Raw genomic sequence first — 139,839 nt, 5'->3', positions numbered from 1 at the left:
GTGTATCTGCTTTCGGAGAAGCGGAGAAGTTCCGCTTCTTTCCCCCGTCCTCCGCCCGTTGTCTCCGTTGTCACTTTGTTGTCACTTGTTGCTGCGCCACAGAGAGCACATGGCTAATTAAATATGCACGTGCTGACCATATATAGTTGTATATAGGCGTTCCGGGGGCGGAGTAAGAGGTGTGTTCACGTGTGCACCATTCTTGAGTCCTGTGTGATTTATTGCGGAGAGTTGTGCGTACGCACAGTTTGATTGATCTGAAAAAGGTGTAAATATTTAGGGTGTACGCCATTTTCATCTTTTCGCCGTAAGCAAATATTTAGTAGCAGTTTTACACCCTGTTTGATAAATGAGGCCCCTGGTCCATCTGTAACAGTCCACTTCCAGCACACTAAGATAACATGGCGTCATTCATGCCATGAGAGGATAAGCAGCGCCAAACTAACAGGCTTAATGAAATTTACCAGCAGATCAGTCAAATCAATCTTGTTTGTAAAAGGCTCTTGTTAGTGTTTCTCTAGGTGGAGTTCAGTAAAATGATGATACTGGCTTACAGTTCAACACCTCTGCTAAACACAGGGTTTAATGTACAAGCATTTAGCTAATATACTGATAGATTTTGGGTGAAAATCAGTGGTGATATTTTGTTGTATGCAGTTTTTAGTTAATTTACTTAATATGTCTTTATATTGTATATGGAAAAGCAAATTGCTGTAATTGTGTCTTTGTTAGAAAAAAAGAAAAATAATGTAAACATAATAAAACAATTACCTGTCAGTAAGCTGGTCAGAGAATGAGTCCCTGTCTGTGTCCTCAGTCTTGTCAAAGTTGGTATTTAACACTGGAGAAATGCTCAGGTTGAACAGGAGACTGTAAGAAAGAAAATGTAGAATTATTATTTAATTAGAAAAGGCTAATTCCTCATTTGTCTTTTTTGCGTTAGCCATGTTTTATGTAGCTAATTTATGGTAGCCCTAAGGAGAACGTAATAATAAATTGTTCTTTTATATATGTTTTAAGTAACAGCACATGACTTAACTGAAAAGCACCAAATTTGAATTAAAATTAAAAAAAACAAATACATCTGTGTAGCTATGTGAAGTTACAAAGAAAAAACAAAGCAAACATGTAAGCTAGTCTGAGAAAGTGTTGAGCCAAATCATTAATTGCAGTTCTTGTATCAGGAAAACTTAAACCAAAATCAAACAAACAACACTAAGCTAATTGAAGCTAGTTAAGCAGGTTTTTGTATGGCCGACCAAAACACATATTTCTTTAATGAACATCTAGAGCTGCTTCAGTCTGAAAACACAAGCTTGTAAGCTAATAGTCGTCAGATCAACTCAACAGATCTGATTTATTTAAACTGAAAAGTTTGATTATTCTATCATGTTAGCACACAAATGTTTTTGCTGAAATCAGTTATACATATACCATTTTGTAGCCCGAACCAAACCCGAAATTTCATATTTTATTTGTGAGGACTCAGAGTACGTCCTTAAGAATCTAGCGCGGCACTTTAAGAGAGAGAGAGAGAGAGAGAGAGAGAGAGAGAGAGAGAGAGCGCAGAGAGAGAGACGGGGAGAGGGAGAGAGAGAGAGCGCAGAGAGAGAGAGAGAGCGCAGAGAGAGAGAGAGAGCGCGCAGAGAGACAAAGAAGAGCAATGACGGGGTGGATAATAGACAGACTTGGGCTTAAGATCTTACCTCTCTAAGACAGAGACAGGAAGGAGTTCTTTGAATTGTCATTGCAAGAGTTTAGTACAGTAGTGTTGTTGTGATGAGGCGACTTCTGTTTTTTTGTGGACCACGGTGTCTCGTGGCCAAACTACTCAGTCAGGTCCTCGAAACGCATCAAAGTCGGCGCACTGTGATGTTAGTGTAGCAACATCACAGTGAGTTGTGACAAGATTACTGATTTAATCTCGGTGTTTCCTACACATCATGGCCCACGCCACTAACTCGGCTCTGCCTCTGACACTAAGCATGCAGCAGTGGCTCTTTCACGTGCTCAAAGCGTGCTCTGGCTCTGCGCTGCGGCTCCTGTCCTGTTTAGTTAAATAGCAATTACCTTACAGCGCCCTCTCTGTTTTTTTTTCCCTAATTATTTATTTTATAACAAGTATTCCTCAGTTTAGTATCTCCACACATCGTTTATACATTTCTATAAACATATATTAAAAAAAAAAAAAAAAAAAAAAAGTCAGCGAGAGAGAAGCCCGGCCCGACCCGACCCGAACGTAATGATTGACATTTCGGGTCGGGTCGGGCTCGGGCTCGGGCTTAAGATCTTACCTCTAATTGGAGTGTCCTAGAGGGTCTTCTTCTTGGACGTTGTCTCCAGCTGTCTCACCTCATGTTGGGTATTAACCTCTTCACTCTGTCCCTCTGTGATGTAGAGCTCAGTGTAGATCCTGTTGAGGAGGGTTCCTCTTCCTGTTCCACTTCCTGTTCCCTCAGTTCCTTCAGTCACTCGTTCACATCTGCTCCTCAGACTGATCTTATGTTGATCTAAAACCTCCTGCAGACCACGATCTGCTGAGAGAGAAGAGACAGAGTCAGACTGAAGACAGAGAGTCTGACAATGTGATTGCATTATTTAAGAGAGAAAATTAGAAACGGTGAAAGTCATCACTCAGTTAATCATCATCTTCGCATCAGAGATGGTCCCAGACATTCAGCTTCTGCAGAATAACTTGTTCACATTTTTAATGTTCACTCCAGAACAAGACAAACGGTGCTGTGGTGGCACTGCCATCACACTGCACCTTATCACTCCACCCAATCAAAACTAATGAAAACACTAAGGACAAACTACAGAGTAGAAAGTAGTTCTCAGTTTTCACATGATGAATTTTTCCAATCATAGAAAACATCTAACCAATAACAAAATTACTTTTCTTCACAACAACTCTTGACAAAACTTTATTTCATCTTATATTAATTTGCTTTTACAAAAATATTGAGTGTTCATAACTACCAAAATCTGGAGATATCATTTTATGTTTTTGTTTGACATATTTAAAGCAGAAACCTCAGTCGATGTGAGGGTCTAAGGGCAGAGGATGTTGTTATGATGCCATGTAAAGCCCTTTGAGACAAACTGTTTGTAAAAATGGGCTATACAAATAAAACTGACATTGAGAAACAGATGTGATCATATCATGAGCTGGTGCAACAAACTAGAAAGTTGGCAGCAGCAGTGAAACCAGTGATGAGGTTTGTTTGGAGCCTCGTCTCCTAAAACAGGCCAAGTGTCAGGTAAAAGACATAAAACTAGAAGGAAGACACCTGAACATGACACGGCGGAAATGAAGCAAAATGACAGAAGAAGTTTGTTGCTTACATGAGTGTGGAGAAGTCTGGACCACATCGAGGTTCATGTCCATGTGTTGTCAGACTAGTTTAGTTTAGCTTAGTTTATTATTGAGATGCCCATTAGCTGCAGCAAAGCCACAGCTTTTCTTTCTGGGGTCCAACAGTATCAAATATACAGTCGAAAACCCCAAAACATTACATTAGAGTTCTCTGTCATTACTGCTGTGATTGTTCATTAACACATTTTATAATTTAGCAAACACCTGTTGGTTTCATTTGTTTAATTAAATACCTACATTTTCAGGTTCAGATGAGTTTGTGTTGTTATTTGACGAGTAAAGGGGTGTTCACACCAAACGCGATGCTGCGTTGTCGCGCGTCGAGATTACATGTAAAGTCAATGCACAGACGCGATTAGATGCGAAATCGCGCCGGGCGACGCGATACGCGCGTCACACGCGACGCGATGGACGCGATGCCGCGAAAATCGCACCAACGCCCGAGTTGAAAATATTGAACTTTTAACGCGACATCGCGTGACGCCGTGACGCGACAGCCTATCAGCGTTGAGATTCTGACACAACAATACACTGCTACCGACTGCTACTCACCGGAGACAGATGGACAGGCGTCTGCAGCTGAAATGAAGAGCCTGTAACTTTAGTTGGTGTCCTGCCTGGAGATCCTGGCACCAACCCTAGCTAGCAAGTCCTCAAACTCAGCAACAGTCAGTCTGAAGTACCGTACAACGGTACGAGTGGAGTTTTTTTTACCTGCTACACCAGGACCAGGACGTCAAGGATCAGCTTCACCTCGTCCATTGTCAAGCCTACGGTAAAATGAGTGCACTTTCTGTGTCTCAACACATTTTTACATCCGTCCTGTTAGCTGGATTGACAGTAGAGGGGAGGGGAGGGGGGACGCAATGACGCGATGACGCGAATTTACACAAAACGGTCACGCGTCAAAACACGAGCGATAGCGCGACGGATTGTTATTTGTCGCGCGAAAAAATCGCGTTCATCGCGTTTGGTGTGAACACAGCTTAAGACACAACAGCTACAAAGACTTACCTGTCCAGTCCATCACAGAGCTGCTCTGATTGGCTGTCTGCAGTCCACCTCTGGTTCTGGGTCTTTGTCCGCACTGGGGACAGGAGGGGGGTCCTGAAGAACCAGACTGGTCCCAGTCTGAGGTGAAGCACTGTCTGCAGAACCAGTGTCCACAGCTGGAGGAGACTGGATCCTTCAGGACGTCCTGACAGAGACCACAGCAGGACAGCTGCTGGTCCACAGAGACACCACTCCTCTTCCTCTCTCTGTGAAGACATGGACACATTTCTGTTTAAACTAGAGTCACCTCCTCCAGGTCGTTTCCTCCTCCTCTCAGGAGGACTCAACCCTTTCATTTGACACACACATCAACCTTTCATGTTGACGTTGTACTGTGAGATGCGAGCAGACAGAGGCTGGATGGTGTTTCAGAGACGCAACCCTTTCATTTGACACACACATCAAATCCGTCACCAAATCTGCCTTCTTCCACCTCAGAAACATCTCCAGACTCCGGCCATCACTCTCTGATTCTGTTGCTGAAACCCTCATTCACGCCTTCATCACCTCACGTCTGGACTGTTCTAATGCCATCCTCCATGGGGTCACCAATAAAACTCTGGACAGGCTTCAACATGTACAAAACTCTGCTGCCAGGGTTCTCACCCACACCAAACCCTGGCAGCACATCACCCCCACCCTCAAACAGCTGCACTGGCTCCCCATCAAATATTGTATCATCTTCAAACTTCTCACCCTCACCTACAAATCTCTGCAAGCACTGACCCCTCAGTATTTAAAGCAGAACTTTGCAAGTCGGCCGGAAATAGCTCGCTCCTTCGTTGGTTTCTCTTTTTTTCCCTCTCCGGAGCTCCCCCACAGTTCTGGGAGGCACATGTCACTGTCGTAAAACCTCGCCGCCGCCGCCACCTCCTCCACCCCCCCTACACGTGCTTGTGTTTACTGCTGTTTGCTAAGCCCTGCTAACACCGAGCTAACGCTATGCTAACACGGAGCTAACGCTAACACGGAGCTAACGCTAATACAGCCACACACAGGCACAAAGACACAGACATACACACACAGGAATAAAGGTTCCAAAACGCGAAGGTGTGTGTGTGTGTGTGTCATGATGTATTACATTATCTTATAAAAGACCCATGGTGTGTGTATCTGTGTTAGCATTAGCTCCCCGTTAGCCACAAGCTGAACTTCATCAGTAAACATTTCATGTTTCCATGGTTTCCTCCGACTTTCCGAACTCAAACCAATCACGATTCGTGACATGCATGACGTCATGCGTTCTTATCTCGTACTGCCGTAAGGCAGTTTCTCGCGATACTTCTATCCATTGACGAGATTTGTAACACCGAGACGGACGACTGATCTTGCAAGTGCGGTTTTCAGCCAGTGGGGGGGGTGAGCGCATTGGCCTAGACCCCATTCACTTCATAACAGGTCACTCAACCATCACAGTGACTCTGAGCCACAATAATTACAGCCCAATTCCTGCATAGTTCTGCTTTAACCGACATCCTCCATGTTCACCATCCCTCACGGAACCTGCGGTCTGCCAACCTGGATCTCCTCACCATCCCCCGCACAAGCAGATGCACCTTTGGGATCAGGGCCTTCAGTGTGGAAGCTCCCACTCTGTGGAACCTGCTCCCACTACATCTCCACCAAGCACAAACCCTGGACTCCTTCAAATCCCAGTTGAGGAGGCACTTGTTCTCTCAGGCCTTTGCCTGCTAAATTTGTTGTCTGTTTTCTCTATGTTATTGTCAACCCAATCGCCACCAGGAAATGTTCACTATGGACGTTTCTGCAAACCCCAGAAACATCCATAATGAACGTTTCTGGGCTAAAATACGTTCTATTCCAACATTTCGTTGCTCATTCGTTTAACGTGAGCCAAATTACGTTCAATATCAACGTTTTTCAACATATTTTGGCATTGTTTTGATGACACTTTTAACGAGAAATGTGTGTTTGAATGAAAGCAAATTGTGTTTTATTAGTCCTCTAGCGATAATTTATCCGACTGCTTGTCACTTTCCCCCGCAAAAATCCTTGAGGCCGATCGGCCGTGATGAGTTAACTGTTACACTATTCAACCCTTCTAAGCAATGTAAACTGCAATGTGACCTCATTTTAACTGATCAGAGCCAGTCTCTGCAGTATATTCATACAAAAATGTACAGCCCAGACCTAATTCACCGACGGACAGCTTCCGCCGACGGAAACTATAAACTCATTAATTTCACCCTGGCATCTTTATATTACGCGGCTCATTGATGCTTATTCAAAGAAAACAGAGTAAAACTTGTAGACTTGTGTATATTAAATTATAATCATTCATTTATCTATCATAGATAGGATATGACGTCAATACTTCCGGCGCCTGCGCTGGGCACAACAGCGCCACTGGGAGTGTCTACAACGCAACGACAACACCTTAATGTGTGTTTTGTCAGTCTTACTGTGATCACGAGGAGTGGAAATTAAGCCATGTTGATTTAATTCAACAGAATGTGAATAAACAGTGAGGAATCAGAACAGTTAGAAAGCTCTTTTTGAACAAAGTCCAAATGATTCAAGTTAACTCAAGTCAAATATTTTTTTTTATTCCAGAAAACAACCTTTCCCTCCCCCCACATTCCCCCCTCCTCCCTCCTAGGAAGCATGAGCTTATAATATAGTGTTCATAGCATGAGGAGGGGTATTGTTTGTGCAAAATCTCCTGACTCTCTGACCTTTGGAAGGTTTGAAAGGAACGTTTTCGGCAGATTTGAGTTCAGATTTACAAGTATTTTTGTCAACAGCCCACAGACGCTAAGAGCGAAGAGGCTGAATTTTAAATATGTTCACCAGGGGGCTTATCCATCCACTGTAGTAATTTTTATGCACAGCTCCACTACTTCCTGAATTAGCCAGCTCATTTATTTCCTGTTTTGGACAAACTGATTAATCAGGTGTGTAATGACGACCTCACAACAAGATACACCTGGATTAATCAGTTTGTCCAATAATGTCAGACAGGAAATAAAGGAACTGGCTTAAGATCAGGAAGTTGTGGAGCTGTGCATAAAGCCAATTGGTAAGTGTCAAAGGTCACAGAGCTCTCAAACTGATAAATGCTTCATAGTGAGGAGACTTGGTGGAGTTCAGATCAAAGTACCAAACATTAAACTGCAGCATGCATGATTCTCTCACTCTCTCGCTCTCATTTCCTGTCTTCTCTGGACTGTCGGCCATCAGCACAGAAACAAAATGCTGGATGTTGCAGGTCTCTTACCTTGTAGCCGGAGGCTCATGACTGGAGGATGGATCATCTTCAGATGGATTACTGTCTTCAGGTCCTGGAGTCTCTCCTGTGTCCCCCTCCTCCTCTGCACAACCACTCATCTTCTGTACTTCAGTCAGTCTGAGAGTGAAACCAGTAACACGGTTAGCGCATAAATACAGTAAGTAGACCCAGATCTGACAGAACAGGAAGTAACAAACACACCCAGTACACGGTTAAAGTCAATACTGCACCTCACACAACCAACAGATCTTCATCTTCTCCACAGTCCACACAGAGACAACAGAATCATTAAGACAGAACTCACCTGAGTAAAAACTTCAGCTTCAGCTCCCCCTCTGTGAGTTTAATGATTAACTGAGCACCTGCCCCTTTGCCCCTTGATGCCCAAAGTGCCCTATTGTCGAGAATTTCTGCTTGTCACTTTCCCCCGCTTTGCAGTGGGCGTCATGGTTGCCATCGAACTCTGAAGGATGCTAGACACATGACATAGACATGAGTAATGTACAGCTCACCTGGCAGGGCAGCTCCCCCTGTAATCAAAACCTTTGTTCCAGTCAGGGTTTGAATTTTCCTATTAGTGCACAATTTTGGTGATCAATATATTTTCTTTTCTCATCATCATTATCGGAATAGTTCACCCAAAATTCAAATTTCACTCATTATCTACTCACCCTCATGTCGACTAAAGGCTGGGAGAAGTTTCAGAGTCCTCCGCGCGCAGCAGTATTTGTCCATTTGTTTATTTGTTTATTTCAATTGGATCCCCATTAGCAGCTGCACAGCCACTAATCTTCCTGGGGTCCACCGTAAAATCACATAAAATGTTAAGAAAAGTTAAAATAAAAATACAAATAATAATAATAGAAAAAAGCTTACACTAATGATAATAACAACCATTGCAACAATAATCAGAGATATAATAACAATAAAGTGTAATCAGGTAAGAATAAAATTAAACAGAAATAATAATCTAATTCATCAACTTGAAAAAAATTAAAAAATAAAATAAAACAGTAACAACAATCTTAATCATCAACATCTGTGAGTATGTATGTGTATGTATGTGTACGCTTATGCCCTCTTCGTGTGTCTTTAACATGTGCCCTTTCTACCTCTGGGCTGTTAGGTGACATTTCAATAGCCTCTTAAAGCCTAGTTTTGTTTTTTCTTTAGTAATGTGTTCTGGCAGTGCATTCCATGATGACATTGCTTGATACAACACTGTACTTTGCATAGCCTCTTTTTTAGCTTTAGGCAGTATGGTGGTTGTGAATGGTGCTCACTTTTCTTCGTCCAAAAAGACACACCAAAAAACATCCAAATACCTCCATGCTGCTCGTCTGTAATGTCCCTCTCCGACATGAGAAATTGTTCCGCTGGTCAGTGAAAATCACGCGAGATTTGCACTGACACAGGAAGAGCAGTGAACTGAGACACTGGGAGCTTCCGCTACAAACAAGCTTGAAATATAGACTTATTTAATTTTTTCCGGAACAATTTCTCATGTCGGGGCTTCAATACAAGAGGGACATTACAGACGAGCACTATGGAGGTATTTGGATGTTTTTTGGTGTGTGTTTTTGGACGAAGAAAAGTGAACCCCATTCACAACCGTCATATGGACATGCAGTGCTGGGCCGACCCCCCCTGTAACTCAGAGAAGGCACAGAGGACTCTGAAACTTCTCCCAGCTCTTAGTCGACATGACAGGGAGTATAATGTGTGAAATTTGAATTTTGGGTGAACTATCCCTTTATGATCACTGCTATATATATATAAATATACAGTATATACAGTATATATAGTAAATATCTTGTCAAAGTTCTCTGAGAGCTCAAGTCTCCTGGGTTTCCCATTATTTTGCAGGCTGCTGCTTTGTTTCCCCTTTTCCCTTTTTCACTCGGAAACTGTAGAAAACAAAAATAATACACTGATATTGATGGAAATATTGAACAAGAGTGTTTCACGTTTAACTTTGTCTTTTGGAGATCATTTCATCTTCCACTTGATGATCTGTTCACATTAACACACATTTGGACCAGGGGGGGGGACTTTTGTATGCTGCTGTATAAATGTTTTAACTTGCTGGTTTTAAATCAGAACAAACAAATCTTTAAAGTTTCACCAACAACATTTATTTAAAAAACAAAAGTCACATTGAAAACTGTGTCACTGAGACGTCTATAAAAATCAACCACACATAAAAATATCAACGTATAAGAATTCTTAATTTTGACCTAATCAGGAGGTGACATCATCGATCAGTTTAGGGCTTAATTTATATTAAACTCGTTCATTAAACTCTGTCATCAGAAGATTTAAAACCAAGCTAGTTACTTAGTTCTTGTTTTAGTTTTGTTTTAAAGTTGCAGCTCAACATTAATTCACAAAATGTCCAACAAATACAAAAATAAAATACAGAATCAATCAGATCAGACACAACACACTGTTGAAACATGTCAATCAGACTAATCAATCAATCTATCAACTCTGTTTGGTCACAGTTTTTACACTTTGAACCGATAAATCAAAGAAAAAGTCGCTCACTGCACAAACAAATGACTAATAACCAAACAATGATTCATCAACATCATCATCATCCTGAGAGAAGTGTGTGTGACGTGGGACAGTTTGTGAAAATGGCTGAAAAATGAAGTTCTGATGTTTAAACGTTGGAATGAAAGGTTCAAAGTTCATTTGAAAACATTTAAAATAAATGAGAATTCGTCAAATCGTCAACATGAATTTATCAAACTCATTGATTATTGTGAAATTTCAAAGCCCTCAATCAAACTTTTACATTTAAAATATGGAAGTTCATTATTGCCAAAAAAAAGAAAAAATTATAAAAAAATAAAGTTCATCTACACATGTCTCAAATCTCTACAGTCTATAATATAAAACCTCAATATTATTATTGTTATTTTGTTTTTCATTTTGTCTTTTACTTAAACCAAATAAAGATTTTTTACTTTTAATGTTTAAATTACATTTTGAATTCACTTTTATCTTGTTTCTCTGACAAAGTTTGTTTCAAATCATCACAATGACACGTTCAGTCCAACCTTCCCCCTCCTCTTCCTCCTCTTCCTCTTTTTCTTTCTCTTCCTCTTTCTCTTCTTCTTCCTCTTCCTCCTCCTCTTCCTCTTCCTCCTCACAAGAGACAGGAGATGGAGACCTTGGTGGTGGAGTAAGGGACGGTGTCTGATGAGGGACAAACCACAGGGTTAGTTCTTAGTTCAACATGAGCAGAGATGGATGGATGATTGATGAGTGGATGGATGGATGGATGGATGGATGGATGGATGGATGGATGGATGGATGGATGGATGGATGGATGGATGGATGGATGGATGGATGGGTGGATGGATGGATGGATGGGTGGGTGGATGAACAGATGGATGCATGGATGGATGAACAGATGGATGGATGGGTGGATGGATGAGTAGATGTATGGATGGATGGATGAGTGGATGAACAGATAGATGGATGATTGATGGATAGATTATACTATATGGATGGATGAGTGGCTGGATTTATGGATGGATGGATGAAGGATGAGTGGATGGATGGATGAGTGGCTGGATTTATGGATGGATGGATGAAGGATGAGTGGATGGATGGATGGGTGGATGGATGGATGATACTAGATGGATGGATGGATGGTTTAATGGATGGATGGATGAGTAGATGTATGGATGGATGGATGAGTGGCTGGATTTATGGATGGATGGATGATGGATGAGTGGATGAACAGATGGATGGATGATTGATGGATAGATTATACTATATGGATGGATGGATGGATGGATGGATGGATGGATGGATGGATGGATGGATGATTGATGAGTGGGTGGATGGATGGATGGATGGATGATTGATGAATGGATGGATGGATGGATGGATGAACAGATAGATGGATGATTGATGGATAGATTATACTATATGGATGGATGGATGGATGGTCAATGAACAGACGGAGGGATGGATGAGTGGATGAACAGATGGAGGGATGAGTCTCACCTCTGTCCTTCAGCGTGCTGATGTAAGCCTCCATGAACTCCTTCTCGCTGCTGTCCCTCCTCACCTCCTCCCTCTGCCCTCTCCACCTCTGTCTCTTCTCTTCCTTCTTCTTCTCCTCCTCCTCTTTCTTCCTCCTCTCTGCACTGGCAGGGTTGTCGTACAGCCGGATGAACCTGCACAGATAGAATGATAGATAGAATGATAGATAGATAGATAGATAGATAGATAGATAGATAGATAGATAGATAGATAGATAGATAGATAGATAGATAGATAGATAGAACGATAGAACGATAGATGGACAGATGGACAGATGGACAGATGGACAGATAGATAGATAGATAGATAGATAGATAGATAGATAGATAGATAGATAGATAGATAGATAGATGGTTGTGTATGTGGGTGTGGTTTTAAATGATTGTGGGCGTGGCCTGTGTGCGAGGGGGCGTGGCCTGTGTTACTTGATGGCGGGGTTGCTGCACAGTCTGGTCGGGATGCAGTTGAGTTCGTCGCCGCTGACGACGATCATCTTGAGCGTGGAGATTTTGGTGAGACAGTGGGGGAGGTAGGACAGGTTGTTCTTATGGACGAAGAGTGTGACCAGCTGCTCCAGCCTGACACACACACACACACACACACACACACACACAGGATTATTGATTTTCTAATCAACCGAGCTCGTTACTTAGTTCTTGTTTTAGTTTAGTTTTAAAGTTGCAGCTCAACATTAATTCACAAAATGTCCAACAAATTAGGGGTGTACCTGAACCTGAATACGTATTCGGAAGTACACAATAATGCTTTGAACCCGAATTGTTTTGCTGTAGGAAGTTCACTACCAGATCCACGTTTGATCCACGTTACGTTTGGAAAGTCTAGAAGAGCCGCACGATTAAATTATTTTATTCCTGTTCTAGTTAGCCGAGAGCTAAAGCAGAAGTTAGCTGGCTAGCTCGGCGTAGCACTAGCTCGGCTGAAGTCAGGGTGCCCACTTCCGGTTTCTTCCCGATTACGATTTTTTTTTAAAGCCCAAATCCGAATACAAATAGTGCACTGGCTGTACACCCCTACAACAAATAGTACAAAAATAAAATGCAGAATAAATCAGATCAGACTCAACACACTCTTTAAACCTGTCAAACAAACTAATCAATCAATCAACCACTGTAAAAGGTGTGGAGGCTGATGCTTTTTTCCTTTGTTCAAACCACTGTAAAAGAAAAAAAAATCTGTTTCTGAGGTAAAATTCTGATATGTTTTTGTCAAACATCATCTACCATGACCCTAAGATTTTGTACAAAGACTATCTGGTATATTGATGTAATATCCTTATCACGTTTGCTGGGGATTGAATCCTCTCCTCTCCTCTCCTCTCCTCTCCTCTCCTCTCCTCTCCTCTCCTCTCCTCTCCTCTCCTCTCCTCTCCTCAGTATATTTTTGAACTGTCATTTTCTGCTGTACTTTGTAGTTTGGCCTTGGTGTCTCACACTCTCTCTGTGTTTCCGCAGATCCACCGGAGCTCCATCTCTCTGCACCAGCCGCCGCCTGCATCGCCCCCCTCCCACCCCTTCCCCTGCTGTTAGACCGGCCTCCCCTTCCTTCCCATGGACCAGTCTGCCACCCAGTCCTCCCATCGAGCTGACCGCCCCCCCCCCCGCCTGCCTGCAGCGTTAACATGACACCATCGTCATCGTCTGGGCGACTCACCTGTCCATGTCCTCCGGCAGGTCGGTCATGCTGTTGTGGCTCAGGTCCAGCAGCTGCAGGCCGCTCATCCTCAGGGCGCAGATCGGGATCGACACGAACCTGTTCTCCGAGATGTCCAGGTGACCCAGACGCTTCAGGCTGCTCAGCTGCGGAGGACAGAGGAAGTGACATCATCAGCACGGCGGGGGGGGGGGGCGCCATTGGACGATCATCTCAGGTGCGCTCTCACCTCGAACGGCAGCTCGGCCAGGTTGTGGTTTCCGGTCAGCTCCAGTTTCTGGAGCTTCTCACAGTCGCCGAGCTCCGGAGGAACCTTGGACAGGCGGTTGTAGCTGACGTTCAGCTCCCTCAGCTCCAGCAGCTTACCTGAGCACACAGGTGGTGATGACTTTTTTTTACATCAAGGATCCCTTATTTGATACAAATTAGACCACGGACCTAGCCTGACAAGCCAGACTATATCATTAACATGTCTAGTCTGGCAACGAGCGGTAGACCTCGGCTCAATCCAGGGGGCGGGATGAAGGTGCACCAATAGGGTAGCGCTACGACCAATCAGAGCAAAGAGCAGGATGACGTTAGCCTGACAAGCCAATTAAAATGTATGGCGTCATGGCGTTAAGCCGCCCAAGGACTCTCTAAACAGATAGAGCGCTGTGATTGGTGAACACAAACGGTGTTCGAGACTCAAAAAGTTCCTATGGCTCGTTTCTAGACCCACCTATGGAGCAAATATATTTGCTGCCGCTAGGGTGCGTCTAGATTTCTAGGCTACCACGGACCCCCATTGGACAAGATTTTGAAGCAAACACCAGAAATACACAAATATTTGTTCTGAGACTGAAGAACGTTACTTTTTTAGTCAATGTATGTTTAAATTAGGGTCGATCTCAAAACAACATTCACCGATAATTAAAGGTGATGAACCTGTAGGGATTATGGTGAGAGGAGGATCTGAAATGTTGAACTGTCCCTTTAAGCAGCAGCAGCAGCAGCATTAACCACTGAGCTGTAACTCACCGATCTCCGGCGGCAGCTCTTCGATGGCGTTCTTGGGGATCTGGAGCACGGTGAGCTGGGTGAACAGAGCCAGGTAGTCGGGCAGCCGGCGGATCTTGGTGCCCCTGACGTGCCACTCCCTCAGGTAGGTCATCCACTGCAGCTCCTTGGGGAAGTCCTGGAACAACAGCCGTCAGGTGTCTGCTCGAAAATTACTGGCACCCAACTTACTGACTTGAACTCCCTCTGGGAAGGACGGGTCTCGCAAAAGGCAGCATGCATCATTAATAATCATGATCATGTTCTGGTCTGTGAATTTATCTTGATGCCTTCAGGTTGGCGTTACATGCAGCCTCTCAGGAAGACCAATCACTATTCCTCTTCCCGGTTCGTCAAATTTGGACGAACCAGGGTCTGTCCTCTTCCCAGTTCGTCCAAATTTGACGAACCGGGAAGAGGAGCTTCGAGAAGCTTCCGCTACAAAACAAGCTTGAAACATAGACTTATTTAATTTTTTTCGGGACAATTTCGCATCTCGGGACTTCAATACAAGACAGACATTACATACGAGCAGCATGGAGGTACTTGGATGTTTTTTGGTGTGTCTTTTTGTTACGAAGACAGTTGGTATCCATTTGCAACCGTCATATGGACATGCACTGCTATGCCGAGACCCCCTGTAACTCAGAGAAGCCACGGAGGACTCTGAAACTTCTCCCAGCCCTTAGTCCACATGAGAGGGAGGAGATAATGAGGGAAATTTCAATTTTGGGTGAACTATCCCTTTAATTTGCACGGTCTCACACTTTCTCCGATTTTTCCCTGTTAAAAGGGTTTTCCATGGAGTTTTTCCTCAGTCGATGTGAGGGTCTAAGGACAGAGGATGTTGTTACGATGCCATGTAAAGCCCTTTGAGACAAACTGTAAAAACGGGCTATACAAATAAAATTGCCTTGCCTTGCCTTGCCTCCTCACTTGTATGTATGCTCGTGTATATGAATGTGGTGCAGTGGTCAACTGTAGAAACAGAATTGCCCTATGGGGTAAATAAAGTAATCTCAACTCAACTCAACTCAACTCAGGTGTGACCACGAGTCCCACACAGGTAGATGAACCTGCACCTGTCCACTCACCGTCCACTGATCTCCCTCCAGCTGCAGGGTGAGTTTGCTCTGATCCGACTCCTGGTCCTGCTGGACCTCCTGGTTCTGGTTCTGGTCCTGGCTCTGCTGATCGGCTTCTGATCCACAAATAAACAACAACACGTCATCAATTTACCTGCACACACCTGTATTTGTATCTGAACTAAATAAGACAATGAAAAGAACATAACCAGGGGGAATGCACATGTAAATGTGGGGTGCGGGGTCTTATGTCTTATGTTTTATGTTGTTATGTCCCTATGTAATTGAGGTGTATGAAATGTGGGAATGTATGTTAATGTATGTAAGTTGCACTTCTCGAGGCCGCTCTGTACGAAATGGTGAAAACAATTTTCCTTGGAAAGGACAAATCAACTCATCTATCTACCTATTTACCTGTGTGAACCCACCTGTTCCTATATTATGCAATGGTTTATCCATATATAAATTATTGTAATATCACCTGGGCCAGCACTTACCAAACTAAACTCAAGCCCGCTGCCCATGTACCATCTTCAGAAAAGAGCAGTAAGAATAATAAGCTGTGCTCATCAAAGCCATTCTTCACAGCCTTTATTCCTACAGTCTGGTATCCTCAGTGTTTAAGCATCTTCAGATTTGTTGACAGTTCCCTAAAAAAATCCTCCCATCATTTTTTCATAATATATTTGCATACAACTATCAATTTCACAACCTATTCCACACGTAACTCTTGCCACCTTAGACCCCCATATATTTGTACCTCCTGATCACAGTTCTGTATACTTTATCGTGGGCCTAGAATATGGAATTTATTACCTGTACTTTCTTTTTTTACTTATCTTTACAACAATTTAGGAGAGCACTAAAGTCACTTCTGCTAACCAGTCAATATTTTCCACATGGTCTGCCTATCTAAACTGGGATTAGTTTATATTTTTTCACCATATTTTTTATCAAGCTTTTGTATTGTATTGTACAATGTTAATCATGTTAAACCATGTTTGCATTTATTATGTATAAACCGTTTTTGTACTTCACAAATGTATGCACAACTGTAGTTGGAGAATGCCACCCTACAAGCCCCTGGAGGGTTTTTTCAGCATTTCTCCTTCACATTGTCTTGGATTCTATATGTTATATCTTTGTAAACTTTTTGATATGTGAAATAAACAGACCTATGGTTACCGACCTGTACCTACTTGTGTTTACCTGTATTTACCTGTGGTCACCCACCTGTGTAGGGCTGTATGTCGGGCAGTGTGGATCTCTCCAGGTAGTGGTGCAGCAGGTTGCGTTCGTTGCTCTTCAGCGTTTTGCAGTAGATGCGATACTGCCACTGCTGGTCGATCCTACACACACACACACACACTGTTTTAAAGGGATATGCCAACTTTTTTTCCGTGTCTTGCCTCACTCCCGAGTCCATGACAAGCAGATAGACACCATCCTTTCGACTGTGCGTGCAGTAACAAGGGAGATACGGGCAGACCGCTAATTAGCTTAGCTCAAACGCTGGAAGTGTAGTGTTAGCCTGCCTCCTACCTGAGCTGAAATCAGCAGTCAGAAGCTGATTTCATTTTATCACTAAACTCTGTAAATATATCACTTTATCAACATTTCAAACATGTTTAGGCGAGAAAGTAGCCGTTTAGATCAGCAGTGTGTTGTTAATTTGTCTAAATACCAGCTGTTTACAATTTTGTTTGGACGAATTCAGCGCTACTCAAGCTAGCCGTTGTGACCAACGCACTTGACAATAGAATTTGTGCTTTTACTTTGAAATAGGAAGCTAACCTACCCTCGATGTAGCTAGCTTGAACCAAAATAAAGCGTCTTTGCTTGAACCCTCCGTTTTGACCGATCTCGTCCCGTTAGCGGCATTTTGACCGCTCAAGATGCCTTACCGGAGAGTTTTGTCAGCTCTGAGACGAAGATCGGCCCGCCGGTTTCCGTTTAGAGTTGCTGAAGAGTTTCTCTGATGACTTTAGGTGGAGGCAGGCTAACACTACCTATACACTTCCAGTGTTTGAGCTAAGCTAATTACGGGCGATACGGCTCTATCTCCCTTGTTACTGCACACACAGTTGAAAGGATGGTGTCTATCTGCTGGTCATAGACTCAGGAGTGAGGCAAGACACAATTTTTTTTTTTTGCCGTATCCCTTTAACGTGTCATATGAGGCCGTGTGTGTTTCAGAGCTGCAGGTGAAGGTCTCACCTGGCGAGGGCGCTCTTCTCCACTCTCTCCTGCTCCTTCCTCTGTCTCTGTCTCTGCTTCTTCACTCGACCCTCCCACATCCCTCGGATCAGGGACAGGTCGTAGACCGGCACCTCCACCTTCCTCCCCAAACCCATGTGTGCTGCTGGAGGAGGAGGAGGAGGAGGAGGAGGAGGAGTTACCAGGAGATAACAAGTGTTAATTTTCCCTGAGGTTTCTCCAATTTTTCCCTGTTAGAAGGGTTTTCCCGGGAGTTCTTCCTCAGAGGATGTTGTTATGATGCCATGTAAAGCCCTTTGAGACAAAAACGTGATAAATAAATACAAATACAAATAAAACTGCCTTGCCTTTAATTAGTTTGATTCTCTGAGCTTGTCTGAACTCTGAGATGAAGTCGGAGCTGTAGGTCAGAGCTCGTCTCTGGTGTAATGAGCCGTCTGACCTACATGCAGCAGAGCGACATTAAAATGACTAATGTGGCCTAACGTCTGCTGCATGCATGAGGCGTTCACTGACCGTCGGCCACGGGAGCGACAGGGCAGGGGCTTTTACTTTGAAAAACTCCAAAAAGGGCCAAATCATAAGATCTTCTCATCCAGGACCAGAGCTGCTGGTCACAAGAACTCAGATGTTCCTCAACTAGATGTTCCCAGACAGGTTCAAGGAGAAGATGGTGGTTTACATATTTCTATTTTTAATGGCCCGCCTATAGAGGACTCACACTACAAATCCCATAATACAATACAACAGGTACCATACGGTGATGACCAAGCACTAGATCAATCTGCTGCTCTGTTGAAAACGAATCGGCACAAAGGAGTCGTCTCACTGATGCAAACCTCAATTATTTTTTTTACACGCTTTTCTGAAAGCACGATACAGTTTTCACCAGCTCGTTCAGATCTGATATATTCTCATTTTGCTTGAAGGCACCGTTAATGAAAAATAAAGTTATTCTTATTTATATTTTGAGAAATTTGAACGCTGGCTGTTCAAATTCATATTTCTGATTAAAAGTATGTCAGTTTTAATATGTTAATGTCAATACTGTTTGGCCCGCAACATACTACAACTTGTGTCTTAAATTTTAGCCCCATGAGTGATTGAGTTTGACCCCGTTGTGTTAGAAACTGTCAGAACCTTCAGCCTATTAAAACCTCAAGTTCCCTTCAAGATCCTGTAGAAACCTTTAGATCCCAGTTTGAGCCAATAGGTTTCTTACATCCCTGATGAAATTGTTCTGTTCAAACCTCAAGTTAGAACCAGTTAGGACCAGTTTGAACCAGTTGAAACCAGTTAGAACCAGTGGTGAATCCAAACCAACGTCAAACAGAAACAAACACTTGTGTGTTTTCTTACCAGTGTCTCTGTTCACGTCGTCTCCTCGCTTTCACCAGCTTGTTTACTGAGACTGACACTCACACACACACACACACACAGCTGTGACCTCACTGTGTGTGTGTGTGTGTGTGTGTGTGTGTGTGTGTGAGTGTGATACATCATGCTATTTTTATCTGCTGAGATACGACCTGTGTGTGTGTCACATGATCCCTGACTCACGGCTGGTTTTGATGCGTCCCTCTCTGACTGCAGCAGCGGTACGGTGGCTGTGATGTCATCATCTGTAGCCCTGAGCTGATTGGACGACCGGTCCGTCATGTGAGTGACATGTTTGTTTGCTTCCCGGTGGTCGACCGTTGTTCTCGGCTCGGTGAGGATCCATAAATATCATGAAGGAACATTTTCAACATGTGTTCACCTTCTGAAAATAGAAACACACACACACACTCGCACATACACACACACACACACACACACATACACACACACACAGTCATTAACAGGAAGAACATTGGTTAACCCTTTAATTTCATGATAATTATCAAGAAATAGCTTAGAAGTAACAGTCAATTTCATAGTAATATCATGTTTTGACAAAAGATTACACATGCCTTTCATGCTTTGAATTTTTTGGAAGAGGTCCTTGCAATTGTCGATTACAATCGATTATCTCTTGGCTATTTCTATGCAATCAATCACTTTTTCTTGGCCATATTTCTCAACATTACTATGAAATTGACTGTTATTTCTAGGCTATTTCTTGACATTATCACGTAAAATGCGGCCTGTAAATTAAAGGGTTACCGAATATGGTTATTTATAAAAGTATTTGAATTGGCATCAATTGGCATTGCCATCGCTGTCCAAAAACAGGGGTGGAGATCCGGTGTCAGGGTGGAGTTTTTTTTTTGCCAGTATGCAACTCATACCATGCCACCATAAATCACAACTTGGTAGAGGCTTGCCATATCATTCAAAAAGTACTCCACAGAAAATAATTTATTGTGCTTACCTTTCTTGTTTATTTGTCCTAAACAGCTAATAGCACGTATCACTGCTTACTTTACTGTTATATTAGTAGGCTAAATAATAATTTTAAGGGTCTCAGGCATGTAATGTCTACTCACGTTCTTATCTTTTATCTCCCTCTGACCCTCATCCCCAATTCTTCTCACCATCTTCCTTTTCTACTTTATGCATTATTAATTGATATGGATGAATATCAAAATATGAAGCCCCAACCAAGTTGTGTAAACTAACAGATCATGTTCTTACAATGCCAGTTATGATGGTAAACAGCAAAAAAGAAAAAAGAAAAACGCAGTTCTAAGAGCACAACACAAGTTGACCCAACAAAATCAGATTTATTTACATCAATTTATATAAAATCATTCCTTGTTTTCATCTGTCATTTTCCAGGACTCTAGGTATCAACGTCCCATCGCCATAACCGGTACGATACGCCGTTGTCCGTATCACCGTTGTCCATATCGACGTCCCATCTTCATAACCGGTACGATACGCCGCTGTCCGCATCGACGTTGTCCATATCGACGTCCCATCTTCATAACCGGTATGATACGCCGTTGTCCATATCGACGTCCCATCTTCATAAGTTCCGGTATGATACGCCGTTGTCCATATCGACGTCGCATCTTCATAAACGGTACGATACGCCGTTGTCCGTATCGACGTCCCATCTTCATAACCGGTACGATACGCCGTTGTCCGCATGGACCGCGGAACGCATCTGGACAAGGGGGGGCCATAATTTCAAGTCAAGCGCGCGCGCGGGGGATCCTTGCAGGCTTCCGGCGGTGATTGTATCCACTTTATGATACGCTATGAAAACGTGTGTCTATCACACCAACGGATTTTCCGGGACAGATCAAATCCGTTTCACGCTAATTATCCATACGAGAGGCAACGTTAGGCTGCCGGTTCTCACGGCCCGGACTTCTGCCAATAGTTTTTTTTTTTTTTTCAGGGTGTGTGTGTATGTGCCGACTGCCGAGTGGACCCGTCTTGTAGAGACACGCGTCTATGGGACCGGCTTTTATTTCATTTAGAACAAACCTTATGCTCAGCAAAGATAGAAAATATGTAGTCTAATATAATAAAATGGTTCTGTTGTTTGGCCACTGTTTAAAAGGATCAGAATGTAGGAAAGAATCGGATCCAGAGCAGCATTCATTTACAAGTTTAATCAGCACCAATTAAACTTCTTCTAAATAAATGTAAACATTCAATAACTCGGGTCAGGTCGGACAACAGGCTTCTTTCTTTTTTTCCTTCTTCTTCCTCACAGGAGAAATAAGGCGTGCGCTCACCTCGCTTCTCTCTGAGAACACTGAGAGTGCTGTTTGTGATTTATCTGCTGCCTTGAATCCGCCCTTTATACGTGCGCTTCACAGATTCACAGCAAGACAAGCCGGGGTTGAGTTACCAAGTTGATAACCAGTGTCGTGGTACCGCTGATCCAGAGTGACAGTGTTGTGGATAGGTTCAACTGGATAGGCTGAGAGGAACCCCGGGTAGGCTGAGCTCGCTTCGTGATACGCCTCAGACACTCACGCATGACGTATTGATAAACAATGCACTTGATAGACTCACGAATTGAAATTAAAATGCAGCACTCGGTGACAGTTTTTTTTATCAGCAGCAGTGAAGATGTGTGGTGGTGGTGACTTGGCTCTTAAAAACACAGATACAACTTTTTACTACAGCTTTTATTCATAAAATAATCAGAGCACAAAAGTTACCCGGGCCATGGCCCCCCTGGCCCCCCCGGGTCTGCGGTGTATGGTTGTCCGTATCATCGTCCCATCTTCATAACCGGTACGATACGCCGTTGTCCGTATCGACGTTGTCCATATCGACGTCCCATCTTCATAACCGATGCGATACGACGTTGTCTGTATCGACGTCCCATCTTCATAACCGATACGATACGCTGTTGTCTGTATCGACGTTGTCTGTATCGACGTCCCATCTTCATAACCGATACGATACGCCGTTGTCTGTATCGACGTTGTCTGTATCGACGTCCCATCTTCATAACCGATACGATACGCCGTTGTCTGTATCGACGTTGTCTGTATCGACGTCCCATCTTCATAACCGATACGATACGCCGTTGTCTGTATCGACGTTGTCTGTATCGACGTCCCATCTTCATAACCGATACGATACGCCGTTGTCTGTATCGACGTTGTCTGTATCGACGTCCCATCTTCATAACCGATACGATACGCCGTTGTCTGTATCGACGTTGTCTGTATCGACGTCCCATCTTCATAACCGATACGATACGCCGTTGTCTGTATCGACGTTGTCTGTATCGACGTCCCATCTTCATAACCGATACGATACGCCGTTGTCTGTATCGACGTTGTCTGTATCGACGTCCCATCTTCATAACCGATACGATACACCGTTGTCTGTATCGACGTTGTCTGTATCGACGTCCCATCTTCATTACCAGTACATGTCAGCACGAGCGGCGGCTGCAGGAGCCTCGCGCCCGTGTGAGCTCAAGCGCACGTTTACGTTAGGGTGGATGTGGAGGATTTTTTACCTGTGAGATCTTTTCATTTACTTGCTGAGTATATTGTGTACTGGTATATTGTGTTTCAGAAATATGCTGAATCTTTAAGGGGCTGCTTCTAAAGTCTTGTTGAAATCGTTGAACAACGTGTTTGTTGAAGACTGCAGTTGCATGTTGTCGTCTGTGCTCCTGTGAGCTGGTTTTTATCATTTCATCACATTTTGTCTGCAACATTTTCCGAATCATATCCTGTTGTTCTGGTGGAAAAGTGAGACTCTTGATTTTCTCAGTCAACATCTTTGAATGTTCATCACTTGTACCGTTTAATGTTTTTGCCAGTGTCTCTAAGGCATCTAGAGCATCTTCAATAGACCTACGGTAGTTTTCTCTTTTTGCTTTTTCAACAGTTGAGACTGTGCAGAAACCCTCTGGAAACTTTTTGAATCCTTTACTGGCCAATTTAAAACGGCAATTTGTGCAATCCAAATATTCACCTAAATCAGTGGCATCAGCAAAACTTTTTGGACCATCTAATCCCCAATATTTTTTAAATACCACCACAGTTAAAATTCCATGTCTTTTCCACTCAACAGCTTTGGCAAAAAGTTTAAACATGCAACACTCTAAACCCTTCCTCCTCATTAAACATGGGCTGTTGTGTGTGTAAATCCGAATCTCTTCCACTTCCTCTTTGTCTTTAATCTCCAATAGGACTTTATCAATGTTTTCCAACAAAATTTCCTCACTGTGTTTTGTACGCTCCTCTGTGTTTTTCTTATTTTCATGTTGCGGATAATAACTATCAGTGATTTCTGACTTTCCATTTTTCAGCTTAATAACACCAAAAGCAAATTGAGGGATTCCATCTTCTTGATTTACATTTTCTGTAGAAGAGGAAGCGTTTAAATCCGAACTTATTTTTTTTATATTTTCTGCTGTTGTTAGTTTTCTTCTCCAGTTTTCAGCACTTTGCACATAATCAGATTCATCATTGGGTTCACTGACCTTTATATTTTTCAGTGGTGATCTTTTTGGAGGCCAAGAGTTACTTTGGGGTTTTAAACAATTACTTGGATGATTTTCGCTCTGTGGAGGATCGTCAGAATGATCATGTGCTCTTTTCTGGTTCTTCCTCGGGCTTGTCCTGAAAAAAAAAAGACACAAATTAAATGATGATTAGTTATTGTAAAGATTGCTTTAAGTAATAATAATGGATTACATTTATATAGCGCTTTTCTATTGTTACCCAATACCCAAAGCGCGTACAGCAACCATTATTCATTCATACCACATTCACACCGGTGGTGGTAAACTACGTGTGTAGCCACAGCTGCCCTGGGGCATGCTGACAGAAGCGTGGCTGCCATTTCGCGCCAAACGGCCCCTCCGACCACCACCATGATCATTCATACGCATTCACACGAGGCAAGATGGGTTAGGTGTCTTGCCCAAGGACACTACGACAGAGACTGGGAGAGAGCGGGATTCGAACCGCCGACCCTCCGATCATTGGACGACCCGCTCCACCTCCTGAGCCACTGCCCCCCCCGTCCCTGATATTATATATCAGTCATTCTTATAACATTGTTTAATTTCTGCATTGTTGTTTGATTGGATACTTTATTTATTTAAAAAAAAATGTTTGATTGAATTGATAATTTTGTTGAAGTCAATTGAGTATCAAACATCTATTTAAGTTACTATTAATGACCATAATATGAATGCCTAAACACTTCAGCATTAAAGCAGAAGTAAGTGGTCCGGTCGTTTTCGCTAATGCTGCGTTCCAGGCAGGCTTTTAAAATCGTAAATTACAGCTTCAAGTCACAACTTACGACTTTGTAGCGTTCCAGGCAACCCACTTGTGTTTTTCCGACCTGTTTTACCGGTGAAAGTCACTATAACGGCCACTCGTAACTTCCGACCCGTGAACTCGTACCAGATCGAACTGGTACGACTTCACGGTCGGAAAAATACGAGTTTCCTTGAACGCACCATAACAGTCCTCGTCCCTACATCACCACATTCACGGCGTCCCTTGGCTGCACACACAGCCCTGCATGCCGTTCTCTCTCCTCATTGGATAAAAACTGTAGGATACGATAAATGTTTTCTCCTCGGCTCAGAGCAGAGCAGAGGGACTGAGAGACCCGTGTTTCAGACCAAACACTCTATAGAAGTGATTGCTGTCGGAAGATATAACTATTTAAGACTTATATTAACACAAATATATCACTTACTTCTGCTTTAATGTTGTTTTCCTAAATGATGACGAAATTATTTCGTTCCCCTTTTTTTCATACAAGACGGTGACGAGATAAACATGGCTCTTTGATGACTAAAACATGACGAGACATGTGTGAGTTTTTGTTGACGATACAAGAATAGACATAAATGTTAGTGGTGGGGCTGTGTGATTGCCTCTAAATTTCATATTGTGGATTGTCATTGCTCCACTGTTACCACTTTATCTGTGTGTGGGCTAATGCATAATCGTTTGACCATAAAGTATTTTCTGTTAGGTTGAAACATTGCATCTCTAAAACTCTTCCTTTATTGTTGTTATTATTGGTTAAAATAGCCTATCTATAAGCTCATAATGTGTTGCAATGTGTTGAACTTATAGAACTGCTATTTTTACAACTTATGTCACACTCTTGTATGATGAAATCATGAAAAAAAAACCTGTTGAAATATATTGGGGAAAAAAAGTTGAAAAAGTTGAAATAAGGAGATAAAAGTTTTCTGCCCCACAGCAATATCCAAAAGCCTACTTATTGAATTAATTTGTTAAGACTGTACTTTTTCCCCCCCTTTTTTAATTTTTTTTTTTTTTTTTTTTTTTTTTTTACTAAAACTGACTAAATCTAGACTAAAACCTTTTTGAGTTTTCATCGACTAGAACTGGACCAAAACTATCACATATAGAAAATACGAAAATTGACTATAACTAATAAGCATTTTAGTTCAAAACACTAAGACTAAATCTAAAATGGCGGCAAAAAACAACACTGTTCCGCACCTGATAAAACAACACGTAAAACAGTAACCAAACACAGCAACACACTGATAGTGTCATAGTAATATTCAGTTCAGACGTGTTATAATAAGTGAATGAGCTGTAATTCTGCATGAAAGTAGGACATTGGTCAATACATCTCATTTGAACAAAACCGTGTGATACTTACATGACATAGACGGTGGTTCTGTGTCGTTAATGGCAGAAAGTAGATCAGAGGAGAGGACTGCCGAAAACTTTTCTCTGTAAAATTTAAAGACTTCTTCTTGTAACTGTTTCAGATGATTGTGTTTCTTGTTTCTTGTTAAGTGTATATTGGTTGTAATCACTTCAAATGACTGTAACCACTGTCAATATTTTTAACTGCGTTGTAAACTCGACGACATTGAAAATGAGGGCAACCTCAATGTCCCTCGAGAATAAATAAAGGTTATAATAATAATAATAATGTGTGGTCACAAAATGATTTTATGATTCAATCATTGTTTGAAAAACAAAGGAAGTTTGGCTTGGTTGAGGAAATGCTACCTGTCGACAACGGATCGTCACGCTTTTCCTTGGATCTGTTGTTTTAGAGCGGTTCTCTCGCCGCTGCGCTGTCCAGTTGTTTCGTCGTCAAGTTTTTATCCTTCCACTTTCTTTGTTTTGTTTGTGATGCATAAGAAAAAGACGACAAAGAAGATATAAAGTACCGCGTATCTGTGCATGTCCGGTCTCCCTCCTCACATCCTGGTGGTTATGTTTTCAACCGCCGTCTGTGATAGCCACGCCCTGAGGAAAATTCTAGAATTTCCTCAGGGCGTGGCTGGTCGCATCGATGCTGGTTTTGTTGACGTGTCATCTTCCAGCAGGTTACTGTAAACTGCATCCGGCACACCATTGGTTGCTTGGGTGGTTACCTGCTTCACTCACCTGCCTGTTGACTCACCTTGCCCTAAGAGAGGGTTTGAGTTTCTCTGCTCTGAGTGTGTTTGATGGACTGTCCTGTTTAGCTAGATCAGATACTTTGTTAGTCAAATGCACCTGCCTGGCTCTCATCCCAGAAACAATTATTTTCCATTCACCTCTTTGTTTATCCAGGCTACGGAAGGGAGGGGAAACTGTAATGTTTGGTGTTTGGTAGGAGAGGAGAGAAGAGGAGGGGAGGGGAGGAGAGGGGAGGGGAGGGGAGGGGAGGGGAGAGGAGAGGAGAAGAGAGGAGAGGAGGGAATAGGAGAGGAGGAGAGGAGAGGAGAACGAGTGAGACAGTATTGCACCTGTAGATTGCCATGAAGCCAGGACAAGATGGCATTATACATAAAGAGCAATTGTGTGGTGGCCTGGGAAAACCCTTCACATGGTGGGATTTTGACATTTTCATTTTTTGATATTTCCATAAACTAGAAGTTTTCGGCCATTCATAACTGTTTGAATAACTGAGATATCCCTCTAAGATCAAAAGTTATGGGCATTTTAATCTATTATGACCAAAAAACTGAAAAGTGAGAAAAATGGCTTTAACTAGAACGTTGCCGTTTTAACCCTCTAAAGACGAGTGTTTTACAAAACATCAAACAGCTTCTGAACCGTTTATGATAGAGATGAGCTGTAAACTGTATCTGAATCGTGTGGTTTTCTGCTTTCCGAGGGTCCTTGAATGGTGCCTCTATGACAAGAAGGGACCGTATAGGGTGCGTGTAATCACGTGGTATGGGAACAGATGCTAAACCTAGCATAGCATCGATGCTAAACCTAGCATAGCATCGATGCTAATCCGAACGTAGCACCAATGCCAAACAGAACGTAGCATCGGCGCTAAACAGAACGTATAATCGGCACTTGCACATGTTTTACAAAACATCAACAACATATTATAACTTCCGAACCGTTTATGATAAAGATCAGCTGTAAAAAAGCATCTGAATCGTGGGATTTTCTGCTTTCCGAGGGTCCTTGAATGTTACCTCTACAATAACAACGGACCTGTCTCCTCTAGCGCTGCTGCTGCAGATCAGCTGTTCTGTGTCTCAGGTGAAAATGAAACGCTTTACTCGCCACAAAAACATAAAAATAAGTACTTTCCGTTTTGTTTTCTTAAAATATTTATTCACCACGATGTAGTAGGGAGTTCAAAGTACCAGAATCACACAAACTATCAAAATCATGGAAATCGTGCTTTTCCACCTATTTTGGCTATTTGCCACAATAGAACGTCAGCGACATCCGACGGGTTTTCCCAGGCCGCCACACAATTGACCAATCAGATCAAGCTATTGTCATGCCACTGTCAGAGCCAGCCACCCTCCGACTTCACACAAATCAAATCGCAGCGACGCCACTGAAATCAAACCGTCTACAACTGTTTGGATGCAGCTCTTTGAACTGGAGGACTGACCGTGTGTGTTTCATCTCATCTACTAAAACCAGTTTATAAGTTAAGTTAAGTTAAACTTCAAAAGGGGAAATTTGTCTTGGGCAAAAAGTGCGTAGAGCCAACAACAATACAATTAGGCTAGTACAGATGTTATGTTATTGTTCAGACAGGGCGTAGCCATCATTTTAGAGGTGAGTACTGAGTGATTTATCATCCTCTCACATTAAATTACACCTCTCCTTAGCAGCTAAAGAACCACATAACCACTGTAGTAGTGAAATTGTTGTAGAATTTAACTTCAAAATCCCTTCTATAACCCCTCAACCAGGTAAATACCAAATACATTCTAGGACTTTAGTTATAATTTCTCCTCCCTGCTGCTGGCCTCTGGCTGTCCCATGAGTGAATCATGTCCCATGAATCAATTTAGGAAATAACATGAATCGACAATCAGTTGACTAAAGGCAAAATCTACTCAACTATGGAATTCTCACTCGAGGACACCCCATAGTAATCATATCAGGATTTTATGGTTTTACACGTAAAGGCTCATTATTTGAAAAACAAACAGAGAATCAGTTCAAAATTGATACTGAAGTTACAGCTGTGTCATAGGCCAATGACGTAGGTGCTCGATTGTTCTGGAACAGTCTGGAGGGTTGAGTTGGAACCGGTTGGAACCGGTTTACTCTGACGCAGGCAAATACATTGTCTGTTGGCGCATGGAAAACCACCACCGGAAATGCCTTGGCGGAAAAATCATAGTCATCGTATGTTCCTTGATCAACATAATCAAAAACTTGTGAAGATTCTAGTTTGATCAACTGAGCTTCACTTCCATATAAAAACTCCAGATTGTGGGTTGAGGTTTATACCCAAAGTGGGATGTGACACCAAGACAAAGCCCCGAAATAATGGTTAAGGAATCTTAGGCCGGGACGGTGTTAGCTCAGTTGGTAGACCACCCACCCCATGTGTTGAGGCTATAGTCCTCACTGCAGGCCACCCGGTTCAAATCCCACACCAAACGGCCCTAGCCTGTGTCATTCTTCCCATTTCCTGTCTCTCTCTCGACTCTCCTGTCCATTAAAGGACAAAAAAGCCCCCCAAAAATACTTTAAAGAAATCTTAGGCCGCCTGTCGATAACCGATCGTCCGGTTGTTCTAGTAATATTTTTTCCGGTTCACCTACCCCTTCTTTGTCTCTTTTGTCGTCTTGTCGTCCTGTCGTCCTGTCGTCCTGTCCTCTCTTCTCTTCTACTTCCCCTTTTGGGTCTTTGTCGATCACCCAGGAGAGCCAGGTTTATAAACCTTGGTGACGTAGGGATCTCGGTGACGTATGCACCTGCACCTACTGTACACCTGCGCACATTCCACCAATGGCTGATGGCTGTAGCTATTTCATCAGAAATATGATGTCCGGGGCGTTGTTTAGCTCACCGTCAATTATTAATACTGAAAGAGAAAAAACTATAATGTCCAACTGACAGATTAAAGATAGACAATCTAACAAGGTTAAATACACCAAACCAATGTTTATTGAGTTGTGTTGTTTTAAATTGGGTGATGTTTATCATACCAGAACAACTCATGTGGAAGAGATTTTTTAAGCATACCAGTGGAGGGTTGGCACCAACATGGCAGTTTACATTCTTTTTTTTATGCTGGCATGTAATCTGAGGCTATCTTGAGACAGTTACTATATAATGCTGTTGAAGCTGTCAGGATCCGGCCCATCTCCTGTCTTTCTCTCTGTTCATTTTGTTTCCACTTCCTTCTTGTGTTTTGTGTGTCTGTCATTCTCCAGGGCTGGGCGAGGCTTCTGGATTCATCTGCTGCAGTTTTTTAGCTTGGTTTCCCTCTCCACTCTCTGCCAGTTTGTCATCAACCTCTCATGGTAACAGAGCGGCTGATTCTTGTTGTTGTACGTTGAACCAGTTGAGCTTGTTTTGTACCTTGCCACCTGCCTGCCACGGTTTTGCCCTGCCCAGTCCTGAAACTCTGCTTCACTCTCTGGACCCCAGCTCTACCATCCTGCCTGGTGTAGCTGCTAGTTTTTATGTTTTCTGTAGCCACTGTAAATATCAAGCATCTCCGTTTTTGTTAATAAACACCTTTTTTGCAGTGATCTGCATCATGTGGTCCAGTTTAGCTTTGTTTCAGTTTTTTTTCCTGACAGACACCAGTCACCAGTTTAAAAAGCACGTTGTGAAGGTGCAGAAACAGATGATAACTAGAAATTGTATTTCTTGAGGGAAATACATGTGATTGCTGAAAGCTGTTGAATTCCCATTCGCAATTGACAAATAGTGCAAGTAGTGATCAACATGGAATCGAACCCACTAGCTGATGATCAGGAAACCTTTACTCTGCCACTAGGCCACAGAGAGCACACAGTTGTCAAGCCCGTTATCATTCATTCTAATGAGATGATGAGCTGCATATTGTGGTAGTACAAGCAATCAATGAGTCTCCTAACGAGTTGGGACTACCTGTAGCCAATTGAAGGCAGGGGAGGGGAGGTGAATTCTGCCTGCGATATCCGGGTCCAGGGTGCCATTCCGAACGTTTACTTTCATGTTTTGGAATGCCGGCCCTTGACTATTTTTTGAAAAGGAGTGCCATTCCGAACCTGAAAAAATGTCCGCCATCGAAATGATAAAGGCACCTGGCACCTTGTGCAGCAAAAGCTATGGTAGTACAGTGGTTAGAGTATCTGCTTCCAATGCAGGGGATCAGGGTTTGACTCCCTGAGGAGCTGAATTTTAGCAGAGACTTTCTGATCTTTTTACTAAACTTAACCAACTCCTTTCCACATTGCCTAAACCCAGCCAAAGCACAGAGCAAGGACATTTATTTTTCAGCAGGAGCGCCGCGGCTGCATCAGGCTCGCGTCTGGGTGAAATTTGGAGGGGGGGGGGGTCTGGTCTATGTGCCGCGGGCGATCATGTCGGACAGGAAGTCAAACACAGAAACACGAGAGAATCCGGTCAATTTTCAAAATAAAACACATTCGGAATGACGGCCCTTCGGGGATTTTCGGAATGATGGACTGTCGGAATGGGGGTCGCCCCCCGCGATATCCAGGGCTTCCTGGTCGCCCTGGCACTGTACAAAACAGAGAACTCCTCAAAGTTTGTCCCCGCTATCCTGCCACACATCTCCACTACATTACTGAGCCTATTTTTGTCTTTCACAGTGAGGGACCCAAACCAGCAGATAAAAGAGAAGCTTAAAATGGACTTGATAAAACAAGAGTAATAGATACTCATAAAAGTGGTGTCTACATTAAAACTTCACAGCTTCCGATAAAAATACATGCACTGGTGGGCCTTTGCGCAAATTGTATCTGTATTGGCCTCAAATGGAGGCTGCAGCAGTTGTTGACCTTCTGGAACTTTCTGCCGTCTCCACACAGGATCTCTCTGTCTGGAGCTCATCCAGTGTGGTCTTTGGGTTCTTGGCTCTTCTCTCCCAACTGTTCAGTTTGGCTGGACGGCTAGAGCTCCAGGAAGAGTCCTGGTTGACCCAAACTTCCTCCATGTAAGAATGATTATTAAGGCCATTTTTAATATAAAGCTGCAATTGAAGGGGTGTGAATACTTTCCGAGACCGAATCAAGACCAAGACCAAGACCAAACCAATGCAAGACCATTTTCAAGACCATCACTGTATTCAGTAGCAGTCCTCAAGATAATCATGTGGCTTGATGTTTACATTATTCCTCAGCTAAAAAGAAAAGATAACTTTACATAAAATCTAAACCATATACTTTTGTAGAGCAATTTTATTTATCTTAAAGTTATTAAAATAAACCAAAGTGAGCCAGTGACAGAGAGATATTTGTGGTTAAAAAAGTTTGTGGTCTTCAGAAAACATCTCGAGTCCACCTCGACTGAAACCGAGACAATGAAAATGTGTTGTACCACAACATTATTTCCTGCCAACATCAAATCAAGGAGAAGCAGAAGCAGAATGAGAACTGGACCTCAGCTCCACCTCCTTCATTTTCTGTCCATGTACTGAATGCCACCTCTCCTTCTCCGACTTCCAGCTCAGTCAGAGTTGCAGTCCTCGTCCTCTCTCCCTGGATCCTGGATCCCTCTGCTGGAAAAGACTCTTCACTTCACTCTCTCCATTTTGCTGAATAAAGCCACAGCTAATACAAAAACCACTGTTTGGATACAGAACTGGAGGACAGACCGTGTGTGTTTAATTTTTCTACTAAAACCAGTTCATGTTATTGTTCGGAGAATGAGGATGAATGCATGAGGCTGTCTACACACTGTCTGCTTTTATGACAGTTTTATTAGAGTGGTGCCTCGACTGTGAGCCGCCGCTAGATGGAGACAGTAAGCAGATTGTAAACACTGACTGTCCTCATTGATCACATCATTAAAGGTTAAATACATACAGACATTTCTACAGTGGCTGGGTGTGTAAAAGCTTCGCCCAGAGGAAACACCTTAAAGCTTGTAATAGGAGCCTGAGTTGATCCTCTGTTGGAGCATCTGGGTCTTTTTTATTCAGTTGGACATATAATACAAGGTTTAAGAGTCTCAGTTGTTGTTGTAGTTTCACTCTGAAATTCTTTGCACTGTTCAAGGTTCATTAGTGAAAGGTACAATAATGTAGGAGAGAAAATAATGTGAAAAGGAGAGAAACACAGAAAACCAGGAGAGTCTCAGGGGCTTTTAAAGGTTCATTTATTAACAACATTACAACAGAATGGAAACATGAACATCAGGCTGACATGTTCCAGTATAACATAACAAGAGAAGACAGGTATATCTGTACAGCTCATTGTTATATAAACAGTTCAGTATCACTATTATATTAGAAGTTGATACGTTTAACTGACCTACCCTAGAGCTCGCCTGGTTCCCTCTCTATCTAACACTGTTACTCTGTCTAACTACACCTCAACTAGTCTTCGTCGGCTTTCCTGGGCACGCCGGGGGCCACCCCAGGGTTACCGCTCAAAAACAAAAAAGTGGTGAAGGTCATTCCAACACCCGCCGGCTGACTAAACCAGGCAAGCTCTCAGTAGTAAAAACCTACTTCATTTGACATACTTATGATACACAAATGAACTATGCACACATAGAGATGTCTACATGTACAAGTAGGCCTATACAATTTAAAAAATATTATTTATTTTATTATATTATATAAAAGTTTCATGCAAGCTACATGAATTGTCCCAAGTAAACATCAAAACATTTTGATTGAGTTGATGTTTTCTCTTATTTTCTTAATATAATTGGTGTCTATGTCCTTTTCAGAAATATGCTTCAGCTTTAAGGGGCTTAAAGGGTCAAAAATCCGTTGACACATCTTGACTACTGCCACATTGAAGTCTAAATTTAGATGTTTTGTAATATGTTCATTAAAGCTTTTTCTTATAATTTCGTCACATTTTTTCTGCAACATATTCCGTATTATATCCTGTTGATCTGGCAGAAAAATGAGAGTCTTGATTTTCTCACTAAACATCTTTGTATAATCGTCTCTTGTAGAGTGTGGTGTGTTTGCCAGTGTAAAGAGCTCACTCAGAGCTTTTCTAATAGATCTACAATGGTTTTCTTTCTCTGCTTTATCAACCTCTCGGGTTGTACGGTAACCTTCTGGAAACTTATAGAATCCTTCAGTATCCAGTTTAAAACAGCAGTTTTTACATTTTTCAAAATATTGTTTAAAATTAAGGCACGGAGGTAAAGGACTGCATTCAGTGAAATCTTCAAAAGACTTTGGACCACTTAATCCCCAGTATTTTGTAAATACCACCAAAGTGGAAATTCCATATTTATGCCAATCATTGGCTTTGGCCCAAAGTTTAAACATGCAGCATTTTACACCATTTCCCCTTTTTAAACAGGGACTGTTGTGTGTATAAATAAAAATCTCTTTAACTTTTTTTATGTTTTCCCCTTCACGTAAGAACTTCTCAATTTGCTCCAAGACAACTATCTCAGTGTGGTCATGATTTATACGTCGCAAAACGCGTTCTAACTCTAAGTACTCATCTGTATGTTTCATTCTGATTACAGCAAATGCAAATTGGGGGATTCCATCTTCTGGATTTATATTCAATGTGGCAGGATTAAAAAAGTTAATAATTTCCAAAGCTGAAGCACATTCCTTTTTTTGTTCAAAAAGTTTTTCAAAAGGATCTGGAAGGTCTTCCAGCCTTGGAGTTCTACCAAGATGAAAAAAGTTACGAATGTGAGAAAAATCATATTTAAAAGAAAATGGTATTTCAAAAGGATCGCAGGAGTTAGGAGTTTGTAATGATGTAAAATCTTCCCTTTTTAGTTTAAAAAGTTTTTCAAGAGGATCAAGTGGAACTGGAGGACAAAGTGGATCTGGAGGATCCTCAAAGCGACCATGTGCTTCTTTTTTGCGTTTCTTCCTCCTGGAGCTAGAAAAAAACAGATATCAAAGTTTGGGTTTAGTTCAGTTTTCAAATACCATTGTATAAAGTGAAAGAAGGAAGGAATCATTCCTCTTAGTTTAATATGTTATAATAAATGAATTAGCGGTGTTGCCTTCATGAAACTGGGACACTTGTCTGTTCAATATATCTCATGTAAAACAAACACAATGTGACACTTACATTACAGGTGGTGGCTCTCTGGTAGGAACGCTGACAACATCCTCTGCCCTTAGACCCTCGCATCGACTGAGGAAAAACTCCATAGAAAACCCTTTTAACAGGGAAAAAATTGGAGAAACCTCAGGGTGAGCAACAGAGGAGGGATCCCTCACCCAGGACGGGCAGACGTGCAATAGATGTTGTTACAGAATGTGATGAAGGCAGCTTCTGGTGGCCGGCTCAACGGGAGGACTGGGTGGCAGACTGGTTCAAGATGGAGCTCCGGTCGACCTGTGGAGACAAAGAGAGAGTGCCAGACACCAAGGTTAAACTACAAAGTACAAGAGGAGAGGAGAGGAGAGGAGAGGAGAGGAGAGGAGAGGAGAGGAGAGGAGAGGAGAGGAGAGGAGAGAATAGGAGAGGAGAGGAGAGGAGAGGAGAGGAGAGGAGAGGAGAGGAGAGGAGAGGAGAGGAGAGGAGAGAATAGGAGAGGAGAGGAGAGGAGAGAATAGGAGAGAATAGGAGAGGAGAAGAGAGGAGAGGAGAGGAGAAGGGAGGAGAGGAGGAGAGAATAGGAGAGGAGAGGAGAGGAGAAGGGAGGAGAGGCGGAGAGAGGAAAGGAGAGAATAGGAGAGAATAGGAGAGGAGAGGAGAGGAGAGGAGAAGGGAGGAGAGGAGGAGAGAGGAAAGGAGAGAGGAGAGGAGAGAATAGGAGAGAGGAGAGGAGAGAATAGGAGAGGAGAGGAGAGAATAGGAGAGGAGAGGACGAGAGAGGAGAGGAGAGGAGAAGAGAAGAGAGGAAAGGAGAGGAGAGGAGAGGAGAGGAGAGGAGAGAGAGGAGAGGAGAGAATAGGAGAGAGAGGAGAGAGAGAGGAGAGGAGGATAGGCTGTTGGAGAGGAGGAAGAGGAGAGAGAAAGAGAGAGGAGAAGTGAGGAGAGGGCTGAGAATAGGAGAGGAGAGGAGAGGAGAGGAGAGGGAAGGGAAGGAGAGGAGAGGAGGGGAGGGAAGGAGAGGAGAGGAGAGGAGAGGAGGAGAGAGGGGAGGAGAGGAGAGGAGAGGAGGTGGCAGCGAAACCGCAAAGACAGCAGCAGCAACTGAACTTCAAATTGAAACCGTCAATATCACTCAGCCTCTGTAGGATGCTAATGATAGCCTGTTGCTAGCTTGTTGATGCTAGCTAACTTCAGCTTTTACTTAGCTGTAAAAAGCTGAAAAAGCTGTAAAAAGCTGAAATGAACTTGTTGGGATCGAGTCAGCATCGATGGTCCATCTCACCAAGTTCATTTTGGCTTTTTTAGACAACAACACTCAAAATGGCGACGACGGGGATTTCCACTCCGTGACGACGACTCAAACCGATATTGGAACGCAGCGCTAGTGTCTAACTTTAGCTTCAAGTTACAGTTTAGACATTTTACATCAAGCATTAATATTTTAATATATATAATATATATATATATATAATATATTAAGGTCACTTATCTCTGCTTTGTTGAGATGTTTTCTCTCGCACGGTGTCTTCATCCGCTTTCTTCCTCTGCTGTCTGTCTTCGTCGCTCGGTTTATAAACCTCAGTGACGTCTACATCTGCGCCTGTGCACAATTACCGCCGTTTCCTCAGAAATGTACTTGCCAACTGTCAGAGATACTGATAGGACGTTTGACACAAGTTACATTTCCTGTGTAGTTGTGGTATGCAAATCAACCCAGGACAACTCGTGTGGTATAATGGAGAAAAAAAAAGGTTTCAGATCTACTTCAACAAGTTGGGGCCCAATGTACTACTACTAATACTCCAACTGAGATATACTGATGGGACATTTTACAGAAGTTAAATACACCAGCTTTTCTATTATTTATTATAAACTTAATTTTGTTGTTTAGATGCAACAAAAATAAATAGGCTATCAAGTGCCAGTGGAGAGTTGGCGCCACCATGAAATTGGTTTTATGAACTTTATGTAGGCTAATATGATCCAAAGTTCATGAAAATCCTGTGATCAGCTTTGACTTGCTCTATTCAAGTTCATTAAAGGTACAATAATCTGAAAAAGAGAGAAACACAGAAAACCAGGAGAGTCTCAGGGGCTTTTAAAGGTTCATTTATTAACAACAATACAACATCTGGCTCACATGTTTCAGAAGAACATAACAAGAGGAGACAGGTACGTCTATACAATTTAAACCCCTAAACCCTAAATATAAAAGTTTCATGTAAACTACATACATTGATAATAACACAGCATTTTTCAAGACATTTTTTGATGTTTTCTGTTATTTTTTGAATATATTTGTCATCTATTTTAGAAACATGATTTAATATTGAAATAGAAAGGGTTAATGTATGACTTATTATAGATGACAAACTAAGATGGAAACCACATTTAAATCATACAAACAAGAAAATATCAAAAATCTTTTGCAAAATTGAAAAAAAATAAAGTACCGGTAGGCTACATCCAACAAATATTCACTAGGCCTACATTTTTTGTACCAAACTTTTGTGGAGCCATACAGTATATTGTTTGTTGTATACAGGTCTGGGGACATATTTAATTATGTAATATTTTTTTTTTTTATTTAGTTACAATAACAAAAGCATAGTAATTTATTTTTTGTTTTTTGTTTTGTTTTGTTGAATAATTATTTCAGTTGACTTTAAACTCCAGTAATCAGATCTCCAGTACGGAAGCATTTTCTGAGTAATTTTTTTTTTTTTTTTTAATCAAAAAAAAAAATAAAGTCAGAATTCGGAGAAAAAAAAGTCCAAACTACAACAGAAAAAATTATTCCAAAAAACAAACAAATAATAAAATTAATTTTATTAAGAAAATTAATAAAATAATTAAACCGATAAACAAACCAAAACATAAATTACTTAGAAAAACAGGATTTTTTTTTTTTAATTCAAGTGAATGCAATAGGCTATGCTTCCGTACTGGAGATTTTTTTTTTTTCCTCAAAATAAATAAATAAATAAATTCAGAATTCTGAGGAAAAAGGTCAGAACTACAACAGAAAAAAATATTCAAAAAGATAAACAAAAAAAATAAATTACTCAGGAAAACTGAAATAATTACCCCGAAAAACAAACTAAAAAAATAAATTACTTTTTTTAATTCAAGTGAATGTAATATGCTTCCGTACTGGGGGTAGCGCCCCCCAAAAATGTGCATCCCCTGTGGGGCAGATTGCTTGCGATCTACAACCACACCACTAGATGGGAGTAATTCTTACACAATGTCCCTTTAAGGCCGAAAAACTCCGCAATGTTGCTTTAACCACCACTCTACACTGGTGATGATACTGATACTGTAAGTGTTGTGCAGGACACAGGTGACCGTCACACAGCAGCAGCCACGAGACAGACTGTTTATATTAGTACAGTGTGTGTGTGTGTGTGTGTGTGTGTGTGTTTAACACCCTGGAAGAGCATCAAATCACGCCCCGAGAGGGTTGAAATGTCAAACATGTGTTAGCACCCAACTGTCTGACTCTAACACACACACACACACACACTCTCTCTCACCCATTAAATCTGTCCTGAAGTCCATGACATCATTGTTAAAGCAGATCACTTTCTGTCTCTACACTCACAGCGTGCCGTCATGGATTCCTTCTACGTCTACGAAACACACACACACACACACACACACACACACGCACACACACACAGAAAGAGAGAGTAAGAGACAACATGTGTGATGACAGGATGACAGCTGTCAGAGAGCTGACAGCGTGTGTGTGTGTGTGTGTGTGTGTGTGTGTGTGTGTCGATGATTGACATCCCATCACTTGTGTTGCGCTCCTCTGAGCTTTTTTCATTCACATGACATCATGGAGTTTGCCCAGTTGTCATGGAAACACAGATGTTGTTGACATGACAGCGTCGTCGTTAGCTCCGTTACCATCGTGTGTGTCCGTGTGTGTGTGTGTGTAGAGGTGGTGAAAGCTCACTCTCAGTGTAAATCTCCGGCTCACTCTGTGGTTTCTGTAAAAACTTAACGAGCTTTTTCACATTAGCCGTGTTATGCTAACGGCGGCTAATGCAGCCAACAGGAACACCATGTAACTAAGTACTTCTACTCAAGTTACTATACAGTTCTGACTAGTGACTAGTATGAGTATTTAAATGTTATCATACATTTTTGATGTTGTACTTTATGTTAAACAACACTGTGTGCGCCCGCCAGAGTTTTACTTTAGTATTTCACTCTTCTTGTCTGTGACTGGAGCTCAACACCTGTAGCCTCATGTGTTCAATACTGTAAGAGTTTATGTTACGTAAACGGATGATGTGGAGGTGAAGAACCACCCGTCACATAGGCTACTGCACAGAGAATCATTTCATTGTCATTGTGCTTACCCTTCTTGTTTATTTGTCCTAAACAGCCAACAGCGTGCATTGCTTAGCTACTTTACTGTTATATTAGGCTAGTAGGCCTAAATCATAATTTTAAGGGTATGTAATGTCTAATCACGTTCTTATCTTTCGCCTCCACACAGATCCCCAATTCTTTTCACCATCTTCCTTTTCTACTTTATGCATGATTAATTGGTATGGATTAATAGGCCTATCAAAATAAGCCATAACCAAGTCGTGTAAACTAATTAAACTAAACTTAACTAAAAAAAATAAATAAAAAAACAAACACACACATTTCTAAGAGTACAATAAACATAACACAAGTTGACCCAACAAAATCTGATTTATTTACATCAAATATAAAATCATTCCTTGTTTGTTTTCATCTGTCATTTTCCAGGACTCTCTGGAAGAAGAGATCCTGTATCTGTAAAACTCTTCTCATCTCCTGTAACTCTTCTTATCTTAAGTCTTCTTATTACTTTAACTTTATCTATTTTCTTTTCTTTTACTTTTATGTGCTCTTGCTTTTAACTCTGTTTTTAGTGTTTGTTTTAATTCTGTTTTATGCTTTTTTTTAAAAAAAATTTTATGTTTTGTCTTTAGCCTATGTAACTTAGCACACTGAGTTGCCTTGCCTTGCCTTGCCTGATCTGTATCTGGACAACTCCTGGATAAAATAAAGGATAGAAAAATAAATAATTTTACAACAGGGTAATTTTACCCTGTCAAGTTTTACCCAGTGAGAAATTCAGTGAGAAAGGCGCCAAGTTGTCACCACTGCTTCAGCAAGGCGCTCACTCAGCTCCGCTCCTCCATCTACACACAGGTGAGTCTCTTCTCTTCAGTCTCTCCAGAGGCAAGGCAATTTGATTAGTAGCCTATAGCCCGTTTTTACAAACAGTTTGTCTCAAAGGGCTTTACATAGCATCATATCTGCCCTTAAGGGGTGCACACCAAACGCGATGAACGCGATTTTTTCGCGCGACAAATGAGAATCCGTCGCGCTATCGCTCGTGTTTTGACGCGTGACCGTTTTGTGTAAATTTGCGTCATCGCGTCCCCCCTCCCCTCCCCTCTACTGTCAATCCAGCTAACAGGACGGATGTAAAACTGTGTTGAGACATGGAGTGCACTCATTTTACCGTAGGCTTGACAATGGACGAGGTGAAGCTGATCCTTGACGTCCTGGTCCTGGTGTAGCAGGTAAAAAAAACTCCGCTCAGCCCCGTTTACGTATCGCGTCGCGGCCGTTGTACCTACTTCAGACTGTTGCTCAGTTTGAGGACTTGCTAGCTAGGGTTGGTGCCAGGATCTCCAGGCAGGACACCAACTAAGTTAAAGTTTTACAGGCGCTTCATTTCAGCTGCAGACGCCTGTCCATCTGTCCCCGGTGAGTAGCAGTCGGTAGCAGTGTATTGTTGTGTCAGAATCTCAACGCTGATAGGCTGTCGCGTCACGCGATGTCGCCGCAAAAGTTCAATATTTTCAACTCGGGCGTTGACGCGATTTTCGCGGCATCGCGTCGCGTGTGACGCGCGTATCGCGTCGCCCGGCGCAATTTCGCGTCTAATCGCGTCTGTGCATTGACTTTACATGTAATCTCGACGCGCGACAACGCAGCATCGCGTTTGGTGTGAACACCCCTTTAGGGGGAGGCACACGCCTCTAAAACTGAGTTCAGCTCATCATCAGTTGACCACACCTCTTAGTTCTTGTGAAAACCAGCCCACATTATTTTGGGAAAGAACAGGGGAAAAGAGAAAAGAAAGAACAGGAGGAGCTACAATCCCTACTCCTAACAGGTGATACTTTAAGAGTTTATCAATTAGACCGTGTAGCTAACGCTAATGCTAGCTTGTTTAAGCCTGAAGTAACAGCTAAGCTAACTAATGTTAGCTAGTTTCTTTAGCCCTAAAGTACAGTTTTTAATTTGCCTTAAATTGTGGTAGGCTTTCATTACTGCCTGTCGTCTTGTGCTATGACCGTCTGATTGCAGTGCTAAATGTTTGTGTGGCCATCAAAGTCACAGTCTGACTAGCCGTTCATATGCCCAGCGCGTTAAAGTCTGCTGATACAGTGTAGATTAGCACCAAAATGGAAATAAGCTGATGTTGCTCCATGATGTTGTTGTCAACTCGCTTAAACTGTCTGACCAATAACCTAACAACAATGGCCACGTGACCTTTGTTTATCCTTGCATTGATTCGAATCAGATAAAACGGACCTTTAGGTGTGAACCCGCCCAATTTACTGTTAACAAATTAGTTAGTTAGTTAGCACGCTAGTGGATGAGACACTCAGTTTTTTGTTTTTTTTTGCTTTTCCTCTTGCACTCGAGCGCGACATCCATCAATTTTAAATTCTAATTTTAAAAACACACCTGCGACAGCGACCACTGATCTGTACTGAGACCGTTGCTATTCTGTCATCTGAGTTAAATGCCGCTGCGGAAAAACACACTGTGGTCCGTCATCGAGGTGCAGACGAGGTTCAAAGAGTAGATAGGTACTGAACAAGATAGTTATCTGTAGTTAACCTCCTACGACACGAGTACCCGACCCAGTGCAGGACTCTGCTGTGAAGGTGGAGACATGCGGCGGTGGTGTATGCAACAATAAAAAAGAAAGAAAGAAATTTGAAGGAATAAATGGATGTAGAGGAAACAATGAGTGAGATAAGTTGCTGTATAGAAATGTTTTGACATCAATTCAAACTTTATTATTATTAAAGCAGAAGTAAGTGATCTGGTCGTTTTGGCAGTCCCCGCCCTCGTCATGGATCTATAGGTCCTCGTCCCTACGTCACCACATTCACGCGCATCCCTTGGCTGCACACACAGAGAGGACTGCCCCTTTATGCCGTTCTCTCTCCTCATTGGATAAAGGTTGTAGGATACAAGGAAAGTTTTCTCCTCGGCTTACAGCAGAGCAGAGTGACTGACAGACCCGTGTTTCAGACCAAACACTATAAGTGATTGCTGTCGGAAGATAGAACTATTTAAGACTTAGATTCCGCTTACTTCTGCTTTAATCGCCTATTATTGTTATTAATCATTTTTGTTAAAATCTTATTCTTAGCCTATCACCTGTCTTTTGTGTGACTGTGGTGGTTCATCTGTTTAGATGAATGATATTAGCTGTGATTTAACTTGTTGAACCTCCCACTGAAACAACCAGACTTGTGGGATTTTCTCGTTTCATTCTAACCTTTCCAACCGTTTAGATCAACAACAAACCCATCATCTCTCTCCACCTCCTTCTGTCCTTTTCACTGAAACATTTCTGAAACTTAAAAATAGTAAAACTACTTCAGAGCTTCGTCGGCCAATCAGAGCTCAGACATGAACCAAGTCAGGCAATAAAAAACTGCCTCTATAAATAAGTTCATTCACACCTCTGAGCTCTCCCTCCCTCCCTCCCCCCCTTCTCTCCATCCATCCCTGTCTGTCATTTCATTCTCCCTCCATCTCTCTCTCTCTCTCTGTCTGTTCATCCGTGTCTCTCACCCCCTGTGTCCTGAGAGGGGGGCAGACATTTAATGACTGATCACTGACCAGTGTTCACATGTAAAACATTTATTTCTGCAGAGGAGGGGGGAACACACACACACTCACAGTTTCATCCCTCATTAAGCTGACGGACATTCAGCTCCACGTCTGAATCAAGGTTTGTTTGTTTTTGTTTTTTATCTTTGTTTTATTTGGGTCATAAACTTTCTGTTCAGATCTTTTTACATTAGAATTGTTCATTGCAGTAAAACGTCACAGTTCAGTAGATTAAACAGTAGATTCATGTTGTTGATTCATACATACCACAAATAATACAGACTGGGTCATATATTTCTGACCTTATGATGTCTATTTTCTATTGAAGAACATTACACCAGGTTAAACATATATCTGAAACTGCTTTTTTAAAGTTGTAGTACATGTGTAGTAGTAGTAGAACCCGTTATTGTGCTATTTAAAGTTGGATTAAAGTTTCATCTGAAGTTAAATCTGGATCTGAGCTGGTTTTGTGCAGTTTTCTGGTTTTAACTACGTTGAAGTGAGAAGCTGTATGATGTTGTTGTTATAGGCACAATTAAAAGAGCAACAAACAGCTGCAGTTTAGACGTTGTTCTGCTTCCATAGAGAAGATCACAACTGTGAAAAGACAAAATTAAAGATTTTATTAACATTATGGATCATTTAAGAGGTGAACCACTGCTGCAGTGATGAAGTCCAGAGATGTGATTATTTCCATGTGATCTGATCTAATATATCACACCCCTCTGACTGATGTTATCTAATCTAATATTACCACTGACCTGTTCGTGACATTTATCTGACTGATGCAACAGTGAAATGTCTGATTGTGGCTGCAAATGGCGATGATCTCTATGAATCTTTCATTATTTATTATATTTAATAAATTCTCTCGATCAATTTGTCAAGAAAACATTTAGAAAGGAAACCAGCTAACAGTTTGATCACAACAACGCTCCATATTTGAGCAGCTGGAGTAAAACTGACTGATTGTTGCAGTTTAACACACGATAATGACAAAATAACATTATTCACACTTTAAACTCATGTAGTTCACTCTGGAGGACCTGAATACTTGTGCCTTCATCTGCAGTTTGTTTATATTTGTCTGCCTCTAACCTGGTCTCAGGGGCTTTGGTTGTGTTGTTGCAGATGAATGTGGCTCTGATCCACGACAGACTGCACATCAAGTCGTTCTGGGAGAACAGGATCAACAATCAGTGTCTGAACACCGACAACGAGGAGCAAAGGATGAACAAGAGCGCACTAACAAAGTGAGTGAATACACAACAACCACACACACAAACTTACACAGCAGACTGTATCCCACTCTGACTCATGTAAACTACTGTTCCCACTTTATGGATCAATCGGCTCAGTTTTATTGAAACATATAACAGAATGTGTGTCAATCATGGTTGGTAACATGAATGTAGTGAGTAAACATCTCATTGTGTAGGTCATTCCATTGACTTTAGGGTTTAGGTCCAGAGATCATGGACATGTTGACTCTGTGGGTTTCAAACAGCCTCTGTCTGTCTGTAAGGTCAAGATGCAATGAAACCAACAGAAACACATTGTCTGCAAAGAAGCGTTTGGAAATCATTGATTCGTTCACCACGGCCTGTTCCCAAATCTAGGAGACACGTTCAGACTTCCATGACCATTGGTCCAAGTCGATCCAGTTGATGCAGTTATTTTTTAAAACCTTGGAAAATCTTACCTGGGCAGTCAAAACACTGTGGACGTTCAGACTAAAAACACTCTGATGATGAAGGATTTAAGGGGCAACTTGCAGTGCTATGAGACGAATGTGTGATTATATTTGATTGGTGTTCTCAGATGATGCTGTTCATTTCCGCAACAACCCTGTATTTCCTTGAATTAGACATTGAAACACTTAAAAAAGCCTCTTTTATGACCTCCCTAAACTTTACTAGCACCCCATGTTTTCGGGACGATCCGACCTGGGCCCTGTGGTGGTAGGGGGTTGTATACCTGTTGGTTGAACACTTTAAAAAAAAACTGCTCCATATTATCCACATTTAAACAATGACCACGTCTCATCCTCGGCTCTTCATGTCCTTCTTGAGTCTGTCAGTTTGTCTTAGGATGTAGTCTCCTTCAAGCTCAGCTCCAGGCTCCGATCCAGAAGGAGATCGTCTGTTCTGGGGATCTGTTGAGGTCCTTGAATGTGTTGTCTGTGAACACACTGTGGTCTCATCTGTGGTTGACCTGTCAGTGTCTGGCAGATGGACGTGTCTATAAACAGATGATCTCATTACAAACAGCCTTGTCTCTCAGCGAGCTGGAGGACATACCAGTTCAGTTCACTCAGCTCACTGAGACAGTCTGCTGATAAAAGGGCTCAGTAATGATGATCACTAATGAGCGGAAACATCAGCCGCATTGTAACCTGAACCTGAACGCACCTCACTCAGTCACTAAATCAATCAATACACAATGGCACTCTGCAGATGTTCCAGATGTGTCCTAACATGCCCAGCTAAACATTACATGTTGACGACGAGGATGGGATTTGAACCCTCGCGCACTGAATTAGCAGTCCATCGCCTTAACCACTCGGCCACCGCGTCCTCTGCAGTGGTCCTCATTCCAGAGGATTTGTGTCTCTGCTACAACGAGAACTGGAACCAGAACCATCACATTGAAGAATAAGAGGTCTCTTGGAGAATGCAGGTATCGATCCCGCTACCTCTCGCATGCTAAGCGAGCGCTCTCCCATTTGAGCTAATTCCCCTCTGGATCATTGTTCTAATGGCCTCTCCTGGGGTCTCATTTATAACCGTTGCATACGCACAAAACGGGCCTGAAAGTGGCGTACGTGACTTTCCACGCCAAGGTTGTGATCTATAAAAAACAAACTTGACGGGAGAATGTGCGCAGCTCTAAGCAAACTCTGACCCATGCGTATGCATGGTTTGGAGGAAAAGGGGAATTGCCGACACAGACGGTGTGGTGGTGAACTGAAGATAGACTCAGGAAATGATGATTGAGAAGAACGATTATGTTTTTATTATCGGACGTCACACATTTAATTTCAACCCGTATGCGTTAGATCCATATTGCCACGGTGATTTAATTCAACAGCACCCTTATTTTGCATTGGATTGGTGTTCCAGAAACATTCTTCTTAGAATCTAACTTAAAATTCAAAATCAAAATTCCTTCTCTATATTTAATCACCACCGTCTCTCCGTCATATTGTCCACTCCCAGAGCACAGGAGGAGGAGAGGACGGCGCGGCTGCATGGGATAAATACATGGTGTAAATAACTATATGTTCTGTGTAGGGATGGGTATTGATAAGAATTTAGCGATTCCGATTCCATTATCGATATTGCTTATCGATTCGATTCCTTATCGATTCTCTTATCGATTCTCATTGGGTGAGGGAATAAAAGAGAAATGGGTTTGTTTGCATTAATGCAGTGGTTCCCAACCTTTTTTGGCTCATGACCCCTTTTGACATCACAAATTTCTGGTGACCCTCATTCAAGATGAGCAAGCTCAGATATTTGTATATGCTGCATTTTATTTTATCTTGATTTATTCAAGAAAGTGAATATATCAAGAATATAGTTGTTTAAGATTGTGAAAAATAATTAGTTTATTTATTTATTTATCTTTAATCAATTACTAGACATTTAAGGCGATCCCATTTGAATTCAAGGCGACCCCACATGGGGTCCCAACCCCAAGGTTGAAAACACTGCATAAATGGCTCTGACATTAAAAAAGTTGACAGGACCGACCTGCCTGGACAGGTTAACACTAGACCACTGTGGCTGTGGGCCAGCTGTGCTCACAGGAGGAATTTAACAATGTTTCCATTACATGGTTTTTATGCATCTGTAGGTTATTGTTTTCATAACGTTCGTTTTTATGCGGAGTGAGCGAGTGAGCGAGCGAAAGAGAGAGAGCGCGCCAGAGAAAAGACACAGGGCGCAGCTACCGTTTCACGTGGCTACGAGCAAAACCTGAAAGGAAGTGGTTAGAATAAAGAGAGAAAAACAGAAAGAATATGTAGCCTGTTCAGGAGACGTTGTCCTGTCCTCACGACGTGAGGGAGGGAGGACCAGAGGGAGGCTCACAGGTTTAGTGATGAAGAAACGTCACTGTCAGCTGCATCTGTCAGCAGCTCCGCTCCACACAGACACGCCACTAACTTTATTTTGTGAGAACAAACGGTGACGTGTGGATATAAACACTAAGCACCCTCATTTATAATGAAGATTGATTTTAACGGAACGTTACGTAACGTCATTAATCAATTAATGCGCGAGTTTCTGAACCAAACGGAATCGATAAGGGAATCGTTAAAGCAGACACGCACACGATTCTAAGAATTGATCCAAGTTGGAACCGGTTCCGAAGAGGAACCGGTTTTCGATTCCCATCCCTAGTTCTGTGTGTGAACATATGATCGAGAGTCAATTAAATCTCAAACCCTGGGGAAAAACATCCAGTAATTGTTCGCACAATTGTTACATTCTGTTTTCTTGTTATCAAGGGAAGTGTCATGTTTGATCATTCCTCAGAATGTAACTGATTCCGCTAATTATTCAAAGTTTTATCGATCAAATTACTGTAAATGTATGAATACAGCGGTGCTGCACCACATCATCTTGCTCATGTCCTCTCCAGGTGTGATATCAGCTGCCAGATGTCACAGTTAAATATTGTTCTTTAGGTAACATGGCCAGCTAAACGATACATGTTGACGGCAAAGATGGGGTTCAAACCCACGCCTGCAGAGCACAATGGATTAGCAATTCATCGCCTTAACCACTCGGCCACCTTGTCCTCTGCTGTGGTCCTTATTCCAGAAGAATTGTGTCTCTGCTACAAAGAGAACTGGAACCAGGACCATTACATTGAAGAATAAGAGGTGTCTTGGAGAATGCGGGCATCGATCCCGCTACCTCTCGCATGCTAAGCGAGCGCGCTACCATTTGAGCTAATTCCCCTCTAGACCATTTGGCTCTTGGCCTCTCCAGGTGTGATATCAGCTGCCAGATGTCACAGCTAAATATTGTTCTTTAGGTAACATGACCAGCTAAACGATACACGTTGACGACGAGGATGGGATTCGAACCCACGCATGCAGAGCACAATATCTACATACATCTACATTTGACACCTGGAACATCTGGAAACATCTGGAACAGTGAGGAGGGGGGGGGGGGAGGAAGAACCCTCCATTAAGAGCAGTTCATGAGTGCCATTTCCCTCAATCAGACCTATACTTCCCAGGTGCTGACCAGTACCTGACTCCATCTTCTCTTTGGCATCAGACCAGAAGTTTTTTGACTGATCTCATCAATTCCAGAGGAATTGTGTCTCTGATACAACAAGATCTGGAACCAGACAACCATCACATTGAAGAATAAGAGATCTCTTGGAGAATGCGGGCATCGATCCCGCTACCTCTCGCATGCTAAGCGAGCGCTCTCCCATTTGAGCTAATTCCCCTCTGGCTCATTGTGCTCTTGGCCTCTCCAGGTGTGATATCAGCTGCCAGATGTCACAGCTAAATCTTGTTGTGGAAGTAACATGGCCAGCTAAACGATACACTTTGATGACGAGGATGGGATTCGAACCCACGCATGCAGAGCACAACATCTACATACAGCTACATTTGATATCAGCTGCCAGATGTCATAGTTAAAGCAGATATCAGTGGAATGTTTTTGTTAATATAAGTCCTAAATAGTCCTATTTTCCGTCAGCAATCCCTTACATGAAGTATTTCAGCCTAAACACGAGTCTCTCCGTCACTCTGCTCTGCTGTAACCCGAGGAGAAAATTTTCCTTGTGGGATACAAGTGTTATCCAATGAGGGGAGAGAACGGCATGAAGGGCTGTGTGTGCAGCCAAGGGATGCGCGTGAATGTGGTGACGTAGCACGAGGACCAATTGATGCCTGACAAGGGCGGGGGCTGCTAACTCATGGTGCGTTCAAGGAAACTCGTACTTTGTGTTTTTCCTTCCTGTGAAGTCATACCAGTTCGATCTGGTACGAGTTCACGGGTCGGAAGTTACGAGTGGCCGTTATAGGGAACTTTCACAGACAACAGGACGGTAAAAACACGAGCTACGGGTTACCTGGAACGCTACCAAGTCGTAGTTTCTTCTGGCTCATTGTGCTCTTGGCCTCTCCAGGTGTGATATCAGCTGCCAGATGTCACAGCTAAATATTGTTCTTTAGGTAACATGACCAGCTAAACGATACACGTTGACGACGAGGATGGGATTTGAACCCACGCATGCAGAGTACAATATCTACATACATCTACATTTGACACCTGGAACATCTGGAAACATCTGGAACAGTGAGGAGGGGGGGGGGGAGGAAGAACCCTCCATTAAGAGCAGTTCATGAGTGCCATTTCCCTCAATCAGACCTATACTTCCCAGGTGTTGACCAGTACCTGACTCCATCTTCTCTTTGGCATCAGACCAGAAGTTTTTTGACTGATCTCATCAATTCCAGAGGAATTGTGTCTCTGATACAACAAGATCTGGAACCAGACAACCATCACATTGAAGAATAAGAGATCTCTTGGAGAATGCGGGCATCGATCCCGCTACCTCTCGCATGCTAAGCGAGCGCTCTCCCATTTGAGCTAATTCCCCTCTGGCTCATTGTGCTCTTGGCCTCTCCAGGTGTGATATCAGCTGCCAGATGTCACAGCTAAATCTTGTTGTGGAAGTAACATGGCCAGCTAAACGATACACTTTGATGACGAGGATGGGATTCGAACCCACGCATGCAGAGCACAACATCTACATTTGATATCAGCTGCCAGATGTCATAGTTAAATATTGTTCTTTAGGTAACATGGCCAGCTTAACGATACACGTTGACGACGAGGATGGGATTCGAACCCACGCGTGCAGAGCACAATGGATTAGCAGTCCATCGCCTTAACCACTCGGCCACCTCGTCCTCTGAAAGCACTGTTGACAGGAAGATACTCGTCCAGGTGTTAAGCCCAGGAGTATTTGAGGAGGTGCAGGAACATACAGGAGGGATCGTGTCTCTGCTACATGTTGACGACAAAGATGGGATTCGAACCCACACGTGCAGAGTACAATGGATTAGCAGTCCATCACCTTGTTCTCCATCTTGGGAGTTAAAATGACAACAAGGATGGGATTCGAACCCACGTGTAAGAAGTCTCTTGGAGAATGCGGGCATCGATCCCGCTACCTCTCGCATGCTAAGCGAGCGCTCTCCCATTTGAGCTAATTCCCCTCTGGATCATTGTGCTCTTGGCCTCTCCAGGTGTGATATCAGCTGCCAGATGTCACAGCTAAATATTGTTCTTTAGGTAACATGACCAGCTAAACGATACACGTTGACGACGAGGATGGGATTCGCACAACATCTACATACATCTACATTTGATATCAGCTGCCAGATGTCATAGTTAAATATTGTTCTTTAGGTAACATGGCCAGCTAAACGATACACATTGACGACGAGGATGGGATTCAAACCCACGCGTGCAGAGCACAATGGATTAGCAGTCCATCGCCTTAACCACTCGGCCACCTCATCCTCTGAATGCTCTGTTGACAGGAAGATACTCGTCCAGGTGTTAAGCCCAAGAGTATTTGAGGAGGTGCAGGAACATACAGGAGGAATCGTGTCTCTGCTACATGTTGACGACAAAGATGGGATTCGAACCCACACGTGCAGAGTACAATGGATTAGCAGTCCATCACCTTGTTCTCCATCTTGTTCTGGAGTTAAAATGGCCAGCTAAATGTTACATGTTGACAACAAGGACGGGATTCGAACCCACGTGTAAGAAGTCTCTTGGAGAATGCGGGCATCGATCCCGCTACCTCTCGCATGCTAAGCGAGCGCTCTCCCATTTGAGCTAATTCCCCTCTGGATCATTGTGCTCTTGGCCTCTCCAGGTGTGATATCAGCTGCCAGATGTCACAGCTAAATATTGTTCTTTAGGTAACATGACCAGCTAAACGATACACATTGACGACGAGGATGGGATTCGAACCCACGCATGCAGAGCACAATATCTACATACATCTACATTTGACACCTGGAACATCTGGAAACATCTGGAACAGTGAGGAGGTGGGGGTGGAGGAAGAACCCTCCATTAAGAGCAGTTCATGAGTGCCATTTCCCTCAATCAGACCTATACTTCCCAGGTGTTGACCAGTACCTGACTCCATCTTCTCTTTGGCATCAGACCAGAAGTTTTTTGACTGATCTCATCAATTCCAGAGGAATTGTGTCTCTGATACAACAAGATCTGGAACCAGACAACCATCACATTGAAGAATAAGAGATCTCTTGGAGAATGCGGGCATCGATCCCGCTACCTCTCGCATGCTAAGCGAGCGCTCTCCCATTTGAGCTAATTCCCCTCTGGCTCATTGTGCTCTTGGCCTCTCCAGGTGTGATATCAGCTGCCAGATGTCACAGCTAAATCTTGTTGTGGAAGTAACATGGCCAGCTAAAAGATACACTTTGATGACGAGGATGGGATTCGAACCCACGCATGCAGAGCACAACATCTACATTTGATATCAGCTGCCAGATGTCATAGTTAATATTGTTCTTTAGGTAACATGGCCAGCTTAACGATACACGTTGACGACGAGGATGGGATTCGAACCCACGCGTGCAGAGCACAATGGATTAGCAGTCCATCGCCTTAACCACTCGGCCACCTCGTCCTCTGAAAGCGCAGTTGACAGGAAGATACTCGTCCAGGTGTTAAGCCCAGGAGTATTTGAGGAGGTGCAGGAACATACAGGAGGAATCGTGTCTCTGCTACATGTTGACGACAAAGATGGGATTCGAACCCACACGTGCAGAGTACAATGGATTAGCAGTCCATCACCTTGTTCTCCATCTTGTTCTGGAGTTAAAATGGCCAGCTAAATGTTACATGTTGACAACAAGGATGGGATTCGAACCCACGTGTAAGAAGTCTCTTGGAGAATGCGGTCATCGATCCCGCTACCTCTCGCATGCTAAGCGAGCGCTCTCCCATTTGAGCTAATTCCCCTCTGGATCATTGTGCTCTTGGCCTCTCCAGGTGTGATATCAGCTGCCAGATGTCACAGCTAAATATTGTTCTTTAGGTAACATGACCAGCTAAACGATACACGTTGACGACGAGGATGGGATTCGCACAACATCTACATTTGATATCAGCTGCCAGATGTCATAGTTAAATATTGTTCTTTAGGTAACATGGCCAGCTTAACGATACACGTTGACGACGAGGATGGGATTCGAACCCACGCGTGCAGAGCACAATGGATTAGCAGTCCATCGCCTTAACCACTCGGCCACCTCGTCCTCTGAATGCTCTGTTGACAGGAAGATACTCGTCCAGGTGTTAAGCCCAAGAGTATTTGAGGAGGTGCAGGAACATACAGGAGGAATCGTGTCTCTGCTACATGTTGACGACAAAGATGGGATTCGAACCCACACGTGCAGAGTACAATGGATTAGCAGTCCATCACCTTGTTCTCCATCTTGTTCTGGAGTTAAAATGGCCAGCTAAATGTTACATGTTGACAACAAGGACGGGATTCGAACCCACGTGTAAGAAGTCTCTTGGAGAATGCGGGCATCGATCCCGCTACCTCTCGCATGCTAAGCGAGCGCTCTCCCATTTGAGCTAATTCCCCTCTGGATCATTGTGCTCTTGGCCTCTCCAGGTGTGATATCAGCTGCCAGATGTCACAGCTAAATATTGTTCTTTAGGTAACATGACCAGCTAAACGATACACATTGACGACGAGGATGGGATTCGAACCGACGCATGCAGAGCACAATATCTACATACATCTACATTTGACACCTGGAACATCTGGAAACATCTGGAACAGTGAGGAGGTGGGGGTGGAGGAAGAACCCTCCATTAAGAGCAGTTCATGAGTGCCATTTCCCTCAATCAGACCTATACTTCCCAGGTGTTGACCAGTACCTGACTCCATCTTCTCTTTGGCATCAGACCAGAAGTTTTTTGACTGATCTCATCAATTCCAGAGGAATTGTGTCTCTGATACAACAAGATCTGGAACCAGACAACCATCACATTGAAGAATAAGAGATCTCTTGGAGAATGCGGGCATCGATCCCGCTACCTCTCGCATGCTAAGCGAGCGCTCTCCCATTTGAGCTAATTCCCCTCTGGCTCATTGTGCTCTTGGCCTCTCCAGGTGTGATATCAGCTGCCAGATGTCACAGCTAAATCTTGTTGTGGAAGTAACATGGCCAGCTAAACGATACACTTTGATGACGAGGATGGGATTCGAACCCACGCATGCAGAGCACAACATCTACATTTGATATCAGCTGCCAGATGTCATAGTTAAATATTGTTCTTTAGGTAACATGGCCAGCTTAACGATACACGTTGACGACGAGGATGGGATTCGAACCCACGCGTGCAGAGCACAATGGATTAGCAGTCCATCGCCTTAACCACTCGGCCACCTCGTCCTCTGAAAGCGCTGTTGACAGGAAGATACTCGTCCAGGTGTTAAGCCCAGGAGTATTTGAGGAGGTGCAGGAACATACAGGAGGGATCGTGTCTCTGCTACATGTTGACGACAAAGATGGGATTCGAACCCACACGTGCAGAGTACAATGGATTAGCAGTCCATCACCTTGTTCTCCATCTTGTTCTGGAGTTAAAATGGCCAGCTAAATGTTACATGTTGACAACAAGGATGGGATTCGAACCCACGTGTAAGAAGTCTCTTGGAGAATGCGGGCATCGATCCCGCTACCTCTCGCATGCTAAGCGAGCGCTCTCCCATTTGAGCTAATTCCCCTCTGGATCATTGTGCTCTTGGCCTCTCCAGGTGTGATATCAGCTGCCAGATGTCACAGCTAAATATTGTTCTTTAGGTAACATGACCAGCTAAACGATACACGTTGACGACGAGGATGGGATTCGCACAACATCTACATTTGATATCAGCTGCCAGATGTCATAGTTAAATATTGTTCTTTAGGTAACATGGCCAGCTTAACGATACACGTTGACGACGAGGATGGGATTCGAACCCACGCGTGCAGAGCACAATGGATTAGCAGTCCATCGCCTTAACCACTCGGCCACCTCGTCCTCTGAATGCTCTGTTGACAGGAAGATACTCGTCCAGGTGTTAAGCCCAAGAGTATTTGAGGAGGTGCAGGAACATACAGGAGGAATCGTGTCTCTGCTACATGTTGACGACAAAGATGGGATTCGAACCCACACGTGCAGAGTACAATGGATTAGCAGTCCATCACCTTGTTCTCCATCTTGTTCTGGAGTTAAAATGGCCAGCTAAATGTTACATGTTGACAACAAGGACGGGATTCGAACCCACGTGTAAGAAGTCTCTTGGAGAATGCGGGCATCGATCCCGCTACCTCTCGCATGCTAAGCGAGCGCTCTCCCATTTGAGCTAATTCCCCTCTGGATCATTGTGCTCTTGGCCTCTCCAGGTGTGATATCAGCTGCCAGATGTCACAGCTAAATATTGTTCTTTAGGTAACATGACCAGCTAAACGATACACATTGACGACGAGGATGGGATTCGAACCCACGCATGCAGAGCACAATATCTACATACATCTACATTTGACACCTGGAACATCTGGAAACATCTGGAACAGTGAGGAGGTGGGGGTGGAGGAAGAACCCTCCATTAAGAGCAGTTCATGAGTGCCATTTCCCTCAATCAGACCTATACTTCCCAGGTGTTGACCAGTACCTGACTCCATCTTCTCTTTGGCATCAGACCAGAAGTTTTTTGACTGATCTCATCAATTCCAGAGGAATTGTGTCTCTGATACAACAAGATCTGGAACCAGACAACCATCACATTGAAGAATAAGAGATCTCTTGGAGAATGCGGGCATCGATCCCGCTACCTCTCGCATGCTAAGCGAGCGCTCTCCCATTTGAGCTAATTCCCCTCTGGCTCATTGTGCTCTTGGCCTCTCCAGGTGTGATATCAGCTGCCAGATGTCACAGCTAAATCTTGTTGTGGAAGTAACATGGCCAGCTAAACGATACACTTTGATGACGAGGATGGGATTCGAACCCACGCATGCAGAGCACAACATCTACATTTGATATCAGCTGCCAGATGTCATAGTTAAATATTGTTCTTTAGGTAACATGGCCAGCTTAACGATACACGTTGACGACGAGGATGGGATTCGAAACCCACGCGTGCAGAGCACAATGGATTAGCAGTCCATCGCCTTAACCACTCGGCCACCTCGTCCTCTGAAAGCGCTGTTGACAGGAAGATACTCGTCCAGGTGTTAAGCCCAGGAGTATTTGAGGAGGTGCAGGAACATACAGGAGGGATCGTGTCTCTGCTACATGTTGACGACAAAGATGGGATTCGAACCCACACGTGCAGAGTACAATGGATTAGCAGTCCATCACCTTGTTCTCCATCTTGTTCTGGAGTTAAAATGGCCAGCTAAATGTTACATGTTGACAACAAGGATGGGATTCGAACCCACGTGTAAGAAGTCTCTTGGAGAATGCGGGCATCGATCCCGCTACCTCTCGCATGCTAAGCGAGCGCTCTCCCATTTGAGCTAATTCCCCTCTGGATCATTGTGCTCTTGGCCTCTCCAGGTGTGATATCAGCTGCCAGATGTCACAGCTAAATATTGTTCTTTAGGTAACATGACCAGCTAAACGATACACGTTGACGACGAGGATGGGATTCGCACAACATCTACATACATCTACATTTGATATCAGCTGCCAGATGTCATAGTTAAATATTGTTCTTTAGGTAACATGGCCATCTTAACGATACACGTTGACGACGAGGATGGGATTCGAACCCACGCGTGCAGAGCACAATGGATTAGCAGTCCATCGCCTTAACCACTCGGCCACCTCGTCCTCTGAATGCTCTGTTGACAGGAAGATACTCGTCCAGGTGTTAAGCCCAAGAGTATTTGAGGAGGTGCAGGAACATACAGGAGGAATCGTGTCTCTGCTACATGTTGACGACAAAGATGGGATTCGAACCCACGCGTGCAGAGTACAATGGATTAGCAGTCCATCACCTTGTTCTCCATCTTGTTCTGGAGTTAAAATGGCCAGCTAAATGTTACATGTTGACAACAAGGACGGGATTCGAACCCACGTGTAAGAAGTCTCTTGGAGAATGCGGGCATCGATCCCGCTACCTCTCGCATGCTAAGCGAGCGCTCTCCCATTTGAGCTAATTCCCCTCTGGATCATTGTGCTCTTGGCCTCTCCAGGTGTGATATCAGCTGCCAGATGTCACAGCTAAATATTGTTCTTTAGGTAACATGACCAGCTAAACGATACACGTTGACGACGAGGATGGGATTCGCACAACATCTACATTTGATATCAGCTGCCAGATGTCATAGTTAAATATTGTTCTTTAGGTAACATGGCCAGCTTAACGATACACGTTGACGACGAGGATGGGATTCGAACCCACGCGTGCAGAGCACAATGGATTAGCAGTCCATCGCCTTAACCACTCGGCCACCTCGTCCTCTGAATGCTCTGTTGACAGGAAGATACTCGTCCAGGTGTTAAGCCCAAGAGTATTTGAGGAGGTGCAGGAACATACAGGAGGAATCGTGTCTCTGCTACATGTTGACGACAAAGATGGGATTCGAACCCACACGTGCAGAGTACAATGGATTAGCAGTCCATCACCTTGTTCTCCATCTTGTTCTGGAGTTAAAATGGCCAGCTAAATGTTACATGTTGACAACAAGGACGGGATTCGAACCCACGTGTAAGAAGTCTCTTGGAGAATGCGGGCATCGATCCCGCTACCTCTCGCATGCTAAGCGAGCGCTCTCCCATTTGAGCTAATTCCCCTCTGGATCATTGTGCTCTTGGCCTCTCCAGGTGTGATATCAGCTGCCAGATGTCACAGCTAAATATTGTTCTTTAGGTAACATGACCAGCTAAACGATACACATTGACGACGAGGATGGGATTCGAACCCACGCATGCAGAGCACAATATCTACATACATCTACATTTGACACCTGGAACATCTGGAAACATCTGGAACAGTGAGGAGGTGGGGGTGGAGGAAGAACCCTCCATTAAGAGCAGTTCATGAGTGCCATTTCCCTCAATCAGACCTATACTTCCCAGGTGTTGACCAGTACCTGACTCCATCTTCTCTTTGGCATCAGACCAGAAGTTTTTTGACTGATCTCATCAATTCCAGAGGAATTGTGTCTCTGATACAACAAGATCTGGAACCAGACAACCATCACATTGAAGAATAAGAGATCTCTTGGAGAATGCGGGCATCGATCCCGCTACCTCTCGCATGCTAAGCGAGCGCTCTCCCATTTGAGCTAATTCCCCTCTGGCTCATTGTGCTCTTGGCCTCTCCAGGTGTGATATCAGCTGCCAGATGTCACAGCTAAATCTTGTTGTGGAAGTAACATGGCCAGCTAAACGATACACTTTGATGACGAGGATGGGATTCGAACCCACGCATGCAGAGCACAACATCTACATTTGATATCAGCTGCCAGATGTCATAGTTAAATATTGTTCTTTAGGTAACATGGCCAGCTTAACGATACACGTTGACGACGAGGATGGGATTCGAAACCCACGCGTGCAGAGCACAATGGATTAGCAGTCCATCGCCTTAACCACTCGGCCACCTCGTCCTCTGAAAGCGCTGTTGACAGGAAGATACTCGTCCAGGTGTTAAGCCCAGGAGTATTTGAGGAGGTGCAGGAACATACAGGAGGGATCGTGTCTCTGCTACATGTTGACGACAAAGATGGGATTCGAACCCACACGTGCAGAGTACAATGGATTAGCAGTCCATCACCTTGTTCTCCATCTTGTTCTGGAGTTAAAATGGCCAGCTAAATGTTACATGTTGACAACAAGGATGGGATTCGAACCCACGTGTAAGAAGTCTCTTGGAGAATGCGGGCATCGATCCCGCTACCTCTCGCATGCTAAGCGAGCGCTCTCCCATTTGAGCTAATTCCCCTCTGGATCATTGTGCTCTTGGCCTCTCCAGGTGTGATATCAGCTGCCAGATGTCACAGCTAAATATTGTTCTTTAGGTAACATGACCAGCTAAACGATACACGTTGACGACGAGGATGGGATTCGCACAACATCTACATTTGATATCAGCTGCCAGATGTCATAGTTAAATATTGTTCTTTAGGTAACATGGCCAGCTTAACGATACACGTTGACGACGAGGATGGGATTCGAACCCACGCGTGCAGAGCACAATGGATTAGCAGTCCATCGCCTTAACCACTCGGCCACCTCGTCCTCTGAATGCTCTGTTGACAGGAAGATACTCGTCCAGGTGTTAAGCCCAAGAGTATTTGAGGAGGTGCAGGAACATACAGGAGGAATCGTGTCTCTGCTACATGTTGACGACAAAGATGGGATTCGAACCCACACGTGCAGAGTACAATGGATTAGCAGTCCATCACCTTGTTCTCCATCTTGTTCTGGAGTTAAAATGGCCAGCTAAATGTTACATGTTGACAACAAGGACGGGATTCGAACCCACGTGTAAGAAGTCTCTTGGAGAATGCGGGCATCGATCCCGCTACCTCTCGCATGCTAAGCGAGCGCTCTCCCATTTGAGCTAATTCCCCTCTGGATCATTGTGCTCTTGGCCTCTCCAGGTGTGATATCAGCTGCCAGATGTCACAGCTAAATATTGTTCTTTAGGTAACATGACCAGCTAAACGATACACATTGACGACGAGGATGGGATTCGAACCCACGCATGCAGAGCACAATATCTACATACATCTACATTTGACACCTGGAACATCTGGAAACATCTGGAACAGTGAGGAGGTGGGGGTGGAGGAAGAACCCTCCATTAAGAGCAGTTCATGAGTGCCATTTCCCTCAATCAGACCTATACTTCCCAGGTGTTGACCAGTACCTGACTCCATCTTCTCTTTGGCATCAGACCAGAAGTTTTTTGACTGATCTCATCAATTCCAGAGGAATTGTGTCTCTGATACAACAAGATCTGGAACCAGACAACCATCACATTGAAGAATAAGAGATCTCTTGGAGAATGCGGGCATCGATCCCGCTACCTCTCGCATGCTAAGCGAGCGCTCTCCCATTTGAGCTAATTCCCCTCTGGCTCATTGTGCTCTTGGCCTCTCCAGGTGTGATATCAGCTGCCAGATGTCACAGCTAAATCTTGTTGTGGAAGTAACATGGCCAGCTAAACGATACACTTTGATGACGAGGATGGGATTCGAACCCACGCATGCAGAGCACAACATCTACATTTGATATCAGCTGCCAGATGTCATAGTTAAATATTGTTCTTTAGGTAACATGGCCAGCTTAACGATACACGTTGACGACGAGGATGGGATTCGAACCCACGCGTGCAGAGCACAATGGATTAGCAGTCCATCGCCTTAACCACTCGGCCACCTCGTCCTCTGAAAGCGCTGTTGACAGGAAGATACTCGTCCAGGTGTTAAGCCCAGGAGTATTTGAGGAGGTGCAGGAACATACAGGAGGGATCGTGTCTCTGCTACATGTTGACGACAAAGATGGGATTCGAACCCACACGTGCAGAGTACAATGGATTAGCAGTCCATCACCTTGTTCTCCATCTTGTTCTGGAGTTAAAATGGCCAGCTAAATGTTACATGTTGACAACAAGGATGGGATTCGAACCCACGTGTAAGAAGTCTCTTGGAGAATGCGGGCATCGATCCCGCTACCTCTCGCATGCTAAGCGAGCGCTCTCCCATTTGAGCTAATTCCCCTCTGGATCATTGTGCTCTTGGCCTCTCCAGGTGTGATATCAGCTGCCAGATGTCACAGCTAAATATTGTTCTTTAGGTAACATGACCAGCTAAACGATACACGTTGACGACGAGGATGGGATTCGCACAACATCTACATACATCTACATTTGATATCAGCTGCCAGATGTCATAGTTAAATATTGTTCTTTAGGTAACATGGCCATCTTAACGATACACGTTGACGACGAGGATGGGATTCGAACCCACGCGTGCAGAGCACAATGGATTAGCAGTCCATCGCCTTAACCACTCGGCCACCTCGTCCTCTGAATGCTCTGTTGACAGGAAGATACTCGTCCAGGTGTTAAGCCCAAGAGTATTTGAGGAGGTGCAGGAACATACAGGAGGAATCGTGTCTCTGCTACATGTTGACGACAAAGATGGGATTCGAACCCACGCGTGCAGAGTACAATGGATTAGCAGTCCATCACCTTGTTCTCCATCTTGTTCTGGAGTTAAAATGGCCAGCTAAATGTTACATGTTGACAACAAGGACGGGATTCGAACCCACGTGTAAGAAGTCTCTTGGAGAATGCGGGCATCGATCCCGCTACCTCTCGCATGCTAAGCGAGCGCTCTCCCATTTGAGCTAATTCCCCTCTGGATCATTGTGCTCTTGGCCTCTCCAGGTGTGATATCAGCTGCCAGATGTCACAGCTAAATATTGTTCTTTAGGTAACATGACCAGCTAAACGATACACGTTGACGACGAGGATGGGATTCGAACCCACGCATGCAGAGCACAATATCTACATACATCTACATTTGACACCTGGAACATCTGGAAACATCTGGAACAGTGAGGAGGGGGGGGAAGAACCCTCCATTAAGAGCAGTTCATGAGTGCCATTTCCCTCAATCAGACCTATACTTCCCAGGTGTTGACCAGTACCTGACTCCATCTTCTCTTTGGCATCAGACCAGAAGTTTTTTGACTGATCTCATCAATTCCAGAGGAATTGTGTCTCTGATACAACAAGATCTGGAACCAGACAACCATCACATTGAAGAATAAGAGATCTCTTGGAGAATGCGGGCATCGATCCCGCTACCTCTCGCATGCTAAGCGAGCGCTCTCCCATTTGAGCTAATTCCCCTCTGGCTCATTGTGCTCTTGGCCTCTCCAGGTGTGATATCAGCTGCCAGATGTCACAGCTAAATCTTGTTGTGGAAGTAACATGGCCAGCTAAACGATACACTTTGATGACGAGGATGGGATTCGAACCCACGCATGCAGAGCACAACATCTACATTTGATATCAGCTGCCAGATGTCATAGTTAAATATTGTTCTTTAGGTAACATGGCCAGCTTAACGATACACGTTGACGACGAGGATGGGATTCGAACCCACGCGTGCAGGGCACAATGGATTAGCAGTCCATCGCCTTAACCACTCGGCCACCTCGTCCTCTGAAAGCGCTGTTGACAGGAAGATACTCGTCCAGGTGTTAAGCCCAGGAGTATTTGAGGAGGTGCAGGAACATACAGGGGGAATCGTGTCTCTGCTACATGTTGACGACAAAGATGGGATTCGAACCCACACGTGCAGAGTACAATGGATTAGCAGTCCATCACCTTGTTCTCCATCTTGTTCTGGAGTTAAAATGGCCAGCTAAATGTTACATGTTGACAACAAGGATGGGATTCGAACCCACGTGTAAGAAGTCTCTTGGAGAATGCGGGCATCGATCCCGCTACCTCTCGCATGCTAAGCGAGCGCTCTCCCATTTGAGCTAATTCCCCTCTGGATCATTGTGCTCTTGGCCTCTCCAGGTGTGATATCAGCTGCCAGATGTCACAGCTAAATATTGTTCTTTAGGTAACATGACCAGCTAAACGATACACGTTGACGACGAGGATGGGATTCGCACAACATCTACATTTGATATCAGCTGCCAGATGTCATAGTTAAATATTGTTCTTTAGGTAACATGGCCAGCTTAACGATACACGTTGACGACGAGGATGGGATTCGAACCCACGCGTGCAGAGCACAATGGATTAGCAGTCCATCGCCTTAACCACTCGGCCACCTCGTCCTCTGAATGCTCTGTTGACAGGAAGATACTCGTCCAGGTGTTAAGCCCAAGAGTATTTGAGGAGGTGCAGGAACATACAGGAGGAATCGTGTCTCTGCTACATGTTGACGACAAAGATGGGATTCGAACCCACACGTGCAGAGTACAATGGATTAGCAGTCCATCACCTTGTTCTCCATCTTGTTCTGGAGTTAAAATGGCCAGCTAAATGTTACATGTTGACAACAAGGACGGGATTCGAACCCACGTGTAAGAAGTCTCTTGGAGAATGCGGGCATCGATCCCGCTACCTCTCGCATGCTAAGCGAGCGCTCTCCCATTTGAGCTAATTCCCCTCTGGATCATTGTGCTCTTGGCCTCTCCAGGTGTGATATCAGCTGCCAGATGTCACAGCTAAATATTGTTCTTTAGGTAACATGACCAGCTAAACGATACACATTGACGACGAGGATGGGATTCGAACCCACGCATGCAGAGCACAATATCTACATACATCTACATTTGACACCTGGAACATCTGGAAACATCTGGAACAGTGAGGAGGTGGGGGTGGAGGAAGAACCCTCCATTAAGAGCAGTTCATGAGTGCCATTTCCCTCAATCAGACCTATACTTCCCAGGTGTTGACCAGTACCTGACTCCATCTTCTCTTTGGCATCAGACCAGAAGTTTTTTGACTGATCTCATCAATTCCAGAGGAATTGTGTCTCTGATACAACAAGATCTGGAACCAGACAACCATCACATTGAAGAATAAGAGATCTCTTGGAGAATGCGGGCATCGATCCCGCTACCTCTCGCATGCTAAGCGAGCGCTCTACCATTTGAGCTAATTCCCCTCTGGCTCATTGTGCTCTTGGCCTCTCCAGGTGTGATATCAGCTGCCAGATGTCACAGCTAAATCTTGTTGTGGAAGTAACATGGCCAGCTAAACGATACACTTTGATGACGAGGATGGGATTCGAACCCACGCATGCAGAGCACAACATCTACATTTGATATCAGCTGCCAGATGTCATAGTTAAATATTGTTCTTTAGGTAACATGGCCAGCTTAACGATACACGTTGACGACGAGGATGGGATTCGAAACCCACGCGTGCAGAGCACAATGGATTAGCAGTCCATCGCCTTAACCACTCGGCCACCTCGTCCTCTGAAAGCGCTGTTGACAGGAAGATACTCGTCCAGGTGTTAAGCCCAGGAGTATTTGAGGAGGTGCAGGAACATACAGGAGGGATCGTGTCTCTGCTACATGTTGACGACAAAGATGGGATTCGAACCCACACGTGCAGAGTACAATGGATTAGCAGTCCATCACCTTGTTCTCCATCTTGTTCTGGAGTTAAAATGGCCAGCTAAATGTTACATGTTGACAACAAGGATGGGATTCGAACCCACGTGTAAGAAGTCTCTTGGAGAATGCGGGCATCGATCCCGCTACCTCTCGCATGCTAAGCGAGCGCTCTCTCATTTGAGCTAATTCCCCTCTGGATCATTGTGCTCTTGGCCTCTCCAGGTGTGATATCAGCTGCCAGATGTCACAGCTAAATATTGTTCTTTAGGTAACATGACCAGCTAAACGATACACGTTGACGACGAGGATGGGATTCGCACAACATCTACATTTGATATCAGCTGCCAGATGTCATAGTTAAATATTGTTCTTTAGGTAACATGGCCAGCTTAACGATACACGTTGACGACGAGGATGGGATTCGAACCCACGCGTGCAGAGCACAATGGATTAGCAGTCCATCGCCTTAACCACTCGGCCACCTCGTCCTCTGAATGCTCTGTTGACAGGAAGATACTCGTCCAGGTGTTAAGCCCAAGAGTATTTGAGGAGGTGCAGGAACATACAGGAGGAATCGTGTCTCTGCTACATGTTGACGACAAAGATGGGATTCGAACCCACACGTGCAGAGTACAATGGATTAGCAGTCCATCACCTTGTTCTCCATCTTGTTCTGGAGTTAAAATGGCCAGCTAAATGTTACATGTTGACAACAAGGACGGGATTCGAACCCACGTGTAAGAAGTCTCTTGGAGAATGCGGGCATCGATCCCGCTACCTCTCGCATGCTAAGCGAGCGCTCTCCCATTTGAGCTAATTCCCCTCTGGATCATTGTGCTCTTGGCCTCTCCAGGTGTGATATCAGCTGCCAGATGTCACAGCTAAATATTGTTCTTTAGGTAACATGACCAGCTAAACGATACACATTGACGACGAGGATGGGATTCGAACCCACGCATGCAGAGCACAATATCTACATACATCTACATTTGACACCTGGAACATCTGGAAACATCTGGAACAGTGAGGAGGTGGGGGTGGAGGAAGAACCCTCCATTAAGAGCAGTTCATGAGTGCCATTTCCCTCAATCAGACCTATACTTCCCAGGTGTTGACCAGTACCTGACTCCATCTTCTCTTTGGCATCAGACCAGAAGTTTTTTGACTGATCTCATCAATTCCAGAGGAATTGTGTCTCTGATACAACAAGATCTGGAACCAGACAACCATCACATTGAAGAATAAGAGATCTCTTGGAGAATGCGGGCATCGATCCCGCTACCTCTCGCATGCTAAGCGAGCGCTCTCCCATTTGAGCTAATTCCCCTCTGGCTCATTGTGCTCTTGGCCTCTCCAGGTGTGATATCAGCTGCCAGATGTCACAGCTAAATCTTGTTGTGGAAGTAACATGGCCAGCTAAACGATACACTTTGATGACGAGGATGGGATTCGAACCCACGCATGCAGAGCACAACATCTACATTTGATATCAGCTGCCAGATGTCATAGTTAAATATTGTTCTTTAGGTAACATGGCCAGCTTAACGATACACGTTGACGACGAGGATGGGATTCGAACCCACGCGTGCAGAGCACAATGGATTAGCAGTCCATCGCCTTAACCACTCGGCCACCTCGTCCTCTGAAAGCGCTGTTGACAGGAAGATACTCGTCCAGGTGTTAAGCCCAGGAGTATTTGAGGAGGTGCAGGAACATACAGGAGGGATCGTGTCTCTGCTACATGTTGACGACAAAGATGGGATTCGAACCCACACGTGCAGAGTACAATGGATTAGCAGTCCATCACCTTGTTCTCCATCTTGTTCTGGAGTTAAAATGGCCAGCTAAATGTTACATGTTGACAACAAGGATGGGATTCGAACCCACGTGTAAGAAGTCTCTTGGAGAATGCGGGCATCGATCCCGCTACCTCTCGCATGCTAAGCGAGCGCTCTCCCATTTGAGCTAATTCCCCTCTGGATCATTGTGCTCTTGGCCTCTCCAGGTGTGATATCAGCTGCCAGATGTCACAGCTAAATATTGTTCTTTAGGTAACATGACCAGCTAAACGATACACGTTGACGACGAGGATGGGATTCGCACAACATCTACATACATCTACATTTGATATCAGCTGCCAGATGTCATAGTTAAATATTGTTCTTTAGGTAACATGGCCATCTTAACGATACACGTTGACGACGAGGATGGGATTCGAACCCACGCGTGCAGAGCACAATGGATTAGCAGTCCATCGCCTTAACCACTCGGCCACCTCGTCCTCTGAATGCTCTGTTGACAGGAAGATACTCGTCCAGGTGTTAAGCCCAAGAGTATTTGAGGAGGTGCAGGAACATACAGGAGGAATCGTGTCTCTGCTACATGTTGACGACAAAGATGGGATTCGAACCCACACGTGCAGAGTACAATGGATTAGCAGTCCATCACCTTGTTCTCCATCTTGTTCTGGAGTTAAAATGGCCAGCTAAATGTTACATGTTGACAACAAGGACGGGATTCGAACCCACGTGTAAGAAGTCTCTTGGAGAATGCGGGCATCGATCCCGCTACCTCTCGCATGCTAAGCGAGCGCTCTCCCATTTGAGCTAATTCCCCTCTGGATCATTGTGCTCTTGGCCTCTCCAGGTGTGATATCAGCTGCCAGATGTCACAGCTAAATATTGTTCTTTAGGTAACATGACCAGCTAAACGATACACGTTGACGACGAGGATGGGATTCGAACCCACGCATGCAGAGCACAATATCTACATACATCTACATTTGACACCTGGAACATCTGGAAACATCTGGAACAGTGAGGAGGTGGGGGTGGAGGAAGAACCCTCCATTAAGAGCAGTTCATGAGTGCCATTTCCCTCAATCAGACCTATACTTCCCAGGTGTTGACCAGTACCTGACTCCATCTTCTCTTTGGCATCAGACCAGAAGTTTTTTGACTGATCTCATCAATTCCAGAAGAATTGTGTCTCTGATACAACAAGATCTGGAACCAGACAACCATCACATTGAAGAATAAGAGATCTCTTGGAGAATGCGGGCATCGATCCCGCTACCTCTCGCATGCTAAGCGAGCGCTCTCCCATTTGAGCTAATTCCCCTCTGGCTCATTGTGCTCTTGGCCTCTCCAGGTGTGATATCAGCTGCCAGATGTCACAGCTAAATCTTGTTGTGGAAGTAACATGGCCAGCTAAACGATACACTTTGATGACGAGGATGGGATTCGAACCCACGCATGCAGAGCACAACATCTACATTTGATATCAGCTGCCAGATGTCATAGTTAAATATTGTTCTTTAGGTAACATGGCCAGCTTAACGATACACGTTGACGACGAGGATGGGATTCGAACCCACGCGTGCAGAGCACAATGGATTAGCAGTCCATCGCCTTAACCACTCGGCCACCTCGTCCTCTGAAAGCGCTGTTGACAGGAAGATACTCGTCCAGGTGTTAAGCCCAAGAGTATTTGAGGAGGTGCAGGAACATACAGGAGGGATCGTGTCTCTGCTACATGTTGACGACAAAGATGGGATTCGAACCCACACGTGCAGAGTACAATGGATTAGCAGTCCATCACCTTGTTCTCCATCTTGTTCTGGAGTTAAAATGGCCAGCTAAATGTTACATGTTGACAACAAGGATGGGATTCGAACCCACGTGTAAGAAGTCTCTTGGAGAATGCGGGCATCGATCCCGCTACCTCTCGCATGCTAAGCGAGCGCTCTCCCATTTGAGCTAATTCCCCTCTGGATCATTGTGCTCTTGGCCTCTCCAGGTGTGATATCAGCTGCCAGATGTCACAGCTAAATATTGTTCTTTAGGTAACATGACCAGCTAAACGATACACGTTGAGGACGAGGATGGGATTCGCACAACATCTACATTTGATATCAGCTGCCAGATGTCATAGTTAAATATTGTTCTTTAGGTAACATGGCCAGCTTAACGATACACGTTGACGACGAGGATGGGATTCGAACCCACGCGTGCAGAGCACAATGGATTAGCAGTCCATCGCCTTAACCACTCGGCCACCTCGTCCTCTGAATGCTCTGTTGACAGGAAGATACTCGTCCAGGTGTTAAGCCCAAGAGTATTTGAGGAGGTGCAGGAACATACAGGAGGAATCGTGTCTCTGCTACATGTTGACGACAAAGATGGGATTCGAACCCACACGTGCAGAGTACAATGGATTAGCAGTCCATCACCTTGTTCTCCATCTTGTTCTGGAGTTAAAATGGCCAGCTAAATGTTACATGTTGACAACAAGGACGGGATTCGAACCCACGTGTAAGAAGTCTCTTGGAGAATGCGGGCATCGATCCCGCTACCTCTCGCATGCTAAGCGAGCGCTCTCCCATTTGAGCTAATTCCCCTTTGGATCATTGTGCTCTTGGCCTCTCCAGGTGTGATATCAGCTGCCAGATGTCACAGCTAAATATTGTTCTTTAGGTAACATGACCAGCTAAACGATACACGTTGACGACGAGGATGGGATTCGAACCCACGCATGCAGAGCACAATATCTACATACATCTACATTTGACACCTGGAACATCTGGAAACATCTGGAACAGTGAGGAGGTGGGGGTGGAGGAAGAACCCTCCATTAAGAGCAGTTCATGAGTGCCATTTCCCTCAATCAGACCTATACTTCCCAGGTGTTGACCAGTACCTGACTCCATCTTCTCTTTGGCATCAGACCAGAAGTTTTTTGACTGATCTCATCAATTCCAGAGGAATTGTGTCTCTGATACAACAAGATCTGGAACCAGACAACCATCACATTGAAGAATAAGAGATCTCTTGGAGAATGCGGGCATCGATCCCGCTACCTCTCGCATGCTAAGCGAGCGCTCTCCCATTTGAGCTAATTCCCCTCTGGCTCATTGTGCTCTTGGCCTCTCCAGGTGTGATATCAGCTGCCAGATGTCACAGCTAAATCTTGTTGTGGAAGTAACATGGCCAGCTAAACGATACACTTTGATGACGAGGATGGGATTCGAACCCACGCATGCAGAGCACAACATCTACATTTGATATCAGCTGCCAGATGTCATAGTTAAATATTGTTCTTTAGGTAACATGGCCAGCTTAACGATACACGTTGACGACGAGGATGGGATTCGAACCCACGCGTGCAGAGCACAATGGATTAGCAGTCCATCGCCTTAACCACTCGGCCACCTCGTCCTCTGAAAGCGCTGTTGACAGGAAGATACTCGTCCAGGTGTTAAGCCCAGGAGTATTTGAGGAGGTGCAGGAACATACAGGGGGAATCGTGTCTCTGCTACATGTTGACGACAAAGATGGGATTCGAACCCACACGTGCAGAGTACAATGGATTAGCAGTCCATCACCTTGTTCTCCATCTTGTTCTGGAGTTAAAATGGCCAGCTAAATGTTACATGTTGACAACAAGGATGGGATTCGAACCCACGTGTAAGAAGTCTCTTGGAGAATGCGGGCATCGATCCCGCTACCTCTCGCATGCTAAGCGAGCGCTCTCCCATTTGAGCTAATTCCCCTCTGGATCATTGTGCTCTTGGCCTCTCCAGGTGTGATATCAGCTGCCAGATGTCACAGCTAAATATTGTTCTTTAGGTAACATGACCAGCTAAACGATACACGTTGACGACGAGGATGGGATTCGAACCCACGCATGCAGAGCACAATATCTACATACATCTACATTTGACACCTGGAACATCTGGAAACATCTGGAACAGTGAGGAGGGGGGGGGGGGGGGGAGAACCCTCCATTAAGAGCAGTTCATGAGTGCCATTTCCCTCAATCAGACCTATACTTCCCAGGTGTTGACCAGTACCTGACTCCATCTTCTCTTTGGCATCAGACCAGAAGTTTTTTGACTGATCTCATCAATTCCAGAGGAATTGTGTCTCTGATACAACAAGATCTGGAACCAGACAACCATCACATTGAAGAATAAGAGATCTCTTGGAGAATGCGGGCATCGATCCCGCTACCTCTCGCATGCTAAGCGAGCGCTCTCCCATTTGAGCTAATTCCCCTCTGGCTCATTGTGCTCTTGGCCTCTCCAGGTGTGATATCAGCTGCCAGATGTCACAGCTAAATCTTGTTGTGGAAGTAACATGGCCAGCTAAACGATACACTTTGATGACGAGGATGGGATTCGAACCCACGCATGCAGAGCACAACATCTACATTTGATATCAGCTGCCAGATGTCATAGTTAAATATTGTTCTTTAGGTAACATGGCCAGCTTAACGATACACGTTGACGACGAGGATGGGATTCGAACCCACGCGTGCAGAGCACAATGGATTAGCAGTCCATCGCCTTAACCACTCGGCCACCTCGTCCTCTGAAAGCGCTGTTGACAGGAAGATACTCGTCCAGGTGTTAAGCCCAGGAGTATTTGAGGAGGTGCAGGAACATACAGGAGGGATCGTGTCTCTGCTACATGTTGACGACAAAGATGGGATTCGAACCCACACGTGCAGAGTACAATGGATTAGCAGTCCATCACCTTGTTCTCCATCTTGTTCTGGAGTTAAAATGGCCAGCTAAATGTTACATGTTGACAACAAGGATGGGATTCGAACCCACGTGTAAGAAGTCTCTTGGAGAATGCGGGCATCGATCCCGCTACCTCTCGCATGCTAAGCGAGCGCTCTCCCATTTGAGCTAATTCCCCTCTGGATCATTGTGCTCTTGGCCTCTCCAGGTGTGATATCAGCTGCCAGATGTCACAGCTAAATATTGTTCTTTAGGTAACATGACCAGCTAAACGATACACGTTGACGACGAGGATGGGATTCGCACAACATCTACATACATCTACATTTGATATCAGCTGCCAGATGTCATAGTTAAATATTGTTCTTTAGGTAACATGGCCAGCTTAACGATACACGTTGACGACGAGGATGGGATTCGAACCCACGCGTGCAGAGCACAATGGATTAGCAGTCCATCGCCTTAACCACTCGGCCACCTCGTCCTCTGAATGCTCTGTTGACAGGAAGATACTCGTCCAGGTGTTAAGCCCAAGAGTATTTGAGGAGGTGCAGGAACATACAGGAGGAATCGTGTCTCTGCTACATGTTGACGACAAAGATGGGATTCGAACCCACACGTGCAGAGTACAATGGATTAGCAGTCCATCACCTTGTTCTCCATCTTGTTCTGGAGTTAAAATGGCCAGCTAAATGTTACATGTTGACAACAAGGATGGGATTCGAACCCACGTGTAAGAAGTCTCTTGGAGAATGCGGGCATCGATCCCGCTACCTCTCGCATGCTAAGCGAGCGCTCTCCCATTTGAGCTAATTCCCCTCTGGATCATTGTGCTCTTGGCCTCTCCAGGTGTGATATCAGCTGCCAGATGTCACAGCTAAATATTGTTCTTTAGGTAACATGACCAGCTAAACGATACACGTTGACGACGAGGATGGGATTCGAACCCACGCATGCAGAGCACAATATCTACATACATCTACATTTGACACCTGGAACATCTGGAAACATCTGGAACAGTGAGGAGGTGGGGGTGGAGGAAGAACCCTCCATTAAGAGCAGTTCATGAGTGCCATTTCCCTCAATCAGACCTATACTTCCCAGGTGTTGACCAGTACCTGACTCCATCTTCTCTTTGGCATCAGACCAGAAGTTTTTTGACTGATCTCATCAATTCCAGAGGAATTGTGTCTCTGATACAACAAGATCTGGAACCAGACAACCATCACATTGAAGAATAAGAGATCTCTTGGAGAATGCGGGCATCGATCCCGCTACCTCTCGCATGCTAAGCGAGCGCTCTCCCATTTGAGCTAATTCCCCTCTGGCTCATTGTGCTCTTGGCCTCTCCAGGTGTGATATCAGCTGCCAGATGTCACAGCTAAATCTTGTTGTGGAAGTAACATGGCCAGCTAAACGATACACTTTGATGACGAGGATGGGATTCGAACCCACGCATGCAGAGCACAACATCTACATTTGATATCAGCTGCCAGATGTCATAGTTAAATATTGTTCTTTAGGTAACATGGCCAGCTTAACGATACACGTTGACGACGAGGATGGGATTCGAACCCACGCGTGCAGAGCACAATGGATTAGCAGTCCATCGCCTTAACCACTCGGCCACCTCGTCCTCTGAAAGCGCTGTTGACAGGAAGATACTCGTCCAGGTGTTAAGCCCAGGAGTATTTGAGGAGGTGCAGGAACATACAGGGGGAATCGTGTCTCTGCTACATGTTGACGACAAAGATGGGATTCGAACCCACACGTGCAGAGTACAATGGATTAGCAGTCCATCACCTTGTTCTCCATCTTGTTCTGGAGTTAAAATGGCCAGCTAAATGTTACATGTTGACAACAAGGATGGGATTCGAACCCACGTGTAAGAAGTCTCTTGGAGAATGCGGGCATCGATCCCGCTACCTCTCGCATGCTAAGCGAGCGCTCTCCCATTTGAGCTAATTCCCCTCTGGATCATTGTGCTCTTGGCCTCTCCAGGTGTGATATCAGCTGCCAGATGTCACAGCTAAATATTGTTCTTTAGGTAACATGACCAGCTAAACGATACACGTTGACGACGAGGATGGGATTCGAACCCACGCATGCAGAGCACAATATCTACATACATCTACATTTGACACCTGGAACATCTGGAAACATCTGGAACAGTGAGGAGGGGGGGGGGGAGAACCCTCCATTAAGAGCAGTTCATGAGTGCCATTTCCCTCAATCAGACCTATACTTCCCAGGTGTTGACCAGTACCTGACTCCATCTTCTCTTTGGCATCAGACCAGAAGTTTTTTGACTGATCTCATCAATTCCAGAGGAATTGTGTCTCTGATACAACAAGATCTGGAACCAGACAACCATCACATTGAAGAATAAGAGATCTCTTGGAGAATGCGGGCATCGATCCCGCTACCTCTCGCATGCTAAGCGAGCGCTCTCCCATTTGAGCTAATTCCCCTCTGGCTCATTGTGCTCTTGGCCTCTCCAGGTGTGATATCAGCTGCCAGATGTCACAGCTAAATCTTGTTGTGGAAGTAACATGGCCAGCTAAACGATACACTTTGATGACGAGGATGGGATTCGAACCCACGCATGCAGAGCACAACATCTACATTTGATATCAGCTGCCAGATGTCATAGTTAAATATTGTTCTTTAGGTAACATGGCCAGCTTAACGATACACGTTGACGACGAGGATGGGATTCGAACCCACGCGTGCAGAGCACAATGGATTAGCAGTCCATCGCCTTAACCACTCGGCCACCTCGTCCTCTGAAAGCGCTGTTGACAGGAAGATACTCGTCCAGGTGTTAAGCCCAGGAGTATTTGAGGAGGTGCAGGAACATACAGGAGGAATCGTGTCTCTGCTACATGTTGACGACAAAGATGGGATTCGAACCCACACGTGCAGAGTACAATGGATTAGCAGTCCATCACCTTGTTCTCCATCTTGTTCTGGAGTTAAAATGGCCAGCTAAATGTTACATGTTGACAACAAGGATGGGATTCGAACCCACGTGTAAGAAGTCTCTTGGAGAATGCGGGCATCGATCCCGCTACCTCTCGCATGCTAAGCGAGCGCTCTCCCATTTGAGCTAATTCCCCTCTGGATCATTGTGCTCTTGGCCTCTCCAGGTGTGATATCAGCTGCCAGATGTCACAGCTAAATATTGTTCTTTAGGTAACATGACCAGCTAAACGATACACGTTGACGACGAGGATGGGATTCGAACCCACGCATGCAGAGCACAATATCTACATACATCTACATTTGACACCTGGAACATCTGGAAACATCTGGAACAGTGAGGAGGGGGGGGGGGGGGGGAAGAACCCTCCATTAAGAGCAGTTCATGAGTGCCATTTCCCTCAATCAGACCTATACTTCCCAGGTGTTGACCAGTACCTGACTCCATCTTCTCTTTGGCATCAGACCAGAAGTTTTTTGACTGATCTCATCAATTCCAGAGGAATTGTGTCTCTGATACAACAAGATCTGGAACCAGACAACCATCACATTGAAGAATAAGAGATCTCTTGGAGAATGCGGGCATCGATCCCGCTACCTCTCGCATGCTAAGCGAGCGCTCTCCCATTTGAGCTAATTCCCCTCTGGCTCATTGTGCTCTTGGCCTCTCCAGGTGTGATATCAGCTGCCAGATGTCACAGCTAAATCTTGTTGTGGAAGTAACATGGCCAGCTAAACGATACACTTTGATGACGAGGATGGGATTCGAACCCACGCATGCAGAGCACAACATCTACATTTGATATCAGCTGCCAGATGTCATAGTTAAATATTGTTCTTTAGGTAACATGGCCAGCTTAACGATACACGTTGACGACGAGGATGGGATTCGAACCCACGCGTGCAGAGCACAATGGATTAGCAGTCCATCGCCTTAACCACTCGGCCACCTCGTCCTCTGAAAGCGCTGTTGACAGGAAGATACTCGTCCAGGTGTTAAGCCCAGGAGTATTTGAGGAGGTGCAGGAACATACAGGAGGGATCGTGTCTCTGCTACATGTTGACGACAAAGATGGGATTCGAACCCACACGTGCAGAGTACAATGGATTAGCAGTCCATCACCTTGTTCTCCATCTTGTTCTGGAGTTAAAATGGCCAGCTAAATGTTACATGTTGACAACAAGGATGGGATTCGAACCCACGTGTAAGAAGTCTCTTGGAGAATGCGGGCATCGATCCCGCTACCTCTCGCATGCTAAGCGAGCGCTCTCCCATTTGAGCTAATTCCCCTCTGGATCATTGTGCTCTTGGCCTCTCCAGGTGTGATATCAGCTGCCAGATGTCACAGCTAAATATTGTTCTTTAGGTAACATGACCAGCTAAACGATACACGTTGACGACGAGGATGGGATTCGCACAACATCTACATACATCTACATTTGATATCAGCTGCCAGATGTCATAGTTAAATATTGTTCTTTAGGTAACATGGCCAGCTAAACGATACACATTGACGACGAGGATGGGATTCGAACCCACGCGTGCAGAGCACAATGGATTAGCAGTCCATCGCCTTAACCACTCGGCCACCTCGTCCTCTGAATGCTCTGTTGACAGGAAGATACTCGTCCAGGTGTTAAGCCCAAGAGTATTTGAGGAGGTGCAGGAACATACAGGAGGAATCGTGTCTCTGCTACATGTTGACGACAAAGATGGGATTCGAACCCACACGTGCAGAGTACAATGGATTAGCAGTCCATCACCTTGTTCTCCATCTTGTTCTGGAGTTAAAATGGCCAGCTAAATGTTACATGTTGACAACAAGGATGGGATTCGAACCCACGTGTAAGAAGTCTCTTGGAGAATGCGGGCATCGATCCCGCTACCTCTCGCATGCTAAGCGAGCGCTCTCCCATTTGAGCTAATTCCCCTCTGGATCATTGTGCTCTTGGCCTCTCCAGGTGTGATATCAGCTGCCAGATGTCACAGCTAAATATTGTTCTTTAGGTAACATGACCAGCTAAACGATACACGTTGACGACGAGGATGGGATTCGAACCCACGCATGCAGAGCACAATATCTACATACATCTACATTTGACACCTGGAACATCTGGAAACATCTGGAACAGTGAGGAGGGGGGGGGGGGGAGAACCCTCCATTAAGAGCAGTTCATGAGTGCCATTTCCCTCAATCAGACCTATACTTCCCAGGTGTTGACCAGTACCTGACTCCATCTTCTCTTTGGCATCAGACCAGAAGTTTTTTGACTGATCTCATCAATTCCAGAGGAATTGTGTCTCTGATACAACAAGATCTGGAACCAGACAACCATCACATTGAAGAATAAGAGATCTCTTGGAGAATGCGGGCATCGATCCCGCTACCTCTCGCATGCTAAGCGAGCGCTCTCCCATTTGAGCTAATTCCCCTCTGGCTCATTGTGCTCTTGGCCTCTCCAGGTGTGATATCAGCTGCCAGATGTCACAGCTAAATCTTGTTGTGGAAGTAACATGGCCAGCTAAACGATACACTTTGATGACGAGGATGGGATTCGAACCCACGCATGCAGAGCACAACATCTACATTTGATATCAGCTGCCAGATGTCATAGTTAAATATTGTTCTTTAGGTAACATGGCCAGCTTAACGATACACGTTGACGACGAGGATGGGATTCGAACCCACGCGTGCAGAGCACAATGGATTAGCAGTCCATCGCCTTAACCACTCGGCCACCTCGTCCTCTGAAAGCGCTGTTGACAGGAAGATACTCGTCCAGGTGTTAAGCCCAGGAGTATTTGAGGAGGTGCAGGAACATACAGGAGGGATCGTGTCTCTGCTACATGTTGACGACAAAGATGGGATTCGAACCCACACGTGCAGAGTACAATGGATTAGCAGTCCATCACCTTGTTCTCCATCTTGTTCTGGAGTTAAAATGGCCAGCTAAATGTTACATGTTGACAACAAGGATGGGATTCGAACCCACGTGTAAGAAGTCTCTTGGAGAATGCGGGCATCGATCCCGCTACCTCTCGCATGCTAAGCGAGCGCTCTCCCATTTGAGCTAATTCCCCTCTGGATCATTGTGCTCTTGGCCTCTCCAGGTGTGATATCAGCTGCCAGATGTCACAGCTAAATATTGTTCTTTAGGTAACATGACCAGCTAAACGATACACGTTGACGACGAGGATGGGATTCGAACCCACGCATGCAGAGCACAATATCTACATACATCTACATTTGACACCTGGAACATCTGGAAACATCTGGAACAGTGAGGAGGGGGGGGGGGGGGGAGAACCCTCCATTAAGAGCAGTTCATGAGTGCCATTTCCCTCAATCAGACCTATACTTCCCAGGTGTTGACCAGTACCTGACTCCATCTTCTCTTTGGCATCAGACCAGAAGTTTTTTGACTGATCTCATCAATTCCAGAGGAATTGTGTCTCTGATACAACAAGATCTGGAACCAGACAACCATCACATTGAAGAATAAGAGATCTCTTGGAGAATGCGGGCATCGATCCCGCTACCTCTCGCATGCTAAGCGAGCGCTCTCCCATTTGAGCTAATTCCCCTCTGGCTCATTGTGCTCTTGGCCTCTCCAGGTGTGATATCAGCTGCCAGATGTCACAGCTAAATCTTGTTGTGGAAGTAACATGGCCAGCTAAACGATACACTTTGATGACGAGGATGGGATTCGAACCCACGCATGCAGAGCACAACATCTACATTTGATATCAGCTGCCAGATGTCATAGTTAAATATTGTTCTTTAGGTAACATGGCCAGCTTAACGATACACGTTGACGACGAGGATGGGATTCGAACCCACGCGTGCAGAGCACAATGGATTAGCAGTCCATCGCCTTAACCACTCGGCCACCTCGTCCTCTGAAAGCGCTGTTGACAGGAAGATACTCGTCCAGGTGTTAAGCCCAGGAGTATTTGAGGAGGTGCAGGAACATACAGGAGGAATCGTGTCTCTGCTACATGTTGACGACAAAGATGGGATTCGAACCCACACGTGCAGAGTACAATGGATTAGCAGTCCATCACCTTGTTCTCCATCTTGTTCTGGAGTTAAAATGGCCAGCTAAATGTTACATGTTGACAACAAGGATGGGATTCGAACCCACGTGTAAGAAGTCTCTTGGAGAATGCGGGCATCGATCCCGCTACCTCTCGCATGCTAAGCGAGCGCTCTCCCATTTGAGCTAATTCCCCTCTGGATCATTGTGCTCTTGGCCTCTCCAGGTGTGATATCAGCTGCCAGATGTCACAGCTAAATATTGTTCTTTAGGTAACATGACCAGCTAAACGATACACGTTGACGACGAGGATGGGATTCGAACCCACGCATGCAGAGCACAATATCTACATACATCTACATTTGACACCTGGAACATCTGGAAACATCTGGAACAGTGAGGAGGGGGGGGGGGGGGAAGAACCCTCCATTAAGAGCAGTTCATGAGTGCCATTTCCCTCAATCAGACCTATACTCCCAGGTGTTGACCAGTACCTGACTCCATCTTCTCTTTGGCATCAGACCAGAAGTTTTTTGACTGATCTCATCAATTCCAGAGGAATTGTGTCTCTGATACAACAAGATCTGGAACCAGACAACCATCACATTGAAGAATAAGAGATCTCTTGGAGAATGCGGGCATCGATCCCGCTACCTCTCGCATGCTAAGCGAGCGCTCTCCCATTTGAGCTAATTCCCCTCTGGCTCATTGTGCTCTTGGCCTCTCCAGGTGTGATATCAGCTGCCAGATGTCACAGCTAAATCTTGTTGTGGAAGTAACATGGCCAGCTAAACGATACACTTTGATGACGAGGATGGGATTCGAACCCACGCATGCAGAGCACAACATCTACATTTGATATCAGCTGCCAGATGTCATAGTTAAATATTGTTCTTTAGGTAACATGGCCAGCTTAACGATACACGTTGACGACGAGGATGGGATTCGAACCCACGCGTGCAGAGCACAATGGATTAGCAGTCCATCGCCTTAACCACTCGGCCACCTCGTCCTCTGAAAGCGCTGTTGACAGGAAGATACTCGTCCAGGTGTTAAGCCCAGGAGTATTTGAGGAGGTGCAGGAACATACAGGAGGAATCGTGTCTCTGCTACATGTTGACGACAAAGATGGGATTCGAACCCACACGTGCAGAGTACAATGGATTAGCAGTCCATCACCTTGTTCTCCATCTTGTTCTGGAGTTAAAATGGCCAGCTAAATGTTACATGTTGACAACAAGGATGGGATTCGAACCCACGTGTAAGAAGTCTCTTGGAGAATGCGGGCATCGATCCCGCTACCTCTCGCATGCTAAGCGAGCGCTCTCCCATTTGAGCTAATTCCCCTCTGGATCATTGTGCTCTTGGCCTCTCCAGGTGTGATATCAGCTGCCAGATGTCACAGCTAAATATTGTTCTTTAGGTAACATGACCAGCTAAACGATACACGTTGACGACGAGGATGGGATTCGAACCCACGCATGCAGAGCACAATATCTACATACATCTACATTTGACACCTGGAACATCTGGAAACATCTGGAACAGTGAGGAGGGGGGTGGAGGAAGAACCCTCCATTAAGAGCAGTTCATGAGTGCCATTTCCCTCAATCAGACCTATACTTCCCAGGTGTTGACCAGTACCTGACTCCATCTTCTCTTTGGCATCAGACCAGAAGTTTTTTGACTGATCTCATCAATTCCAGAGGAATTGTGTCTCTGATACAACAAGATCTGGAACCAGACAACCATCACATTGAAGAATAAGAGATCTCTTGGAGAATGCGGGCATCGATCCCGCTACCTCTCGCATGCTAAGCGAGCGCTCTCCCATTTGAGCTAATTCCCCTCTGGCTCATTGTGCTCTTGGCCTCTCCAGGTGTGATATCAGCTGCCAGATGTCACAGCTAAATCTTGTTGTGGAAGTAACATGGCCAGCTAAACGATACACTTTGATGACGAGGATGGGATTCGAACCCACGCATGCAGAGCACAACATCTACATTTGATATCAGCTGCCAGATGTCATAGTTAAATATTGTTCTTTAGGTAACATGGCCAGCTTAACGATACACGTTGACGACGAGGATGGGATTCGAACCCACGCGTGCAGAGCACAATGGATTAGCAGTCCATCGCCTTAACCACTCGGCCACCTCGTCCTCTGAAAGCGCTGTTGACAGGAAGATACTCGTCCAGGTGTTAAGCCCAGGAGTATTTGAGGAGGTGCAGGAACATACAGGAGGACTCGTGTCTCTGCTACATGTTGACGACAAAGATGGGATTCGAACCCACACGTGCAGAGTACAATGGATTAGCAGTCCATCACCTTGTTCTCCATCTTGTTCTGGAGTTAAAATGGCCAGCTAAATGTTACATGTTGACAACAAGGATGGGATTCGAACCCACGTGTAAGAAGTCTCTTGGAGAATGCGGGCATCGATCCCGCTACCTCTCGCATGCTAAGCGAGCGCTCTCCCATTTGAGCTAATTCCCCTCTGGATCATTGTGCTCTTGGCCTCTCCAGGTGTGATATCAGCTGCCAGATGTCACAGCTAAATATTGTTCTTTAGGTAACATGACCAGCTAAACGATACACGTTGACGACGAGGATGGGATTCGCACAACATCTACATACATCTACATTTGATATCAGCTGCCAGATGTCATAGTTAAATATTGTTCTTTAGGTAACATGGCCAGCTAAACGATACACATTGACGACGAGGATGGGATTCGAACCCACGCGTGCAGAGCACAATGGATTAGCAGTCCATCGCCTTAACCACTCGGCCACCTCGTCCTCTGACAGCACTGTTGACAGGAAGATACTCGTCCAGGTGTTAAGCCCAGGAGTATTTGAGGAGGTGCAGGAACATACAGGGGGAATCGTGTCTCTGCTACATGTTGACGACAAAGATGGGATTCGAACCCACACGTGCAGAGTACAATGGATTAGCAGTCCATCACCTTGTTCTCCATCTTGTTCTGGAGTTAAAATGGCCAGCTAAATGTTACATGTTGACAACAAGGATGGGATTCGAACCCACGTGTAAGAAGTCTCTTGGAGAATGCGGGCATCGATCCCGCTACCTCTCGCATGCTAAGCGAGCGCTCTCCCATTTGAGCTAATTCCCCTCTGGATCATTGTGCTCTTGGCCTCTCCAGGTGTGATATCAGCTGCCAGATGTCACAGCTAAATATTGTTCTTTAGGTAACATGACCAGCTAAACGATACACGTTGACGACGAGGATGGGATTCGAACCCACGCATGCAGAGCACAATATCTACATACATCTACATTTGACACCTGGAACATCTGGAAACATCTGGAACAGTGAGGAGGTGGGGGTGGAGGAAGAACCCTCCATTAAGAGCAGTTCATGAGTGCCATTTCCCTCAATCAGACCTATACTTCCCAGGTGTTGACCAGTACCTGACTCCATCTTCTCTTTGGCATCAGACCAGAAGTTTTTTGACTGATCTCATCAATTCCAGAGGAATTGTGTCTCTGATACAACAAGATCTGGAACCAGACAACCATCACATTGAAGAATAAGAGATCTCTTGGAGAATGCGGGCATCGATCCCACTACCTCTCGCATGCTAAGCGAGCGCTCTCCCATTTGAGCTAATTCCCCTCTGGCTCATTGTGCTCTTGGCCTCTCCAGGTGTGATATCAGCTGCCAGATGTCACAGCTAAATCTTGTTGTGGAAGTAACATGGCCAGCTAAACGATACACTTTGATGACGAGGATGGGATTCGAACCCACGCATGCAGAGCACAACATCTACATTTGATATCAGCTGCCAGATGTCATAGTTAAATATTGTTCTTTAGGTAACATGGCCAGCTAAACGATACACATTGACGACGAGGATGGGATTCGAACCCACGCGTGCAGAGCACAATGGATTAGCAGTCCATCGCCTTAACCACTCGGCCACCTCGTCCTCTGACAGCACTGTTGACAGGAAGATACTCGTCCAGGTGTTAAGCCCAGGAGTATTTGAGGAGGTGCAGGAACATACAGGAGGGATCGTGTCTCTGCTACATGTTGACGACAAAGATGGGATTCGAACCCACACGTGCAGAGTACAATGGATTAGCAGTCCATCACCTTGTTCTCCATCTTGTTCTGGAGTTAAAATGGCCAGCTAAATGTTACATGTTGACAACAAGGATGGGATTCGAACCCACGTGTAAGAAGTCTCTTGGAGAATGCGGGCATCGATCCCGCTACCTCTCGCATGCTAAGCGAGCGCTCTCCCATTTGAGCTAATTCCCCTCTGGATCATTGTGCTCTTGGCCTCTCCAGGTGTGATATCAGCTGCCAGATGTCACAGCTAAATATTGTTCTTTAGGTAACATGACCTTCTAAACGATACACGTTGACGACGAGGATGGGATTCGCACAACATCTACATACATCTACATTTGATATCAGCTGCCAGATGTCATAGTTAAATATTGTTCTTTAGGTAACATGGCCAGCTAAACGATACACATTGACGACGAGGATGGGATTCGAACCCACGCGTGCAGAGCACAATGGATTAGCAGTCCATCGCCTTAACCACTCGGCCACCTCGTCCTCTGAATGCTCTGTTGACAGGAAGATACTCGTCCAGGTGTTAAGCCCAGGAGTATTTGAGGAGGTGCAGGAACATACAGGGGGAATCGTGTCTCTGCTACATGTTGACGACAAAGATGGGATTCGAACCCACACGTGCAGAGTACAATGGATTAGCAGTCCATCACCTTGTTCTCCATCTTGTTCTGGAGTTAAAATGGCCAGCTAAATGTTACATGTTGACAACAAGGATGGGATTCGAACCCACGTGTAAGAAGTCTCTTGGAGAATGCGGGCATCGATCCCGCTACCTCTCGCATGCTAAGCGAGCGCTCTCCCATTTGAGCTAATTCCCCTCTGGATCATTGTGCTCTTGGCCTCTCCAGGTGTGATATCAGCTGCCAGATGTCACAGCTAAATATTGTTCTTTAGGTAACATGACCAGCTAAACGATACACGTTGACGACGAGGATGGGATTCGAACCCACGCATGCAGAGCACAATATCTACATACATCTACATTTGACACCTGGAACATCTGGAAACATCTGGAACAGTGAGGAGGTGGGGGTGGAGGAAGAACCCTCCATTAAGAGCAGTTCATGAGTGCCATTTCCCTCAATCAGACCTATACTTCCCAGGTGTTGACCAGTACCTGACTCCATCTTCTCTTTGGCATCAGACCAGAAGTTTTTTGACTGATCTCATCAATTCCAGAGGAATTGTGTCTCTGATACAACAAGATCTGGAACCAGACAACCATCACATTGAAGAATAAGAGATCTCTTGGAGAATGCGGGCATCGATCCCGCTACCTCTCGCATGCTAAGCGAGCGCTCTCCCATTTGAGCTAATTCCCCTCTGGCTCATTGTGCTCTTGGCCTCTCCAGGTGTGATATCAGCTGCCAGATGTCACAGCTAAATCTTGTTGTGGAAGTAACATGGCCAGCTAAACGATACACTTTGATGACGAGGATGGGATTCGAACCCACGCATGCAGAGCACAACATCTACATTTGATATCAGCTGCCAGATGTCATAGTTAAATATTGTTCTTTAGGTAACATGGCCAGCTAAACGATACACATTGACGACGAGGATGGGATTCGAACCCACGCGTGCAGAGCACAATGGATTAGCAGTCCATCGCCTTAACCACTCGGCCACCTCGCCCTCTGACAGCACTGTTGACAGGAAGATACTCGTCCAGGTGTTAAGCCCAGGAGTGTTTGAGGAGGTGCAGGAACATACAGGAGGAATCGTGTCTCTGCTACATGTTGACGACAAAGATGGGATTCGAACCCACACGTGCAGAGTACAATGGATTAGCAGTCCATCACCTTGTTCTCCATCTTGTTCTGGAGTTAAAATGGCCAGCTAAATGTTACATGTTGACAACAAGGATGGGATTCGAACCCACGTGTAAGAAGTCTCTTGGAGAATGCGGGCATCGATCCCGCTACCTCTCGCATGCTAAGCGAGCGCTCTCCCATTTGAGCTAATTCCCCTCTGGCTCATTGTGCTCTTGGCCTCTCCAGGTGTGATATCAGCTGCCAGATGTCACAGCAAAATCTTGTTGTGGAAGTAACACGGCCAGCTAAACGATACACTTTGATGACGAGGATGGGATTCGAACACACGCGTGCAGAGCACAATAGATTAGCAGTCCATCACCTTAACCACTCGCTCATCCTCTTCTGTGGCCCTTACAGGAAAATGGGTCGGTCTGGACCTTAATGTCTATAGGAGCAGTTCCATCATCCTGGTTCATGTGAATCCCAGAGTTATAACGTCCGTGAGCTGTCGCTGTGTGATGAGCTCCTTCCTGTCACATATTATTATGGGATTGTCCCATTGAACCCTCACGTCTTCCACCACCAGACATTAGCCCGATCCCTCCTCACCTCGGTCTGCTGCCTTAACCTCGCACCACCTCCTCAGCCCATCACACCTAATCCCCCCACTCTCCATTACCCTGTACCCCTAATCCCCCACCTATCAATACCATGTATCTCCTAATCCCCCGGCTATCTATTACTAGAGACCCCCCCACCCCCCCACCAACCCCCCCGCCCCCGACGCCTCCAACCACAGCTCTAGTCTGCGCTAATTGTGAACGTTATGTGCGACCTGGAACAACATGCTGCACAGAGTCGAGGTGATAATCACAAAGTGTTGAGTGACGGAGGCTAACACACACATACACACACACACACACACATACACACACACACACACACAGACATATACACACACACACACACACAGGCTGAAATTAGAAGATATTCAACCCTAAATATTCACTCCGTGACCTCTTCTATCAACATGAAGAAGTGAAACTGAATCAAACGACATGAGATCATTTTACATTTACATACGATCGACAGTCCATCCTATTTCTCTTCCTTTAAACTGGTTGAGTTTGGTTCAGACACACAAACATCTGTATGTGTTGAATCCAGCTGTTGACAGTTTCCACATTTAAATGTCTGAATCATGAACTGAAAAAAACAGATGTGGTCAGGCGTCTCCGTCTTTGCCAGATGTTGATGCTGTTCTGCTGTTTCACTTAAAGGGACAACAAGGAGTTTCTATTTGGTTATAAAAAAAGTATCATATTAATGTGGATGAATCTACGTTACCATTTGTTAATGGCTCCATTTTAGATAAATCTATGGTTTTGTCTCTATGGTTATTTTGTTATTATTAGTGGTGGTGGAAATGCTGGGCGAGCCGACCAGCGTTTCTTTACTTTCGGTTTCGTGGCGAGTCATGAGAATAACGCCGCTGAATCTCCGTTTATGATGGGAACTACGACGGTATGTGATCGTCTTCCAACCTCTGACTTTAATTCTTGATGAATGAAAACATGAGTCTGTCTTGCGCTGGTCAAAGAATTTCACGGTGCGGAGGCTCATAAATGTAGTGTGGAAACACTTCGCTTTTCCAAAACTCCTTGTTGTCCCTTTAAAAAGACGAATGAGAAGAAGATTTTCCTGTTGTCAGTGTGTGTCGACGCACACACACACACTGACACACACAACAGCCTTGTCAAAATAAGACGTGCACACCTGTCTGTCCGTCTACCTGTCCAACTGTGTGTGTGTCTGTCCTGAGGTCAGAGGGATTATCAGCAGCTGAAAGAACAAATGGAATAATCCAGAAACCTCGACAGGAAGGTGGTGAAGAGACAGTGAGGACAGCTGAGAGAGAGAGTTAGGTTACACACAGGCACACGCACACACACACACACACACACACACACACACACACACACACACACACACACACACACACACACACACACACACACACACGTTTGATTGATGGTGAAATAAAGGAAACGCTGATGTGATGGTGATAACACATCAGCTGTCTCCACGACACCAGATCTGCTGCTGAGTTCGCCAGCAACGCCGCCGCACGTTAAACACCGAATATTACATTACATCACCACACACACACACACGCACACACACACACACACACACACACACACACACACACACACACACACACACACACACACACACACACACACACATACACACATGCACACATACACACATGCACGCACACACTGACATACTTTGTATCAGGACAGACAGGAGTCTCCACAGCAACAGCCAATCAGAGTCTCCGGGAGTCAAGACAGATGTGGACAGGTGATAGGTGTGGACAGATGAGGACAGGTAATAGGTGTGGACAGATGAGGACAGGTAATAGGTGTGGACAGTTGTGGACAGGTGATTGGTGTGGACAGGTGTGGACAGGTGTGGACAGATGTGGACAGATGTGGACAGGTGTAGACAGATGTGGACAGGTGTGGACAGATGTAGACAGGTGTGGACAGATGTGGACAGGTGTGGACAGATGTGGACAGATGTGAACAGGTGTAGACAGATGTGGACAGGTGTGGACAGATGTAGACAGGTGTGGACAGATGTGGACAGATGTAGACAAGTGACAGATGTGGACAGATGTAGACAGGTGTAGACAGATGTAGACAGGTGTGAACAGGTGACAGATGTGAACAGGTGACAGATGTGGACAGATGTGAACAGGTGTAGACAGATGTAGACAGGTGTGAACAGGTGACAGATGTGGACCGATGTGGACAGGTGTGGACAGATGTGGACAGATGTCTCTCTCTCTGCTCTGATTGGTCCGCTCTGTGTGTCTCCAGGCTGAGGGGGGAGTGGCTCGTCCGTCTGGAGAACAGAACCAAACACCTGAAGAGCCTCAACGACAACTACATGAGGAAGGTGAAGGCCACCTGAGGACACGATGAAGACGCCCGCAGCCTCGTCCTCCTCATCCTCCTCGTCCTGTCTGAACATAATAATAATAATAAAGTGACGTTTGGCCAAAACCAGTGTCATGTGGTTGGAGATGTGATTCTAAAAACCAGTGAATTCCATGTGGTTTTTGTTTTTGTTTTGTCTGTGCTCTGATGATTTTGCTTGTTGTCTAAATATGAAATGTGTCTTGTAGCTAAGCCCTTATCCACCAGTTATCCACTCGATTCCACCGGAAAGATGAACTGGGCTAACCGTTAGCTGTTAGCCGTTAGCAGTGTCTTAAGTAACTCAATAAACAGCCCATGAAAAAAAAAATTTTTCCAGCGGATATCTGAGTTCCAACATGACTGAGCTAACTGGAGTAGTTTCATGTCGTGTCCCACAACGGGAGGGTTTTAACAGCTGACGTCCTGCTGTTAGTTTGCTGCTGCTGTTAACTTAGCTGTCGGCAGCAGCAAAGCTAACAACTACGACAACCATGACTAATTACACAAACGTGCATACAGAAATAGTAATGTTTGTTCAATAATTCGTTTTCTAGACTTAACAAACATCAGATTTAGTCAAAACGGTTTTGGCAGCCCAGAGCCCCCACATTTGGTGCCTACACCGTTGGCTAACGCTACCAGTTAGCCGCTCACTAGAATGCTACCAAAGGTATAATACAGGCATCACCAAATGGCGGACCTCGGTCCGGACCCGGACCGAGTGATGGTTCGATCCGGACCCGAGACCAATCTCTAATTAATTAACAAGAATATAATTTTCCTAGAGCATTTTTTTTCGAAGGGACAGCGGGCTCAGCTATAGGTCAATCCGACAGCTTCACTCAATTGAGCCAATCAGATCGTTTGTTTACCCTGCGCCTCCGAGAGAAGAGAGAGAGAAAGAGAAAGGAGAGGGACTGATGACAGCATGTCTTGCTGCAAAATTAAAAAAAAAAAAAAAGGTTGATGCTGAAGGCAAACGCAAGCCGCCGGGCGGATCTTGGCCCGCCGCCTTGGTTTGAGCATGTGTGTGTGTGTGTGCGTGTGCGTGGGGGGCGTTCAGATGGGTCTCTTGTGCGCACAAACTGTCATGTGCGCTCACAACCGAGAGCGACGCCGTATTTAATGGAGGGGGACAATGACAGTGCAGCTATCAAGATGCTTTTGACACCTTGGCCGAAAAAAAAAAAAAAAAAAAAAGCACATAACAAGCAAACAAAAAACAAACAGGGAAACCCCCTTATTTATTCTCTCTTGTTCTCTTTAATTGAAATAACAGGCCTTAAATTAATTTGCCTGGGGGCTACTTTTATTCATGGCAAAAAAAAAAAAAAAAAGCTAGTTGTTTACTATACAAGTGCACCATGTTAAATGTTTCCTGTGTTGAAAATTGACGATAGATATAAAATGCACTTTGTTGATTTTATTTAATTGACATAGGGATAGGCTATAAGACACCATTTGGACTTTATAAGGTTCGGACCTTTCACTTGGATGAAAGTTTAGTAACTGGACCTCAATGAATTTTAATTGAATACCCCTGGTATAATATAAACCGTCTTTGGTGAAACGGAAGTTGAAAACCGACTTCCGTTGTGGTGTGACGCAATGGATCATGGGAAAATAAAGTGGTGGATAGGCTGGGCACCTTAATTGGTGCATGACACTTAAATAAAGAATAGCTATAAATTCATTCATTCATTCATTCACCAGGAAATGAAGCTCAGGTAGAAACACCTGGGCCCAGATGTTCAGAGGTTTCATCTGATAGGATCTGGTTTTAGTTTAGTTTTGAAACAACTCATTTTCAAGATTTGATCCGATCCATGATCCAGAATCTGGAGATCAGATTAGATCACGTGATCCAGTCTTGGTTTTAATCCGGATTAAACCCTCAGTTTGCATTGTTCAGAACTTTTTTGTTGAATCAGGAAAACTTTGATCCCAAACATCTGGATTATTCTGATCCCAGCAGTTTGGTGGATTGAGGAACATGTCAAATGTCATTTAAATTTAATTCAAACTGGTCAAATAAACAACATTTATAATGTAGTATGTAGCCTATCTATAAACATTTATTGATTTGTATTTTGCTCCAGATTTTTAAACCATTACAGTGATAAAGCAAATAAAGTTAATTTTTGATCATTCCACAATTTCCCCACTTGGGTAATTAAAGGGACAACGAGGAGTTTCTATTTGGTTATAAAAAAAAAACGTCTCATGTTAATGTGGATGAATCTACGTTACCCACACTTGTTAATGGTCCATTTTAGATCAATATATCGTTTTGTCTCTATGGTTATTTTGTTATTATTAGTGGTGGTGGAAATGCTGGGCGAGCCGACCAGCGTTTCTTTACTTTCGGTTTTGTGGCGAGTCATGAGAATAACGCCGCCGAATCTCCGTTTATGGTGGGAACTACGACGGTATGTGATCGTCTTCCAACCTCTGACTTTAATTCGTGATGAATGAAAACATTCTTGGCAAGACGTCCGTCATTGTAAATGTAGTATGAAAACACTTCGCTTTCCAAAACTCCTCGTTGTCCCTTTAAATTAAATTTTAAAGTTTGAATTTGAAACACACGGAAAAATATTCACAATGTATTTGCTTTTTTTATTTACAGTATTAGAACAGCACAGAAAACAATACATAGGCTACACCCCATTTTCAAATGAATACACTCTGAGTGACCTCATGCTGCCTTCAGTCTGATACACAGTCACATTTAGAGCATTCATTATCTGGATTTGGTGATGTGTAAAAGTTTGTATCTGGATCAGACTGATCCAGTCCAACTGAGCTGTGAACAACTGGGATAAAGATATATTACGTGATCCTGGATGGAAAAACATGGGATTACTAAATCTGGACAATTTTCATCCAGATTAAACCTGAAGACGACGACAAGGAGAGAATAAATGAGTTCATTCATTTGATTCAACTTTTCTTATAAAAATCTAACATACATGTTCATAGTTTATTGCTCTGTCACATGTTAATTAATTCACTCCCACCAGCTAAAATCAGACAGACTAGAGCACTGGAAAAGAGAGTAAGGACAGCATTGGTCCAATGGCAGCGCCTCCTGGTGGAGGAATATGGGTTTTGCAAAAGAACTGACAACTCTGCATTGTTGGTGAATGAGCAAGTGCGGTATTTTCTATAATTTAAGGACATTTCTAGATCACCCACGTTAATAGCATCATTGAGGACCCTTTACAGATAAACATTAACACATAGGCTAGTAAAAAAAACAAAAAAAAAAGTTTTCTACATGAATGTTTAAATCTACATTTTGTAATTTAACTAATTATGAGTATAATTTGATATGACCAAGACACCTAAAAACAAAAACACGGCCGTTTTCATCAATTTACAAGCAAGTGGGCAACACATACATTGGAGTGAATGAGTTTTCTGGGCGCTTTTGCAATACCCATATCCTGCCACTAGGGGCGCAAAACCCTTAAACCCTTAAACCCTTGAACCCTTAAACCCTTACCACGGGAGTCAATGGTGGTGTCGCTACTCTCTTTTCCAGTGCTAGACATACTAACCCTCCTTTCAAAATAAAAGCCCAACATTATGTTCAGGGATGTCACGATTACTTGTTTTGACAATTAATCGTGGTATTAAACGCCACAATTAATTAATCGTAAAGATTCCTAAATACCGTCACTTTCCAAAAAACCCGATGGTGGAACCTTATCGGCAGATGTGCACAAAAATAAAGGTAAATGCTCAGATACTGGTCCATTTATCTAACGTAACATGAATTGGTAGGAATTTAAATGTTAGCGTGTCATTTTTAATAATAATTAAAAAAAAAAAAAAGCAAAACAAAACAAAAAACGATTAAAATAAACGCAAATATTTGGTATAGATAACAATTTATGACCTGAAACATTTCCCCTGGGGGATTAAGAATTGGTCATATATTAATAGAGATACTTGAAACATTTTGCATAAATAATGAGCAGTGTAATTATATTTTGACTGTATTTGATTTTACACATTCATAGTGTTGTGAAATGAATTAGTGTATAATAATCGTGATAATCGTAACACCGTGATTATTTCTCTGACAATAATCGTACCAAGAAAATTTAAAATCGTGACATCCCTAATAGTCTACTTGCCAACAATGAGTACCCGGAAATGTTGAGTACCAAAAAGTTTTATGTTAGAAATAGATAGTATGGGTCCCCAGTATTCAAAAACTGCCGGATGCTAACTTATATATATTGGGCAATTAGCATAATTGACACAATTAGCATAAATTAGCATAATTGCCTATATGGGCAATATTTCAACAAAATTGACTTGGCTGATCTGGGCAATATTGGAGTGGTTTTAGGGGTTATTGATGATGCTGAATCCATTTCTGACATTTTCAAAATTCAAAATGGCTGTCTAAACCTGAAGTGACCAGATTTTAACCGCCAGTGGGCCGATTTTGATGGACCAAAATCTGGTCACTTCCGGTTTAGACGGCCATTTTGAATTTTGAAAATGTCAGAAATGGATTCAGCATCATCAATAACCCCTAAAACCACTCCAATATTGCCCAGATCAGCCAAGTCAATTTTGTTGAAATATTGCCCATATAGGCAATTATGCTATTTTATGCTAATTATGTCTGTTATGCTAATTGCCCAATATATATAAGTTAGCATCCGGCAGTTTCTGAATACTGGGGACCCATACTATATATTTCTAACATAAAACTTTGGGGTACTCAGCATTTCCGGGTTCACAATGGGGCCCTATGGGCTGACAAGTTGACTATAATTATGTTCCTTTCACAATCAGAGTCCAGCTGTCAGTAGAGGCTGTGCAGCGGCAGGATCGAGGTGTTTTTGGTCTTTTCCAGCAGCGTCTCCCTCAGCGTTCGTCCCCGCACCTCCACCCACACGTATCGGGGGTTCTCCACGGGCGGCGGCCGTCCCGGCGGCGGCGGCGTCCACTCGGCCCGCTCGCCGTCCTCGTCGCGCCGCACGCGGTCGGGCAGCAGCGCCACCAGCGTGTTGAAGCACACGCCGTCCGTGCGGCCGTGCTGCCGGCCGTTGTGCTGCAGGCTGACGACGCCCAGCGTGTTGACGTCGTGGTCGTGGTACGACGACGGCAGCGCCTCCTGCACCACCGTGTTGGCCGCCCACGTCACCGCGTGCGTCTTCACCGCCGCCGCCGTGGGCAGGTGGAGGACCGGGGCTGGGAGGAGGAAGAGGAGGAGGAGGAGGAGGAGGAGAGAGAGGGAAAAGAAGAAGAAATATGTAACTGCTTGCCACAGCCTGAGGGACTCGCTTTAACATCTTTACCTGCACCATTATTTATACCTGATTGTATTAAAGCAGAAGTAAGCGATATTTTTGTGTTAATATAAGTCTTAAATAGTTGTATCTTCCGACAGCAATCACTTCTATAGAGTGTTTGGTCTGAAACACGGGTCTGTCAGTCCCTCTGCTCTGCTCTGAGCCCAGGAGAAAACTTTTCTCGTATCCTACAAGTTTTATCCAATGAGGAGAGAGAACGGCATAAAGGGGCAGTCCTCTCTGTGTGTGCAGCCAAGGGATGCGCGTGAATGTGGTGACGTAGGGACGAGGACCAATAGATCCATGACGAGGGCGGGGGCTGCTAACTCCATCGTCTGACAAGAAGTTATGGTGCGTTCAAGGAAGCTCGTAACTCGTGTTTTTCCGACCTGTGAAGTCGTACCAGTTTGATCTGGTACGAGTTCACGGGTCAGAAGTTACGAGTGGCCGTTATAGTGACTTTCACCGGTAAAACAGGTCGGAGAAACACGAGTGGGTTGCCTGGAACGCTACAAAGTCGTAAGTTGTGACATGAAGCTGTAATTCACGGTTTCAAAAGCCTGCCTGGAACGCAGCATTAGCCAAAACGACCGGACTTCTGCTTTAAAGGGACAATGTTGTTATGGTGACATGCAGTGATGAGAATAACCAGTGGTGTAGTCTGATGTTTTGTAGTGGGTAAACTGCTTTTTAGGTGGTAATGAGACCACGGACCCCCATTGGACAACATTTTGAAGCAACTCTCTCTATCTGGCCTGTCTAACCTCTACCTGGTCTTTTTACTAAACTTAACCAACTCCTTCATTCATGGCCTAAACCCAACCAATGGGACAACTAGCCTACACTTCTCACTCAAAGTCACAACTCAACTTCTCACTCAAAAATAGGCAAAAATCTGCCAAGTCACAACTCCACTTCCAGGTATGGGTACAAAAACTGCATGTTCCCGGGGTCCTTTTGGGGAAAAGCGGGGAACATAGAACCCTTTTTCTAAAAAAGGGTCCTATGTTCCCCGGTCTGAACACAGAGGGGAACATAGGACCCTATTGGGGGAAAGCGGGGAACATAGGGACGATCCCAAGAGACCACATCCATCAAAAAGGAGGGGGGTTGTGATTTTTGGAAAGAGGCAATGATGTCTTTTTGAAATGGACTATGACATTATTTGAAATACATTTCACTCAATATGACCACTGATCATAGCTTGTAGGAGCCATTTTAGCCTTTATTTTGTTGTTCTTTATGTGGCGGGTTTATTGTGGTAACCTCCGTTGACACCGGAAGTGGCGTCACCCACTTCCGGGTCACGGGGGTGATTTAAACCCAGGGCAATCAGTGCCAGGTGTTGCTGGTCCAAGGCACACAGTTTTTGACCGTGTTTGATGTGTCGTTTTGTGTCCTGACTGCCACTACGAAAGAGGTATTTGTTGTAATAAATGTTGTTTTTACTAGTGTAACCTCGTTTTGGGCACTCATTGCTTTACCGCACACGCACGCGTCCGAACACCGAAGACCAGCCACCGTGCCCGTCTTATTGGTACAAGAAGGGCACTACATAGCTAGATGGTAAAATAGTAAGTAAGGTAAAGTAAGTAACAAAAAAAATCAATAAAAAAAATAAAATAATAAGTAAGGTAAAGTAAGTAACAAAAAAAATCAAAAAATATATATATATATATCCCTCATTGACATGACGCCGCCGTTGGTGTGTTACCTCTGAGCAGCAGGATCCAGATCTTGTCCTCGGCGCCGGTGAAAACCAGGACGAGTCTCTGCACCACGTGACGGCAGCTCAGGTCCAAAGGTAACGTGACCGGGTGCCAGGGTTCCCGATGGTACCTGAAGGCAGCACAGAGCAGGTCGACCACGGTCCACGGTTCAGTTAAAGGGATAGTTCACTCAAAATTGAAATTTGAGTTACTTACAGCGGGGCTCCGTGCGTGCAGCAGTGCATGTCCATATGTCCAAATGGATACCAACTGTCTTCGTAACAAAAAGACACCAAAAAACATTCAAATACCTCCATGCTGCTCGTATGTAATGTTGTATTGGAGCCCCGACATGAGAAATTGTTCCGAAAAAAATTATGCGCAAATCTCACGAGATTTGGACGAACCAGGAAGAGGAGCTTTCGCGACAAACAAGCTTAAAACATAGACTTATTTCATTTTTTTCGGAACAATTTCTCATGTTGGGGCTTCAATGACGAGCAGCATGGAGGTATTTGGATGTTTTTTGGTGTGTCTTTTTGTTATGAAGACAGTTGGTATCCATTTGCAACCGTTATATGGACATGCACTGCTACGCCGAGCCCCGCTGTAACTCAGAGAAGCCACGGAGGACTCTGAAACTTCTCCCAGCCCTTAGTCCACATGAGGGGGAGGAGGAGATAATGAGAATGAAATTTCAATTTTGGGTGAACTATCCCTTTAAACCGACTAGTGGATGGAAACACGGTTACTGACCCCGGTTTGTCTGCTTCCCCCACCACACAAGACGACTTTTGATCGTAAATACTGAACAGGTTCAACATTTACGACCATTTTCCGAGCAGATCGTCGGGAGAAACTGACTCTTAAAGGCATAGTTCAACATTTTGTCAAATTGGCCCATTGCCATAATCCCTATAGTCATGGCAGTAGGTTTGTTACCATTAATTGTCGGTGCAAGCTGTTTTTAGAACGGCGGAGCAGAGCCGTGAGCTGCTCAGAGCTACACTACAGAGGCTCATTATGGGATTTCTTGGTTTCCCTCATATCAAACTTATCAAATACACAATCCAACAACTCCACAACGCTCTGGTGGACAAGTTGTGAGCTGCACATTCACCACGCTATGAGATAATAACACAACGTTACCACACAGAGTTGTTTTAGAGGGAAATACATGTAAAACCACTGATCCACGTTGCCTTCAGGGACAGTTTTTCATCAACAGTCTCTGTATTTCCCTCTAAAACAACTCTGTGTGGTAACGTTGTGTTATTATCTCATAGCGTGGTGAATGTGCAGCTCACAACTTGTCCACCAGAGCGTTGTGGAGTTGTTGGATTGTGTATTTGATGAGTTTGATCCCATGAGCCTCCGTAGCGTAGCTCTGAGCAGCTCACGGCTCTGCTCCGCCGTTCTAAAAACAGCTTGCACCGACAATTAAAGGTAACGCACCTACTGCTACGACTATAGGGATTATGGCAATGGGAACAATTTGACTAAATGTTGAACTACCCCTTTAAACACGGAGCTGGATCTCTCACCTGAGTCCACACTCGATGAGACGCAGGATGTCCCGTCCCCTCAGCTGGAGGACGGACCGTCGGTCCCACCAGGACGCCTGCAAAGACTCCTGGTCCGCCGCCGCCAGAGTCTTGATGCTGCCGCCTACACACACACACACACACACACACACACACACACACACACACACACACACACACACAGGGCGGTCAGGACTGTGGCTGTGTTCGAAACCCCATACTACACACTAGGGCTGGGACGATACGCTTTTCTCCCGATTCGATTCTTCTACGATTTTTTGGATGGCGATTCGATTTAAATTGCAATTCTACGATATTGCTGATTCTCTCGATCTTTAGTCTTTAGCATTTTTAACATTTATCTGCACACAAATACTGTAGGAGCCTATAAATTAACATACTCCATTATAAAGTGAACTTAAAGGACAATTCCAGGCGAATTCAACTCAGGGGTGTATTTTCATATCATTTTAGGTCTAAAAGAAGGAATCTGAAGATTTTCAGTTTAATTGCTCCTGTTTTGCGGTAGTTGCGTCTGTCCCCACATCGCCACGGCAGCAATGAATGGGAGTGGATGTAAGCTCCGCTGTTTAGGCTGTTTCCAGCCCTCAAATCCGCAATTTTTTTCCACAGACAGCATCAGATGGAGACTCAAACATGCACCGAGAAGTTTATTTACTTCAACAAGCCGACATGTTTGTAAAACTAGATCTAATTCAAAGTCTCCCGGAGTCTCGCGCGAGACCCAGTTGACGTGCGCGGTGTGTTCAGGAGCAGTGGGAAAAGCTACCGTTTGTGTCATAAACACAGGAATATCAACTCTTTACTTGCTTCAAGTAAAAAAAACTTCTCGGCGCATCTTTGAGTAGCCACCTGACGCTGTCTGTGGAAAAAAATGTACACTAGAAACAAGTAAAGAGTTGATATTCCTGTGTTTATGACACAAACGGTAGCTTTTCCCACTGCACCTGAACACACCAGCACTGCAACTTCGGGCTCGCGCGAGACTCCGGGAGACTTTGAATTAGATCTAGTTTTACAAACATGTCGTCTTGCTTGAAGTAAATAAACTTCTCGGTGCATGTTTGAGTCTCCATCTGACGCTGTCTGTGGAAAAAAATTGCGGATTTGAGGGATGTAAACAGCCTAAACAGCGGAACTTACATCCACTCCCATTCATTGCTGCCGTGGCGATGCAGGGACAGACGCAGCTACCGCAAAACAGGAGCAATTAAACTGAAAATCTTCAGATTCATTCTTTTAGACCTAAAATGATATGAAAATACACCCCTGAGTTGAATTCGCCTGGAATTGTCCTTTAAACCCTTTTCAAAACCTGGACTCTCTGTATGTAAAAAAGGCTAACAAATGCACATTACACAATATCAAAAAAAATCCAAAAAAAAATCAATTTTTGAAAAAAAAATCGATTTAAAAATCGTCAAAAAAGATATTGCGATATTGATGTGAATCGATTTTTTTCTCCCACCCCTACTACATACTTCCATACTTCCATACTCCATACTACATGCTCATCGATCAGACAGTATGCAGAGCGTTTACACTGCAGCATACTACATGATGACCCACAATGCATTTCGCTCCTGCCCGAGCCGAGATCAGCCGGCCTGAAGCTGATTTCGCTTAAGCTCTAAACTCTGTAAATATATAACTTTAGCAACATTTGAAACATATATTTTAAAATGTACGGACAAAAATGGACCCGGATCGTGATGAGTTTTTTAATATCTAGCTCTTTGTCAGCAGATACAAGTGAATCAAACTAAGACATGACAGTGGACAAGCGTTAGACAAAGGTTTAAAATGCCGCGTTTTCACACGTATGTCTATGGGGGAATCGGTTTGTTTTCCCCCCACGGCTCTGACCGGAAGTGACGTTTCCTTGGTTACCGACTCGGTGTATAGGACGAATCTCCTTGTTGTTTACAACTACTTCCGGGTAGAAAACCAGCATGAGAACAATAGTGACGGACGAGAGTTTAGCTATACTGCATATATATAATTTTTCATGTCACTATATCACCGTTTAGACTAATCTGATGTTTGTAAAGTTTATAAAACCAATGACTGGACAAACATTACTATTTACGTGTGCACGTTTTTGTAATTAGTCATGGTTATCATAGATTAGCTACCTGTTTAACTTTAATAACTCAGTGACTCAATAAACGCTCCATGAAAAAATATTTTCTCCAGCGGATATCTGAGTAACAACCATAGACTGTAAAAAGAATGGACGTAGCGTCCGTGACGTCACCCATTGGTTTGGGGGAGTCTGTTTTGTGCCGCTACTACGGGGGTTTGAACCGCGCCATGTTGGATTCTACTTGCCATATTTGGAGCGGTGCGGCCGTTGGCCGGCCGAGAGCCCGCCCACTGGCCTCGAAGCAGTGGTCTCCGGACCTGTCACTCAACGGTTCTGCGCCCTGATTGGTCAGAACTTTAAACCTAATAATAGTAAAACGGTAGAGTTTAAAAAAAATTCACCCCCCTCAGAGTGTGTGCGGGGGTAGAAACTATCGGTTGAGACCAAAAAAATGAAATGTACCAGGCTGTAAATATGTTTTTTTAAGCTGTGAAATCGGCTATTTTAACATGGGGCTCAATTGGAGTTGCTCCCTTCTGGAGCCAGCCCCCAGCGACAGCCGAGGGGATTGCAGCTTTTTGAACGCGGAAGTGAGCTTCACTCCTCAGACCGACAACTGCCCCCTTGGTTCCAACATGACTGAGCTAACTGGAGTAGTTTCATGTCGTGTCCCACAACGGGAGGGTTTTAACAGCTGACGTCCTGCTGTTAGCTTAGCTACCGTTAGCTTAGCTACCGTTAGCTTAGCTACCGTTAGCTTAGCTACCGTTAGCTGTCCCTGTCACTGAGCCACTGATGCTTTCTAGACACTGTGATTCCCCCAAACTGAATAAATACAACACATAGCAACACAAAACACACACACAGAAATAGTAATGTTTCTTCAATCATTTCAGATTTGTCTAAACGGTGATAGGGCCTGAAAAATATGATATATAGCTAAACTCTCGTTCGTTACTATTGATCTCATTCAAATTACAGCTGGTTTTCTACCAGGAAGTCGAATGTAAACAACAATAGCTCAAAGAGTTAGTAGTATGAGTAGTATGATTAGTAGGAGAAGTACGTGGTTTCCAACACAGCCTGAGTGTCTGGCTGTGTCGTCATGGAGACAGGCTGTGACCTCTGACCTCTGACCTGTGAGCTTGGCCAGGAAGATGAAGCGTATCCACTGAGGGCCCTGCTCCTGGATCAGCAGCAACGTGATTGGCTCACAGTCAAACCCCGCCTCCTCCTTCACCTGCAGCACAGAGAGAGAGAGGCTGTACAGTGTGTCTCTCCTCTTTCTACTCCTCCTCCTCTACTCTCCATCCTCTCTCCTCCTCCTCCTCCTCTTCTCCTCCTCCTCTCTCCTCTTCTTCCTCATCCTTCTTTCCCCTCTCCTCCTCTTCCTCCTCCTCCTTCTCTCCCCTCTCCTCCTCACCCTCCTCTCTCCTCCTCCTTCTCTCCTCCTCTTACTCATCTCTCCTCCTCCTTCTCTCCCCTCTTCTCCTCATCCTCCTCTTCCTCCTCTCTCCTCTTCTTCCTCCTCCTTTTGTTCTTCCTCCTCTTTCTCTCCCCTCCCCTTCTCTCTCCTCTTCTTCCTCCTCCTTCTTTCCCCTCTCCTCCTCTCTCCTCCTCCTTTTCTCCCCTCTCCTCCTCCTCCTCCTCTCTCCTCTTCTTCCTCCTCCTTTTGTTCTTCGTCCTCTTTCTCTCCCCTCCTTTCCTCTCTCCTCTTCTTCCTCCTCTTCATTCTCTCCTCCTCCTTCTCTCCTCCTCTTACTCATCTCTCCTCCTCTTCCTCCTCTCTCCTGTTCTTCCTACTCCTTCTGTCTGTGTGTGTGTGTGTGTGTGTGTGTGTGTGTGTGTGTGTGTGTGTGTGTCTCACCTCCCTCCTCAGCGCCTCCTCCAGACTCTCCCCCACCTCCACCCTCCCTGCAGGGAGGTACCACTGTTTGTAACAGTCGGGCTTCGCCTCCTGCACCATCAGCACCTCCTCCTGAGGAGCACACACACACACACACACACACACACACACACACACACACACACACACACACACACACACACACACACACACACACACACATCTTAAACCTTTAACTAGGAGGAGGAGAAGGAGGAAGAGAGAAGAGAGAGGAGGAGGAGGAGGAGGAGAGAAGGAGGAGAGGAGGAGGAGGAGGAGGAGAGAAGGAGGAGAGGAGGAGGAGGAGGAGGAGAAAGAGAGAAGAGAGAGGAGGAGGAGGAGGAGAAAGAGAGAAGAGAGAGGAGGAGGAGGAGGAGAGAAGGAGAGGAGGAGGAGGAGGAGAAAGAGAGAAGAGAGAGGAGGAGGAGAGAAGAGAAAGAGGAGAGGAGGAGAAGAGAGGAGCAGCTACCTGCTGGTTGAAGATGACTCCACAGACGATGTATGTGAGAGGAGGAGGAGAGGAAGAGAGGAGGAGGAGAGGAGGAGGAGGAGGAGAGAAGAGGAGGAGGAGGAAGAAAAGAGAGGTGGAGGAGGAGAAGATAAGGAGAGGAAAAAGAAGGAGGAAGAGGAGGAGGAAGAGAAGAAGGAGGAGAGGAGGAGAGGACAAGAGGAGGAGGAAGAGAAGAGAAGAAGGAGGAGAGGAGGAGGAGGAGGAGGAGAGGAGGAGAGGAGAGGAGGAGGAGAAGAGGAGGAGAGGAGAGGAGGAGGAGGAGAGGAGGAGAGGAGAGGAGGAGGAGGAGGAGGAGAGGAGAGGAGAGAAGGAGGAGGAGGAGGAGGAGGAGAGGAGCAGGAGAGGAAGAGAGGAGGAGGAGAAGAGGAGGAGGAGGAGAGGAGAAGAGGAGAGGAGGAGGAGAGGAGGAGGAGAAGAGAGGAGAGGAGGAGAAGAGAGGAGGAGAGGAGGAGAAGAGGAGGAGGAGAGGAGGAGAGGAGGAGAAGAGGAGGAGGAGAGGAGGAGGAGGAGAGGAGGAGAGGAGGAGAAGAGGAGAGAAGAGAAAGAGGAGAGGAGGAGGAGAAGAGGAGGAGAGGAGGAGAGGAGAGAAGAGGAGGAGCAGAGAGGAGCAGGAGAGAGGAGGAGAGGAGGAGGAGAGGAAGAGAAGGAGGAGGAGAGGAGAGGAGAAGGAGGAGAGGAGGAGGAGGAGGAGAGGAGGAGGAGGAGAGAGGAGGAGAGAGGAGGAGGAGGAGGAGAAGAGGAGGAGGAGAGAAGGAGGAGAGGAGAGGAGAGGAGAGAAGAGGAGGAGCAGAGAGGAGCAGCTACCTGCTGGTTGAAGATGACTCCACAGACGATGTATGTGACGTGAGAGGAGGAGGAGGAGAGGAGAGGAGAAGAAGAGGAGGAGGAGGAGGAGAGGAGCAGGAGAGGAGAGGAGGAGGAGAGGAGGAGGAGAGGAGGAGGAGGAGAGGAGGAGCAGGAGAGGAGGAGCAGAGAGGAGCAGCTACCTGCTGGTTGAAGATGACTCCACAGACGATGTATGTGACGTGAGAGGAGGAGGAGGAGAGGAGAGGAGAAGAAGAGGAGGAGGAGGAGGAGAGGAGGAGGAGAGGAGAGGAGGAGGAGAGGAGGAGGAGAGGAGGAGGAGGAGGAGAGGAGGAGCAGGAGAGGAGGAGCAGAGAGGAGCAGCTACCTGCTGGTTGAAGATGACTCCACAGACGATGTACGTGACGTTCTTCCTCAGCGCGGCCGGTTTGCTCTGGTCCAGACCCAGGTCACAGACCGTGACCTCTGACCCCTGACCCGCCAGCAGCCGCTGCACCTCCTCCTCCACCCGCCGCCGCGCCTCCTCCGTCACCTCCTCCGCCCCCTCCATGTCTGCACACACACAGTAGCCTACAGTCACTCCTTCTCTTCCTCCTTCTCTTCCTCTCTCTCCTCCTCCTCCTTCTCTTCTTCTCCTCCTCTTCCTCCTCCTTCTCTTCCTCTCCTCCTCCTCCTATTCCTCTCCTCCTTCTCTTCCTCTCCTCCTCCTCCTTCTCTTCTTCTCCTCCTATTCCTCTCCTCCTCCTCTTCCTCTCCTCCTTCTCTTCTCCTCCTCCTATTCCTCTCCTCCTCTTCCTCTCCTCCTCTTCCTCCTCTTTCTCTCCCTCCTTCTCCTCCTATTCCTCTCCTCTTCTTCCTCCTCTTTCTCTTCCTCTCCTCCTTCTCTTCTTCTCCTCCTATTCAGCTCCTCATTTTCCTCTCCTCCTTTTCCTCTCCCCCTCCTTCTCCTCCTTCTATTCCTCTCCTCCTTCTCTTCTTCTCCTCCTCTAATTACTCTCCTCCTTCTCTTCCTCTCCTCCTCTCCTACCCCTCCTCCTCCTCTTCTTCTCCTCCTTTAACTACTCTCCTCCTTCTCTTCTTCTCCTCCTATTCCTCTCCTCCTCCTCCTTCTCTTCCTCCCCTCCTATTCCTCTCCTCATTTTCCTCTCCTCCTCTTCCTCCTCCTCTTATTACTCTCCTCCCCCTTCTCTTGTTCTCCTCCTATTCCTCTCCTCCTCTTCCTCCTCCTCTTATTATTACTCTCCTCCCCCTCCTCCTTCTCTCTTCCTCCTCCTCCTTCTTTTCCTCTCCTCCTCTAATTAGTCTCCTCCTTCTCTTCTTCTCCTCTTTCTCTTCCTCTCCTCCTTCTCTTCTTCTCCTCCTATTCCTCCCCCTCCTCCTATTCCTCTCCTCCTCTCCTCATGTTCCTCTCCTCCTCCTCCTCCTCCTCCTCTTCCTCTCCTCCTCCTCCTCTTCCTCCTCTACCTCTACCTCTTCTCTGCTTCCTTTCCTTAAACGTCACCATCGCCATGGCAACGCTCAGACGACGGGAGAGGACGACGACACCTTTATCAGGTGTTTGCGCGTTAATTACGTCATGTTTACGTCACAAACACCGGTAGCGGCTCACTGTGGTGTGACGTCACTAAATCATATGTTGTTGTTTAATGTCCTGCAGCCGGTAACATGAAAACATAGCATCTAACAGAAAACCCGTTTCTCCCACTTCCCTCAAACGCCCCACAGGAAACAGCTTTAAACCGGAAACGCTGCAGCTCATTTTTATCAAACGCTCTTTTTTTTTTGTTAAAAGTGACAACAACGAACCTGTGAGTCGGTACCGACCGATCCACCGGCACCGGCTGACTGACTGCTGCTCTGACGTCTGACGCCTTCAACCGAAACCGGAAGAGCGATAACGCTTCCGGTTCGAGTTTTCCAAAATAAAAGTGTCAAGCGTAGCTATAAAGGTCGTATCAACTCCATATGTAATAGCTTATTGGAATAACTTTGTTAATAACCTTAACTGGAAAAAAATCTGGAATTTACCTGCTAGATATATAGTTAATAATAAGGTGAAAGAAGTATCTTTTAAAATAATTCACAGAATTTACCCATCTAAAGTTTTTTTTTTTTTACAACGATTTAAAAAAGATATAGATTTAAACTGCTCTTTCTGTGTAGGACACCCTGAAGATGTTTTTCATTTATTTTGGTCTTGCCCTTTCTCAACTAAATTATGGGAAGATATTTGTAACCTGATTTGTTTTTCGATTGAACCTCTTTTTTCCAGGCTGTTCTTTGAACATGTATTGTTTGGCTTCACTGACAATCCATCTTCTAAAGAAAAACAATACTATATCATCAATCTTATTATGCAATTAGCCAAATGGCACATTCATAAATGTCGTTACACTAATCAAAAACCACTTTTTCTTATTTTTGAAAAGGAAGCCAAACAATACATTAAGTCTATTAAAAAATCCATCAACATGAAAGCTATAAAAACTTTGAATTTATGTACACTTAACAATGTGTTTGTATGAAAGCTTGTCTCTGCATTGTATTGTCTGTATTGAAACCCCCTGGCGATGTTCTGTTGGTGTATTGAACTGTATTGCACCATGCTGACTTCATAAAGTTTCTAAAAAAAAAATTTAAAAAGCGTAGCTATAAAGTTTTTTTGTTTTTTTTTACTCCCACAAACTTTATTGTCAATTACAAATAATCAGCCATAGACTCTCAATAGGAACATATATTGCATTTTTTCCCCACAAGGCATCAATTTCTATAAATAAAATCTCCAAGGCTTTAAATACAGAAATATAGGCTACATAAGAAATAAAAAATAAACACGAATCCAAGGTAGCTACTTTATTTTATTGACACTTTTCACAGTTTAACATATTGCATTGCATCAGAGTTTCCATCAATTTATTAATTTTCTCACGTTCATTCATTTTTAAACCACACTATAGAGGGAGATTTATTTTTCCACGCCAAGTTTATAAACATGAGAAGTGTTGTAAGTTGTGAAAGCACGTCACTACACTGGATTACCGCACTGAAGTATAATTTTAATGACTTGAGTATTTTCATTTGGCCTTATTTTACTTCTATTGATTCATTGATCTGATGAATATTGATCTGCTAATTATTTCTCGTGTAATGGAATGAAGAGATTTATCTTTACTAAAGCTTATTTTTAAAAGAAATATCTTTAATTAAAAGAATTAAATCTGGTTTTGGGGAACAGGTATTAAATGTTGAGTTGCCTGTCTGCCTGTCTTGTTTTTGTTTTATTTAATTTCATCACCTTTTTTCTCTTTCTTTTATTTCTCATGTGAATTCTATTAGTTTTGTCTGTTCGTTTTTTGTTTGTAATAATGAAAATATAACATAAACTTTGAATTATTAAAAAAAATAAAAAATCTGAATCGCAAAACAAGCTTGAAAATACGTTTTTTTTTTTTAAATATTTTATTGTGAAATCTGTAACCGGAAGTCACGTGTTTTGTAGTCCTTGAGGCCGGCTGTGTTGTAACGTGCAGTAAGGTCACACACAGGCAGGTTTACAGCAGCGAACAGCGGAGAATTCACGTGAATTAACGTAAATTCACGGTGCAGATTAAAGTTACAGTTCGTCCACTTTAAGGCGGTTCATCCTATTAACCAGAGGACTCGGGTTTGTTCGGTTTTTATTCGGGTTTGTTCGGTTTTATCCGGAGAACAGACGCAAACAGGTGAGTCAAACTGGTCTGAATGAATGTCGGTCAACGTGAACAGATGTAACGGTTTGTTTTCGCTGCAGCTTCACGTTCACTGGTTTTACTACAACTACACGTAATGAGCTAACAGCTGCTAACACTGTGTAGTAGCCTTTTCTAAACAGGAAGTCAGAGTGAACACTGAAGACTAAAAACATCTTTACTGAAAGACCTGACTGCAAAAATGTACTGTATGTCAAAATATTAAAGGGATAGCTCACCCAAAATTCAAATTTCACTCATTATCTCCTCCCCCTCATGTGGACTAAGGGCTGGGAGAAGTTTCAGAGTCCTCCGTGGCTTCTCTGAGTTACAGGGGGTCTCGGCGTAGCAGTGCATGTCCATATAACGGTTGCAAATGGATACCAACTGTCTTCATAACAAAAAGACACACCAAAAAACATCCAAATACCTCCATGCATCGTCCAAATTTGACGAACCGGGAAGAGGAACTTCCGTTACAAACAAGCTTGAAATATAGACTTATTTAATTTTTTTCGGGACAATTTCTCATTTCGGGGCTTCAATACAAGACGGATACATACCAGCAGCATGGAGGTATTTGGATGTTTTTTGGTGTGTCTTTTTGTTACGAAGACAGTTGGTATCCATTTGCAACCGTCATATGGACATGCACTGCTACGCCGAGACCCCCTGTAACTCAGAGAAGCCACGGAGGACTCTGAAACTTCTCCCAGCCCTTAGTCCACATGAGGGGGAGGAGATAATGAGGGAAATTTCATTTTTGGGTGAACTATATATGTTTATTTAATGGCACCTAAGGAGAATTGAACCTCTCAACTTTATTTACATGTGTTTCAGGATCAACGACTCATGATCCGTTTCATTGTTGTGTTGATGTCAAATCATCTGAAACTGTGTTTATTGTTTTACAGTTAAACATCGTCTCCTCAGCCAATCAGAGGCCTCGCCCCATCCTGCAGCGTCGTGGTGCGTTCAGGGTCCACTGTGTTCAAGCTGCAGCTCCACATTTTCACTCATGACACATTCAAGGTCCATCTGAAACCTCAAACCTGATCCTGAGGGTTTCTGCAGGTACCAGCAAATCTAATTTAATGCTTTTTAATGCCATTTCAAACATTTTTAATGCCTGTGACTGCAAATACTATACGTATGTTTATCACACCAATAGGGGAGCACCGACTGCAATTTTCTGGCTGATCACCGATTTTTAAAAGAGGTTTTACCTGAAAAAAAATACACAGTTCCATTGTTCGCTATAATATAATTTTTTCCAGCCCTTCAAAGTGCAGGAAAAACACAGTTTTTATTTGGACCTAACCAACTGCTGATCGGCGGGTGCTAACCCTGGGCGGAGGGATACGTGAGTTGGTTAGGTCCAAATAAAAACTGTGTTTTTCCTGCACTTTGAAGGGCTGGAAAAAATTATATTATAGTGAACAATGGAACTGTGTATTTTTTTTCAGGTAAAACCTCTTTTAGGCTGTGAAAATAGGCCGTTTCTTTGGGTCTGTTCACAACACTGTATGTTGTAAATCTCTGGGCAGGGCTATTATGGGCTGGCGTTGCTAACGGGAGGAGTGCAGAGAGTCTTCTACTGCAATTAAAGTACTTAGGGGCTATTTGGAGATCATACAACCCCACTTTAAAAAAATGCTACTGTCCCTTTAATTTTAGCAAAATATATTTAATGACTTTTAATGCTCTTTAATGACCTGCAGAAACCCTGGTCCTGGAGGAAGCTCAGCGATCGACCGACTGATCTGAAGCCAGCGGTGGTTGGACTCGGTCGGACGTCGACATGTCGCCGTGGTAGCCTCCCGCTACGCCGGCTTCTGATTGGCTCTGCTACCGATAGTGGTGAGCGATGTCCCGTCACAGCAAGCTGCAGAAGCAGGTCCTGGCCCTGTACCGGCAGTTCCTCCGGGCCGGGCGGGACAAACCGGGCTTCGTGCCGCGCATCCGAGACGAGTTCAGGGACAACGCGCGCATCAAGAAGACGGACGTGATGCACATCGAGTACCTGTACCGGCGCGGCCAGCGGCAGCTGGAGCAGCTGAAGGACGTCAACACCAAACAGCTGGGCGCCTTCTCCAACAGGGTTTCTGCAGGTACCACCAGATCTAATTTAATGCTTTTTAATGCCCAAGACTACATATACTTACCTATATCAGGGTTCCTACAGCTTAAAGGACAATTCCAGGCGAATTCAACTCAGGGGTGTATTTTCATATCATTTTAGGTCTAAAAGAATGAATCTGAAGATTTTCAGTTTAATCGCTCCTGTTTTGCGGTAGCTGCGTCTGTCCCTGCATCGCCACGGCAGCAATGAATGGGAGTGGATGTAAGTTCCGCTGTTTAGGCTGTTTACAGCCCTCAAAGCCGCAATTTTTTTCCACAGACAGCGTCAGATGGCTACTCAAACATGCACCGAGAAGTTTATTTACTTCAAGCAAGCCGACATGTTTGTAAAAGTCGATCTAATTCAAAGTCTCCCAGAGTCTCGCGCGAGCCCGAAGTTGCAGTGCTGGTGTGTTCAGGTGCAGTGGGAGCTACTGCTTGTGTCATAAACACAGGAATATCAACTCTTTACTTGCTTGAAGTGTACATTTTTTTCCACAGACAGCGTCAGATGGCTACTCAAAGATGCGCCGAGAAGTTTTTTTTACTTGAAGCAAGTAAAGAGTTGATATTCCTGTGTTTATGACACAAACGGTAGCTTTTCCCACTGCACCTGAACACACCAGCACTGCAACTTCGGGCTCGCGCGAGACTCTGGGAGACTTTGAATTAGATCTAGTTTTACAAACATGTCGACTTGCTTGAAGTAAATAAACTTCTGGGTGCATGTTTGAGTCTCCATCTGACGCTGTCTGTGGAAAAAAATTGTGGCTTTGAGGGCTGGAAACAGCCTAAACAGCGGAACTTACATCCACTCCCATTCATTGCTGCCGTGGCGATGCGCGGACAGACACAACTACCGCAAAACAGGAGACATTACACTGAAAATCTTCAGATTCCTTCTTTTAGACCTAAAATGATAGGAACATACAGCCCTGAGTTGAATTCGCCTGGAATTGTCCTTTAAGCCAAGTTAAATTTAAGACTTTTTAAGACTTTTTTAAAGCCACTTGAAATGAAATTTAAGACCGACTTCACAATAAACACAAATGCAGAAAAAAGAGAAAAAAACCACCACATCAGTTACATAAGGTTATAGGGACAATTGTACCCACTTTCCTATGTGATCCAAGGTAAAGTGACTGCTACATGAACATTGGATTGTGTCTCTTTCCAGCTGTCCTTTCAAAATAAATGCATAAAAAGTCTGAAAAAAAACAACACTGACTCGGGAGCTGGTGGCGGTGAGAGATTTAGCGTTGACGGCCGCCACTAACTTCTCTATGTCGAAATGTTACCAATTATTTTGAGATTTGAGACTAATTACAATCATAAAATACCACTTACCATGTGTTAACATTTTTAAGACTTTTGAAACATTGATTTAAGACATTTTAATGCCAATTAAGGCCTTGTTTTTAGATTAATGAATTCAATGCCTTTTAAGACTTTTTAAGGATCCGAAAGAACCCTGCTATACACACACACACACACCCAATTACTTGGTTCTGAATGTTTATCACACCAATAGTGCTGCACCGACTGCAATTTTCTGGCTGATCACTGATTTTTAAAAAGCCTGACCTACCGATTCCGATTTTTGCCGATAGCGAATGTCAACAGTAGCCTGCCTCCACCTAAAAATATTAATTTAGAAAATTCTCCATTTCTTCACCCATGTTTAATTTTACTGTAGATTAACTGTATAATCCCCCTATTTTTTCTGCTCTTTGTGCTCTACAGGATGTAATGATATCAAAATCTCACTGTATGAATCAATCAAGTTTTTAGAAATGTTTTAATGCCTTTGAAAATCGAATTTAATGCCTTTCAATGCCATTTAAGGCCTTAATTTTAGCCAGATATATAATGACTTTTAATGCTTTTTAATGACCTGCAGAAACCCTGTCCAAGCCCACGGACCAGAGCTGACCTCTGACCTCTGACCTCTCCGACACCAACACGTCACCCATACCTCCTACAGACCGGCTTCTCACCACACAAACGTCTCTCTGAGATGTTGCATTCGAGTCCAGTGGGGAAACAAAGGCTCAGTGTGATGAAATCCACATAATGTAAAAACACTGTGGGCATTTTGTTTTCAGTTACAGATGTAAAATAAAAATCACAATAAAGTTAAACGTTGTACAGAGTTGAAGTTCATGGACCTCACTTTATTCTCACTTCTGCACTTTCAGCAAAGAATACTTGACAGATCAGTGACTTTACAAGTATTAATGATCTTTTATTTACATTCAACATGTAGAATTTATAAAGATATTGTTTATTATGATGCCATTACCTAATTTAAACTACATGCACATAATCCTGATTGTACTGTATGTGTGTACAGTGGAGTGTTTCTGCAGTGTGGAAGTAGTCATTTTATTTTGAAAGTGTCTGACTACTTCCTCCATAAAAGAACCTGTAAATGATCAGTAGGTCAAAAAAACACAAGAGAAGTTAAGGATTAATATTGAAAACTCCTGTATGGAAGATGAAACTATCTCACATTTGTTTTATCACTGTATGTACACAAGGTGTTTTGGTTAATTGTACAAAATGATATTAGAAGGAAAACCAGACACACGATGCAGCTGCAGGACAAAGACTTTATTATTTGCTTTGAGGACAACAAGAAAGAAAAAGACTTGAATGTTTTGAACAACGTATTTTGTTTTTATAAAGTAAAGTTCACATTCATGAATAAAAATAAATGGACTGACTCCAAACCAAGTTTTACACACTTTTTGCATGAACTGTATCAATATGGCAGCGCTATGGATGGACTGGAAAACCAGAAGGCAAAGAAAACTAATTCTATTTTGGTCAAAAAAAAATTTAATTTACATTAATATACAGGACTGTCTCAGAAAATTAGAATATTGTGATAAAGTTCTTTATTTGCTGTAATGCAATTAAAAAAACAAAAATGTCATACATTCTGGATTCATTACACATCAACTGAAATATTGCAAGCCTTTTATTATTTTAATATTGCTGATTATGGCATACAGCTTAAGAAAACTCAAAAATCCTATCTCAAAAAATTAGAATATTTCCTCAGACCAAGTAAAAAAAAAAGATTTATAACAGCAAAACAAAATCAAACATTTGAAAATGTCAATTAATGCACTCAGTACTTGGTTGGGAATCCTTTTGTACGGATTACTGGATTACTCCATCAATGCGGCGTGGCATGGAGGCAACCAGCCTGTGGCATTGCTGAGGTGTTATGGATGCCCAGGATGCTTCAATAGCGGCCTTTAGCTCATTTGCATTATTGGGTCTGGTGTCTTTCTGCTTCTTCTTCACAATACCCCACATGTTCTCTATGGGGTTCAGGTCAGGGGAGTTGGCAGGCCAGTCGAGGACAGTAATGCCATGGTCAGTACACCAGTTACTGGTGGTTTTGGCACTGTGGGCAGGTGCCAGATCATGCTGGAAAATGAAATCATCATCTCCATAGAGCTTTTCAACAGAAGGAAGCATGTAGTGCTCTAAAATCTCTTGGTACACAGCTGCATTGACTCTGGACTTGATGAAACACAGCGGACCAACACCAGCAGCTGACATGGCTCCCCAAACCATTGCTGACTGTGGGAACTTCACACTGGAATTCAAGCAACTAGGATTTTGCTCCTCTCCAGCCTTCCTCCAGACTCTAGCGCCTTGACTTCCAAATGAAATACAAAACTTGCTTTCGTCTGAAAACAGGACTCTGGACCACTCTGCAACTGTCCAGTGCTTCTTTTCCATAGCCCAAGTCAGACGCTTCTTCCGTTGTCTTGAGTTCAGGAGTGGCTTGACCATGGGAATACGGCTATTGTAGCCCATTTCCCGGACACGTCTGTGAACAGTGGCTTTTCAGGGGTAGACAATAAGGGAAATTTGCCCCACCATTCTAACCACTGGCCCAGGACAATAGGTATCGATCCCCATATTAACGAAAAACAACATATCCCAGCCAATTCCTGCGGTCTCGCCATCGAGGCTGGAACTTTCTGATACCATTACTAGTCAATTTCCAACATTCTTGATACTTATTCAATACCATGATCTTGTAGTTTCTTGAGATTTTGGGGGATTATTTTGTTATATGTATTTTAGTGATTATGTATGAGTTGGTATATTTGTGTTTAATTTTTGTATGTTGTTATTTATTTGAGTCTGAGGATTTATATCCTGTATCAGATATTTTTCATTCAATTTCATTAAAGAAGGTCAAAAAAAGTGCTTTTAAATTCATCAGGCTACTTTATTTAATAAATAAATAACTGTTTCACATATTTAGCCTCCACTGTGGTTTAACAATGAAGTAAAAACAGAGTTAAAATGGTAAATATGCCTCAACACAAACATGAAGTTATGTAGTCATTACTTTTATCCTCCAAGTAGTTCAGTGATATAACTGTTGTTCTCATTCATTCACGTTTAGGCTGTTTCCACAGATTGATGCAAAACTGACTCATTGTTTCATTTTCAGCTCAGTTTTGCGTTTACACACGTTTTTTTGTTGTTGTTATTATGGTCTAAATGTCACGTGACGTGCCACCGCTGTGGCGCACACCGAACAGCTGGCGCCCCAGCGCGAGCTCTGGCCCGTGTGTAACGTTCGCGTCGGTCCCGACAGGACTCGACCCGACGCGCTGAGGAGGAGGGAAGTTTCATGGTTAAGAAAAAGGTTTTTATCGGTTCTTGTGACGACCTTCTATCAGCAGCAGTGAGTGAGCTGGAGCTGCAGCTGCAGCTGCTTGCAGGTGGTGCTGACGTGCCAGGGCACAGCGCTGGCTGCGCACAGAAAGTAGATGTCTCTGTCGTTGATCGGGTCGGGATCTCTTAGCACTAATTACCGAGACGATTTGACAGTTATCATTTCAAACCACAGGGATTTAATGTGAAATTAGATTTATTTATTTACTTGTTATATTTTTTTCAAGGCATTATTTTCACTGGCCCCACCGGGCCAGTGTTTGGAGCGTTCTGGTGGCCCTGACGGTTTGAAAAGTACGTCCGGGCCACCGGGCCATTTATATTGTCGACCCCTGCTTTTGATACCTGGACTCCAGCTTCAGTCCACTGTCTTTGAAGCTCCCCCAAATTCTGGAAGCGGCTCTTCTTCACAATGCTGTTAAGGCTGCGGTCCTCTCTCTTGGTTGTGCAGCGTTTCCTGCCACATTTCCTCCTTCCAACAGACTTTTTGTGAATGTGCTTTGAAACTGCACTCTGTGAACAGCCTGCTCTTTTGGAAATTTCTTTTTGTGTCTTACCCTCCTGATGGAGGGTGTCAATGATGGTCCTCTGGACAGCAGTCAGGTCAGCAGTCTTCCCCATACTTGTGATTTAGTTTACTGAACCAAGCTGAGTGTTTTTAAAGGCTCAGGGAAACCCTTGCAGGTGTTTCGAGTTAATTAGACGATTCAAGTGATTAGTTAAATAGCCTGCTAGTATACTTTTTCATGATATTCTAATATTTTGAGATAGGATATTTGAGTTTTCTTAAGCTGTATGCCATAATCAGCAATATTAAAACGACAAAAGGCTTGCAATATTTCAGTTGATGTGTAATGAATCCAGAATGTATGACATTTTCATGTTTTTAGTTGCATTACAGAAAATAAAGGACTTTATCACAATATTCTAATTTTCTGAGACAGTCCTGTATTTTTGATTGATTATTTATTAATTTTTTCTATTCCTCATGTATAATCATTATTACTCCTGGCTAAAACATATTCAATTGTTAAAGGGATAGTTCAACATTTTGGCAAATTAAATGGGATTTCTTGGTTTCCCTCATCAAACTCATCAAATACACAATCCAACAACTCCACAACGCTCTGGTGGACAAGTTGTGAGCTGCACATTCACCACACTATGAGATAATAACACAACGTTACCACACAGAGTTGTTTTAGAGGGAAATACAGAGACTGTTGATGAAAAACTGTCCCTGAAGGCAGAGATGTGTCAAGTCTCAAGTCTTTGAGGGGTGAGACTTCGGCTGTCTTTACACTACAGACCTTGATGCCCAATTCCGATTTGTTGCCTATATATTTTTTATTTTTTTTGGAAAACTTTATTCATAAAGTTTTTAAGTTTAAACCACATATAGAACAACAGAGACACTATACGATTTTGAATATACTCAATAAAGAGTCCCCAGACATCAAGGAATTTGTGATGAGTGTCTGACAGAGTATACCGAATTTCTTCCAGGTAGATACAAGAGACCATGTCGTTCAACCATTTCTTAAAACAGGGAGGAGAAACTGATTTCCAATCTCTAAGAATAACTGGTTTTGCTACGACCAAACCAAACATAAGGGCTTGTTGAAAAGATGAGGGAAGAGTGAGAGAGAAGTTGGAACAGCCCAATAATATCAGATGACAGTCAGGGATCAACTGTTTACTGTATATAACACTATACAAATGAAAAATGTCTTCCCAAAAGTTCCGAAGCTTAGGGCAGGACCAGAAAAGATGACCTAGAGTCCCGTCGTGTGATTTACATTTATCACAGGTAGCAGAAACAGAAGGAAAGATCCGGTTCAGTTTGGTCTTGGAGAAATGCAAACGATGAATGACTTTAAATTGAATAAGTTGAAGTCTGGCATTGATAGAGCAGGATTTGATCCTCTTAAGACCCTGGGCCCACAGCTCATCTGAAATCTCAACCCCAGTGTCCGATACCCAGGCTGCTTTAATATGGAGAGAAGGGGCTGCCGAACTAAAAAGATTAACGCCTAAATTCCACTGGATGCGGAACGGCTGCAGATCCGCTCCGGCACGGCGGCGGAGCCGTTACGTATTAATTATAATCACAGTGTGAGATTCCACCGACTCCGGGTCCGCTGCGTCGTGGGTCCGGAACGGCACCGGCATCCGGCAGCCCTCGCAAAACATACGCAGAGCTTCTATTTTTGCCGGACGCCGCAGCACGGCGCATCAAGCAGCACAGAGCAGGTCGTGTATGACAGGAAATCGCAGGCAAAATACAAAATAAAACACCCGGTTAATTTTCAAAATAAAATACATGTTCACAGCAGAGCATATTTCCTGCTTTACACCTTGAAAACGTTGTAATGGGCAGCGACTGGCCTGAAGTCAACAGCTCAGAGGTTTTCAGACATCAGTTCACCCCGTTTACACCATGGACAAGGAGATGGTGATTGTAAAATCAAGTCAGGTCAGCACCAAGTTGTTTCTCTACTCCTCCTCTGGATTAAATTAATTGTTTTTGATTTTGTGGTTCACTTTATGGAAACTACAACCTGCTTTATCGCGAGATCACGTGTTCCCGCTGTGCGGCAGAGCCGCAACAATCAACATCACGGACGGAACCGGTGTGAGTTGACGGAGTCGGAGTACGCAGCCGTTCTGTAGCGAACCCGTTTCGGAATCGTTCCGCATCCAGTGGAATCCCGGCGTAACAAACTGAGAGATCAAATGTTTATCCATATATTTTTTTGACTGTCTATTTACATGTTCTATCAGAAGTGACCCACAGCTGATAATTTGCATTTACAGCTGCTGTGCCTGCAGTCTTCTTCCTCCCCCTCTCCATCAGAAACCATGCTGCTCTGCAGGTTGCACAGAGCTGCACAGATCCTCAAAATCTGGTCAATTTTAGGGATGCGATGAACAGGAACTGCGTGTGCCAGGATTTTGAAGTTTTTCAGTCTGCAGACGACGCGTTCGACAACATGGAGCCGTACGTCGGCGGCGGCGGCGGTGTGTTCTTGCTCTTCAGACAGTGGAACGACCAGTTTGACCTCCCTCTCACAGAGAAGATCGTTGATGTCCAATCCTCCGTCGGCCACGACCTCGTCGCCCGGACGCAGGTGTTCCAGGAGGCCGGACTTCGCCGTGATGAACTTCCAGCTGCACCTTCCTCCGTATGCCGGCGAGACGAACATGATGAGACCACACGGCGCCACGGCAACCAGGTATTTCATGGTGGTGCTCTGTCCATAGGACTCGTCGTCTTCTGAGTCGGGGCCACGTGGTTTTTGAAGCGGCGTGGTCTCGTAACAGCCGATCACACACGTGGTGTTGGGGTGAAGCTCTCTGAAGGAGCGGGGCATCGTTGCTCGGATGGTTTCCCTGGGAAGCCACGGTACGTAACACCTGGTGTTCTCCTCCAGGAGCTCCATCCAGCGGCCGATGATCTGAGCCGCGACGGGCGGAGAGACGCCGAACCGCTCGGCCAGCTCGGCGTGCAGCGCGTTCAGACGCAGCTTCATCAGCGTCATCAGCAGCTGATCCCACGGGTGTAAATGGAAACCGTCGCCGTGTACTTTCGTGAGGTGCATAGCAACGGACTTAAATGCATCCAACGATAACCCGGTGTACAGCTGAGAAAGGTTGTCGTTCCTCAGTACGGTTGTGTACAGCGCAGCCGGCTCAGCGCGTCGTGTCGGAGGAGAGAGTTTTGAACAGTAGCTGTGGTCAGAGACCTCGTCGTCGTCGCGCTGCGTCGCCATGTGACTGTGATCATCGTCATCCTCGCAGTTCTCTACTGCACTGCTGAGACCCACCGATACCGTACCTGTGGAAAAAACATTACGTTAAAGGGATAGTTCACTCAAAATTGAAATTTCATTCTCATTATCTCCTCCCCCTCATGTGGACTAAGGGCTGGGAGAAGTTTCAGAGTCCTCCGTGGCTTCTCTGAGTTACAGGGGGTCTCGACGCAGCACTTTGATTTGATTTGATTTTTATTTGTCTCAAACAAGCACATCAAAAGACAAGCACTGCATGTCCATTTGACAGTTGAGAACGGAGCTCACTTTTCTTCGTCCAAAAAGACACACCAAAAAACACCCAAATACCTCCATGCTGCTCGTCTGTAATGTCCCTCTTGTATTGAAGCCCCGACATGAGAAATTGTCCCCAAAAAAATTAACTAAGTCTATATTTCAAGCTTCCGCTACAAAACAAGCTTGAAACATAGACTTATTTCATTTTTTTGGGGACAATTTCTCATGTCGGGGTTTCAATACAAGAGGGACATTACATACGAGCAGCATGGAGGTATTTGGATGTTTTTTGGTGTGTCTTTTTGTTACGAAGACAGTTGGTATCCACGCCGAGACCCCCTGAAATTTCAATTTTGGGTGAACTATCCCTTTAAACATATTTTCACACTCGTACTAACAACTTCAACCATGTGCTCCCACAAACCAAGCAAGTTGTGCAGAGGCCTGTACTGCGAAGCCAGTTTAGTGGGTTAGCGAGGTATGTTGAGTGTAAAGCCAGCCTCTCCTGTTCTGCGAAGGTGGCTGTCTTTTAACGAGGCTAGATCACCATGGTAACTTATGCTTAGCTCATAACCTGGTCCCGACCAGGTTTTGTTCAGAGTTTAATCATAAAACCGGCTATAAAAGCGCCGCTGTTTCACTATTTTAACTCATTTACAGCTGGCGGCACCTTTACTTTGAAAGTCCAGTGGAGCTGGATCAGAACGGAGCGTTTGTACGGAGGGAGAGATCAGCTGATCGCTGCTGCTGACTTTCTCTCTGAGCGTCTCCGCTGAGTCTCCGCCTCCTCACCCGTTGAGCTGAGCGTCAGGAGCTCATTATATATTAGACTATAGCCTATATTTTACTTTTATATAGGTACAGTCAGTCACCACTGATAGAAGTTGTCCGCTCGCAGCAGGACAGATAATCAGATGGATAATCGGTAACGTTAATAATTTCACTTAATGTGGCCGTGAATAAATTAATTCCGATGTGTCGTCTGTTATATTTCAGTGTTGCCCAAACGCAAATCTTGAATAAGTCTCAGCTGTTTTCACATTTAAAAAGGTCTTTGTTTATGAGATTTGCTTGTAGCTACAGCACCTAAAAAACCTCCTATCCAGCCTCGCTTCCAATAAAACACACACTCGCGTTATAATTGCGATCAGTGAAATATAACAATATAAAACACAATTTAAAATGACAGTTGATGTTGCTCTAGTTTATATGGATAAAGCTTCATATTTAAAAGTAGCGCAAGAGCTGTCAGAAAAATTAAAAGCAACCTCCTCTCTTGTCATATTTGCAGCAACACTGTTGCTTCAGGCTGTGATTGTGCTTTTTTTTAATATCGCTCATACTCTCTCCATTAAAACAATTGCACTCGTCTTGGCTGAAATCAGCCCGTTGTGGATCAATTTCGTGCGGAAGTAGAATAATATGACGTCAAACGCCCCCTTTTATGTGAACGCGCGCAGAGCACAAAGCTGAGAACCGGACTTGACTAATTAAGTTGATAACCACCGTCACAGTACCGTTTAGCTCTGATTGCGGACTTGAGGGTTTGTTGAGCTGCATCTTGAGCACTAAGCCTTGGTATGTTGAGCCTCCTTCGCAGTACAGGCCTCAGATCACAAGACGACTTTTGATACAGAACAGGTTCAACATTTATGACCATTTTCCTAGCAGATCGTCGGGAGAAACTGACTCTTAAAGGGATAGTTCAACATTTTGTCTAATAGTCCCATTGCCATAATCCCTATAGTCATAGCAGTAGGTTCTTTACCTTTAATTGTCGGTGCAAGCTGTTTTTAGAACGGCAGAGCAGAGCCGTGAGCTGCTCAGAGCTACGCTACGGAGGCTCATTATGGGATTTCTTGGTTTCTCTTCATCAAACTCATCAAATACACAATCCAACAACTCCACAACGCTCTGGTGGACAAGTTGTGACCTGCACATTCACCACGCTATGAGATAATAACACAACGTTACCACACAGAGTTGTTTTAGAGGGAAATTCATGCAAAACCACTGATGCACGTTGCCTTCAGGGACAGTTTTTCATCAACAGTCTCTGTATTTCCCTCTAAAACAACTCTGTGTGGTAACGTTGTGTTATTATCTCATAGTGTGGTGAATGTGCAGCTCACAACTTGTCCACCAGAGCGTTGTGGAGTTGTTGGATTGTGTATTTGATGAGTTTGATGAGGGAAACCAACAAAGAAATCCCATAATGAGCCTCCGTAGCGTAGCTCTGAGCAGCTCACAGCTCTGCTCCGCCGTTCTAAAAACAGCTTGCACCGACAATTAAAGGTAACGAACCTACTGCTATGACTATAGGGATTATGGCAATGGGAACAATTTGACTAAATGTTGAACTATCCCCTTAACGTTACGCTAACAAGCACAACAACAACAAGCTCGCTTACCTGAATCCAGGAACCTCTTCGACGGCCGACGTGACTTCTTCTCCGGGAAGTCGTGGCCGAGCCACTTCTCGGGGAACGGGTGCTCATCTGTCGGTTTCCCGTCCACGAAGTGAAAGGAGCAGACGTACGGGCGCTTGGGCGGTCGCCTCAGCTTCAGCGCCTTCTGCCACAGCCTCAGGCGCTCGTCCTGTTTGGGAGGTGGATGCAGGTTGTACGTTGCTCCACAACATTCACGCCTCTCCACTTTATGTTGGAAACATTGTTGTTTCAGCTGCTGCCTCCTCTTCGCCCAGTTGTTGTGGCATCCTCTCACCGAACAGACGATGCCAGACATAGCTAACTGTAAGTTAACCCATGTAGAAACCTCTCTGCCGGTACTCTGCGATGTGTTGTGCGAGAATAAACCAGGGAAACGGGCTGGTGTTGGGCTCTGACAATCACTTTACTCGGTCTGTCACAAAATAAACACACACGGGAGAGACTTGAGCGGTGTACACAAGGAGGTTGTCGACACTTCTGCAGACATGTCCCAGTCAGACTCTCTTTTACTCATAAAATAATAGTGGTTTTTATCGAAGCAACCAGAAAATAAAATGTAAAATAAAGAAATATCACTCCCCAAATTATATATTAAAGGGACAACGAGGAGTTTCTATTTGGTTATAAAAAAGTCTCATATTAATGTGGATGAATCTCCGTTACCACTTGTTAATGGTCCATTTTAGATAAATCTATGGTTTTGTCTCTATGGTTATTTTGTTATTATTAGTGGTGGTGGAAATGCTGGGCGAGCCGACCAGCGTTTCTTTACTTTCGGTTTCGTGGCGAGTCATGAGAATAACGCCGCTGAATCTCCGTTTATGGTGGGAACTACGACGGTATGTGATCGTCTTCCAACCTCTGACTTTAATTCTTGATGAATGAAAACATGAGTCTGTCTTGCGCCGGTCAAAGAATTTCACGGTGCGGAGGCTCATAAATGTAGTGAGAAAACACTTCGCTTTAACAAAACTCCTCGTTGTCCCTTTAAATTAAAGCTGGCCTGTGGAGTTTATACATATAAAACAATGTCCGTTACATTGCAGCCACTGCCAAACGACTTATTAGGATGATCATTGAACGCATCTCCACCACACAACAGTCCCTGGTTTACCCAGGAGCGCAATTGCCTCTGAGGAGCGACTTTCCCGCGCTGTCGCACAGGGAATTACGCATGCAACGCAACACGTTCGGATTTGACGTAGGGTTTAGAGCGCTGGTAAACAGAAGAGAAGAGGAACATGTTATCTTATTTTTGTCTAGTCTGATATGCAGCCGGTGGAAGCACTGACACTGCAAGCCACCGGAGCGGAGGAGACCCGACGGCGGATTCGTCCCGCCCCCCTCCCCCCCGACACGCACCGCACCGTAACTGGAGAGATCCGCCCGGTGAGCGTTCAGAGTCGACCACCGTACCCCCCCCCCCGTCTCGCTGACCTCCGCGGTCCTGGACCGCACAGGTACCAGGAGACCCAGACCCCCTGTCATGTCGGTCCTCCACCCTCTCTGATCCGCCGCTAGTTGCCAGAGCCCCGCGGAGCCCAGTCTCTCCCTCCTCTCCCACACTGCAGCACCTGTCCTGGGCTACAGCTTGGCTCGCTCCACCGTCCTTTACTTTTGAAGTAGCTATAACTAATAATAATGCAACGTATAGCCTAACTATACACGCGTATGAGTGATCAGAACAGTAAATTGTTTACACTACTTTTAAAAGGAGTAAAGTCATTTAAAACAAGGAGCGAGCCGAGCCGAGCCGACACGGTGCAGCCCAGGACAGGTGCTGAAGTGTGGATGAGAGGAGGACAGACCGGGCAGGAGCAACCAGCCCAGAGGCGTCTCGTCAGTCCTCGGCCGTCTTTAATGTCCCGAGACACCTCTTTCAATCCGTTTAAGGTTATTTGTTTGTGTTTAGGGAGGCTATATTTGCTTAGAATATTTTTTGGCAACCAGAAAAGCAATGTTTGACCCACACCGGCGTGGCGGCGCCATCACACTCGCTCGCAAAAAAAAAAAAGATAAGAAAAAAGGAAAGAAAAAACGCACTTACACACATTTTGGAGGAGGGAAGCGCGTCACAGCATCATTTTTTATTAAATCATAGTTTTCTCTAAATTAAGACAGTGTGCGGGACTATTTTTCACCCAGCCCCCCCCCAAAATGTAGGCCTATGTATAAAAATATGAAAATAAATTGCGTGTAGGCCTAGATATCGTTTAGGGATTTTTTTTTTTTTTTTTTACTAAACGTTTACAGTTTCATTCCGTGTAAACGTTTACACATGTATAAGGTCACACCCCTAAATAAATGCCAAAGCTGAATGACCACAACTTTTTTTTCTCTTCCTACTTCGCCAGTCACCTGGTTGCCTGGTTACCTGCACTTACCGTTCGGGGAGGGAGGGAGGGAAGGGGGGGTTCAACGTCATCGAACGGCGCAGACTGACTGTTGCAGTAGCCTACTCGAAAAAAAACACGGCTGATGGCTCGTAATGAGCAAAGCTCCACAGGGCAGCTTTAACTTAAATAAAAATAAATTAACTGAAATAACTTAATGATTCTCACAGAACCCTCATTCATTCATTTCATATGTAAATAGCATCCCCACATAATAACCAGTGGACATAATAAACGTAATTAACCATCTCCATACCTGTCACAAAATGAACATTAACAGGAGAGACTTGAGCAGTGTGCATGAGGAGGTTGTCCACACTTCTGTCGAGGAGAAAGAAAAAGAGTCACATACAAAACAAAAACACCGTGAATCGGCTCTGGCTAATGAAGCGTGTAATGTAAACATTAGCACAAGCTAACGCTAACTAGCCATATTCACAGACTGCTTCGGAGTCACTTTTTACACACACACAACGCGGTTAACGGCTGAAAACACTCGCAACAACATCCCGACATGAACCGCACTGTGCCTTGTTGTTTACATTCTACTTCCGGGTAGAAAACCAGCACGTAATTTGAATGAGATCAATAGTAACGAACGAGAGTTTAGCTCATATTTTTCACGCCCTATCACCGTTTAGACAAATCTGACATAATTGAAGAAACATCACTATTTCTGTGTGTGTGTTTTGTGTTGCTATGTGTTGTATTTATTCAGTTTGGGGGAATCACAGTGTCTAGAAAGCATCAGTGGCTGCAGCTGACAGGGACAGCTAACGGTAGCTAAGCTAACAGCAGGACGTCAGCTGTTAAAACCCTCCCGTTGTGGGACACGACATGAAACTACTCCAGTTAGCTCAGTCATGTTGGAACTCAGATATCCACTGGAGAAAATATTTTTTCATGGAGCGTTTATTGAGTCACTGAGTTATTAAAGTTAAACAGGTAGCTAACCGTTAGCCCGGCTAATCTATGATAACCATGACTAATTACAAAAATGTGCACACATAAATAGTAATGTTTGTCCAATCATTGGTTTTATAGACTTTACAAACATCAGATTAGTCTAAACGGTGATATAGTGACATTACAAATTAGATATAACTTATATAGCGAAACTCTCGTCCGTCACTATTGTTCTCATGCTGGTTTTCTACCAGGAAGTAGTTGTAAACAACAAGGAGATTCTGTAAGTAATTTATCCAACTGTTACATACCGTTAGCTAAGTTAGCTGGTTACCGTTAGCTAAGTTAGCTGGTTACCGTTAGCTAAGTTAGCTGGTTACCGTTGCTACGCAGCCGTAAGCGACAACAATCTACCTCATGAAACGATGTTTAACAACAACGGAAATTTAAAAAAAAAACAACAACTATGTTTTAAACACTAAAGATATTTACCGTTTTCTCCTCCACACGTTACTGATCAAGCTGCTGAGTAGCGGTCGACGATTCACAACAACAACGGCACTTCCGGTCGGAACCGGAAGTTAGGTAACAAAATGATGTAAAATAAAATGGCGAAAAAATAAGGTGAATTACCCATTACAGTAAATAAATAATATAATACATCCATGATTTAAATATGTAAAAACAAGAAAGCTTTGAAGACATCCAGTCTTATGGAAAATATCATGTTCAATGTTTTTTGCATTTATTTGCTGGCTCTTTATTGATCATAATTATCCTTACGCATCCAGATCAATATATTATACATCCATGATCCAGATACATTGTATTTTTATTTGATTTATTTATTTTTGTCAAGCACTGCTAGATAGACGGACGGACGGACGGACGGACGGACGGATAGATAGATAGATAGATAGATAGATAGATAGATAGATAGATAGATAGATAGATAGATAGATAGATAGATAGATAGATAGATAGATAGATAGATAGATAGATAGATAGATAGATAGATAGATAGACAGACAGACAGACAGACTTTATTGATCCCAAGCTGGGAAATGAGTGACAGTGCAGCAGCAGCATTACACACGGTGACGATAACAACATATAGGATAAGAATATAAAGAACAAACTATAGCCTACATAATAAAATAGCAAATAAAATGTAATGTACAAAAGTATATAGCCTACAACAAATTGGCTGTTGATTTTAGTGCAAAGTAAAAAAAAAAAAAAGAAATGCGCGATGTGTGTAACTGTGTGTAGAAAATAAAGTGTGCAGTGACTGTAAGTTATGAGCAGAGTATTTTAGCTGTTATTCTACAGTGTGATGGCATGTGGCAGGAGAGAGTTCCTGTATCTGTCCCTTGGACAGCGGAGCTGGAGCAGCCTGTGTGAGAAGCTGCTCCGCTGTCCGTCCACTGTGTGATGGAGAGGCTGCTGCTCAGTGTCCACGATGGAGATCAGTTTATTCAGTGTCCTCCTCTTCACCACCGTCTCAAGAGACTCGGTTTCTGCAGCTTTATTAGTGGGGCAGGTAACTGCAAAATTACAGGAGAATCGTTCACTTCTGGAAACAAGCACCAAAATTGGCACACATACTCCTTAGGGGTTGCTCTTTTGATAAAACCTGTTAGCCACCTAAAAATTAAAGATGATGACCATTTTTCAAGATGGCCGCCATTGAATACACAGTAAAATTGCATTTCGGAATACAATCGCAAAGACTTGTCCAATTTTAATGATCTAGATGTCAAATAATACATTTTTCACTATGCAGAATCCAAATTTGGACCCATGGACTTACTCACTGGCTTCCTTGTACCATATATCAGTCCTGGAATCCTAATATTATGCTAAATTAGAGGTTAATTATGTCTGACTCTGCTAAAATGCATGGTAGTGTATATCGTAGTAGCGTTAGAGGTTTAGTATGTGTAGCATATTCCTGTACTAGGCTTCCAAGCTGGATATGACACAATTAGGTGTGTATGTGTATTTGATACCAAGATCATTAAAATAGGACAAGTCTTTGCGATTGTATTCCGAAATGCAATTTTACTGTATTCAATGGCGGCCATCTTGAAAAATGGTCACCATCTTTTATCAAAAGAAAAGAGCAATCCCTAAGGAGTATGTGTGCCAATTTTGGTGCTTGTTTCCAGAAGTGAACGATTACAGTATTACAGTTATCTGCCCCACTATATATAACATTGTGGTTCTAGCGAAGCACATCAGTGCAGCTGGTTTCAAAGAGTTCATTCTCAGAAACAAGAGTTACCTGTGTACGCCAGCATACATAACAAATAATTAACAAGGTCCTTAAAGTCATTTAGAAAGAATATAGTAATTCATTGATGTGAAAAATAAGAAATTTACTCTTACTCCTACTTTTACTTAAAGTACATTTAAAAGCATGTACTTTTGGATACTAAAGTACCTTTAAAAGCAAGTACTTTTTTACTCTTACTGGAGTAACATGTCGACTGAGCTACTTTTACTTGTAACGGAGTACATTTTGACCAGGAGTATTTGTACTCTCAAGTACCGGGGTCGAGTACCGGTACTCTGTCCATCTCTGAATGTCTCAAATGTGATAATAAAGTTTGTTAAAAAAAAGGTGAATTATTATGAATTTGAATGTATTATATTATCCCAAAGATACTCTTTTTATTCTATTTCCCCTCTAGGTGGTGTAGTCATATACATCATATGTCTATGGGTGTAGTCCTCTAGGTCAGTGGTTCCCAACCTGGGGGGCGGGACCCCCCAAGGGTGGCGCCAAAGATCGCGAAGCCCTCTTGATTTTAAGGGGTTTAATAATTTTAATGTAATTAAAATGTTAAATAAATGAGTAGGCTAAGCATTTAATTCATATATGTGACAAAATCAACTAAATTCAAGGGCCACATTAAACATTTATTCGTGTATTTAAATAGATAAACAAATAAATTATAGGCCTTTATCAATAGATGATTGAATATCAACAGTTTTAAAACATTAAATACATAATATACAGCAGGGCAATATCAGTCACAATGAATTTGAAAAACAGCATGGAACAATGAGAAGAAATCTGTGTAAAATTACAACATATTTCTTCAGAACTTGTACTTTTAAAAACACAATTATGTTTTTAAAAGTACAAGTTCTGAAGAAATATGTTGTAATCATACACAGGTTCTCCTGATCGTTCCATGCTGTTATTAAATTGCTGAAATATAATACAGTATTTCATGTAAAAGAAGTTATGATGATCCTTATTTTATTTTATTTTACATGGGGGGGGGGGGTCACCAAAGTTTTCAATGGTAAAAATATGGGTCCCTTAAGAAAAAGGTTGGGAACCACTGTTGTAGGTGGTGTAGTCCTCTAGGTGGTGTAGTTATGTGGTGTAGTTATGTGGTGTAGTCCTCTAGGTGGTGTAGTTAGGTGGTGTAGTCCTCTAGGTGGTGTAGTTAGGTGGTGTAGTCCTCTAGGTGGTGTAGTTATGTGGTGTAGTTATGTGGTGTAGTCCTCTAGGTGGTGTAGTTAGGTGGTGTAGTTATGTGGTGTAGTCCTCTAGGTGGTGTAGTTAGTGGTGTAGTCCTCTAGGTGGTGTAGTCCTCTAGGTGGTGTAGTTAGTGGTGTAGTCCTCTAGGTGGTGTAGTTATGTGGTGTAGTCCTCTAGGTGGTGTAGTTAGGTGGTGTAGTCCTCTAGGTGGTCTAGTCCTCTAGGTGGTGTAGTTATGTGGTGTAGTTATGTGGTGTAGTCCTCTAGGTGGTGTAGTTAGGTGGTGTAGTCCTCTAGGTGGTGTAGTTATGTGGTGTAGTCCTCTAGGTGGTGTAGTTAGGTGGTGTAGTCCTCTAGGTGGTGTAGTTATGTGGTGTAGTCCTCTAGGTGGTGTAGTTAGGTGGTGTAGTTAGGTGGTGTAGTTATGTGGTGTAGTCCTCTAGGTGGTGTAGTTAGGTGGTGTAGTCCTCTAGGTGGTGTAGTTAGGTGGTGTAGTTAGGTGGTGTAGTCCTCTAGGTGGTGTAGTTATGTGGTGTAGTCCTCTAGGTGGTCTAGTCCTCTAGGTGGTGTAGTTATGTGGTGTAGTCCTCTAGGTGGTCTAGTCCTCTAGGTGGTGTAGTTAGGTGGTGTAGTCCTCTAGGTGGTGTAGTTATGTGGTGTAGTCCTCTAGGTGGTCTAGTCCTCTAGGTGGTGTAGTTAGGTGGTGTAGTCCTCTAGGTGGTGTAGTTATGTGGTGTAGTCCTCTAGGTGGTGTAGTTAGGTGGTGTAGTCCTCTAGGTGGTGTAGTCCTCTAGGTGGTGTAGATAGGTGGTGTAGTTAGGTGGTGTAGTCCTCTAGGTGGTGTAGTTAGGTGGTGTAGTCCTCTAGGTGGTCTAGTCCTCTAGGTGGTGTAGTTATGTGGTGTAGTCCTCTAGGTGGTGTAGTTAGGTGGTGTAGTCCTCTAGGTGGTGTAGTCCTCTAGGTGGTGTAGTTAGGTGGTGTAGTTAGGTGGTGTAGTCCTCTAGGTGGTGTAGTTAGGTGGTGTAGTCCTCTAGGTGGTCTAGTCCTCTAGGTGGTGTAGTTATGTGGTGTAGTTAGGTGGTGTAGTCCTCTAGGTGGTGTAGTTAGGTGGTGTAGTCCTCTAGGTGGTGTAGTTAGGTGGTGTAGTCCTCTAGGTGGTGTAGTTAGGTGGTGTAGTCCTCTAGGTGGTGTAGTTAGGTGGTGTAGTCCTCTAGGTGGTGTAATCCTCTAGGTGGTGTAGTTATGTGGTGTAGTTAGGTGGTGTAGTCCTCTAGGTGGTCTAGTCCTCTAGGTGGTGTAGTTATGTGGTGTAGTCCTCTAGGTGGTCTAGTCCTCTAGGTGGTGTAGTTAGGTGGTGTAGTCCTCTAGGTGGTCTAGTCCTCTAGGTGGTGTAGTTAGGTGGTGTAGTCCTCTAGGTGGTCTAGTCCTCTAGGTGGTGTAGTTATGTGGTGTAGTCCTCTAGGTGGTCTAGTCCTCTAGGTGGTGTAGTTAGGTGGTGTAGTCCTCTAGGTGGTCTAGTCCTCTAGGTGGTGTAGTTATGTGGTGTAGTCCTCTAGGTGGTGTAGTTAGGTGGTGTAGTCCTCTAGGTGGTGTAGTCCTCTAGGTGGTGTAGTTAGGTGGTGTAGTTAGGTGGTGTAGTCCTCTAGGTGGTGTAGTTAGGTGGTGTAGTCCTCTAGGTGGTCTAGTCCTCTAGGTGGTGTAGTTATGTGGTGTAGTCCTCTAGGTGGTGTAGTTAGGTGGTGTAGTCCTCTAGGTGGTGTAATCCTCTAGGTGGTGTAGTTATGTGGTGTAGTTAGGTGGTGTAGTCCTCTAGGTGGTCTAGTCCTCTAGGTGGTGTAGTTATGTGGTGTAGTCCTCTAGGTGGTCTAGTCCTCTAGGTGGTGTAGTTATGTGGTGTAGTCCTCTAGGTGGTCTAGTCCTCTAGGTGGTGTAGTTAGGTGGTGTAGTCCTCTAGGTGGTCTAGTCCTCTAGGTGGTGTAGTTATGTGGTGTAGTTAGGTGGTGTAGTCCTCTAGGTGGTGTAGTTAGGTGGTGTAGTCCTCTAGGTGGTCTAGTCCTCTAGGTGGTGTAGTTATGTGGTGTAGTCCTCTAGGTGGTCTAGTCCTCTAGGTGGTGTAGTTATGTGGTGTAGTCCTCTAGGTGGTCTAGTCCTCTAGGTGGTGTAGTTAGGTGGTGTAGTCCTCTAGGTGGTCTAGTCCTCTAGGTGGTGTAGTTATGTGGTGTAGTCCTCTAGGTGGTCTAGTCCTCTAGGTGGTGTAGTTAGGTGGTGTAGTAGTCCTCTAGGTGGTGTAATCCTCTAGGTGGTGTAGTTATGTGGTGTAGTTAGGTGGTGTAGTCCTCTAGGTGGTGTAGTTAGGTGGTGTAGTTAGGTGGTGTAGTCCTCTAGGTGGTGTAGTTAGGTGGTGTAGTCCTCTAGGTGGTGTAGTTAGGTGGTGTAGTTCTGGCTGTGGCCGCTGGCGGCGGCAGAGGACCGATGATGAGCTCAGACTCCAGCGGAGAAGAAGAGGAGGAGTGTAAACAGGAAGTGAACCCTGTCACTCCCCGTAGCCACAGCAGCATCGTCTCAGTTTCATAGTTTTCCTACATTAGAGTGAAAACAGAGTGAAAACAGCAGCTTTAGCTTCACTCCGCGGTCTCGTCTGAACTCTCCGCGTTTCATTTCAGTCGGATCTTTCCCGCCGTTTTCGTGTCGTCGTCGTTTTTTGTGTTTTTTTGTGTGTGTTTGTTTGGTCTTTTTTCTCTTTCCGCCGCCATGTTCGGTTCAGGAGGAGGAGGAGGAGGAGGAGGAATGACCAACGCTCAGTTACTTCAAGAGGTAATTAAATACAGTAACATTACGTTACGCAGGGCCGTTGTATAGGGGAGAAAGGTGATAAAAACCCCAGTAGTCTAATCTTTGTATGACTGATTTATTCTGCGTAAGACCCTGACTAATACTCATAGTAGCCTACACTGTAAAAACTCAACATCTTTCCAAGAATATTTGTCTTATTTCTTGTCCAAATGTCTCATTTCTAGTCAAAACTAATCTCTTTCCACTTAAAATAAGACTCATTACCTAAAAATTTACTTGTTTTTAGATCATTTTCACTTAAATTCACAATAAATAGAAAAATCTGCCAGTGAAAGTAAGTTTTTTGTGCTTATCAGATTTTTTCTACTTATTCCAAGTGAAAATCTGCTTGAAAGGAGTAAAAAGTGTCTAAAAACAAGCTACTTTTAATATGATGAGTCTTATTTTAAGTAGAATGAGATTTGTTTTGACTAGAAATTACATTTTGACTAGAAATAAGACAAATATTCTTGCTAAGATACTTGAGTTTTTGCAGTGTAATGCTGCATTAGCATCAAAACAAAGAAGGCTAAATAAAAAACGATAATACATACGTAGTCTAAGAAAAAAAAAAGGAAAAGTTAGGGGGAGGGGCCCACTTTAGTATTCTTTAAGGGGGCCCAGAATTCCTAGCAACGGCCCTGACGTTACGTCACGTTACATTACGGCTTACTGTCACCTTGCCTATTTAATGTTTATATGGATGACCTATCTGACCAGTTGGGAAAATGTAAAACAGGATGTGTGGTTGTGTGGAGATGTTATTGTCAATCATCTTATGTATGCCGATGATTTGGCAATCATTTCTCCCTCTAGTGCTGGCTTTCAAGAGCTGCTTAACATATAATGTTCAGAATATGGTGCAAGATTTAATGTGAGTTATAATGCCAAAAAGAGTTCTGTTATGGTGTGCAGACTGCAGACCTTGCACTGCTGACATTTCCATTTATTGTTTCTTTTGTAGACAGTGTAGGCTACTGCTTTCTCCATCTCTCCAGTGCAAGTAGGGACAGGAAAACAGTATAAAAAATAAAATAAAAAGCAGTTACAATCAATTTTGTATCACTAATAGTTGTAAAAAAAAAAAAAAATTTAAATGGTGACATCAACCTCTTGCTGTTTAAAATCCACAGACAAGACTAAAAGTATTTCAGACAGGTTAAAGTGCTGCGGCTTCTTCAGGAGGAAAAACCCAAACAGACGAGTTTATCAACCCATAAACGTCAAATAGGAGGAAAACTAGTCCTTACAGAGGAGGAAAGGGAGATTTATATTATAATATACTATATTATACTGTATTTTATTATACTAACTAGATTATATTATATGTGATAAAATGAGATTCTAGAGAGGTTTAACCCTCCTGCTGACTGTCCTTCTGGTTCAAATGGACCCAAACTGTTCCCTTCCTCCATCCTTCCTTTCTCCCTTCCTTCTTTCCACAATCCTTTTTTCCTTCCTTCCTTCCTTCCTTCCTTCATCCTTACTTCTTCTTCCTTCCTCTTTTGAACCAGTTGACCTGGTCTGTTCCCTATCCCTCCATCTTTCTTTCTTTCCTTTTTCCCTCCCCTCTTTCCACAATCCTTTTTCCCTCCCTCCCTCCCTTCCTTCCTTCCCTTTGTCCTTACTTCTCCCTTCCTTTTTGACCCAATCTGTTCCCTCCCTCCATCTTTCTTTCCTCCCCTTTTCCCTTCCTTCTTTCCCTTCTTCCTTCCTTCTTCTTCCTTCCTTGAACGAATCTGTTCCCTCCCTCCATCTTTCCTTTTTCCCTTCTCTCTTTCCACAATCCTTTTTCCTTCCCTCCCTTCCTTCCTTCCTTCCATTCATCCTTCCTTCCTTGACCCAATCTGTTCTCTTCCTCCATCCTTCCTTCTTTCCTTCCTTTTCCCCTTCCTTCTTTCCACAATCCTTTTCCCCTCCCTTCTTTCCTTCCTTCCCTTCGTCCTTACTTCTTCTTCCTTTTACTCTTTTGATCCAATTGACCTGATCTGTTCCCTATCCTTCCATCTTTCTTTCCTACCCCTTTCCCTTCTTCCTTCCTTGAATGAATCTGTTCCCTCCCTCCATCTTTTTTTCCTTTCTTTTTCCCTTCCTTCTTTCCACAATCCTTTTTCCCTTCCTTCCTTCCTTCCTTCCTTCCTTCCTTCCTTCCTTCCTTCCTTCCTTTTTGACCCAATCGACCCAATCTGTTCCCTCCCTCCTTCTATCTTTCCTTTGTTTTCCCTTACTTCTTTCCTTCCATCTTTCCCTTTGTCCTTGCTTCCTTCCTTTCTTCCTTGAGGACAGGAGGGTTAAAACTCAGCTAGAGACCAACATGACTCTGCAATGTTTTATATTTGATCAATATTTTATGTTTAGAGGTAAAATAATTTAGTGTGACAGTTATTACACTGTAGAATAAAAAGTAGAGAAGAGTCGAGTTTTTTTTCTAAAATCCTATTGGACACAAGCTGTGTTTGTCTGTGAAGGAAACCCTAACCCCTAAAAGCAGCACATCAGTGCAGCTGAGCAGCAAAGAGTTCATTCTCACTAACAAGAGTTAAAAGCTCCTTACATTCATTTACAAACTATTAGAGTCATTCACTGATGTGAAGAATAAGACATTTACTCTGACTCTTACTTTGACTTCAAGTAAAGTTAAACTAATAAACTTTTGGATACTTAAGTACCTTTAAAAGCAAGTACTTTTTTACTCTTACTGGAGTAACATGTCAACTGAGCTACTTTTACTTGTAACGGAGTACATTTTGACCAGTAGTATTTGTACTCTGGGGTGGAATTAGTACTCTGTCCATCTCCGGTAGAAAGGAAACGCTGAGTATAAATAAAAACCTACAGCTCAGTAAACGAGTTAATGTCGTGTATTTTCTACCACAGTCACATTAAAGCAGAAGTAAGCGTTCCAGTCGTTTTGGCTAATGCTGCGTTCCAGGCAGGCTTTTGAAACCGTAAATTATAGCTTCAAGTCACGACTTACGACTTTGTAGCGTTCCAGGCAACACACTCGTGTTTCTCCGACCTGTTTTACCTGTGAAAGTCACTATAACGGCCACTCGTAACTTCTGACCTGTGAACTCGTACCAGATCGAACTGGTAGACTTCACAGGTCGGAAAAACACCAGTTACGGGCTGCCCTGAACGCACCATAACAGTCCTCGTCCCTACGTCACCACATTCAGGCGCATCCCTTGGCTGCACACACAGAGAGGACTGCCCCTTTATGCCGTTCTCTCTCCTCATTGGATAAAAACTGTAGGATACAAAAAATTGTTTTCTCCTGGGCTCAGAGCAGAGCAGAGTGACTGACAGACCCGTGTTTCAGACCAAACACTCTATAGAAGTGATTGCTGTCGGAAGATAGAACTATTTAAGACTGATATTAACACAAATATATCACTTACTTCTGCTTTAAAGGGACAACGAGGAGTTTTGGAACCGGCGCAAGACAGACTCATGTTTTCATTCATCAAGAATTAAAGTCAGAGGTTGGAAGACGATCACATACCGTCGTAGTTCCCACCATAAACGGAGATTCGGCGGCGTTATTCTCATGACTCGCCACGAAACCGAAAGTAAAGAAACGCTGGTCGGCTCGCCCAGCATTTCCACCACCACTAATAATAACAAAATAACCATAGAGACAAAACCATAGATTTATCTAAAATGGGCCATTAACAAGTGGTAACGGAGATTCATCCACATTAATATCAGACTTTTTTATAACCAAATAGAAACTCCTGGTTGTCCCTTTAAATGTTCATCAGTCTGAAGGTGTTGTTGTAGTAATGAAGCAGATGAGACCTCAGCAGTGTTTTTGCCCCGTCCTGCAGATGGCGCTGCTGCAGTGGCTGTCCTCTCAGAGCCAACAGGACCGGACCGTTCTGGCCGCCATCACCGGCTTCGGCGTCGGCAGAGAGCTGCTGAACCGCTTCACGGGCCAGGACAAGGTGGACGCCTACAAGGTGTGTGTGGTCCCACCTCTAAATGATTCATATATTTAAAGGGATAGTTCACCCTAGAATGATATTTCGCTCATTATCTACTCACCCTCATGTGGACTAAGGGCTGGAAGAAGTTTCAGAGTCCTCCGTCCCTTCTCTGAGTTACAGGGGGTCTTGGCGTAGCAGTGCATGTCCATACAAACAAGCTTAAAATATAGACTTATTTAATTTTTTTCGGGACAATTACGCAATTTGGGGCTTCAGCACAAGACGGACATTACATACGAGCATCATGGAGGTATTTGGATGTTTTTTTGTGTGTGTTTTTTTACGAAGAGCTCTGGTGTCCCTTTGCTACCGTGGCATTGAAATGCACTGCTACACCAAGACCCCCTGTAACTCAGAGAAGGGACGGTGGACTCTGAAACTTCTTCCAGGCCTTAGTCCACATGAGGGTGAGTAGATAATGAGCGAAATATCATTCTAGGGTGAACTATCCCTTTAAGCAATATATCACTCCAGTCCGTGGTCTATGCTCATTCTACCACTCTAAGGGACGTTGTTCCCCCTTAGAGTGGTAGAATGAGCATAGACCACGGCCTGGAGTGATATATTGCTTTTATAAAACGGTTACCAATAAAGGCAATATGAAAGAGGAATACACAATCAATTTCATGTAGTTTTATTCAACCAGAAATACATATTATCCAATAAAATAGCCTCACTGTGAAAAAACTAGTCCCACCTCTCCAGACGTTAGCTCCAAGTAGCTCTGTCACTGCTCAGTCCTCTACCGTTGTTAACCCTCTGGAGGTGAAAGTTTAAACCTTCAACATGTGAAGTCAACTACTTTAGTCAGTTTTTTAACATCCTAAAAACATCAGCTGTCTTTGGCTACGGACTGCAACAGTCCGTTGTCATGGATACATGACAACAACTTCCATTCATACCAGTCATACGTGCCTGAGGCGGAGTGATAGCCTACGCTGTGATAAGGCTTTAGAATAGTAACCGTGGTATATGCTCATTATACCACGGTTAACAACCAATCAGATCACCGGATTTCACCTTTACCTTTTATAAATATATACATACAGCGCTGGAAAAAATGAAGAGACCACTCCCAAAATGATCAGTGTCTCTGGTTTTACTATTTATAGGGATGTGTTTGAGTAAAATTAAATTACATTTTTTTGTTTTATTCTATCAACTACCGACAACATTTCTCCCAAAACTGAAAAAAAAATATTGTCATTTAGAGTTTTTATTGGCTGAAAATGACTAAACTAGTCTAAATAACAGAAATATCTTTTCACCTTGAATAATAATAATAATGCAAAGAAAACATGTTGATATTTATTCCTAAACAACACAGCAAGAATATTTTAACTCAGGAAAAGAAAAGAACGACTGTCGTACATGTAGAGATGCTTTAAAGAAACATTGTGAAAGTGCTCTCTTATTTGTTTCGGAAAAAAATAAGAGAGCACTTTCACAAAATGTTTGTTAAAAGCATCTCTACATGTACGACAGTCGTTCTGTTCTTTTCTATTTTAAACACAAACACAAAGACACTGATGAGGTCGTCACCTCAACCACATCTGGTTTTATAGGAAGATTATAAAAACCACTGCTGGATTAAACATCGACATTATCCCACAAAAACTGTTTTATAAACTCTTCCTGAGTTAAAATATTCTTGAACATGTTTTCTTTGCATTATTATTATTATTCTTCAAGGTCTGAAAAGACTTGATATTTTTGTTATTTAGACTAGTTTAGTCATTTTCAGCCAATAAAAGCTCTAAATGCCTTTTTTTTTTTTTTCAATTTTGGGAGAAATGTTGTCGGTAGTTGATAGAATAAGACAAAACCAAAAAATCTATCTATCTATCTATCTATCATCTATCTATCTATCTATCTATCTATCTATCTATCTATCTATCTATCTATCTATCTATCTATCTATCTATCTATCTATCTATCTATCTATCTATCTATCTATCTATCTATCTATCTATCTATCTATCTATCATCTATCTATCTATCTATCTATCTATCTATCTATCTATCTATCTATCTATCTATCTATCTATCTATCTATCTATCTATCTATCTATCTATCTATCTATCTATCTATCTATCTATCTACCTACCTACCTATCTATCTATCTATCTATCTATCTATCTATCTATCTATCTATCTACCTACCTACCTATCTATCTATCTATCTATCTATCTATCTATCTATCTATCTATCTATCTATCTATCTATCTATCTATCATTCAAATAAGTAAGAAAATGAAGAAAATCCGTCAATAGAAGGTATTTTATAGAATAGAAAAGTCAGTACACGTGTGTAATAATCTCTGTTAACATAAATTCCATTAAATGTCAGGAAGTACAATAAATATCTTTTCATAGTTTTCTAAATAAAAAGTTGCCTTCTTTTCTGTGTGTGACAGAAAGCGTGTATCCTCGGCATCTCGGAGTTTGTGCGTGAGAACCCGAGCGCCTCGCCGGCCCAGCTCAATGCCGAGGTGGAGAAGAGAGTCGCCGTGTTCGCAGCTCAGGTCGGAGCTCTGGAGTCGGCGCCGCTGCTCTGAACGAAAACCACCTGGACGCCTCAACCTGCCTCTCATCTCTCTATTTTACTCTGTTTTAACACATATTTCATTTTCTTTATATATATTTTACTGTGATCCTTCAGATATAGAAACTATTTTTCATTTTGATCAGGCCAGTTGGACCAGACTTTTGCTTGTTATAGTAGCTGACCTCAGTTGTGTATTGATAACTGTTGAACTGTTCCTTTAATGATCTGTAATTAAAGTCTCTGATTTGTCCTGAGGAGACTGAACCACCGTGACTTTTCACAATAAAATGCTCTGTGAACACACACACACACACATGTTGTTATCTGTCATCTGTTCTCTATATGGTGCAGATAGATAATTCAGATTAAAGCAACGCTGTACTGTATAGCCTTTATTCACTACAAAAACTAGGCCTACAGTCATTTATGTTTATTCAGTTGAATTTCAGAGAGAACCAAAAAACATTGGGTTGACAAAAAAAAATATATATATATATATATATATATATTCAATTTAATTTACAGTGATTCAGTTGTATTTAAGGGGTGACATTATAGGTGAATAGGGAAAAAATTCAAACTAACAGATATCACCATGAAACTTCCCAAGTTTATCACTCACATTAAGACAAATATGTTTTGTATTACAAGTTTTGTCAAATTTTATGTTTAAATATGTAAATGAGGCAATATCTGATGAAATATGCACCAATTTGCATACCAGAACTAAAATCTGAACAATGGATGAAGCTATTTTCAAAATTCTTGTTTTATTTAATTGACATATTAGAGTCTTTAGTTTTTCCAGAGGAGGATTGTGGATATCTCTTTTTATCACTGTGTAAATGAGAAAATACTGTCACCAGCCCTAAAACATCTAATGTCTCCATGTTTTTAGTAATAAAATGTTGTATAAATGAGGCTGTGAATGATATATCAACAATCCCCTCTGTTAAAACCTTCAGGATATAGAAAGGGATCAAAGTGGAAAGTGTAAGTGCTGCTGAAGTGGAGATTTCTAGAGAGGAGTCTGAAAAACTCTTTCTGAGAAAACGGCCTTTAAAGACTTGGACTGTAAAACTACATTTAGATTATTAATGTAAATCGAACTTTTACAATTTGGAGCCTACGTCATTGTTCAGGAGAGAGTAAATTTAGGAGAAATCTACTGACGAAAGAGACAAAATGAAGTAAAATAAAAACCTTGATGTGGATTTTCTACCATTTGTTTTGATTTTTCTGAAAGAATAGGGAAGAAAACTACCGTAGCCCCAAATCTCAAAATTGAACAGTGCATGAAGAAACTGTGTTTTTGCCTAAACAAAACAAATAAAACACAATGACATTGAAAAGAAAAAATACTGTACATCTGTTTAGAGGTTTTTTTTCCAGTCATTTGTAGGCTACTGATACTGTTGAAGATGAAAGAGCAGCTTCTTTGGTCAAATATGAGTCATTTCATCACTGTTCTTTTCAGGTTGTAACAGTGGCACTCCTCTGCATTTGACCTCAAATAATAAATGATGTGATATAGTTTGAGAAGTTTAAGGCATTGCTCTTTGTAGAGGACAGATGAGGGGACTTTGTGTCATAATTGGAGAGTCCTATACCATGAACACTCTGTCTAAATATGAAGAAAGAAACAACAAAACGTATGAAAAATATAGGAGGTACATGATATCACAATGATTCAAGTCCAGAAGCAGGGGGAAAATTAAAAAAAAGATATCGATGACACAGTGTTTTAATATCAGTCTACTGCATGAAAACCACATGTAGACACAGTTCAATCTATATTATATCTTGCTTTTTTTTTTTTATTATTTTATTTTAAATGTACTGTTTTCCAGGAAACCTCAGAAGTGAAAGGAAAACTTTCCACAGTGGGAATTCCGGGGGATTCCTCCTGAAGGGGAATGAAACGCTTTTTTTTTTTTCTCACAACTTTATTAAAAATTGTGCAAAACAATACAATTCAACATGACAACAAATATTATCGCCAGGGGGGTTACATGCATAAAGGCTTTTTTTTTTTTACAGATTGCATTATAAAAATATGTTGTAGAGAGCACATAGGTTCAAGGTCTTGATAGCTTTTGTGTTATTAGATTTTTCAATGGTTTTAATATAGGCTACTGCTTGACTTCATTCTTAAATGTAAGAAAAAAAGGATTTTGATTTGTGTATCTACATTTATGAATGTGCCATTTTGATAAAAGGATAATATAAGATTAATGGTGTAGTACTGTCTAACTTTGGTAAATGGAAAGACAGTGAAGCCAAACAGTACATTTTCAAAACAAAGGGGAAAATCTGGCTCAATAGAAAGAGAAATCAAATTATGAAACTCCCATGGATGTATTATATTAGGAAACTCCCCACCGTTTTAACGAAAGATGCCTCCAACTCCCGCCCCCTTGCCTGAACCGACGCTGCTCATTGGCTGCGGGTTTTTTTTTTTCTGTTGGTCCCGCCCACAAACCCCCCCATCCACATCTGTAATTGGACAACGTCGTCGCTGCGTCACCGCGGCGCCCCTCTCTGATTGGCTGGGAGGATTTGGCGGGGGGAAACGCTGCGGGTTTAAAACATACAGACTGAAAACTTTCAAACACGACAACACACGGAGCTTTCTCTTTATCTGACCCGGTTTTAAAGACAGTCTGCGGTCCAACCGAGGCCGTGTGTCCGTTAGGAAGGCCGCCGGGATGGAGGTTTCTCACCGAGTTGCGGAGGTTTCCGAGAGACTGGAAAAGTAAGTTACAGACACAAACGATTAGCCACACGGCAGTTAGTTAGCATCAGAGCTAAAGGTCCACTGGTTTACAATGCTGAGCTGTTAGCCACTTAGCAGCTAACGGTGCATTTTCACAACATAGACACACATCTAAACCACTTGGCGACCGTTCACAACAGAATTGAATTTCTCATTTATTTCATCACTTTGCAAATGTCTAAGTATACATCCAAAGATAGCTACTCTATTTACCTATTACCCCTTACGGTTTAATTATAAACCGTCTTTGGTACATCTTTGCAAATGATTAAGTACAGGTAGCCTACAGTTAGCATTGTGCTAACTCTAGTTATTGTGCTAACTGTCAGTTAGCACAATGTGCTAGGGGGGCGCGATCGGACAATAACTTTAACTTTGACCACGCACTGCTGCAGCATGCTTGCTTCTCTCTCTCTCTCTCTCTTTCTGTGAATGCCACTAACACAGCGCTATGAGGAGATGAATGAACAGAAGACATGCAGCGGTGTATTTGCGACAAAATAAAAAAATAGAAGGAGCTGTACGTATGAGGAAACAGTGAACTTAGACAGATTGAATGGTGTCACAGCTCTACAACTCTTCTCTTGGTGGGGAGAAAGAAAAGAAAAGAAGAAGCTCTGGTCTCGGTCCGCGACACAAACACCACGTCCCGTATTCTCTTGTTTATGACAAATAAGACTATAGACTACATCATAACATATGATAATTCATCGATCCACTGATTGATTATGAAAGGCTTCGTTGAAAATACATGCACAGGACAAAAACAGCAACACTTAGCAAAACAGCAGGGAAGTGACCAGTCCAGACTTGCAGATGCGTGATGCGTGATGCAATTTATGAATCGATGAAAGCCGTATTTTGATCACCATTATGTTTACATTGTGACCACGCAATTTCGTAGTGGTGTCAGATTGTTTAGTGATTATTAATATTCATAAATATAGCGCTCATATGCCTCTGAGCAAGATAGGGGTAAAAAGGTCAATTACTGAATGAAGGAGTGACTGAAATATTAGACCTTTCTCTACTACTTTCTTCTTCTTTTAAAATGTCTGATGAGCTTATGAGCCAGTGTTTGTCCTCTTTGTAAACCTCTGATATTAGAGGTGTGTGAAGTCTGGCTGTGTGTCGCTGACCCCTGTCTTTGTCTCCTCAGGTCTTTATCCATGGATGCAGACGACAAGATGGAAGCTTACCACAGGTAACGCTGAGAACAACACAAACACATGTTTCCTTTTAGGGATGCACGATAACTATCAGTACAGATAATTACCGGCCAGAATGCACAGATGAGAAGTCCTGTAATGATCAATGATAATCAACCGACATTTCCAGTGTGGTACTTTTGTCATAGTAACTGTTCTTGTTGCGATTACAACAGTATTGGTGTCTGTTATATATTAAGTCAAAGGCAGAGCTATAATGTTGAATTTATCTTTACTCACTACATCTTAGCCTTCCTTACCCATAGGTTTATAAAAACTATTAGAAATGTAATCTGTATCAGTGGGGGAAAACAGAGTTATCGTCGTACATCTCTACTTTTTACCACAGTGGTCAGATGTTAGTGTTGGTGGCTCAAATGGTATTTATCCTCTGTGTGATTTAAATTACATTTCAGCGGACCGTTCACCAAAAGCCAAAGTCACATGATGTTGTTAAAACACAGTTTAGACTCTGGGCGCTCAGTGGACTTAGGGCTGGGCGATATGACGATATTAGATGGTGAAGTGATTAGAGCGTGTAGACGATCTGCCAAAGTTCAGTTCAGACAACTTTATTTATCCCCAAGGGGCAATTCGGTTTAGCAGACTCAGTTTCATTAAAAGAAAAATAAAAGAAAGAGAAGGGAGACAAAAACAAGTTCATATCAGGTAAACAGTATGTGGCACAGACTCTCACCGCACGTTGGTAATAATAAAGATAAAAAATAATACATACATGGCACCATAAATAAATAGCAACAGTAAATACAACAATATAAAGTGCTGTCACATGCCCTCCAGGTTTAACAACCTGATGGCAGAGGGAAGAAAGAATTTTGCCCGACGGTTTGTCTTGACAAGAGGTGCAAAGTGCAGAGATCGTAGGATCGTCTGGGGCTCATTCTATAAGTTGCAGTTCTATGCTGATGCACCGATGCACCAGACGTATTACAGTACGTCGTCAACCTGAACGACCAATCATAGCGAATTACGGGCAGTGACGCGCTTTCTTACCCACCTCCTTGTTTGTGTGTAGCGGTAGCCGCATAGAACCATGGCTGAAGGCCAAAGCACGAGTTGGTCGCTTTTTCTTTTTTTTTTAAAAAAACAGCGTTTCACTATCTGTCATCTCTGCCAGTCAGCCCCTCCACCCGCCGTCTCTCTCGCGTGCGGGCGCACCGCACGTACGTACACACACACGCAGGGACGCATGGATAGGTCGCTCTTGGCCGCTAATAAACGGTAAATGCACTATGTCGCGCTAATTGTACAGTGTTCAAATTGCCGCGACCCCCCCCCCCCCCCCCCCGAATAGTCCGACTAACGACCCCCCTAACCCCCCTCCTAAATAAAAGCTACCTTTTGTGCATTTTACTTGCACATGTTGGCAAAACTGCAGCTATTTAAATGGGCTCTATGCAGCTCCTGTATTTCCTGTCTTGGACAAACTGATTAATCCAGGTGTGTCTGATCATTGACTACGACACACCTCCGTTTGTCCAATAATGTAAGACACAGGGATGCAAGCAGCGCGCCGAAAAGCGAAACTCGCTTTTTTCATGACCAATTAGGTGACTTGTGTGAATCGTTCAGATCCGAAGAGTTTTAGTTTTTGAGGGGGGGGGGGTCTCAGCTGGGGTCAGTAAAATGTTTTTCTAACAGGCTGACAGTGACAATCACGTGAAACTGAGGAGAACTCATTCATGGTTTCCTCTGATTATACTGATAACAGCCGACCTATTCACCTCCAATGTAGACGCGCGACGTGCGCGCTCGTTACCCAAAGCGGCGCGTGCATTCGGTGCGACCGCGGACATGCACGGTTCCCTACATTGCTGTATCAGGCAGGTGTTTCCACGGAGATCTGCCCCGTTTCAGAGGTGAAGGAAGCCCTAAGTGGAAAGACGTCGCCTCCGCGATGTAGAATGTGTTCAATTAAAGTGAAACTAACACATTATATTGGCCTATATGTCTATTACACACTGAATGAAACATCCCATGTCTTTATTTATTCAGTTTATTTTAATAGTAATAATTATGACTAACAACTAGTGTTGTCACGATACCAACATTTTGGTACCGGTATCGGTACCAACATGTTTTTCGATACTTTTCGATACTTTTCGGTACTTTTCCAAATAAAAAGAGAACACAACAAATGTCATTATTGGCTTTATTTGAATAGAAAATCTTAGAACTATAACATATGTACCAGTAAATAATCACTAAATCAGTAAACAGTCACTGCTGCTGCAGGATTAAATGTCCATCTATATTAATCTGAACTCTTCCCAAATTAAAACATTAGTGGTCTGTTTAAAAATGAATATCAACTTGTTTTCTTTGCATTATTTGAGGTCTGAACACACTGCATCTTTTTTGGTTATTTTGACCAGTTGTAATTTTTGGGAGAAATTGTTCTCAGTAGTTTATAGAATGAAACACAAACGTTCATTTTACTCAAACACACACCTATTGTTTCCCATATGTAGACCAAATTGACCCCCCCCCCCCCCTTCCGCGTAGCGCTCCTTCGCTGTGTTCACTCACTCACTCACAGAGAGAGAGAGAGAGAAAGAGAGAGGGAGAGAGACTATGCATGCCAGTGGTGGTGCGCGGTAAAAACGAAACTGACCGTATCAACCAGCTGTGTTTGCATTAATTAACGAGTCTGTAGCGGCCCGTCTCTCTCTCCCGCGCGGCGCACACACACATAAACACAGGCACAGGTGGCGCTGTAATGGTAATTTTAAAAAAAGCACCTTGCTTCGTTTGTGACTCGCTCACTCGCTCGCCTCGGCCCAACTTACAATGCGGCGACTTCACGCGGCGACGTCACCGCTGCCAGCGGCGCTAAATGAAAGTACCGGTCCCATCTAAGCACAGTATGGTACCGTTTTAAATGCGTCAGTACCCCGGTACCACTCTAGTACCGGTATACCGACAACCCTACTAACAATCAGTGAAGACCTAAAATTCAGTTTCTCCAAAATTTAAATTTTAAAGCATTTTTAATATAGAAATGTTGGCCTTCTGAAAACTATGTCCATCTATAATCAATCAATCAATACTTGGGGTTGAACTACTGGAAATTGACTTTTCCATGATATTGTAATGTAATCATTTGTTAATGGTGAGCACCCCCCCCCCCCCCCCCACGCCAGACAATTCCTCTCTTTTTTGGTCCTGAGCCGTTTGCATCCCTGAAGACAGGAAATAAAAGAGCAGCATTAAGTTCAGAAAGTAGTGGAGCTGTGCAGAGAGCCCATTAAAATCTGTTCAGAAAGGCTCTTTGACCTAAATTGTCTGTTTTTCAATTTTCGATTGAAGATCGTGATAAAATCGAGATCGTTATTTTATTTTTTTTAAATCGTGATATGATATTTTTGCCATATCGCCCACCCCTAAGTGGACTCGTCCTCTACTGTCTACCAGGACGGGTCTGCTGCCGTTTAACACTTAACTCTGGAGATGTGACCGTTACCCATGTCAGACTTTTTTGTCAAACTTATGATTCATTGATTTTGGTTACCATGACAAAGACTCCCTCCTTCGAAGACTCTGTCATTTTTTCCTGTCTCACAGTAAGTTAATTTCTGGTTTTGGA

General features: G+C 43.8%; 8 protein-coding genes, 2 long non-coding RNA genes and 38 other non-coding genes across 52 annotated transcripts in view; 6 read left to right on the top strand and 42 right to left on the bottom strand.

The window, feature by feature from the left end:
* The window catches only part of LOC146980736 (uncharacterized), a 63,780-nt gene extending 50,211 nt beyond the window's left edge, over window positions 1-13,569 (top strand). For 2 of the 3 annotated variants that reach the window (XR_015036537.1, XR_015036536.1), the window contains 2 exons: window positions 10,843-10,905; window positions 13,433-13,562. This is a non-coding gene — a long non-coding RNA (uncharacterized LOC146980736). Of the gene's footprint in view, window positions 1-10,842; window positions 10,906-13,432 lie in introns of all 3 variants that reach the window. The other variant, XR_015036535.1, reaches the window with a different exon arrangement.
* On the bottom strand, window positions 2,311-7,812 carry LOC146980737 (uncharacterized). Its single transcript, XM_085787925.1, has 3 exons — window positions 7,668-7,812; window positions 4,391-4,635; window positions 2,311-2,534 (listed from the first exon to the last, which is right to left on the bottom strand). The coding sequence occupies exons 1-3, from the start codon at window positions 7,775-7,777 to the stop codon at window positions 2,311-2,313; spliced, it is 579 nt and encodes a 192-aa protein (XP_085644051.1). The 5' UTR covers window positions 7,778-7,812.
* On the bottom strand, window positions 9,792-19,236 carry lrrc2 (leucine rich repeat containing 2). Of its 3 annotated transcripts, none has more exons than XM_085785736.1 (11): window positions 19,112-19,236; window positions 17,753-17,897; window positions 16,769-16,884; window positions 15,545-15,651; window positions 14,433-14,589; window positions 13,642-13,778; window positions 13,413-13,558; window positions 12,167-12,319; window positions 11,703-11,875; window positions 10,838-10,883; window positions 9,792-10,795 (listed from the first exon to the last, which is right to left on the bottom strand). In XM_085785736.1, the coding sequence occupies exons 2-11, from the start codon at window positions 17,887-17,889 to the stop codon at window positions 10,735-10,737; spliced, it is 1,233 nt and encodes a 410-aa protein (XP_085641862.1). In that variant the 5' UTR covers window positions 17,890-17,897; window positions 19,112-19,236; the 3' UTR covers window positions 9,792-10,734. The 3 variants fall into 3 exon arrangements, with proteins under 3 accessions (XP_085641862.1, XP_085641863.1, XP_085641864.1); XM_085785737.1 differs by having other exon boundaries at window positions 17,753-17,894; window positions 19,112-19,206; XM_085785738.1 differs by having other exon boundaries at window positions 9,792-10,883.
* On the top strand, window positions 13,664-15,615 carry LOC146980735 (uncharacterized). The gene is made up of 3 exons (XR_015036538.1): window positions 13,664-13,793; window positions 14,422-14,608; window positions 15,494-15,615. It is a non-coding gene; the product is annotated as an uncharacterized LOC146980735 (long non-coding RNA).
* Window positions 19,237-42,367: 23,131 nt separating the features above from the next.
* Window positions 42,368-85,132, top strand: LOC146980695 (protein FAM240B-like). The gene is made up of 3 exons (XM_085787924.1): window positions 42,368-42,642; window positions 43,656-43,777; window positions 85,039-85,132. The coding sequence occupies exons 2-3, from the start codon at window positions 43,656-43,658 to the stop codon at window positions 85,130-85,132; spliced, it is 216 nt and encodes a 71-aa protein (XP_085644050.1). The 5' UTR covers window positions 42,368-42,642.
* Window positions 47,246-47,330, bottom strand: trnas-gcu (transfer RNA serine (anticodon GCU)). The gene has a single exon. It is a non-coding gene; the product is annotated as a tRNA-Ser (tRNA).
* Window positions 49,395-49,476, bottom strand: trnas-gcu (transfer RNA serine (anticodon GCU)). The gene has a single exon. It is a non-coding gene; the product is annotated as a tRNA-Ser (tRNA).
* On the bottom strand, window positions 50,010-50,091 carry trnas-gcu (transfer RNA serine (anticodon GCU)). Its single transcript has one exon. It is a non-coding gene; the product is annotated as a tRNA-Ser (tRNA).
* On the bottom strand, window positions 51,161-51,242 carry trnas-gcu (transfer RNA serine (anticodon GCU)). Its single transcript has one exon. It is a non-coding gene; the product is annotated as a tRNA-Ser (tRNA).
* Window positions 51,792-51,873, bottom strand: trnas-gcu (transfer RNA serine (anticodon GCU)). The gene has a single exon. It is a non-coding gene; the product is annotated as a tRNA-Ser (tRNA).
* On the bottom strand, window positions 52,944-53,025 carry trnas-gcu (transfer RNA serine (anticodon GCU)). The gene has a single exon. It is a non-coding gene; the product is annotated as a tRNA-Ser (tRNA).
* trnas-gcu (transfer RNA serine (anticodon GCU)) lies at window positions 53,575-53,656 on the bottom strand. Its single transcript has one exon. It is a non-coding gene; the product is annotated as a tRNA-Ser (tRNA).
* On the bottom strand, window positions 54,727-54,809 carry trnas-gcu (transfer RNA serine (anticodon GCU)). The gene has a single exon. It is a non-coding gene; the product is annotated as a tRNA-Ser (tRNA).
* trnas-gcu (transfer RNA serine (anticodon GCU)) lies at window positions 55,369-55,450 on the bottom strand. Its single transcript has one exon. It is a non-coding gene; the product is annotated as a tRNA-Ser (tRNA).
* On the bottom strand, window positions 56,000-56,081 carry trnas-gcu (transfer RNA serine (anticodon GCU)). The gene has a single exon. It is a non-coding gene; the product is annotated as a tRNA-Ser (tRNA).
* trnas-gcu (transfer RNA serine (anticodon GCU)) lies at window positions 57,152-57,234 on the bottom strand. The gene has a single exon. It is a non-coding gene; the product is annotated as a tRNA-Ser (tRNA).
* On the bottom strand, window positions 57,784-57,865 carry trnas-gcu (transfer RNA serine (anticodon GCU)). Its single transcript has one exon. It is a non-coding gene; the product is annotated as a tRNA-Ser (tRNA).
* trnas-gcu (transfer RNA serine (anticodon GCU)) lies at window positions 58,936-59,017 on the bottom strand. Its single transcript has one exon. It is a non-coding gene; the product is annotated as a tRNA-Ser (tRNA).
* Window positions 59,577-59,658, bottom strand: trnas-gcu (transfer RNA serine (anticodon GCU)). The gene has a single exon. It is a non-coding gene; the product is annotated as a tRNA-Ser (tRNA).
* trnas-gcu (transfer RNA serine (anticodon GCU)) lies at window positions 60,723-60,804 on the bottom strand. Its single transcript has one exon. It is a non-coding gene; the product is annotated as a tRNA-Ser (tRNA).
* Window positions 61,354-61,435, bottom strand: trnas-gcu (transfer RNA serine (anticodon GCU)). The gene has a single exon. It is a non-coding gene; the product is annotated as a tRNA-Ser (tRNA).
* On the bottom strand, window positions 62,202-62,274 carry trnaa-agc (transfer RNA alanine (anticodon AGC)). The gene has a single exon. It is a non-coding gene; the product is annotated as a tRNA-Ala (tRNA).
* Window positions 62,506-62,588, bottom strand: trnas-gcu (transfer RNA serine (anticodon GCU)). The gene has a single exon. It is a non-coding gene; the product is annotated as a tRNA-Ser (tRNA).
* On the bottom strand, window positions 63,138-63,219 carry trnas-gcu (transfer RNA serine (anticodon GCU)). The gene has a single exon. It is a non-coding gene; the product is annotated as a tRNA-Ser (tRNA).
* On the bottom strand, window positions 64,290-64,371 carry trnas-gcu (transfer RNA serine (anticodon GCU)). Its single transcript has one exon. It is a non-coding gene; the product is annotated as a tRNA-Ser (tRNA).
* trnas-gcu (transfer RNA serine (anticodon GCU)) lies at window positions 64,931-65,012 on the bottom strand. The gene has a single exon. It is a non-coding gene; the product is annotated as a tRNA-Ser (tRNA).
* trnas-gcu (transfer RNA serine (anticodon GCU)) lies at window positions 66,083-66,164 on the bottom strand. The gene has a single exon. It is a non-coding gene; the product is annotated as a tRNA-Ser (tRNA).
* On the bottom strand, window positions 66,714-66,795 carry trnas-gcu (transfer RNA serine (anticodon GCU)). The gene has a single exon. It is a non-coding gene; the product is annotated as a tRNA-Ser (tRNA).
* Window positions 67,866-67,947, bottom strand: trnas-gcu (transfer RNA serine (anticodon GCU)). The gene has a single exon. It is a non-coding gene; the product is annotated as a tRNA-Ser (tRNA).
* trnas-gcu (transfer RNA serine (anticodon GCU)) lies at window positions 69,019-69,100 on the bottom strand. Its single transcript has one exon. It is a non-coding gene; the product is annotated as a tRNA-Ser (tRNA).
* On the bottom strand, window positions 69,660-69,741 carry trnas-gcu (transfer RNA serine (anticodon GCU)). Its single transcript has one exon. It is a non-coding gene; the product is annotated as a tRNA-Ser (tRNA).
* Window positions 70,812-70,893, bottom strand: trnas-gcu (transfer RNA serine (anticodon GCU)). The gene has a single exon. It is a non-coding gene; the product is annotated as a tRNA-Ser (tRNA).
* On the bottom strand, window positions 71,960-72,041 carry trnas-gcu (transfer RNA serine (anticodon GCU)). Its single transcript has one exon. It is a non-coding gene; the product is annotated as a tRNA-Ser (tRNA).
* Window positions 73,114-73,195, bottom strand: trnas-gcu (transfer RNA serine (anticodon GCU)). Its single transcript has one exon. It is a non-coding gene; the product is annotated as a tRNA-Ser (tRNA).
* On the bottom strand, window positions 73,755-73,836 carry trnas-gcu (transfer RNA serine (anticodon GCU)). The gene has a single exon. It is a non-coding gene; the product is annotated as a tRNA-Ser (tRNA).
* trnas-gcu (transfer RNA serine (anticodon GCU)) lies at window positions 74,905-74,986 on the bottom strand. Its single transcript has one exon. It is a non-coding gene; the product is annotated as a tRNA-Ser (tRNA).
* trnas-gcu (transfer RNA serine (anticodon GCU)) lies at window positions 76,057-76,138 on the bottom strand. The gene has a single exon. It is a non-coding gene; the product is annotated as a tRNA-Ser (tRNA).
* On the bottom strand, window positions 77,208-77,289 carry trnas-gcu (transfer RNA serine (anticodon GCU)). Its single transcript has one exon. It is a non-coding gene; the product is annotated as a tRNA-Ser (tRNA).
* Window positions 78,358-78,439, bottom strand: trnas-gcu (transfer RNA serine (anticodon GCU)). The gene has a single exon. It is a non-coding gene; the product is annotated as a tRNA-Ser (tRNA).
* trnas-gcu (transfer RNA serine (anticodon GCU)) lies at window positions 78,999-79,080 on the bottom strand. Its single transcript has one exon. It is a non-coding gene; the product is annotated as a tRNA-Ser (tRNA).
* On the bottom strand, window positions 80,151-80,232 carry trnas-gcu (transfer RNA serine (anticodon GCU)). The gene has a single exon. It is a non-coding gene; the product is annotated as a tRNA-Ser (tRNA).
* trnas-gcu (transfer RNA serine (anticodon GCU)) lies at window positions 80,792-80,873 on the bottom strand. The gene has a single exon. It is a non-coding gene; the product is annotated as a tRNA-Ser (tRNA).
* On the bottom strand, window positions 81,944-82,025 carry trnas-gcu (transfer RNA serine (anticodon GCU)). Its single transcript has one exon. It is a non-coding gene; the product is annotated as a tRNA-Ser (tRNA).
* A 4,792-nt stretch (window positions 85,133-89,924) lies between the features above and the next one.
* Window positions 89,925-99,570, bottom strand: nudt18 (nudix (nucleoside diphosphate linked moiety X)-type motif 18). The gene is made up of 6 exons (XM_085785745.1): window positions 99,386-99,570; window positions 97,686-97,796; window positions 96,956-97,058; window positions 93,712-93,835; window positions 92,173-92,297; window positions 89,925-90,357 (listed from the first exon to the last, which is right to left on the bottom strand). Exons 1-6 carry the CDS (start codon window positions 99,566-99,568, stop codon window positions 89,969-89,971), a joined length of 1,035 nt encoding a protein of 344 aa, XP_085641871.1. The 5' UTR covers window positions 99,569-99,570; the 3' UTR covers window positions 89,925-89,968.
* Window positions 99,571-102,527: 2,957 nt separating this feature from the next.
* sdhaf1 (succinate dehydrogenase complex assembly factor 1) lies at window positions 102,528-107,019 on the top strand. Its single transcript, XM_085788060.1, has 4 exons — window positions 102,528-102,740; window positions 103,661-103,820; window positions 104,468-104,834; window positions 106,772-107,019. Exons 3-4 carry the CDS (start codon window positions 104,614-104,616, stop codon window positions 106,797-106,799), a joined length of 249 nt encoding a protein of 82 aa, XP_085644186.1. The 5' UTR covers window positions 102,528-102,740; window positions 103,661-103,820; window positions 104,468-104,613; the 3' UTR covers window positions 106,800-107,019.
* Window positions 107,020-112,360: 5,341 nt separating this feature from the next.
* LOC146980692 (uncharacterized) lies at window positions 112,361-118,997 on the bottom strand. Its single transcript, XM_085787993.1, has 3 exons — window positions 118,729-118,997; window positions 116,041-116,491; window positions 112,361-113,418 (listed from the first exon to the last, which is right to left on the bottom strand). Exons 2-3 carry the CDS (start codon window positions 116,372-116,374, stop codon window positions 112,361-112,363), a joined length of 1,392 nt encoding a protein of 463 aa, XP_085644119.1. The 5' UTR covers window positions 116,375-116,491; window positions 118,729-118,997.
* Window positions 118,998-125,395: 6,398 nt separating this feature from the next.
* On the top strand, window positions 125,396-132,551 carry LOC146980691 (uncharacterized). Its single transcript, XM_085788059.1, has 3 exons — window positions 125,396-125,691; window positions 129,540-129,671; window positions 132,118-132,551. The coding sequence occupies exons 1-3, from the start codon at window positions 125,629-125,631 to the stop codon at window positions 132,256-132,258; spliced, it is 336 nt and encodes a 111-aa protein (XP_085644185.1). The 5' UTR covers window positions 125,396-125,628; the 3' UTR covers window positions 132,259-132,551.
* Window positions 132,552-134,850: 2,299 nt separating this feature from the next.
* Window positions 134,851-139,839, top strand: part of ercc6l (excision repair cross-complementation group 6-like) — a 13,609-nt gene continuing 8,620 nt past the window's right edge. The window contains exons 1-2 of the mRNA XM_085785712.1: window positions 134,851-135,003; window positions 136,184-136,228. Of these exons, the coding sequence (XP_085641838.1) occupies window positions 134,957-135,003; window positions 136,184-136,228 (92 nt within the window). The 5' untranslated portion in view covers window positions 134,851-134,956. The remainder of the gene's footprint in view (window positions 135,004-136,183; window positions 136,229-139,839) is intronic.

This window comes from Trachurus japonicus, chromosome 9, assembly GCF_045865225.1.
Source record: "Trachurus japonicus isolate A0001 chromosome 9, Traja_1.0".
NCBI lineage: Eukaryota > Metazoa > Chordata > Actinopteri > Carangiformes > Carangidae > Trachurus > Trachurus japonicus.
The sequence above is the reverse complement of the archived record's forward strand: the minus strand, read 5'-3'. Positions and strand labels throughout refer to the sequence as shown.

Bases quoted from the DNA above. Each gene is read 5' to 3' on its own strand.
- LOC146980737 (XM_085787925.1), bottom strand. From the start codon at position 7,777: ATGAGTGGTTGTGCAGAGGAGGAGGGGGACACAGGAGAGACTCCAGGA. The intron at 4,636-7,667 runs GTAAGAGACCTG...ATGTCTTCACAG, and splicing joins CATGAGCCTCCGGCTACAAG to AGAGAGGAAGAGGAGTGGTG. The intron at 2,535-4,390 runs GTAAGTCTTTGT...CTCTCTCAGCAG, and splicing joins CTCTGTGATGGACTGGACAG to ATCGTGGTCTGCAGGAGGTT.
- lrrc2 (XM_085785736.1), bottom strand. From the start codon at position 17,889: ATGGGTTTGGGGAGGAAGGTGGAGGTGCCGGTCTACGACCTGTCCCTG. The intron at 11,876-12,166 runs GTAACACAGGCC...CTATCTGTGCAG, and splicing joins TGCAGCAACCCCGCCATCAA to GTTCATCCGGCTGTACGACA. The intron at 10,884-11,702 runs GTGAGACTCATC...GTCCCTCATCAG, and splicing joins CAGCACGCTGAAGGACAGAG to ACACCGTCCCTTACTCCACC.
- LOC146980695 (XM_085787924.1), top strand. From the start codon at position 43,656: ATGAATGTGGCTCTGATCCACGACAGACTGCACATCAAGTCGTTCTGG. The intron at 43,778-85,038 runs GTGAGTGAATAC...GTGTGTCTCCAG, and splicing joins AACAAGAGCGCACTAACAAA to GCTGAGGGGGGAGTGGCTCG.
- nudt18 (XM_085785745.1), bottom strand. From the start codon at position 99,568: ATGGAGGGGGCGGAGGAGGTGACGGAGGAGGCGCGGCGGCGGGTGGAG. The intron at 97,059-97,685 runs GTGAGACACACA...TCTGTGCTGCAG, and splicing joins AGGAGGCGCTGAGGAGGGAG to GTGAAGGAGGAGGCGGGGTT. The intron at 93,836-96,955 runs GTCAGAGGTCAG...GTGTGTGTGTAG, and splicing joins CTTCCTGGCCAAGCTCACAG to GCGGCAGCATCAAGACTCTG.
- sdhaf1 (XM_085788060.1), top strand. From the start codon at position 104,614: ATGTCCCGTCACAGCAAGCTGCAGAAGCAGGTCCTGGCCCTGTACCGG. The intron at 104,835-106,771 runs CTTCTCCAACAG...ACCTGCAGAAAC, and splicing joins AACACCAAACAGCTGGGCGC to CCTGTCCAAGCCCACGGACC.
- LOC146980692 (XM_085787993.1), bottom strand. From the start codon at position 116,374: ATGTCTGGCATCGTCTGTTCGGTGAGAGGATGCCACAACAACTGGGCG. The intron at 113,419-116,040 runs GTAAGCGAGCTT...TTTTTTCCACAG, and splicing joins GAAGAGGTTCCTGGATTCAG to GTACGGTATCGGTGGGTCTC.
- LOC146980691 (XM_085788059.1), top strand. From the start codon at position 125,629: ATGTTCGGTTCAGGAGGAGGAGGAGGAGGAGGAGGAATGACCAACGCT. The intron at 125,692-129,539 runs GTAATTAAATAC...CCCGTCCTGCAG, and splicing joins ACGCTCAGTTACTTCAAGAG to ATGGCGCTGCTGCAGTGGCT. The intron at 129,672-132,117 runs GTGTGTGTGGTC...TGTGTGTGACAG, and splicing joins ACAAGGTGGACGCCTACAAG to AAAGCGTGTATCCTCGGCAT.